This window comes from Cyprinodon tularosa, unplaced genomic scaffold (assembly GCF_016077235.1).
Source record: "Cyprinodon tularosa strain WSP-4 unplaced genomic scaffold, ASM1607723v1 ctg208, whole genome shotgun sequence".
In the NCBI taxonomy this organism is placed as follows: domain Eukaryota; kingdom Metazoa; phylum Chordata; class Actinopteri; order Cyprinodontiformes; family Cyprinodontidae; genus Cyprinodon; species Cyprinodon tularosa.
The window spans coordinates 747030-885747 of NW_024038770.1; the positions used below are offsets into that span (position 1 = coordinate 747030).

The window sequence follows — 138718 nt, forward strand, 5'->3', positions numbered from 1 at the left end:
AATGTTTATGTTGTAAATGGTCCTTCTTTCCTCATATTTGATTAACTTTATCCTCAACTAAGTATGAACTACTTTCTCACCATGCAATTAAAATAACCTATAATTTCCTAACGTCATAATCTCTTTTTTTCTAAGTGTACAAACATCTAGAGGGAGGTTTCTGCCTGTGTGTCTGTCTTAGTGGCCTAGTGGTCACCATTACAAAAGGTGACAATATCTGGATCTGGAGCCAGATATTTTTATCTCACATGTTATGTGACTGATGCATGTGAGTGTATGTGTGAGCATGTATAAATGCCAATATTAATGTTAGCATCAGCATCTTGTGTTGGCAACTCCTGCATGTTAAGCGGGTTGTTGGGGGGTTTATTTATGCTGAAATAGGTCAGAGAGCTCTGCATACAGCTGAACTGGGAGAGCTGCAGCTAAAACAGGCATTACATTTCAAGTCACGCCTCCATACTAACAAGACTGACATTTTTCTTTTTTTTTCTACCATGACATTTTATCACAGTCATTACTCTGACCTAAGGGGGCACAGGAGATAGAATTCAGGGAAGGGCCAAAATGGAACGAGAAAAGACACATCCTCCAAGCTGCAGACTCAAATGGGATCTAATTGGGATCTTATGTATTATCCACCAGTTTGTTTTTCTGGGGTAACCATCTGAATAGACAGTGCTACAATTTTCTTCTCTATTTCAGCATTACTTATTTACTTTGTTGTTTTTCAGTTTTTGTTTTTTGTCCAGATATTCAAATGATCTGTTTCTTAATGAACATCTTTTGAAATCTCATTTGTTAGGAATCTATAGAGTAGTATTTTAATTAGGTCATTACTATGCCAAGCTGGTTTAGATTTCCCCACTCTGCACAAAGTAACTGGATAAATGAAACGCATAACAAAGATAGCTGTAATGGAATAAATAAATCAAAGGGATATGCATATGATTAAATCACCTCAATTAAAAAGGATTTTTAGGAGAATAAATAATTCTGTTGGTTTACGTGACATGTTAATGACTCAGTCAAAGTAAGGAATTCACAAAGCAATGTATGTAACTTCAACACTGAAAAAGGTTAATTAATTTTGACAGAAAATATTAATCAGTAGGATAATATATTTACACAAAAAATACTTAAAATTTGGTTTCAAAGGGATGATTTAAATTTTTTCAAGTGGGGTTCTGTTAAACCTTTTTTTAGCTTTTAATATCTTAAATATAAAAGCTAAACAGTTTGACTATTTAATTAAATATAAATTCAAGTCTCAGAGGATGAGGCTTACAGCTAGTCAGGGAGCTCCGTTTTTTCCATCCATTTTCAATCACGCTTATCCAAAGCAGGGTGGTAAGGGGCGCTGGTGCCTATCTCCAGCTGCCTTCGGGTGAGAGGTGGGGTAAACCCTGGACAGGTCGCCAGTCCATCGCAGGGCAACACAGAGACAAACAGGACAAACAACCATTCACGCACACACTCACACCTAAGGAGAATTTACAGAAGTCATGTTTTTTGACTGTAGGAGGAAGCCAGAGTACCCGGTACTCTGGCTGGTATGATTCAGACTTAAACGATTTAAACTGGAGCAATTCAAGATTGATTCTAATGTGATTGTTAATTCACAGAAAAACACAAGAGTTTAGATTATAAGTTGACAGAAGTTCCTTTTAAGTCATGATAAGCTATTTCTCATGATGGAAATGTATGTCCTTGTGATCTTTGGAACCCATTTTACCATACACTAAAGTTCTGTGGTGGCAGAGCAGACGCTGAATGCGCACTTTCATCTGGTTTGGTCTGCCGCGGTTTCCGTAGACTCGTGAACGCGGTTTTAGGAAATCCTATAAACTACTGTTTATGCTCTAAAAACATTCTAAATGACTTCGTTTCGAGTAAATTGTGGACGCTACCCACTCAGGACACTTGGAATACATTGGACGAGCAGTATGGAGGAATATTGACACGTTTTTTGTGGACTTTTATGGACCTTTCTGCCTCGGGCGCTGGGCACCTCCATTATTTGAATGTCAGCAGACAGCAAGAAGCCTCCCAGATCTCCAGATGCATTTGAGATATCCAGAGTGTTGTTCAGCATGGGGGTGAGTAGAAAATGAAGGCTAATCATGTTTTGGGTGTACTATTCCTTTAAGACCAACACCCAGCTTAAACAAAGATGCAAAAAAAAAAAAAGAAAATCGTTGTATGATTTGCATTTGTGGCATGTTTTCATATGCAGAACTGAAGACACAGAGATGACAGGCTGTCAAGCTTGTAAATACTGAGGAGGATTACAAAAAAGCATGGTTGACGCTCTAATGACAAGGTGGGATTTCCATTAATTTCATGTTTTAGGCCTTTTTTTTTTTTTTTTTTACGTAAAGTACATCCTAATTTGACGGCGGAACAAACACAACGTTCTTTATAAAACAGGGAAAAGTCTTTAATGTTTCAACTGGTTTATTGCTTTTATGCTGTACTAAAAAGCAGGAACATCTATTGTAAAACTGTAAACAAAGACCATACAAAGAAATTCCTTATCCTTTTTACATTCCTGAATTTTAAGAGCAGAACAGTTGCTTCGATTTAGTACATATATATTAAAAAAGTGATAATTCTTAAAGCTGTTCAAGTCTAAAATTAAATGCTGACAAAGTTGATTAGGGTATCTTTTTTAATTGTCCAACTCAGGATATCATGAAATGAGATGGATAAAATAAGCTTCAGCTTGGAGAGCTACTTGCATTTTTATAATTTTCTTATTATGCATGACAAGAGGAGGTAATATCTAGTCTCTTTTAAAGCCTAATGTCATTCAGAGAACAGTGCCAACCTGGTCAGCAGACTGTCGCACAGCAGCCTTAGCTTTCCACATATTTGCACTAGCAGGGCACACTGCGAGCACCCACACGTGCTAGAGTGAGTAATTATTGCCTAGAAAAAGTCCTCGTCACTCCTCTGATCACGACAGTTGCGATCGTACACGGCCTTTAATACAGCATGACCCGGTCTGGCTCATGATTTTACACAAGCTGCTCTCCGAAATGAGTCAGTGTTGATGAATCCCTTTATTGCCTGTTTTTAAACTTGGTCATTGCTTTTGGGGGGGTGTTGTTTTTTTACATTTTAATTATCTTACATCATATCTATGACTTCCGAGCATTGTCTTCAGGCCTGTTCATTTAATGCTGCCATGGGCTTTTTAATGAGGAGCACACAGTAGAAAGAGGCAAGAGGCAATTTGATTTTAATAGGCTCACTATGGTCCACTGGGAAGGAAAACAGTCATTGCATTAGTTCTCTTTGAGCGTATAATTTAACTGAGCGAAGGGAGCAAGGATGTTGACTGCTTGTCAAAGTTCTGTCTCATGAAGGCACCGAGTCAACGAGATGGCGTGTCTTCTCTCAATGTAGATAAGGTGTTTGGAATACGTTAACCTTTTCCTTATTTGTTTTGTGTGTGTACTTGCTTTGCTCCACCATGAAATGAGAAGTCTGCTGCCACAGGGCAAAATCCAAGCTCACACTGGGCTCGGGAGGCATTCAGCACCTGCATATTAGCCTTCACTTGAAATGAGAAAGAATGAGGGGAGAGGAGCAACTTTAGAGGGCGGCATCGGTGTGCTCGGCTTGGCTAACAGCTATTTCATGTCTCCCTAGCTTAATCTATCTTTCTTTTCTTTCTCCTGCTCTTCATCTCCAGTTAGAGCTCAGTACCTGAGGCGCTTCAATTATTAGCACGGTAAAGATGAAAGGTCACAATTGTTAGCAAAGGAAGTGTCAGAAAGAGGAGGTGAAACATTCTAACTTCTGACTGTTTTCAGTGGCAAGGCACTGGTTGGTCAAATTATCTCAAAAGATGTTTAATTTCTTTTGCCTATGGCTTCAATGTCAGTTCCTAAAATGTCTAGTGAATTCCTAAACTTTTCCCACATTATACCACAACAAAGTAGCTCATATTGACATCTTTGCCAAATTATTATTTGCTTCTTGATCAAAAGGAGCATTATTCTATTAGGGGATTATAATATCATGATAACAACATTGTGCTTGTGGATATGGATTAATGTATGTCTGAAGCCTATTAGGACTGAGAACAGACTTACAGTTTATTCATTAGCTTTCTTATGATGTATAAAGATCTCCTTATCATAAAGCACTGCTTTCGGGTTTATCTTGTAAAGCTTTAATTTGTCCTTTTGGGTTGGCCATGTATGCTGAGATTCTTATTTTCAAATAAGAATGGAATTAGCTCTTTAGTGCCTAGATCTATTGACAGAGGATTGTCCTCATATTTGGCTTTCCAGCATCACTTGGCTACAGAATCATCAAATTTTTCTTCTGTATTTATTTTTTTCATATTTCACTTCTGTTTAAGAAATATGAGGTGCGTTTTATCAGCTCTTCTTAAAGTACTTAAAACATGTTCCACTGATCAAACCCTAACTTTATTTTTCTACAGTGGAATGCCTCTTTCAGAGTCATAGAAGTACACAAATAATAGAAATATATAATAATCATTTTACATCCAAACCCTTATGATACAGTAATATCAAAGTTAAGATACAGGTGTAAACCAATTTCATTTTTTGATGTAAGTAAGTAAGTAAGTAAGTAAACTTTATTTCTATAGCACTTTTCACAGACCAGGGTCACAAAGTGCTGCACAAATTTATAAAAATTTTCTATAAATTAAAACAACATACAAAAACAGTAAACACAGTATTAAACTAAAAAACGAGTTTAAAAAAGAGGGTCTTTAGTTGTTTCTTAAAAGTGTCTATACAAACAAGAGAACGAATGGTAAAAGGAAGCTCATTCCAGAGGCGAGGCGCCACAGCTTTAAAAGATCTGTCTCCTCGGGTCTTAAAATGGGTCTGAGGAACCATCAGTAAGTTCAAATTGGAAGACCGAAGGTTCCTAATGGAAACATAAGGCTGGATGAGGTTTTTAATGTAGTCAAACACTCTGGACTACATTGCCCTATCGATATTCCATATTTTAGAATATTGTCTAGCAATTTTTATCAACAGACAATCTGAAAAAAATTTGAAACTTTTTATACATTTTCAAAAAATCTCTGTTCGTCTCTATTTTTATACAAAACAATCTAGTTTGGTAGATATGTTTTGGACCTGCTATTTGGCCCCTCACAAACCTTTACAAGACCGTGATTATAATCAGCCTGTGTCTCATCATGACTCTGAGGTATGAGAGCGGTGCACCACAGGAGAGGAATGATGGTGAGCTACAGGGTGATTGTGGGATGCATCTGCCAGATCTGGCAGATGCATTGTAGGATGTGTCTGCTTGATTTATGCTGCAAAAGTCCAGAAAAGGGCCAGATGCATTGCCACAGATCCCACCCATCACACTCAGCCCCTCCTCAGACAAACACAAGATTACATAAAGACTAAGGCACCCCTGATTGTGAGGGAGTACACCAAAAGCCCATTTCACAGAGTGCTTTAGCACAAGCTGCAGTTTATATAAACACTACATGCTACATATTGACAAAAGATTGGTTTATATTGTATCTACTACAAGGGCTTTATTTTTTATTCCAAGAGTATCTCTTCCAATTTAACTCTAAGAGTGTGATATATTTTATTATTTAGGATGTTTCATTCTTAAGCAGCTCTCTCAGCAACATTATGGTTTCATAATAAAAACAAAAATGTTTGGTTCTTAAGGAAGACGACCTCTGCATTGTCTGTTTGGATTCTGAAGGCTGATTAAAATGCTGTTTGTTCAAAACTTGCACTAGATGGGTGTTTGGCGGTGTGTGTGTTAGGGGGGCTCTGCTCTCATTTATTTCTATTCTATGCAGACATAAAAACTTTCCCTTCTTTTGTACTGTTGAGTTTGTACTGTTTTTATCAATACTTCAATCTTGTAAAATATTTTTAGTTTGTGTAAGCAAAGCCTCAACCTCTTGCCAATCTCATTGCAGATTGGCTTAGACAATAAATGCTAACATCAACAGTATTAGTTACTGCATCCCTACATGAACACCTTTATTAGTAGTCTTCTAGATCAATGTAAATCAAGAATATCATCTATATGCTTTTTTATTTTAAGATTCTGTTTTTTAAAATTACATTAATGAAATTCAACATAAGGAAGTACCATATTTTGCACACTATAGGGTGTACTAAATTATAAGGCGCACTATCAATAAATAGTCTGTTTTTTGTTTCATATATTAGGCACACATTAATAATCAAAGAACAAGGCATTATGCATTATTAGGTAGACTGTTGTCTGTGTTTTTTGAGAAAATTCAAAGCTTTAAAAGGTATTGTGGAGGATTTTCACAAATTTTTTTAAAGACCTTCCCTCTCCACTTAAAAAAAAAAATGCGCGTGCGAGAGCATGTACAAGCCTAAATCTCCTCGTGCACGCTCTATTTAAAAGTTGCTGCTCTTATAGCTCATACAAGTTTACTGTGCCCAAACATCCACCCTAACCGCTATATCCTTCACTCACTATATAGAGCAGGGCTCTATAGTGGACTTTATAGCGACCTTAGTTAACTGACCGTTTGGATGATCACTGCTTTTAGCTCCCTGTTGGTCATGTAACTCCTCCTTCACTGAGCGGTGCCTGCGGCATCTTTGTTATTAGTCGCCGCTGTTAGGTAGCAACAGCCTATGGCGACAGCGGGCCACTATGACAGCAAATTCCATAATGCTTTGCGAGGAAAGGTCCCTGCGCAAAGCATTCCGGGATATATCTGTCTCTTCAGAGGCCTTTCTTGTCGTCTCATACACTTCGTAGACACTTGCCGTTTCTCAATTCCACAATTCCGAGTCCTCACTCGCGTTCTCGTCAAATCAGATCTTGGCAAGAACACAGGAAAGTCTGGACTTGGTGAGAACGGGAGCCCACAACATGAATCTGGGTCAATTGGAACAGAAGCGTGACGTCACCACTCGCTCAGCTCGTCTAGAGCTGCATTTCACCTCCTGTTATTAATAGTCTCTACATAATAAATTCAGACTTATTTATTTAGTGGGGGAATAATAATTAACACAGCCAGATAAACAAAAATCAAATGAACATTTTGCCAAATAAAACAAAAAACAATCGCCATCAGAGCCAGCGGTCCTTCACACACGGCTATGCCGAGAGAGGGCTGCTGCAGACGGGCTGCGGTTAGCCCTGGCTGCCGTTAGCTTTGGAGCTTCACTGGTTGCCACGGTCCTCTCAACTTTGGAAATCTTTTTTATTATTAAGTATTAAATCAGTAAATGGACTAGTGACGCTTTAAAGTATAATATTCTCGCCTCAAATGATCTTAAAATATACTTTTATTGAAGAACAGCAACAGAAAAGAGAACTTTTAACTTTCAGTGGAGCGCGACTTTAAAAGTTTCTGCTGCCGCAGTGCATGCTGGGACAGCTGTCAATCTCAAGAACGGACAAGTCTGCTCTAATGCATACTCGATAAAGAGGGCGGGGCGAGAACAACATCCGGTGATTTGGTGCATTCTCGGTCTGGCGTTTTCGGCAATTGGAACAGTGCTCAGGCTGAGACTGATGGCGTCTCACAAGCACACGAGAACGCTCAAGAACGCATATTGAGAAACTGACACTTTTTCGACCCTCGGCCATTTTCAAAGAACCACGGTGAGAAAGGTGAGCTTCAGTGACTGTCTGAAACCATAGCTCACCACAGATATATCCTTGAAAGTCTGCATGCACAGAAAAGATAGCTAACTGGATGAGCACGTAGGATGACCTTACGTAAACATATCACCAGAATGATTGACAATTAGGAGGAGCACTTATTTAGATGATCCACCCAGAAATAAAATATCATCCTCTATACCTTTAAGTGGGCCTTATAGTGTAAAAAATACAGTAATACAAAAATCAATAACTGATTCGGTGTATGGTTCAGTTAGAAAATTACAACTGTCACTTGTACCTTGCATGAAAACCACTTTGGATTTGACCATTGTACAGCATTACAGAAAATGCCATTTTCCCACCTGCTTCAGGACAAAATATCTCTCATTGTGATGCCAAGTGCTTTAATTATGCTCATTATCATGTCTATTTGCATTTTTGGCTGAATATTTGACTCTCAACAGTGCTTATGACAGATATTTCATCTGATGCTTATGACGCTGGTTAAAAAGTAAGTGCAGAATAGTTTGAGCTGATAACTCAAAATGAAATACCTAAGCATCCAACTAAATTAATCAAATCCTTGTTAATTTATTTTTTTATGGAACTTTATAGAGTATTGTTAGCTATTTCTGAAATTCCTTGTTGCAAAAAAAATCACAGAGGGACAAGTTTGCTTTCAGGGTCAGAGCTTTTTGCTGCATCTGGATCACTACTGGTTCCCCATGCCTCAGGCTTTGCTATAAAAGGCTCAGACAGCTGCTGGATTTTCCACATAACAGCTTTGGAATGGGACTTATACAATGCCCATCATTGTTTTCATCATCAGCAGCAGGCATCCAAAGCGACATGCTCACACTGGCTGATGGCCACCTGTCTCCTTCTGCTCAGATTGTCATTTAACATCTTCCTACAGAGAGGGAACACTTTGGAATCAAACTAAGCATTTTACATATTTATAATGTTATTTAGTGTGTAATCATCCCTTTCAGTTTGACAGCAGTCTTGTTGACTGTTGAATTACTGGTTGCATGGATTCACGAAGATCTTCAAAACAACCTTTTGAAGCTGTTTGAAATTTCTTCTAAGAGGCTCAAAACCTTGCAGAAAACTAGAATGTAGCAGTTACATCTTGTTAAACCTCGGCCTCCAATTATAGCCAACACTAACTTTTTAAAGCTGAACCCATAAGTGTTGGATAGGGCTGAAATCTCACTTCTTCTCCCACAAGAAACCTGTGAAAACCTCAACAGTAAAAATGAAGTAGGGAGCACATTTTTGTTGTTACTTTTTTATTTATTTCAAGGTGCACATCAGAAATAAATCTTTTCTTCTTATTTCTATATTGAGCTGTATTTGTAGCTATCATCCATCATTGCACAACAATTAAGAGGGACTGTCATCTATGTTTTAGGTGGGACATCGGCACAAAATAGCTACCATTTCTTTAAAGTATAATTAATTTTGTTAATGTTAAAATCTTCCTGTTTTTTCTTTTTTTTTATGAAGTCACTCACAGTTTTTAGTTACTAAAGATTATCTCAATACTTTTTGGATATTAACCAAGCATGCACAGTAAGATATATTCTTCAAAGACAGGCCATTTACTATGCATGGCAACAAAGTCAATAAAGTAGACTTTGATTCTTTACTTGTTGAAATAGTAAAGTTTTAAAGTCTGATATTTTTTTTAAAATACCATTCAATAACAGTTTAAAGTGTACCTCTTATTTTGACATGACCAAAAAAAACAGATTCAGATGAAAAGAAGTTTTAGGAAGCAAAATCTTTTATAATCCACCAATCATAAAACATAACTATAACATAGGCAGCTAAACTTCAGCTAACCAACCATATATCAAAACTTTATTTTCTAGTACAGTATTTGCTCACTGATCCAAATTAGTGTAATCAGATGTTCAAATCTCCTCCAAGCACCTCAGCATGCTGACAGTTTTTACAAACATTTGTGAAAAAAATAGGTCACTGTCAGGAATTCCATAGCTTTGATACAATGCTGCCTTTGCAACAATCCAGTTGTAAAATACCCCCATTCCTAAGTATTCCACAGTCAACTGTCAGCTGTATCATAAGAATATGGAGGTTTTTGGGAAAGAAAGCAGCTCAGCCACAAGGAGGCTACATACACTGACGGAGCAAGTTCAGCGGATGCTGAGTGCATTATTGCAAAGACATTACAAACTTTCTGCATGGTTAACTGCGACACTCCGGCAAACTTCATGAACCTTCAAATTAGTTCAAGAACAGAACAGAGAGCTTCATGGAATTGGTTTCTATGGTAAACTAGCTGCATCCAAGCCAAGCTATACATCAGCAACTGCAACGCAAAGCGTCAGAAGTGTTGGAGTTGTTGTTCTCTGGAGTGAAGAGTCCTGCTTCTCCCTCAGGATATTATGATGAATGAGTCTAGTTTTGGTGGTTTTTGTCTATATTGTGTAAAGCATGTTGGAGAGGGAATTATAGTGTGGGCTGCTGGGCTTGCCCCCTTAGTTACAATGAAACAAACTTTGAATTATTTTAATATACAAAGAAATTTGTAGATACTTCCATGATCCCAACTTTGTAGAAACAGTTTGGAGCTGAGTCCTTCCTCTGTCAACATGACTGTGCATCAGTGCACAAAGCAATGTCCATAAAGACACGGATGGCAGAGTCTAGTGTGGATTAACTTGAGTAGCCTGGACCTAACCCAGCCTCGACCTCACCCTATTGGATTGAGTCCTGACCTCAACCCGATAGAACGCTTCTGTGATGAAGTTAAGCAGAGACTGAGATACAGGTGTTCTCTCCAATAAAAATTTGTGACCTCACATACTTGCTTCTGGAAGAATGGTCAGAAATGCCCTTGTGGACACCCTTCCCAGAAGAGTTAAATCTAGGGTGACCAAACGTCCGTATTTCCCGGGACATATCCGTATTTCACGTCCTGTCCCGGGCGTCCCGGGTTTTTTTTAGAAAGTGAGGAAATGTCCTGATTTTTTAAATTACCTTAACTGGACCATTAAATTTACAGGCACTAGGGCACTGCGCACGACGCTGCATGTGACGTAATCCCTGAGCCGCGTCAGTGCGGGCAGCCCTGTTCTTAATCAGAGGCTCTGTTCAAAAACCTGGGCTGCATCCTCCAAGAACGCGGTCTACCTAGACTGGATCCTTCAAAGTCTTTGAAAATAAGGAGGCCAGAAGAGTTTTGGCTGTAAATTCGAACAGGTCCACCCTTCGGCGGGTTTTACCGCTGTATGCTCTGTTGCTTAGCAACCGTGAAAGTTGACACACAAAGCAGGAAAAGAACGAATACCGAGGTTTTCAAAACTGTTTGTTTATTTATTTATTTATTTTTAAGTTAAAGTGAACAAAGACTACACTCACAAGAATCCAGAGTAGAATAAAGGTTCCAACCAGCAGGAGCATGAACAAATAAAATCAAATGTAATGATAGAAACCTTAGTCAGTTAAATATCCATTCCTGTAAAAATGTCCATAGCTGCATATTGGTTATTAATTCTCCAGTTTTATATTGTTAAAACACTTTACAGAATTGTATTTTGTATATTTTAACTCTTCCCTATTATGTTATTCTTATACATTTTTCTAAGGTCCACATTTGTGTGACCATTTTTAATAATCTTTCTGCTGCTGTAAATTTGCCCATTGTGGGACAATAAAGGGATTTTCTGTTCTATAAAAGGGTTAGAAATATATAAGTAAATCTAAACAATGTATGTACAAAATATATCTGCAAAATCTCTAATATTCAACAACAAAAAATACTTAATTACGCATATTGTGCAAAACAGCAATAAAAAAATCAAAGTCCTATCAGATTTATAGTTCCCACTCTGCAGATCTATTAGAATCTGTCCTTAAATTACAGCCAAACCCATTTACACAGTGACAGATAAATAAATAAATAGATAAACCAAACATTACCGCCACATATCTGACTCTATAACCATTAAAACTACAATTTTCATTCATTTCAGACGGAACTATTCACAGAGTTGTATTACATTAAACTGAACTTCCAATTTTCACCACTGTTCCGCGCCTAGTAACATTTCCTCTGATCACGGAGCAAATCCCGATGATGAGACATTATTCAATTCAATTCAATTCAGTTTATTTATATAGCGCCAAATTCACAACACATGTCATCTCAAGGCACTTTACAGTTCAACCAGATCATACAGTCAAATTGATACAAAGTTTTCTATCTAAGGAAAACCAGTTGATTGCATTGACTCATTGACTCAAATACAATCCCTCACACTAAGCATGCTTGTAGCGACAGTGGAGAGGAAAAACTCCCTTTTAACAGGAAGAAACCTCCAGCAGAACCAGGCTCAGTGTGAGCGGCCATCTGCTGAGGCTGACTGGGGTTCAAGAAGACAGAAGCAGAGATACAAAAAGCAGCTGTAAAAGGCGGCTCCGTCCAGGAAACACACAGCCAGGCAGACAAGCTCCAAGGCAGCTCCCATGCCAGAGGATGAAGAGAGCACATCCACTCAGTCACGGTCAGAGAAACAGGACCACACTGGAAAACAGGCCGATCTCCAACATCTATTAACAAGGGTGTTGATAGAAGCAGCACAGCTGATGTTTTTTTCCAGGATGACGTCACAGCCAAACAGGAACAGACGAGGCAAAGCTACTCTGAGGAAAAGCAGAGAGAGCAGAAGGTTAGAGATTGAACTAACAGATTCTGCAGAATAGGAGAACAGAGAGAGAATGAAGCAGATTGATGAAATGGGGGTCCCTATGTCCTCCAAAAATCTAAGCCTATAGCAGCATAACTATAGAGATAGCTCAGGATAACCTGAGCCACCCTAACTATAAGCTTTATCAAAAAGGAAAGTTTTAAGCCTAGCCTTAAAAGTAGACAGGGTGTCTGCCTCACGGACTAAAACTGGTAGTTGGTTCCACAGGAGAGGAGCCTGATGACTAAAAGATCTGCCTCCCATTCTATTTTTAGAAATTCTAGGAACCACTAGTAAACCTGCAGATTGAGAGCGAAGTGCTCTGTTAGGAACATAAGGAACAATCAGATCTCTGATATAAGATGGAGCTTGGCCATTTAAGGCTTTATATGTGAGAAGGAGGATTTTAAATTCTATTCTTGATTTAACAGGAAGCCAATGAAGAGAAGCCAGGATAGGCGAGATATGATCTCTCTTTTTAATTTTCATTAGAACTCTGGCTGCAGCATTTTGGATCAGCTGAAGGCTTTTAACTACAGTTTGTGGACTTCCTGATAGTAAAGAATTACAATAGTCCAGACTTGAAGTAACAAATGCATGGACTAGTTTCTCAGCATCACCCCTGGACAGGAGATTTCTAATTTTTGCAATGTTCCTCAGATGAAAGAAGGATATTCTAGAAACCTCTTTGATATGGGGTTTAAATGACAGGTCCTGATCAAAAATAACACCAAGATTTTTTACTTTATTATCAGAAATCAGTTTAATCCCATCCAAATGAATTGACTGGCTAATCAGCTTCTTTTTCAGAGACTCTGGTCCAAAGACTATAACTTCTGTTTTGTCTGCATTCAGGAGCAGAAAGTTAAGAGTCATCCAGGTTTTTATGTCTTCAAGACATGCCTGTAATCTATGTAATGGGTTAGCTTCATCTGGATTTATAGACAGATATAGCTGGGTATCATCAGCATAACAGTGAAAATTAATACCATGCTGTCTAATAATTCTACCGATTGGGAGCATGTATAAAGTAAAGAGAATTGGTCCTAGCACTGATCCCTGTGGTACTCCACAGGTAACCTGTGAGCATGTGGAAGATCTGTCATTAACATGAACAAACTGAATTCGATCAGATAGATAAGATTTAAACCAGTCTAGTGCTGTTCCTTTAATTCCAACAAAATATTCAAGTCTTTCTAAAAGAATATTATGGTCAACTGTATCAAATGTAGCACTAAGATCTAACAGGACGAGCAGAGATACAAGTCCATTATCTGAGGCCATGAGAATATCATTAGTGACTTTCACCAGAGCTGTTTCAGTGCTATGATGAGCTCTAAAGCCAGACTGAAACTCTTCAAAAAGTTCATTATGGTGTAAGTGATCGCAAACTTGTTTGGCAACTACTTTCTCAAGAATTTTGGATAAGAAAGGAAGATTGGATATAGGTCTATAATTAACCAAGTCATCTGGGTCAAGAGACGGTTTCTTAAGCAGAGGTTTAATTACAGCAACCTTAAAAGCTTTAGGTACATATCCCTGTAACAGAGATAGATTAATCACATCTAAAATGGAGGAGGAGATCAAAGGGAATACCTCCTTAAATAACCTGGTTGGAACTGGATCTAACATACAAGTTGAAGGCTTAGATGAAGACAATAATTTTGCTAATTCAGAAAGTTCAACTGGATCAAAGCAGTCTAAACCCAGTTCAGATTCCATGACTACCTCAGGTACAATCGCGGATAGAGGAGTGCTTATGATCTTATTTTTAATAAGATCAATCTTATTTATAAAGAATCCCATAAAATCATTGCTGCTAAGAGCAGGTGGAATGGATGGTTCAACAGAGCTATGGCTCTGGGTGAGTTTGGCAACTGTATTAAAAAGAAATCTAGGATTATTCTTATTCTCATCTATTAATGAGGAGAAGTATGCTGCTCTTGCTTTACAAAGGGTCCTCTTATACAGCAGTAAACCATTTTTCCAGACTAGGAAGGACTCCCGCAGGCCTGTGGAGCGATATTTTCTCTCCAGTTTCCTAGCATTTTGCTTCAAAGTACGCAGCTCTGCATTAAACCAAGGAGCAAGCTTTCTATTTTTAACGGTTTTCATTTTCAAAGGAGCTGCGTTGTCTAAGGCAGTACGCAGAGAACTAGCAACCCCATCAACAAAACATCAACCTGTGAAGGGGAATAAGCTATGCTTTTGCACTCTGCAGCACTGCTCAGTGACACAGAGGAGAGAGAAAGTGAAGCAGATTCTTTAAAATTTATAACTGCACTATCTGATAAAGATCTACTAAAATTGAACCTTCTTTTGGGGGAGGAGAACTCTGTTAAAGTAATCCTGAAGGTTATTAGAAAGTGGTCAGAGAGGACAGGGTTGTGAGGAAATACTGTTATTTCTTCACATTCTATGCCGTATGTCAGCACAAGATCCAAAGTATAAAGATGAGAATGTGTGGGACTATTCACATTTTGAACAAAGCATTTCATTGTGCTATTCATTCATTACAGGAATTGTTAAGCATTTTAATAAATATATTTTGAATAAAATTATCGTTTGTTATTGGAGTTATTGCTGTTGACTTTTACTGAAAAGCATTTTTAATAAATCAACTGTAAATATAATGTTATTGTAGGATTACGTAGGCCTATGTTAAGTGAGTGCATGCCACAGACATCTCAATGCATGGGAACAGAGACCCCCCCCCTGCGCTCCAAGGTGTCCTGGTTTTCCCAAATGAAAATATGGTCACCCTAGTTAATTTATTTGTAAAGGGTGGACTGATGTCATATTGAATGCCTAAGGATTAGAAATGGGATGTCACATAACTTTCCACTTCGGAAGCAACAATGTTTGACAATCAATGTTGCATGCTGTTGTGCAAATAGAAAAGATAACAGGTGGAAATTGTTGGCAATTAGCAAGACACAATTAATAAAGTAATGGTTGTGTAGATGGGGAGCAAAGATCACTTTTCAGTATCTCTGATTTTGTGGTCCCTTTTGTATGATGTTGGTGCTTTTACACCCCTGGTAGCTTCAGACAAATCTATAACCCAAACAGGTGGCTCAGGTAGTGCAGCTCATCCAGTATGACACATCAATGTGATCTGTGGCAAGAAGGTTTGCTGTATCTGTATAGTGTCAAGAGGCTGGAAGCACTGCCAGGAGACGGGCCAGTATACCAGGAGATGTGGAGGAGGCTGTAGGAGGGCAAGCACTATGTCTGCCTTTGTGTTAGAAGGAAAAGGAGGGGCACTGCCAGAGCCCTGAAAAATGACCTCCAGCATGCCAACAATGTGCATGTGCCTCCAAAAGCGATTAGAAACTGACTCCATGAGGATGGTGTAAGGTCTAGATTTAAGGTACAGGATTATGCTGTTGAAATGAATGGAAGTCAAAGGAAAGAGAAACGCAATTGAGTGTAATTGTGGTTGACAGAAAATTATTCATACTCTCACTGAAAATGTACAGATAAAAATTTCAAATCATGCATACATTTCTATAATGCCTGTCGGAGTCAATATTTTGCTACAATAATAGCTGTAAGTCCTGGGGTTGGTCTCTATCAGCTGTCCACATGTAGAGGCTAAAACTAGAGCCAGTTCTTCTCTAGGAAATAATTTATGCTCTGTCTGTCTGCTCATATATACTTTAATGGCTGATAAAAGTTTTTAATAGTATGTAGGACTAGACTTTGATTTTGGAAGGAGATAACCATATAATTGAACTGTTTACTTTCCCACAAACCAAACAGATAACAAGTTCTCACTGTTCGATCTAACAGTAATAAACTGACTAAACTGGTTTGAATCTCATTATCCAGATCGAATCAGCAAACAGCTATAGATGTTTGATCCCCAAACTTTAAGATTTACTATTGTTCCATTTCATGATTAATTATTATCCTTCAGGGATTAAATAAAAAAGAACCCTTGAATTCGACTCTTTGATGTCTTAGAGGTTTTACAGTTTTGTGGCTCTTTGATCAGAAAAATGATTGTTCCCGCAGTTACTCTAATTTTCACTATGAAAACCTTTTTTCTTTTATGCCTTTGATGAATATTAGATATACAAATAATGGAATTAAGTTTGAAAAATATGAAAATAAGAGTTACACATCCCAAGTGGTTGAATTCTATGACTTTAATGCAGGAGGCATGAGTTTGGACACCAGTGGCATCTGGTAGGGCACTCAGCATAAACCCTTATCTGTGTCTCAGAGAAAGATGTGCTAATTTGCTGCAGTGACCCCTGAATAAGGAAAGGATGTAAACTTAAGGAGTCACATATAATGGCAGCTGGGGCATACCAATATACCAGTAATCGTTAATAATTCACCCTCTCAATGTATGAAAAACTCTACAGATTTTAATGTTGTTCTTTATCAAAGCAAGATGAACCCAACCTGTAAAAGAGCATGTAAGCTTTAAGTACAGCTCCTCAGAATTTTAGTCAAGTACAAAATATGTGAAATCCTACAATTTAAAGGAGACCTACTTTCATTATATCAGAACTGAGAGCTGAGACGCTGTAGCTAATTCTGGGGGATTTCAAAAAGTTTCTTGGCCCAGATTAATTTTGAGTCTCTCCAGCAAGTTCCAGCAACAAGCATTAGTTATGCAGAGGACATCAAGGTATTTGAACTTTTTTGCTCGAGGCAGACACTGACCCCAGACCTGTATGGAGCAGGCTGTCTTTTGCAGTTGGAAACCATGACCTCAGACTGATGCAACAAGTGCCCTGCTGTCTTCCATGGAAGTGGATATTGTGGAAATGGCGAAAAGCAGCAAATGAAAGAATGAGACTATTGAATGTTTCAAGATAGCTTTTAATTACGTTGGAAAAACAAAAAGGCTCAGTTTTGGGAAAAGTTCTCTCTTTTAATAGTTCAAAACCATTAATTACACTTTATCCTCTGCCTAAGACAATAGGTGAAGCTTTAACATTTCCCCCCCTGCTTTTTAAGTTAGAGAGCCTTGGACATAAGATGAAAATAAAAGACTTCCTTACTTATTTATATTCTCTACACTGTAATCCAACAACCAGCATGCAGTATGTGTTTACAAAAGGAGTTTTGTAAAAATGACCCCATGAGGCTCTTATTAATTTCTAATGCCATGTAAAACCCATCGGCCGTGTCTTTTCATTGATTTAACAACTTCATTTTATACTCCACCAATACAATTATAAATATTATAGTCACCCTATTGATTTAGTCATGATACATTTTGTCGTTACACCAGTCCTCTGAAAACCATTTTAAATATCCAAAAGAGCAATGATGAACTCAGCCATTATTAACTTAATAAAAAAATAACATTCACAGAAAATCCCAGTTGGCTATTTAAAACTTGCAGAGGCTCAACGTTTATATTTGTGTGTCTCTTTACTTGTCATTTCATTAAATCCCAAATATAATAAAGAAGAAAAAATACTGTACTGTACTAGCTCCAGGTCATGTTGTCTGTCCATTTTGAGCATATTTGTGCTGTTAAAAGTCAGACCAGAGGAAAACAAACACAGACATACTTGTTTATCTTTTCTGGTTGAGGGCTTTGATCATCAGTCAGCCATAGCTGTTTCAACTGTTTTCTTTTGTCATTGCGGGGTTTGCACAGGCAGACTAACAGCCAATAGATGTTTGGGGTGCTGGAGGATGTTTGAAACATCACCAATATCCAGTTTCCCTAGTTATTGCTTTATGTTGCTAGTATGAAGGGTTTCTCTCAGGTGACTTTTAGCAGAGGTTAGAGAAACAAGAACATGGCAACAGGTCTAAACTCACCCTTTGGAGTTCTAGGCAGAAACTCAAATTAAGGGATGGCTGAAAACTATTTTCTTCATAATTTTTTTGTTTGTTTGTTTGTCTTTTTATGGTTGAATACTATGGAAATTAGGCAAAGATCTAAAGGCTAAATATTGAGAAATGCGTTACACAATGTCAGAATGAAACAACAGCAATAACCACTCAGCCACCTCGATACCAACCTTAAGCATGTGATTGCTTGGCAAGGAATCTGCCATGTTCAGACTGAAAGGCTAAATGCATTTCATGGCCATCTGGTGTGTGGTGGAGACACCAGCTGGAAGCAGGCAGGACGATGGGTTCAGTCGGCCTGTGGGAAAATGGCAGGAGTCAGAGCGTGAGTTCTCTGAGTCAGGTGATGTTTCACCATCATGGCAAAGCCGTCCGGTGATGCAGTATGCATATACACGGCCACAGCTCCAGCACTGAAGACTTGCTGTTGTGAAAAGATAGTGGGAGCAAATTTGACTACAGAACAAAGAAGAAAAAGTTTGTTTTTTTTTCCTTGGAGGAATGTTCAACTTTTTAGAAAAACATTGTTTTGGTTCTGACCTCCCAAATTGGCAAAATTTCAAAACAACAATCATTCATAAACATTTAAGGGTTCAGACCTTGGAGAGCAGTCTTGCCAGTTCACAAGCCTATAATCAGGATTCCAGTTCATTTACGCTGATCATACTGAATGTATTCCATTCTGTATGCTATTATTGCTTACACAGAGAGAATTGCGTGGAGGAGAATAATATAATGAGAATTGCTAATAGCATAATGTAGATTGAAAGTGCACTTACACGCTCTAGCTGAGCCTAATGCAATCAAAATATGCTGTGCTGCTGTTGAAGGGGAGATTTATTTTTTGTGGAGAAATATTAAGAATAAAGCATCAGTTACATCTACAAGTACAGTAAATGTTGCTTTGCAGAGATTAGCTGATTATTTTATCCTGTTTATTCGTCCAACATACTTTTGTTTTCCTTTTTCTCTAATTTTCAATGTGCAAAGAAACAAATCCATAATTATGCTAGGATATGGGGAACTTCTCATTCAACATGGCTACATTTTGTTTTGCGAGAGGATGATATTAAATGTTTTTGCAGCAGCAGCTGGATTCTGCCATGGTGTTTATATATATTCATCTAAAAAACAGCCTTGATGTCAGTAGGTCTAGCCGCCTGGGGAGGATCTGCTCCAAGGACTCAGACTGCGAGCTGGAGTTGGTGGTGTTGTGGGGTCAAGGGGGTTTGGTACACTGCATTTCGCCCTGTGCCTCTTTTTCCAAAGGGCTGGATCTCAACTACCTTCCTCTGTGCAGGGCATATGGTTACCATTGCACAGTCCGGCAGTCTAGACCTGCTGCTGCCCTCTGGGCCTGCCTATCACCTGTTGCTCTTAGTTGATGGCAGGCTTTTTTTTTTTTAAACAAACTCACCAACACATACATTTCTATGTTCACTGATTCATACATAAACCCACTAAGACACAGTTCCTCCAAGAGGGTAAGTGTCGTACAAAAAAAAAGGCTACTATAATATTATCATGGCCTGCCATCTTTAAAGCTATGTTAAATATGGATTTACTAAATATTTTCACTTTATTAAAAAAAGTGTATTGGGATTTCCTTTTTGTACCATAAAACTGCCCTGGCACATATAGGCAGCCATCTGCCTCATATGATATGCCTGAAAAACAGCGAATAGCTTCATTACACCATTGTCTTAATATTCAGATGAATTAAAAATATAGACCATATCTGATCATTATGAGCCTTCTTTGAACTGAAAAGTCCAGAGGCTCCATTAAAGTCCACTCAAACAGTTTCATCTACTTTCTTTGCAGGGGGGGCAGATGATGTGGCATGGAATCCATCTGATGACGTTACATTATCAAGTTTGGAATCCAATTCCAAATGTCTATCATCTAATCCCCAGAGGTGAATGGATTGAGAGGGTTAGGTGTTTGTCTTCTTTCTCCTGATCATCTTCCGGCTCTTCCCCATGGAGCCCTCAGGGTTTTTGCTCGGTGTGCAGGGGTAGCTTGGGTTCTGGCTGTTCGCGGAGCCCTCTGGTTTTGGCTCAGAGTGTGGGGGAAGCCAGTTTTAATTTTTGTGATCCTGGCTCCTAAAAGGAGTAAAGTTTAAAGCTCTGCAGTTATCCTGTCACCATGTCTTGTCTCTGTTCCTCTCTACCACTGTGCTCACCTGTGTCCATCTGAGCGTGTCTGTCTGAGCTCGCTGCTGGACTTTTAGAACTCTAAACCTGCCTGAACACTCTGTGGAGTCCTGGAACCCTGGATCTTTCAGCTCCTGTTTGGATCGGAACCCCTGGTTGGGCTACGGAATCCTGGATCTCAGAACGGTCCTGTTTTGACTTGAATCAATCTCCTGCCTGCTCACTGGGGTTGCTCCATCGGGGACACCCTGGACAGCTCAACGCTGCATCTCGTTGGCAGTGCATAGGCTGATTCTGCCTTTAATAAGAGGATGGACTGAACTGTTGAACCAGGTAAGTGACTCACACGGATAATCATCTTCTGTCAGATTATCGTAATCACTTACCTGTGTTTCTCCCATGAAAAGAGTGCCAGTGATGGGTTGTGCCCCGCCTCACTCGCAGCCGCTGCATGTCTGCTGATCCACAGCTCCGTGTTTAGTTTTCTGTTTTGTTTCTGTGTTTTGTCATAAATGTTTAGAAACTTCCCACTGTCTTACTCGCCTGAATACTGGGTCCATCTGTCCCATTTTATGACACAAAAAAACTTTACCAATTTTCAGGTGGTGGCAGGAATATGCTGTTTCATATTCAGCAATACCAATGCATCGCACATGTGGATGTAATAATATAGAAAGAAAGCTATCCCCATTTCATTAATTCTGCATGAACATTAACCTTCTGCTGCATTCAGTCTATACCAGAAAATGCTATTTTAAATAATCTGTTTCAGTTATGCATAGAAGAATCAAATATACAACCAACATTATGTGAGCAGCTTGTTGCTTGCATCAGTATAAAATATGGTAGAATTAATGGTATATGTGTGCATGATAAACATAGGTAACTTTTCATCAAAACTGTGGATGTGTCTGAGTGGGTAGGTGAGGTATTTCTTTCACTCATAGTCCTTTAAAAGTCACTGTATTTTGTACTAAAAACTTAAAATTTTCATAAACCACTTCATAAAGCAGACTACAGTATCTCTCCCAATCCAATTCATGGCATACCATATGTACTGTTGGGTATGAGTAAAGAAGCATCATCCACTCTGCATCCACAGCAGAACGTAGCCAAAGGCAATGAAGGATCCTGGGAGACAGAGGTGAAACTGGCCATCATTTATCAACCCTGAGTATAATCAGCAGCTGTAGGGACACCAGTATAGTACTGAAAGTAATATATACCATAATACTTGTAAAAGAGATCTGAAAAGGTCAGAGCTCAGAGGGGCATATTCAGCTCACGTGTGGTTGTGTACTTGGGATGTATATATGGATTGGTAATTTTCTATTCACATGTGATCCACCCACTAAAAACGCCTCTCTGTTTTCAATCTGTATGATAAAGTGGTCTGGAGTAAGTAGAGTGTAAGTAGAGTGTATGTTTCTTTCCAGACATAAGGGACCAAACAATGACCATCTTTCCATGCCCTTATATGGCATTGACATTTGTTCAATGTTGTTTTTTAGTGATCTTTTTTGTGAAGTTTGTATTCAAATTACAGTGAAACTCGTTTATTTTTACATTCAGTTTGTTGTGAATATGCAATTTTCCTATTTTAACCTCTAAACCCTGTTTGTCTAACACAACTGCAATAATATAGGAAGATTGATTGAGACTACTGTATAGTGTGCAAACAATCAATAATAATATATGTACTGTATCATAATTAAATATTGTGCATGAAAATCACTCGCTCACTACACCTTTAATGGCTAATATGATATCCAACACATACTGATAACCCTTTTTAAGCATTTAGCTGGTCTCTAATGTTTGGGGTTATGTGGAAGTATCCTTAAAGAGGCTTTGCAGATTTTTCTAATACCTCTACCTGTGGCCAAATAGCAAAACTGCTGCACTCCTCTGCTCATTCTGGTAGCTCATGCTTGTACTTAAGAAGTTTTTTTTTTTTTTTTTTACTTTTTACGCCTTACCTGGGGTTGGCATTGCTGTCTGAGTTGGGCAGGATATCAGTTGCTTCTGAGTATCCACAAAACCCCATCTTCAATGTAGCATGGACATTTAGCATGGACATGCTTGAAATCATATCCGCCAAACAGCGCTGGAACTTCTGACCTGAAGTAAATGAAGAAATTTACAGGCTTAAAGGTGCAACAATGCTGAACTACTGAGGCAGTAGCCAATGAATGTATTAAATAGCCACATTTGAAAACTAGACACAGAAAAAAGTAGTAAATCTTCCTTTAAAAAATTGGGCAATCAAAAATTACAAATGTTCCCCAACATATCAGTGCATGAATCTGACACCTTTTGGTGATTGTCCACAGACACCTTTTTTGTCCTACATATTTCCCAAGTTTTAGTTCGTAATGAAAGAAACCTCAAAAGTGTTTTTCTAAATTTCTTTTGAATTACTTTAAGTTGAAAAAGACTATATGAAATCATGATAGTAAAAGCCAGTATATCACATCAGAAATAATCAAGCCCAGTAAAGTACCACTTATCCTGCTTTCATTTTACCTGATGAAAATTTCTCTTATAAGCTAACAAGCTAAGTTGCTCTTGGTTGGGACCTCCAGATCTTTTTTCACTTCAGTTGATCATTGACTTACTTTCTTCCTCCATGCATCAAATACATCAAACTGTAGCTCCTGCCTCCTGTTTGTAGCTCCAATCCATTCATCTTTGGGTCAACAGCAAGAACCTTATCCAGGGTAGGAAAGGATCTTCAGACTGTTGTGCTGAATCCAGACAGTTTTCAGCTTTAAAGATGTGATTATATGAGGGATATGCAATTGAATAAAGCTGAGCAAATTGGGACATCAATCTAAGTAAAAAAAAAAATTAAACAAAAGTATTTTAATGGCTAGAGCTCTTTGTTATAAAACCAAAATCACATGAAGCAGTCTATATTAGCATATCACACAGAGCAGAGGTGGGAGATGTAGAGCCATCAAGTTATCTCTATGTAATGTATTTGTTCTGCCCAGCCACTAAACCAGGTAAGTCCAATGTGCACAGTGAATTGTGCATCATTATTTCATGACCTTAATAACGCACTTTTGTTAAACTCTGTGAGGTGGGCTTTGCCTATATGTCCTGTCACACAGATGTTTGTGGAAAACGATATAGCTCCTAGTGCACGGGTCGGCAACCCGCGGCTCCAGAGCCCCATGCAGGTCTTTGATGCCCCCGTTGTGGCTCCCTGAAGCTTTTTTAAAAATGTATGAATATGAAAAAGATACTTTTTTTTTGTTTGTTTTGCTTGTGTTAATGTGGTGTGCAGGAGGTCAAACAAAAATTCATTCTAAATATGCAGCCGACCACCAACTTGGGAGTGAGAAAAAAAGTGGGATTGCAGAACTTTTGAATAAATTACTGGAGAGCAGTTTGCGTTCTTACACAGGTATGTGAACTTTCTTCCATTTTTCCCCTCAAATCCTCAAATTAAAAGTAACAAAAACAAAAAATATGATATTTTTATTGTGTTTCTATAATTTTATCAATGCAACAAAAAATTATATCTACAAGCAGTGAAGGGCATTGAAGCTGCGAGGGTGAGAGCATTCACTGCTCCTCCCTCACCTCGTGCTACTATGGAATTTAAACTTAAAGCACCGAATATCGTACAGCAAAGTAATCACATTAAGTGACACTTGCTCCAGGATAAACCCTTAATTCTTATCATATATTTAAGCCCACTTAGTGATTTTTCATAGTGGGCTAATAAAATTAGAGCCTGTGTTGCCATACAAGGCTTTTATAAGTCTTAAATATTTTTGCGGCTCTAGACAGATTTGTTTTGTTGGTCCAATATGGCTCTTTTAACAGTTTGGGATGCTGACCCCTGTCCTATATGTATCTAGGGATGTCAGGAGGTCCTATGTTATCAGTCCCTATACTAGGGTGACCATATTTTCATTTGGGAAAACCAGGACACCTTGGAGCGGGGGATGGGGGTGACGGTGGTGGGGGTGGGGGGAATTGATTGAAAGAACAAATGTGTCATCATCGGGATTTGCTCCGTGATCAGAAGAAATGTTACTTGGCGCAGAACAGTGGTGAAAATTGGAAGTTCAGTTTAATATAATACAACTCTGTGAATAGTTCCATCTGAAATGAATGAAAATAGTTGTTTTAATGGTTAATGAGTCAGATATGTGGCGGTAATGTTTGGTTTATCTAAAGGTTTTAATCTGTTACTGTGTAAATGAGTTTGGCTGTAATTTAAGGACAGATTCTAATATATCTGCAGAGTGGGAACTATAAATCTGATAGGAGTTTAATTTTTTTATTGTTGTTTTGCACAATATGCTTAACTAAGTATTTTTTGTTGTTGAATATTAGAGATTTTGCAGATATATTTTGTAGATACATTGTTTAGATTTACTTATATATTTCTAACCCTTTTATAGAATAGAACAGAAAATCCCTTCTTTGTCCCACAATGGGCAGATTTACAGCAGCAGAAAGATTATTGAAAATGGTCACACAAATGAGGACCTTAGAAAAATGTATAAGAATAACATAATAGGGAAGAGTTAAAATATAAAAAATAAAATTCTGTAAAGTGTTTTAACAATATAAAACTGGAGAATTAATAACCAATATGCAGCTATGGACATTTTTACAGTGATGGATATTCGAAAATAGCAGCAACATCAGAGATGTGCAGAATGACAGCAGCAGGTTATTTAACTGACTAAGGTTTCTATCATTACATTTTATTTGTTCCTGCTCCCGGTGGTTGGAACCTTTATTCCACTCTGGATTCTTGTGAGTGTAGTCTTTGTTCACCTTAACTTTTTAAAAAATAAATAAACAAACAGTTTTGAAAACCTCGGTATTCAATCTTTTCCTGCTTTGTGTGTCAACTTTCACGGTTGCTAAGCAACAGAGCATACGGCGGTAAAACCCGCCGAAGGGTAGACCTGTTCGAATTTACAGCCAAAACTCTTCCGGTCTCCTTATTTTCAAGGACTTCGAAGGATCCAGTCTAGGTAGACCGCGTCCTTGGAGGATGCAGCCCAGGTTTTCGAACAGAGCCTCTGATTAAGAACAGGGCTGCCTGCACTGACGCGGCTCAGGGATTACGTCACACGGAGCGTCGTGCGCAGTGAAATCAGGACATTTCCTCACTTTCTAAAAAAAACCTGGGACTCCCGGGACAGGACGTGAAATACGGATATGTCCCGGGAAATACGGACCTTTGGTCACCCTACCCTATACTATCTATCATACTGCTTCCTGGTCCTGGCTCCTTCCTGACCACCAGTGATATTCATATAACACATATCATGGCGATCGTGGAAGCACTTCTGGTGTGGCGTAAGTACTCTTAGTAATGTGATTAATATGGGGTAAGTCTGGATACTTAAAGGTAAATGTGCATCGGGGTAGTCCTGGAGGCATGTTCAAGTGGCCGGAAATTTCACGAAAATTCCACTCCTTGGTTTTGTTTGGATGAATTCCAAATTTGTCACTCTTTACACGACGATTGAACATCACAAAGCAACCAAAAAAGCTTTGTACGGTACACTTTGGAGAAGACACTCCGATTAAATATTCACCTTTAATCAGTTATACACCTTGATACATTAAAGTAATTGTAATGATCTCAGAATGTAGGACCCAGAATTCAAGGCGAGACAGGCAGTGGGAAAGTTCAAAGCGTTTATCAACAAACAGGTGCGCGGGGCTGCTCGTCTGCTGCAGAGCGGCTCTCTGTAGGGATAGGTGAATACAGGTCAGTGACTAGATGAGGAGCTAAATACGACTTGGAGCTAGTCACTGACCTGATTCGAAGTTCAGTCCGTTCGCGGAGGTTTGACCGCAGTTGCGGCGGGCAACGCCCCCGGAGTTCCTAGAGAGCGAGCACCAGACGCCGAGCAGCAACAGAGTCCAGAAGGGAAATCCAAGGCCAAAGTCTGGAGACAGTTCCAGGTTCAGAAGCCGGTAGAATTCAGGACCAGATGCGACAAACAGAGCAGACAGGGGCAAGGCAAAACTTGAGAGCCACAGGGCAGAAAACTGGTCATAATCAGGGAAACAGACAGACTAAAGAAAGCTAGGAAACGTCTCACCAAAACACACAAATAACCTGGCGCTGATGGGAGGCAAACGCACAACTTAAATAGTAGAGGAACCAGGTGAAAATGATCGGCGAAAATCAGCCGCAGAACCAATTAGACAGGGGAGCAAGGAGCAAAGGAAAAAAACAAACCATCAGCGCCAAGATCATGACAGTAGTTGAGCAACACACACATTCATGCACATACAGTATGGGGTTTTTATTTTTCATTTTGGTGCCCAGAAATAGTATTAGCATGCATGTGAAGTAGGTGAGCTATCCGCTACATTATTCTGTACATTAATCCAAAACCACGTTTAGTGCTTCTGTTTGTTTCATTGGATAGTTTGTTTTTCCCACTGAATTAAAAACACTCCAAGATTCCCTTGCAAGCAAACCAGGGGGCACTTTATCAGGGTATTCATAATCTAAATGCATTTTGACAGCCCAAACAAAGTGGTTTATCTAACCAAACTTTCCAGGAGAACTATCTCAAGGGCAAAAGAAGATGCAATGTAAAAGAGGCCTAGATATCTTGGTATCTTTCCAAGTGATCCCAGGGAGGTTATTGAGGGAAAGAGGAATGAAAAAAGGGTGATACTCAGCTCTGCAATAGATGTTGCTCAAGTCTTGTCTTCTTCTCTAGAATCCAATCAATTGTGATGTCTTGTTTCGCCAGCTGGATGTAGTGTTCATAACCATTTCTCACATAATCCAATGTTTCATTAAAAAAAATCTACCTTCTTCTCTGGTAACCTTTAAATTTATATTACTTTGTTTCTGTTGATCATTCTCAAAACAAGAGGGGCTTTTTCCATAAAAAAATACTAGTCACCTAACATTAGAGGAGAATATGACTCTTGCATATCATAGATGCACATCAAGTAAAGCTGTCAGCTTGAAAAGCTATTATCAATATGGTGTTTAATAACCTTTATTGATCTGCAGTTGGATGGCAAAAAGACACAGTCCACCAGCCATGATAAAAAAAAAAAGATGATACATTTTTTAATCAAAGTTATTCTGCTCCTGAGACATCTCCTTAATCAGCTGTCACCAATGACCACACATGATACACAGTGTAATACTGGAGCTGTCAAACGTTCTCTGAAAAGCCAGCACACAGTTTAAATTGTCTTTCCCTAAAATAGGGATATTTTCTCAAATTTTAGCTCAGATGTTCATGATCCTATGAGTTTTCAGAGCTTATTCTGTCTCTTGGGCTAAGGCACAGCTATTTTTCCAGCGATATTGGACCATTTATATTCATAATGTTTGAAACCAGGACTTTCCTCAGTTTAGAGCATGAAATTCACAGCTACCAAATATACTGATTTATCAATACAGATGAACACACATATATAGTAGGATTTTAATGTAATAGTGTCATAGGATAAAAAAAGAGTACCCCTTATGCACTCTTCAAGCTCCTAATCATAATATGTATTTGTCTTATCTTACCTTCTATTCTGTTCTATTTTATTCTATTATTTTGAGGACTGCAAAATGCTTAGCTTAATAAATGTTAAGCTTGCTAATTAAATATATCTGTCTGTGGCCTTTCTGTATGAAATCTGCATGGTCCTCCTGTGCATTCTGGAGTTCTCTGCAGGTATTGTAGTTATCTTGCAAAATTCCCCAACAATATATGCCAGTCCCATTGACACTTCCTAAGTTGACAGTCTTTCTCTTTATAAATCCTGGCTACAGTATGTGGGTAAAATATATATTGCTCTCCTCTTTACACTAGTTTATCAGCACAGCCAGTGCCCTATACTGAAATGACAGACTTGAATGAAACACTATGAACACAAAACTAATTCACTGATATTGAGCACCTGTGTAATCCACCCACCAAATGATATAATAATTATATATATATATATATATATATATATATATATATATATATATATATATATATATATATATATATATATATATATATATATATATATATATATATATATATATATGTATATATATATATAAAGGAGCAACAGCTAGAGTTAACATACTTGGAAAAACTAGTATCAGAGGTCAGTGACTCAACCCAGTTCTACTTACACATCAGAGAAATATAATTTCCTTTCTCAAAGACTGATTAATTCAGTTTTGTCACACCTCCTGTTTCCTGCGTTACTCACCCCCCCACGCATTCAATGAGACTGCACCATCTGGTACATGATGCTAGCACAGTGTCTGCATACAACAGAGACGTGCTCTTTGTCATCTATTGGAGCCGAAACTCTGTGGATTTATAAATGCTGTCTGTCCACCCAGATACAGGCCACCTTTTAGAATTCCCCAGCTGAAGAGCGTGGCTGTCGACTGGTGCTGATGCTGGCCCATATTTGCCCGCACTGTTGCTTCAGACAGCCTTTCATGTCAAATTCATTACACCTCTGAGGGCAGTTCTGCGTCAAAACCGCTCAGAGGTGAGGGACTAAAGGAGGAGAGCTCTTAAAGTGCAACACAAAGTGAGTTTTAAAAGCAACAAACATTTATGTCATATATGGCTACTGCAAAGTTGATGCATGACCAGAATCAGGAAAGGCTTTAATGTCAAGCAGCTTTTTTCACATATAAGGAACTTACTTTGGTGTTAAGATGCTGAACATTGAACAACAAACAGCTGAGTTCAATATATTTGCAAAAAATTATCTCTTGAACTGTTTTAGAATTTTTATCCTCAAACTTCCACCTATTAAATTGGATTTTTATTTCATAAATATACATAAGGGCATGGTTTTAAGTGTAAGGATGGAGGTCACGAGTCTAAGATGAATTCAAAGCAGAGTCTGATTCGTTACCAAAAACTGTGAAATGCCCCATTCGGGCCAGTCTCTGAGTGTTTGCTTGTATAGGGATGTACAAAGCAGCACTTTGTCAAAGTCCTGAGCCAAAAAATACGACTATGGATATACAAGATGTCCACATTCTGCTATTCACCTATGAACATGTAATTTACTCATTGGTCTTGCTATATCTTATCTTTCTGAGTTGCTGCTTCATACAGGTCAGCCAATCAGCTGCTTCTTCTCGCTCTTAAAATGTCATGTCTTTGCCTGGGCTTTAAAAACTGTGTGAGATGTTGATTTTAGCCTGTGGTAAATTATTTTGTTATTTTGATGTTTTTATAGATTTTACAGTTCTGATTTTAATTTTGTTATCTTTTATACTTTTATGTTTTGTTTTGTTTTATTTATGTCTTGTTAGTCTGTGTAATGGTTTATGATGTTTCATTGTACAACACTTTGGTCTTTCAAGAAATATTAAAGTGCTTTATAAATTAAGTTGGATTGGATTGGATATAGATCATGAGCAAAAGAAAGGAGATCCTGGATACATGTGGCTGAAATGAGCCTGAGTAACTTGGCTCGCATTTTGAAGCTATATCTTAAAGACTGTTATCTTTGGGGAAGCCTAGATATCTGCACCATTTGTAAAATCAAAAGATATTTGATTGATTGGTTGTTTAATTGATTGATTGATTGATTTATATCTCATGTTAAAATAACAATAGTTTGACGTTTTATAAATTACATTTAAAATTGCATTGAATCACTTTGGGCCTTTTGATTGGAGTTACTTTAGTCAAATCTAACTTTGTCTCTGGCTAGCTATTTTATCTTAAACAAATTTTATTTTCATCTAATGTAATAAGACTGAGGATATAAACTACTGCAGGTAAAACATGGACTGTTAATAGCTTAACTAACTGTCAATTAATTAACTTAATCAACTGACTACTATTTGTAATATTTCAATTAAAGAATAAACCAAATTGGAGTACAAAATCAGTTTTATAATAGGTAGCAGAAAAGATGTGTCGCATTGATGTTGATGTTTTTTCCACAGACTTTTACATGAGATACTGACATTTAAAATCATTAACATTTTTATCATTTTCAAATAGAAGTTGGAAAGAACAAGTGCTTAGAAAGCCGTCCTTACTGTTACTCTACACAAGTTATTATATTCAATTTAGTTAGAGAGGATGCCAAAAAACATGACATCTATTTGCATATAAAAGACTAGATTAGTTTTTTCCCCCAAATATAATATTCTCTTGATGCTGTTCAAGGCTCACCATTTTCAACTCATTTGCATAACAAGTGGTACATTTGTGTTTCTACTTTTCCAAGGTTTTTAGAGCAGTCGGGATAATTTGGAGTAATTTCAATGCTAAGTTTGTAAATGTTTGGATAGTTAAGGTATATGCATATCTGCCTTATGTCTTAATATGACAGTAGTTTAGAGTTATCATTCTCTGAACAAGAACACAGCAGATAAGAACAGAAAGAAACATTGTGAAAATGCAGCTGAAGGATTTTGTTTTATGGATATTTTCCTGGTGGTTGTATTTACTTCTAAGATGAATTGCCAAAGTTCAGAGAAGGATAATATGTGTTAGCTGGTGAAGTTTGAGTCTCTCAACAATTTATTTCAGAAAATTCAAAGAAAGTGTCTGACATAACGCTCTAGCCAAATGCCCTTTTGTATCATAGTTCAATCAACACCAAGGCTGCACACCTTTTCTTTTTTTTTTATTCAATCCTGCAATAGACTTGGGGATTTTTTTTTCTGTCCAAATATTAGCCAACAGTAAGCTACTGATTCATATTGATTAGCAATTAAATGACTAACAATCCAAATATGGTACATCAATACAAAGTGAAAATATGAATTTTCATACAATACAATATTATTAGGATGCTCTAGCACTGGTGTTGCTTTGTTACAACTTTCTTCAGTTCCGGTGCCCATTTTCTATATTTACATCAAACACAGCAGTATGCTTGAAAATAAGACTGGTTAAACTTTTACCAATATAGACATGTTATACATCTATAGAAAGCTTAGGATTCTCTACAATTCAACTGCCAAATTAATTTAATGGAAACCATGAACACAAAAGCACAATTAATAAAGATATAGCAGCATCTTAAATCAGAATTTTTAAAATAAAGTTTCAACTTCCTACCTTTGAAGCATTCCTGAGGTCGTATTATAAATCCAATCTTAGATTGTTTATGTTTCATTTGTCTGTATGGTCAATAGATAAAAAGTAATAGAGTGTATTTGTAATAAAAACATTCCGTGATGAGAAAATCACCACAAAATGTGAGTTTTTACCATCAGAAAAGTTAAATCCTTATAGCTATAGCTAACCGTCTTGCTAGTTACCATAGATTACGCATATATTTGGTATATTCTGTGTTGGGTATATTTGTTTTCTCAACCTTCCAGCCTACAAAACAAAATTGTCCCCACCCCACCTGATTGCATTGACTCAAGGCAATCCGTCACACCAAGAATGCTTATAGCGACAGTGGAGAGGAAAACTCCTTTTTAACAGGAAGAAACCTCCAGCAGAACGAGGCTTATCTGCCATTTGCCGATGCCAACTGGGGTTCAAGGAGCCTGAAGCAGAGGTGCAGAAAGAAGCAGAGATACAAAAGGTAGCATCCAGCTCCACAGGTGACCCCGTCCTTTAAACACACAGCAAGGAATGATTTGTAAAGATTTTCTATTACTTAGTTCAATGTATCAAAAGCAAAAACAATGTTTCAGATGTAATGAATTGGAAAGGGGCCACAGCTGTGAGATTTTATTGGTCAACAGATAAACAATAAAACTTTTCTGTATGTCGATACAAACGTAATAACAGCATGAGCCAGTTAAATCCTCCAGTTTTCTCTAATCTTGGTCAGGTCCACAGTGATGAGTCACAGCTGATTTGGTCAACTGATAAAACCACCCACAACTTTATGTTGCAAAACAGATGTTTTTCAACTAAAAGAAGAAAAACGAGACCCCTTCTCACTGATTGACAGACACTAAGAGAGGATTGGTTTCCGAATTTTTATATTGTTATTACTCATTGTTGTTTTTTTTATTATTATTATTATTTAAATAAGCTGAAACAAAGAGTCCATCTGACTGACTCATAACCTTACACAGCTCTGAAGTTTATCACTATTCAAACACAGGTAAAGAATTATTCCTGATAAGAACTCCATAGAACCTTAACTTTAGGCAAAGCAAATAAGCAAAACACTGACTGAGAAAGTGGAGACCTGTGTAGAAATATACAAAATCATCTTTTTTTCATTTGAAGAAATAAGAAGAAATAATTGCACCATTTATGGTCTTTGAAGATTTTTTAATCCAGTTTTTATCAGTTTTGCAAAGGAATACCTAAATTTTTTGTAAATTATAATAAGAGAGTCCAGAACCGACCAAACAGTAACAGTATGGGCTTTTTGCACAAACTTTGCCTTTTTGCCACCCAGCACACCTCCAAAGACTTCTTCCTTCTCGCTGCTGCGTTTGATTAATTCACAGCTGCATAATAAATAGAATCAATTCCAACTGAGGCATTAAATTACCTGCAATTAAGCCACTGATTGAATGTTCTGATCTAGATAATTAATTTTATTGTCCATTAATTTCGTCCAAAATCTTCAGCAAAGCTGGGAGACTCAATGTCTGCTGCCATCCCAGAGGGAAAGCCATTTCTCTAGTGGGATCTATTTTGGAACATATTTCATTTGGGTGTAAAAATGTCACTCAAGCTTTAGATCTCTGGATTACCTGTTAAAAATGCTCTCTTATCTAATTTATAAGATGAATAAATATACAGGAAACAGAAAATTATTGTCTGTTTTTGGTGTGATGGATTGCGGGGTGTGAAAATAAAGCCGGTATAGATTTTAAATCTATATTTTTTTGTTTCAGTGTTTCATGTGTCAACAATCTAACTATTGCACAAAACTATTTAGGATAATATTACATTTTTATTTTCACACACTGAACAACAGTTTAGTCTTGTTCATTACAAGTGTTGGATTACAATGACTGATTGGACCACCTGGGGATAAAAACATGTTGGATTTGGTCTTTCAAGTACTTAACCTGTTTTCTGCGGAAAGTGGTAGGAAAAAAAATATGTCACAGGGTGAGAGGAGACTTTTTCAAAGGTGTAGGGTTTCTTTGGGGGTCTGCAGGTGTAAATGTCTGTCAGAGAGTGCAGCTGTGATCCAATATGGCTTTTCCCCTGCCCTCACCACCTGCATGCATTTACTTTTTGTCTCCTGTGAGCAGCTGGTGAACCATCCAGTATAGAAATACACCAGAAGGTTCTCTGTGTCTGACCTGCAGAAGTTCACGAGTTTCTGGTGTGGAGAGCGAAGACCCTTCTACTTCCTGATGACATAAAGCTTTTGTTGGGTTTTTTTCTCACCTAGTGAGAGAAGTATGTGTTTCACGGGAGGTCAGTAGAGATGTGGACAACTGGGAAGTTTTAGCAAAAAATTCTAAGCATCCAAGTCTGAAGAGTGGAGGGAGTTGGGGTCCGACTTAACATCAAGTTCCCTCGGAAGGCCAACTGTTTCCTTCCAAAAATTGGACCTACAAACATGCTGCCATCTGTAAATATGATAATGATCCTGGTAAAGTAGGTGAGAAAAAATTGTGATTGCATATTGGATAAAGAACAGGACTGAGGACACATCCCTGGGATGTCCCTGTGTTTGGGATTAATACTGATGTGTCCTTATTCCTAACTTTCTATTCAGAAGCTTGTGCTCTGTTCCTGTGAGAGCCTGAATCCACCAGAACTGTGGTAGATATTACATTATTAGTTATATTACTTTTAGAGTTTCTAAATTGAAATCTGTTCAGATCATAACGGTTAGACAATACAGAATATAATGCAAGGCTTTGTGAGAAAAGTCTCCAGAAATGTGCGTATAGTTTAACGATCACAAGCACATTTATTGTGAAGAAAGACTGCAATTAGAGTTTGGTCGTGCTGGCTTTTATGTGGAAAGAAAGCTTCAGTGTGGCTCATTTTCTTTTTATGATTAGTCATAAGTCATGTTCTTTATGTTCAATTCTTGCTTAGAAAAAAAAAGGTCTAAGTAATACTTTTGCAGTTATGCTCTTATAAGTGCTTAGATTCTTTTTTTGGACAATAGTTTTATATTTCAGTATAAAATAGAAAAAATACATATTAAAGTTATAACTGACCATTAGTGAATCTAAAAACATGAATATAACAGAGTGTAATTCATGCAACTACTGCTTATGACCAGGTCCTATGGGTGAGTGATACATCAACAGGCTGAGGGATTTTATCCAAGAAAGGAAGTACCATCAGAAAAGACACTTTGCTTCCTGGTTAATCGTCTTCTACTCAGAAATAATAGAGACCAAGCTGTTTGGCCGCAGAGTCCAGAAGAATGTTTAGAAATGTCAAGAAAAGATTTCAAACCACAATACTAAATTAACTGTTTATCATGGTCGTAGAATTAAACTGAGGAGAAAAAGTAGGTAAGACACACTAACCTAAAACAGTTCTGGGTAGAGGTGCAATATGCAGGGTCAGGTTGGCCAAAAGTCTTAGGCCAAAATGGATATTAACCTCCCGAGATCCAAGGATCGTAGTTCTAAACCTTAGTTTTTTTTTACATTTTAAAATAAGCTGAAAAATGATTCTGTAATGAGTCAGAACAGAGGGACCAAGTATTCAGGCAAGACAGAAAGTGGGATAACTTAAAAATTATTTATTGAAGCAACAACGAAAGGTTTGCAGATCTGCAGCAGCAGCGGCCAGGGCGGCCAAGGAAGGTAACTCTTGAGAGAGGATACACAGTGACCACAAAAAACCTGACAGAGGATGATCTGAAGGTATGAGTCACTTGTTCAGACCATGCACCAAGAACGAGGTGGATAACGCTTGCTGCACAGAGAGTTCCAGACGGCGAAAACTAGAAGCTTACAGAACTGACAGGAGCTCAGATCCGAGAAGATGACAGAGGAAGGCAGGATAATCCAGAAGGAAGACAAGAGACAGATCCAGGTTCAGTCCACAGTAGAATCCAACAGAATCTGAAGACAGGTCAGGCAAACAGATCAGAACAGGGGCAGGCAGCTCAAAGGTCCAAAAACAGAAACCTGTTTTCGGACCTTTCAGGATAAGGCAATAAGAACATTATAAATTAAGCTAAAAAAAACTCTCAACACGAAAGGCCTAAGAATAATCTGGCACTGAGGGCTGGGAGCAAACAGTTTATATAGATGCAGGAGCAGGTGGATCAGATGAGCAGTAATGAGAAAAAGGCGGAGTTAGACAGGGAAATGAGATGAGCAATTGAGCTAGCCATCAGCACCAAGATCATGATAGATTCAGTTCTCAGCTTGCTTGCATTTATTATTTTCCTTCAGAGTAATCGTTTTTTAGGCATAGAGTTTTGGATTTTAATTATCTTTAAGCATCAAATTAATAAAAGCTCGGTATATTTTACTCTTTGTTTGATGAATCAATATTTATGCTTAAGTTTCATGAATACACATAATACATTTTTTCATGATATGCTGTTTCTTTCTAGATATGTCTAGCTGCCTCTTTACTTTAAAATGCCTATTATTCTCATAGAAAAGGCTGCATGCATATGTGGGTGTGAACAGGGCCAGAATAAAGCCTAATCGTGCTGCACCTAGTGCCGTTTCATGACTAGCAACCGCAATGAAGGCTATGTCAAAAAATACAAATCTGTTGGTTCAAAAAAGCACACAGTTGCATCTTTCATTTGTTTGAACCTTCACAGGAAAAACTGTTTGGATTTGCACCACATGTTATGTTTCTAAAAAACCCTCAGCATCTCTATCTCTCTCTGTATGACACATGATTTCCAAATCCTTCCACTGCTTTGAATACAGTTTAGATCTTATTATGGAAATATTCCTGCTCAGATATGCATGCTGCCTCTGCTTTTCAACAACCTACATGACATTCCTTTGCAAAAAGACTGGAGCAGAATAATTAAAGAGCAATATTTTGTGTTAATGCATTTAATTATTATCATGTTGTCATGACATAAATAATTCATTGGTTGTTTTGTTTTATATTTATCAAAATAACCTGCAAATCAAATGCCTTGCATTACTTTTTTTTTTTTTTTTTTATCCCACTTTAAAGAGAGTTTCTCTGGAATGAAGGGCAAAAGCTCTTAAATGACTACAGGCACCTGATGCCCTTTGCAGATTCCTAGAAGTTTCATAAAAGCACACACCGTGTTCGTCTAAGTGCTCCTTGGAACTCCAATCTTTTTTTTTTAAGAGTAGATTATATTGGGGCTGTTACATAATGTAGTTTCCTTGTTCCCTCACTGACAGCAGGACTCACAGCATATAAATGTTTAAAACAAGCCATGAAATAAGCATTTTTTTCTCACTAATTAGGATGCCACCCTGGTGCTACTTTCCTCGCCTTTCTGTGTCTGCCTTTGCAATTGTATCCCATGCAATCTAGTCAATCAGCATGATAGCAGAGTGGGTGAGATGGTCAAGCATGGAGATGAAAGTAACATTTATTAATTATTTTTAAAAAGTTGTAACATTTAATCTCCTTTGAAAAAGCATCAAACACTGAGAACAGATAAACAGACACAAAAGATAAATAAAATGCAGACATTACAATGAATGAATGGATGAATGACTGAATAATTTAATGAATGAATGAATGAATGAATGAATGAATGAATGAATGAATGAATGAATGAATGAATGAATGAATGAATGAATGAAAATACACAACACAATTTACTTATGCATCACAAAATTACATTTTAAGTGGAGTTCAGGTCGGTGCTGTATAAAAGGTATAGTCACACAGTTTTAATTCCATTGCTGGATAAAATGTATGCAGCTAAATGGCTTTAAGATTCATGTTAGCAATGACTACAGTCGTCAGGTGTGTGGTTTTGTTTCACTGTAAAGCAGTAAAGAGGCTCATGGTAGCTCTAGAGAAGCTGCAGAGATCCGGGTCCCAGGTGGCAGAATTGGATGACAGGAATATTCATTCTGCATTGTAAAAGTCTTCATTTTTTAACTTTCTTGTCCGGCAGCTCACATATTCAGAAGGCCTGTTGTGTGAATGTCTTATGTGTTCAGGCCTTTGCTATTACATTTGCAGATTTTTCTCAACAACAAAAAATGGGAGTTTAAAATAGTTCTCCCGTTCAAGTCTTTACAGTTTTTTTTATTTGACAAAGATCTGTCTTTTATGAATTGTTTAAAAAAAAAAAGAAAAGGTTGAAAAACTAAAAATATGCCATACTGTTGGATTTCTGTTTCTGTTATGTGTTTTCTTTTAGTTTTACTTTCTAGTTATTTTCAGTCTTCCAGGTTTTTATTTGCTGCCCTCTTGTGTTCTCCTTTTTCCCTAGCTCCCTTTCTGTTCTGCTCTCTGCTCACCTGTTCCCAATCTGCTCATTAGCCCTCTCTTTGTTTCTGTTTTCTATAAATGCTCTCTCTCTTCAGTTCCTCTTTGCTGGGTCCTCGTCTAACTTCCTCCAACTCGTCTCTCTGAGCCTTCCTCCTTTTTACAGTGATTCCCCAGATGTCTCCATGGTTTTTGGTATGTTTTCACTTTGTTTTCATTTTGGATTTTTGGATTTCCGGTTTCCCGTTTATTTGGACTTTGTTTTCATATTTTGGATTTTGGATTACCTGCCTCTGTTTTCAGTTCGCTTTCATTAAATCACCAAGAAATCTCACCTCTGCCTTCCTGCCTCTGCTTTCGGGTCAACAAACCATAACCAAACCCAAACACACACAAAGTCCTCTCTACTTTAACATACCCAATAGCCACTGACAGGAAATGCTGCAAGCCCCAATATGCACACATAATACACCATCAGAAACAGGGCAAAAAGGACATGATATATTATTATTACAAAGGGGAATTGCTTTAATTTAATATTGCTGCTGGAAAACCTTAAAATATTTGTGTTTGATGACATAAAAAATACCTCTCTTTTGAGGAAATAAAAACCAAAAGTTAGTGTTTGTTTATAGGTGAAATTTAAATGTGTCTCAGATGAAGCCAGTGGTTGGTCTTACATGTTTAAGGGATTAACATGTGGAAGAATGTGCTCTGAAAAGATATTTGTTTATACTTTCGGCACACTTGCAAAAATCTGTGATTGACAGAAAGTGAGACCACGCATCACCCAGAAAATACCAACATCATGGAAATTAAAGTAATAAATGATATACAGTATACAGCCTTTACCAATAAATCACAAATTATAATTGAAAAATCTGTTTTTTACAGTAACTCATATTACTAAGCAAGAAACATGACATAGATTATTTGCATACAGACTTATGTTTTTAATTCTTGATTTCTGCAAATTAGTATTCTGCTTGGAATCAATAGGAAAATGATATGTGATATCAGAATATTACATCAAAGAAAAAAAAACATTATTTTAATTTCCCTCATTTTATTCCGTGTAATATAACGTTTTATTTTCTTCTGCAAATTTTTAGGACAGAGTTAAGGGACCTGAGCAAGGTAAGGTTTTTCTTGCCGTAAAAGCTCTGAAACAGTGACTGTAACGTTTTTTGTGTTTAGAAAAATGGAAACTAGAGCAGGCAGGAGGTTTCACATGAACATTGCTGTGAGTATGACAACAATTTGGCTTAAAGTGAGCAGCAGCGCGATGAAATTTACTGGATTACGCTGTCCAACATCTAAGAAGGGCAGAAAGGGCAGAAAGGATTACAGATGAAATGAAATCAAATGCCAGCGTGACAGGTGGACCTGTTTGCAAAGCTGCTCTGAGGCAACTTAGATTTTAGGTTCAGAATATCTTGCCTCAAAAAAGAAAAACAAAGGTATGCCTTCTGCATTTCATGTCGTCAAATAACAAAAAAAAAAAAAAAAAAACTTGGATATGTCACAACAAAGATGAAGGCTGAATAACTGTGAAAATTTAATGATCCACTTTCTTCTTTGAAAGGCTGCTAATGCAGGGAAGGAGCAAGTGTTAGTGCTTGTTGTTGTGCTGCAGCGCCTTTTTTCTCCTCTCCTTTCTAAATATTGTTGAGTTTATGCCTTATTAATCTTTACTGCACCAACAGCACTTGTCAGAGTTTTCATATTTACATGCTCTTATTATAGAAATCTTACCAACCTAAGAAAGTGTCCATAGAATGTATTCAGTATCTTTCTACTGTGTGTATCAGACTTTATTATAGCATTCCACTACCTCTCATATTGTACTCTAAAACATATAAGAATAGATTAACAATATTTATTTCTTCGGACGTGAAGGACCTGCCTGCATTTCTGACTCATTTCCCATCCAGCAGTACTTAGGTGAGAACTTCAGCCTGTACTTTCACCTTCAGCATTTCCCCAATGTCGCAATCCAAATCCCAGGCAGCATAATCTCATCCCCCTACTCTGATGTACTTCCATTTATCCCAGCCTTGTGCTACTGCCAGCTCAGTCTTGTGTCGGGGAGAAGGAGAAAGAGGATTTCTTCTGCTTTTGCCTTGCTGGGACACTTCACTGAGGTTGTAAGTCCGTGTCGCCTCGGAGCTCCACAGAGGCAGCTCAGTGTCACCCCTGCAGTGCATCGAGACACAATGGCTGTTATCATGCTTCTTCCAGCATGGCTTCACCTGAATGATTTGAGAGGTGGAAATAAATGCATGCACAACATCAGCAACTTGAAAAATGCTTGTAGTGTCGGTGTTTCAAAATGGCAACAGCCTTCAAAGGCTGAGTGCGTTGCTTTAACTTTACACTGCTTTCTTATATATTGTGCTATTCATACATGCTGGCAACAGTTTCCTTTTTTTTAAAGTTCGTTCAACGCAATTTGTCAAACTAGGTAAAGTTGTCTTAGTTTGAAGAAATAAATGTGCATTTTTACCGGTTCATACTTATGTGAATCCCTAAAATCTATAAAATTACACTTCTTGGTCAAAAGTTAAACTTCAATTAATTCATAAAATTTTTAATTAGTAATTGATGACTTCCTGGTTTCTTGTTCTATAAATATGTCATGACAAACTTAGTCGCTTAACTGGCCGTTTTGCCGTGAGCAGGAGCCAAAAAAGCTTTAAGGTTTGAAAACTGCTGAAAGTGGTGAACTCATAAGGTTGTAAACCCCACAATTTGACATTATCTACAAGCAAAGTCATTGTTTTTATGTACAAAACGTTTCTTTCTTTTGTTAATGGTGTGTTTTGTGTTTTTTTATGTCTCTTTATTTATGTTATTAAAGCTGTTTTGCTTCTTCATTTAAGTTACTTTACATATAAAGCATGGTGCTTCTGTAATGCGATGTAGATAAAGTTGGATTATGTAAGAGGATAGTTGTAGAAAACAAAAAGCTTCTTCTTATCTTGCCATTACTAATATATCAATGTTAACTTTGCCTCATGGTACTATAACCCTGGGCTCAGTCTAGATGACCTTAGAGATTAGCTGTGTATCTGTGTTGATTTTCTATTGTCAGATTATAATATTGCAATAACACTTTTTTTCAGTTTCATGCATTTTACACCCCTCCTCACAGGGATGCCAATATTGATATTCGAATAAGATTTACCATAATTATCACATAGTATTTATATTCTTTATTTATATGTTGCCTTTTATCTAGCATCAAACATCTCCTGGAAATTCCAATGTCTATAACTTCTTATGTGAGACAGTATCACAGTTGGTGTTTGTCACTAAAAAGTATTTCCAAAACCCATTTTCTCCACTTGAAGATTATGTGAAAAAGCAACAAGTTGCCTTGAGGGCAGATTGTAAAAGACCCATAAAGGTTTGTGAAAGGGATGGCGTCTGAAAGCTGATGCTATTTTGCAGCTCATTCTGTGAGTAGGGAGCATGAAAAGGAAAAGTAGTTTTACCCCCCTCTAAGTACACCCTTGGAGCATTTAAAAAAAAATCCCATTTGTAGATATTGCACTCGGAAAAGGGTATTGGTGTAGTATTATAAAAGATGGGGAATTTAGGTATTTTTCTTAACAATGTATTTTTCTTGTAAAGAAAAGCATTGTGTTCTTTGATCTTTTTTCTGTATAGAAGCATATTCTTTCGTACTGTAATCATAGAGGTGTACTAGTAACTCTGTGAGTATGTTTGCCAGAAGGGAACCATGACGGGGAGTTCATACACCAGTTTTATATTGTGGAACTTCAACTTTGTTGCTTTTAACTACAAACAACCATGCAGATCCTAAACTTTCTGATGGACCCTCAGGACTTTTTATTTTTCATCCAGTCCTTGTCTGTCAGAAGGCTCAGAACATAGGACCCAGAATTCAGGCAAGACAGACAGTGATATATTCCAAAGGACGTTTATTTAATTTGTGTGGGGCTGCCCGTCTGCTGTGGCGGGCTCACTGGAAACTGCAGTAGCAGAGGCCCAGGTCAGCGACTTCAAAACTCAAACAATGGACAACAATGAGCATGAAAGCCCTAATCTGGCAAAGTTCAGTCTGTGCCCAGAACAAGGAGTTTAGTCCAGAGAAGCAGAGCTCTGTTGCTTTTTATTTAGCCTGCACCAGAGAGTTAGCCTTGCTAAGAAGCTTGAATAATCTGGCACCAAAGGCTGGGGTCCAGAGGCTTATGGTAAATAGCAGCAGGAACAGGTGGATGTGACGAGAGCTAATGAGCACAGGACAGAGCAAAGCAGAGGAGAGCAACAAGGCAAAAAAACAAGCCTAAAGGTGCCAAGATCATTACATTGTGCCTGAGTACAAGATAGTGAGCTATCCTTGCAGACAAAGTGATGAGCGTAATAATTTGGACAAAAGACCAAAGAAAATGTTTCAGGTGTAAACTCTGTGAACAGCAGAAAGCAGAAACTATAGTGAAAACTTTAGGAAGCAAGTACCCTTGAAAAGTAACCAAACACAGTTGCTTTGTCTGATGGGTAACACCTTCAGACTGACCAAAGTTGACAGGAGTGAACAGAGACAGGTCCACAGATGAAGAGGAGGGAGGCTCCGCGCGCATGGAAACCAAACCACATGCCTGTAGAGAAGGAACAAGCTCTCATGTTTGTGATATATTGGGGCCCCATGGTACTCTATGCGCATATGTAACACGCTAAACATGAGGAAGACCTACTGCGTGTCCGTATGAAGTAAAGCTCTTCTTAGGAGTATTTACTGCGTGTGTGAAGTTTTGGCATATTATTTGCCATATTATTAGCCTACAGTAAGATCAATGTCAAGCTCAAGGAACAATCACGTGATTTCTAAAGAAGTGTAATCCAATAACTACTTTTCCTCTGTGAATTATGACAGCAACAGAGAATAAACTGATATTTAATAATGAGAGTAGACTCATAAATCCTCCATATATAACAGGATTTTTTTTCTTGATGATTCTTTTCTCAACCTTCATTATCTATGATCACTTTCTATCTAAACAGTGTATAACTCCAGAAACAAAATAAGCTTACAGCTCTTTCATGTACAGGAGACTTATTTGGGTGATGTACCACTGTAAATACCCTAAAATGGTATGATGGCAGATTGGGATTGCTTAATATGCTTCTAATGATAAAAAGAGAGAAAACCATAAAAAGCTGTGTATATATTGCCTTTGTTGGATTTACAGCAACACGAGGCAAGGCACAAGCTTAAAGTGACTCAGTGTGCCAGTTTTGGCTGTCAGGCACCTGTAGCTGTAGATGGACTCCCACAGACATCCTGTATCCTGTACAGATATTTATCAACACGTGTTTGAATACGTCAGGTGCATTACAAACACATGGCCTTTAAAATTTTTGCGTCACTGTCATCGTCACACCAGATCTGAAAGTGTTAAAAGCTTCCCATCAATTTGGTTGTCATTCTGTAGCAGGAGGTATGTGGTCAGTTCAGTCATTTTACAGTCTGAATTTAGCTTTTTTTCTCTTTCCTTTTGAAAGAAAAGTTTTCTCTGAGCAAAATATTTTCCATGTTGCCCCTCTTGATATGTTTATACATTATCAATGTTTCTACCTTCTACCATCTACATTTAGTCAAAACTTTCCCGGTTCCTCTGTCTAATTTAGTTTTTTGCCATTTTCATCTCCAAAGTGATGACTGAGATGTAACTTGACATTGCATCACAGTCTTAATACAAAAAAAAAGAAATCAGCTAAACAGGATATAACCTATGTGTGTAAGCTCTAAACCTCCAGATGGTTTTGAAAGGATTAGGCTGGCATTGATCCTTGGACCATGAAATAAGGAGCAGGCGGAAGTGGAGCATGAAAACACGGAATGCAGAAGGTCTAAAGCCATGCTATGAAACAAGGCAATATCAAAGGAAATATCACTGAAAAACTAACATGAAGCCGAAGAAAATTTGATGCAACAAAATCTATCACAGCAGACAAAAAAAAAAGCTACTGTAATATATTCCTGACACCTTCAAATAAACAATAGTAAATATTTTGGTCATAACTGAAAAACGTTTGCGTTACCCTTAATATGGAACTAAAGGAAAGACCAAATCATGAACATATAGTCTCTTCATTTGCATTTATCCCAGTTTATTGTTGTCCCAGCTTTACATGGATGTGCATCTCACTAACCTGATGAATTTCTAATGTCAGAAAAACTGTGCCAAAAATATGTTTACAGGAATTTTAATGGCGTGTTTGATGTCAAAGTGCACATAATATGCCACATGCAGCCCTCTGACTGCACTTCGGAGTCTCTGTCTTAGGAATACATCAGCATAAATCCATACTGCAGGCTCGTTAGCTGCACACACCCCACATTGTTTTCTTGCTCATTGTGGGTTTGTTCTGTGTATTATTAATTACCCCAGCTTAATAGGAGAGGAATTCTCATTTTAGACGGTCATTAGAAACATATTACTGCACCGCTGATGCAACGTAACTTATTTACTCCACAACAATTTCCTCCCTGTTTTTTGCCTCAAAGGCTCGGAAATTAGCCTGGGAAAGAGAGGGGACAAGCCCGGGTTATGCAGTAGAGGAAACACAAAATATTTTTTTGTTATTGCAGGGAAATGCACGTTGAGCTGTTATGTGCAGCCTGGACTCTGATTAATGAATTTCTGACTAGTTTTGCAGCCTTCATCTACACTCTAAAGTTATATTATTAATTGTTTGCAGCTCTTAAGTTATTCCTTCATTTTGCTCTATAACTTAGCATCGCTTTCATAGAGATCAACAGTATGCAGGGTGCTCAAATGCTCTGACCCAGAAAGAACTAAGGGGAAAAAGGAAATGGAGTGATTTTACAGTTTGGTCAACAGCGGTATAGGATGCAGGAGTTCATCCTGCAACTGGAAGGTTGAAACCCCAGGTCTGTCAGTCGTTTTCTTAGGCAAGACACTTCCCCGCTACTGTCTACTAATGGTGGTCAGAGGGCCCATTGCTTCTTTGTGTGTGTGTGTTTGTGGGTGAGTAGGTCCTGACATAATCAAAATACATTAGAAGTTGTTCCTGAGCATGACCAGAGATTTTAAACATTCCTTCAAAACAATAGTTGTTTCCGTTTCCTTTGACTCTGTGTACTATTTCCTTCAATCGATTAGCACCTTAACTTTATTTTGAAGTTCATTTGAAAACAAGTCATTAAACAGTGGGAAAAAACGTGAAAACTGCTTCAATGTTACTGAGGTTTTAACTAAGCAATTGAGGGAATGCATCAATGGGTTCTATGCACAAATTCACCACTCCGTCATGGTTACCCTGGGTAAGGCACACTTGGATTAATCAGTTCAACAAGTAGAGAAAGACAGAAAAAAAAGATGCTTCCACAAGTTCAGGAAGTAGTTGACTTGTGCATAGAGCCCATCGGGGTTGTATAACATTTCTCCATCAGATCTCTATTTCACCTGAATATGCCACAAATAGGGTTCTAATTTGTAATCCTCAGTGTTAAAATTAAAAATACCATTTGCATGTTAAAAGGAGGTGCACATGATGAGCTGATTCACCCATCATTCATCCATCTTTCATCCACCCATCCATTCATCCACCCATCATTCATCCATCTTTCATCCACCCATCCATTCATCCATCCATCATCCATCCATCCATCCATCCGTCCATCATCCATCCATCCATCATCAATTCATCCATCCATCAATTCATCCATCATCAATTTGTCTATTCATCCATCCATCATGCATCCATCCATCATCAATTCATCCATCCATCTCCTCCTGCTTCATCCATCAGGGTCATAGTGAGGCTGGTGCCTATCTCCAGCAGTCTGTGGGCGAAAGGTGGGGCACATACTGAACCGGTCAACAGTCTATCGCGGAGAACTGACATCGTTTAACAAAAACAGCCATATTAATATAACAGGGCTTCACTGCCTTTAATCTACATTGGACCAGGAACAGTGAATAGTCATTATATGATTGGATGTATGCCAGCCTTTTGAACAGCACTGCATGCTGTTCATCCTTGATTTCCTGATTTCCTGAGAAAATTAGTGTAGTCCCACCATGCAGTAATTTCTTTTTTTCTTTTTATAAATTCATTGCTCCATTTCTGAATAAATCAGACAGGATGTGTCTTTAACACCACTGAAGTCTATTTAACTTTAAAATAATCCTGATTTCTTTTTTTTTTTTTTTTTTTATAGAGCTCAGTTAGAAATATGGGTTGTTTAGATTATGATGGTATAACAAACATAAAATACTTTTATAAAGCATTGATAGACCACAGCCTGCAAACCTCCCTAATTGATATTAAACCACATCCAAATAGGCCCATTTTTGACAGAAATTTAATTTAAATGCTAGCTCGTTGGTGGCATTAGATAAAATCAGGTCTGCTGTTAACTCTTGTGACTAGCAGGAGCTGTCAAAATCTTTATGTGCTGTGCATATTCTTAACATGACAACCAGTCAAATGGGTACACTAGGGTAACTCAAATGGATCAAAATTAATTATTTATTAATTTACTTTCAACCCTGATTACCTGAGATAAGAATCACTAATGACACTCAAGTCTCAATACATGTGCCTGAGTCGAGTCTCAGAACCTCAAACTGTCTCTCTTTTTGTTACCGAGGTCTAAGCGGTTTTAAACCACCAAAACAATTCCCTGTATTCATAATGCTAAAATAAATAAACATCTATACCACAGCTCTGGATCATTTTATGAAAATTTCCAAAACTTAGATAAAAAAAACAGGTACGAAAAGAGCAGCTGGGTGGCTTACAGCAGTGACTTGACTGCCTTTTAAAGTCATAAGAGCATGTGATCATTCATTTTGGTGCAGTTTTTATGTGAGCATGGTGTGTTGCCCTTAAGACTGTATTTGAAAATATTTTGAAAAGCCATCCCTACCTAGAAGTTATAGTTACTTGGTGTATTCTCTGCAATTTGCAACTGTACATTAATAGAACAGCTTAAACCAAAAATAGATTTCTAGTATTTTTGTCAACAATGTGTATTAATCAGGGATGGTAGACTCTGTCTTCTAAATATCTACTGCAAACTAATGTTAGATCTTTAACTGAAATTGATACTACAATTTATCAACAATTTTTACATAACATCATAGCGTTAATCCAATCTAAAGTAGATGTTTGATCTTTGCTTTAATTTCGAAAACTGAATGGGAAATGTGTGTAAAATTTGACAATGCCATCATAGAAGAGGTTTTCATAGATGAAGGGCAAATCAATACCAACACAACAAAGACATAGGAAGACTAGAGTACCTTTTTCGCAAAAACTCACAGATTAGGCCAATATGTAATCTCCAATTAAAATTACATCAATGTTTGTGGACACTAGGATGAAATCAGAACTTCAAGAAAAGTTTATTTGGCCATCACAAATTATAATACAACAGTAAAACATTCAGGGTCTAGCTGGTAAGATTCCAACAATATGGCAAGATGTTTTAACATTGTCTACCTGCTGAATGCATGTGGTATTTCTTTCTTTACATAAGAATCCATATTGTCCTGCTCTCACCTCAACCATTCGACTAGTATTTATGGTTTAAGGTACAACATACAGTATTAAAGAAAGTACACTTTAAAACCAGAAACTATTACAGAAATTATAAAACCAGATACAAATAATGCATCTATTTGCCTGTTCTGTTAATTTTGGACTGTTACCTGGAGTTCGTCTGCTGCTGACCCTGGACCTGTCTTCTGACAACGGCATGGATTACCCTTCTGGATCTTTCTGTTCCCATGCGTGCTCTGGCTGCTGAAGGACACTGTCTCTCTTCTCTCCTGGATCTCTGTTGCCAGCTCAGCAAAAAGCAAAGGAGTTCTGCTGCTCTGGACAAGACTCCTTCTTGGCACAGACTGAACTTTGCCAGGTTGGTGGCTTTCATACTCATTATTAGTGTTGCACCAATACCAGTAATCGGACGGCGCCCTGATACTGCACTAAAATGGTGGTATCGGTGGGTACTGACAAATGGGGCATGGTACCATTTTGAGAACAAAAAGTTTATTGAACTATTGTCCCCTATTCTAGGTAGACAATAAAATGTTCTACTGGATTCATTTTGTATTAGTCTTTTTCCTGCTTCGCAAAGGTAGGCAGCAGCTTGACAAAGCCATGATGGCAATTATTTTACATCCAAGTGGTATGCAGATCTTCATATACACACACACCAATTTTAAACAGATGGTATTGGTATCGGCCAATACTGCACAGCCAGGTATCGAGTATCAGTATTGGGGCCAAAAAATGGCATCAATGCAACACTACTCATTAATATCCAACATCTGAGCTTTCAAGTAACTGACCTGAGCCTCTAATCCTGCAGAGTTTCTGTTAAGCCCGCCGCAGAAGACGAGCAGCCGCATGCTTCATTGATAAACTCTTTTTTTGAATATACCACTGTCTGACAGTAATGTTCACAAAATGATCAGTAAAAAAATCAAAAATCCATAACCATTAAATTATTTTACTAAATAATCATTTAGCAAAATTAAAGTAAAGTGTGATTCTGTGAATATATCTTTTTCTTTATAGGGCTCATAGAATGATTCTATAGGGTATTTGGTGCTGGTCCTTAAGGTCTCTGAATAGGGTGTGTAACACTGGTTGGGCTGAAAATGGCAAATTTGCTGTTCTATGAGCCTTAATGCAAGCCTCTTCCTTTTATGGTACACTTATGAATATTGAATATATGAATATTTAGATGAACTGTGCGCTGATTGGTTGGTTTACAATGAGCGAAGCTGCTGAGCAAAGATGCATTATAGCAACAAGCACTCACTCACTGAAACATCAAATTATTGATATGGTAGGATGACCAGACATCCCCTTTTTCCCGGACATGTCCCTCTTTTCATACCTAAAAAAAATGTCCGGGTAATTTAAAAATCGCCCCAGGGATTTTGGTCAACTACAGTGCAATAATAGTTCACTGCAGTCGACAATAGTAAAGTATCGTTAATCATCTATGACAATGTAAACTCTGTTTTGCATTCTATGACCCCTTTAATGGGGGTGTATGTAAACTTTCAAGCACAACTGCTTTATACATCACAGCCAAGTTGTTAACTGGAATCAGGGTCAACTAGGGATATTTTACCTTTTTATTGCACTTATCTACTATATTTTCACTGCACAATATATCTCTCCTATGTTAAAATAAAATGTAAATACAAAAGCATGGACTTAGTCTGACAGTTCTGTAACTCAAGGTAAAACAATGATTAATTCCTCCTAAAAACATAGAGAAGTGTCTAAAAGCAATCATTTTTCCCACTGTGAAATAACTGGGAGCATTCCATGTTTTCCATCAGCAATGATAGTGAGTAGGCGTAGACCTTCAGGACAGTGGTCAAGGCCTCGTGGCTGTTTACTGTCCTTTATTTCGATCTGGATGCAAGAAACCTTTACAGCAAACCCTTGGGGAGCATATATTTTTCAAAGAGCTTTCTTCTATTTCGTCCTTGTGGTGGCAGAGGCGGGAAATGGATTGAGTCGAGCTCTATCAGATTCGACACACACTAAATAACTACTCTACCTCCCAGTGTACAGATGGAAACCTGCAGAATAGATCTGAATTTTAGATTTATCTGAGCATTGCAGCAAGAGATAACAAAAATACAACATCTTGTCTAAATGGACCATCTCTACATCTGTGGTACCTACTGAATAGCCGGCTTCTGGAAAATCGAAGATAAAAGGGGTGGCTTTGAACTCTAAAGTTTCTGCTTTAGATAATGCAATGTAAATGTACTCTGCCATGAATTGATTTGTCTCCAGACTCAAACTCCACATGGGCGTGAAATCAAAATGCATAACTCCTGAACTAAGTCGAACTGTCAGTCAGCTTCTGAGACAGGGAGTGGTTCAGAGTTCCTTCTCTACCTCAGGGCAAAGTGGCCTCATGCGTACAACCTTAATACATGTACTCATGAGTGAGCAACTCCCTGCTTTAGGCTGTAGGTATAATGTCTCATTCCATTGGTCTGGTACAGCTGAAGGGAGCACATTAAAGCTTCCTGTTTTCCTCTGTTCCTGCGTCCCAACAACTGAGTACAGACGCTGCATTTTACACGTCAGAGAAGCCTGGACTGATTCCAATCTGCAAGCTGCTCATGAGATATTAATAACTCACCTGTGCGTTTGTGTGTTTGCGTCCATGCGTGGGTGTGCGAGTGTGTTTGTGTGTTGCCTGAAGGAGAGAAAGAGTCTGCCTTCGATAGCTAAACACCCACAGCTCCCTCTAGCTTCTACCACTGTGAACGACTTCCTTCTCCAGATGCAGTTGGCTGGGGAATGTGGGTGTCTTAAATGCATTCAGCTTCCAGCAGCTCATTTGTCATGATTTGAAACAGAGATGGTGATCTACACCAGAGCACGGCTTCACTGATGGACCAATTTGCTGAGTTGGTCTCCTTCATTTTGCCCGAATGAGATGGACAAACTAAACTGATAATGCACCAAATAACAAACATTAACCATTATGGCTCTTAGCAATTCTATTTTTTTCATATGCCTAGGTCAGTATATTCCTCTCCATCTCCTGCTATTTCATTTGATTATGAAACAAGTCTTTGAGTTTTTTTCATTTTATTTTGTCTGCAGGGAGAGTGAGAGAGCCACTGGCGGTATGAAAGAAATAACAATGTGAAACATTGTGGGAGACAGACTATCAGAGAGTCAGCCAATGAAGTGATGGAAGCAAACAATGAGTCTGAGCCACAACAAAACAACTGAAACAACAAGAAAAGGGGAGAAATTTAGACACCGGATTTTATCAATTGATTCACTGAGAGGGAGAGGTCTAAGGGAGCAAAAAAAAAAAAAAAACATCTAATAAACACAAAGGCAGGAGGATTTGGACAACTTGCTTCTCGGTGACAAACATGTTTTATTATAAGGTCAGTGAGCTAAACTGTTACTTGGTCTGTAAGGATACAGAGGTATAGCAGTTTTGGGTGATATCTTTAACCTACGAGTAGAGCTCTTCTCCTGTTAAACACTGGGTCATAAGGGTTGACCCACTTTGTTAGGTTGAAGAAGAGACTAAACCGGATTCATCTTTCACAGACCACAGATTGTCAGAACTTTGGATTTCATTATCAGTAGCAAATAAAAATCTGTCAGATATAATCAATCTTTGCTAAATGTCACACAAAATGAAATAACAAAATTTACAGAGGTGAAATTAAGTTGTCAGAATCGGAATCAAGTTTATTGCCGAGTATGTTTGCACTTACAAGGAATTTGACTTGTCGTTGGTGGTGCAGGCAAATTAGATTTAAATACAGAATACAGCATCTATAGTTATATTATATAACTTATATACAATATAAAACATACAATATACTATATATAGTATATAGCTATGTACTATATACACAGTAGGCTGTGTGTTAGTGTAACGCAGGAGAGTTATAATAACAGTTAACTCCTGTTTTAATTACTTAGCTCACAGTGGATACTACGTTTGTTTACTTTCACATAGTCTAGCTATCAAATAATTGCCTTCATTTTATGTTATAATTTTATTGTTCCAAAATAGCTCTAATTAAAAGTTCCTAATAGTTTTGGCTTGAGCACCGAAGTTTTATAACATGTATTCATGGAAATGCACATTGATTTTAACGGTCACTTGGGGTAGACCCCATCAGCTGGCAGCTCTTTGCCTGTAGCTTGTTTGTCTATGTCTCAAAAGTCAATAAGATTAGAGGCTCTTGACATATCCTGTTTGGACCTGTTCACTTCCTGTTTGGATTAACTGAGTGTGCAACTGAGTGTGCAGCTGTTCAGAGGATCTCCATCTGAAGTTAAGTTATTTTCTCTGTGATATCTCTGTATCTAAGTAACTCTAACTGACTACTTTAAAACATAGCACCTTCTGCTGCACTTTTCTACTGAGCACTTGTCAGTTTCACACGGTTTTATTTCTGATAGCAAGAAGTAGCTAGCCTAGGCTAGCGCTAGCTTAGCATTGCTATGGCTTCTCTCTCTCCCTCCCTTGACTCTTTTCCAACTCTTCCTTCTTCCTCTCCTCTCTCCTGCTCTCTGTGTCAGATGTTCAGTTATTCCTCTGCCTCCTTTAGTGCTAATGGGATGTGTAATAAGTGTAGTATTTTTGTAGCTTTGGAGGCGAGGGTGTCAGAGTTAGAATCCAGGCTTCAGGCTGTTGAAGTAGGCCCCCCACGTAGCTGTTCTCCAAAAGTGCCTGAGCAGCCAGGCGATTGGGTAACTGTACGCAGAAAGCGTAGTCGTGGATCTCTGCCCACTGGTCACCACCAACCCGTTCACGTTTCTAACCGGTTTTCCCCACTCAGTGACACACCCACTGAGAAGCCCACTCTGGTGATTGGCAGCTCCATAGTCAGAAACGTGGCATTAGAGACACCAGGGACCATAGTCAAATGTTTGCCGGGGGCCAGAACGGGCGACATCAAATCCTACCTGAAACTACTGGCTAAGGATAAGGTTAAATACAGTAAGATTGTTATTCACGCTGGTGGTAATGACACCCGGTTACGCCGATCGGAGGTCACTAAAATTAGTGTTGCTTCGGTGTGTAAGTTTGCCAAAAAAATGTCGGACTCCGTAATTTTCTCTGGTCCCCTCCCTGATCTGACCAGTGATGACATGTTTAGCCGCATGTCGTCATTCAACCGCTGGTTGTCTAGGTGGTGCCCTGAAAACAACGTGGGCTACATTAATAATTGGCAATCCTTTTGGGGAAAGCCTGGTCTGATTCGGAGAGACGGCATCCATCCCACTTTGGATGGTGCAGCTCTTCTTTCTAGGAATCTGGCCACATTTATTAGTCCTCCAAAACCCTAACCACCCAGGGTGCAGACCAGGAAGCAGAGTTGTAGTTTAACACACATCTCTGCAGCTTCTCTACTGTTACCCACTCTTTACTCCATCCAGACAGTGTCTTGCCCACGACCAAAATCTAATAAATTAGCAAAGATTCCCAAAGGAGTAAATCATGATAATCTAATTAAAATCAAAATAACTCCAATTGGGGAAAAAGTTAAAACAATTAAATGCGGTCTGTTTAACATAAGATCGCTTTCCTCTAAAAGTCTACTAGTTAATGACTTGATTTGTGATAATCACATTGACTTGTTTTGCCTTACAGAAACCTGGCTGCAGCAAGAGGATTATGTGAGCATAAATGAGGCAACTCCTTCAAGCTATTTAAATTTTCACATCCCCAGAAGTTCTGGGCGAGGAGGAGGAGTAGCAACAATCTTCCAGTCTGACTTACTGATTACTCCCAAAACAATTAATACCTACAACTCTTTTGAACATTTAACCCTTAATTTCCCTGATCCAAATTTCAAGGCAAGAAAACCTCTTCTTTTTGTAACTTTGTATCGTCCACCAGGTCCTTACTCTGAATTTTTAGATGAGTTTTCAGAGTTCCTTTCTGATTTGGTATTAAATACTGACAGGGTCATCATAGTGGGAGATTTTAACATCCATGCTGACATTGAAGGCGATAGCTTAAGAGCAGCCTTTAATGCTATCTTAGACACTATTGGCTTTGTTCAAAATGTGAATAGTCCCACGCATTCTCATCTTCATACTTTGGATCTTGTGCTGACATATGGCATAGAATGTGAAGAAATAACAGTATTTCCTCACAACCCTGTCCTCTCTGACCACTTTCTAATAACCTTCAGGATTACTTTAACAGAGTTCTCCTCCCCCAAAAGAAGGTTCAATTTTAGTAGATCTTTATCAGATAGTGCAGTTATAAATTTTAAAGAATCTGCTTCACTTTCTCTCTCCTCTGTGTCACTGAGCAGTGCTGCAGAGTGCAAAAGCTTAGCTTATTCCCCTTCACAGGTTGATGATTTTGTTGATGGGGTTGCTAGTTCTCTGCGTATTGCCTTAGACAACGCAGCTCCTTTGAAAATGAAAACCGTTAAAAATAGAAAGCTTGCTCCTTGGTTTAATGCAGAGCTGCGTACTTTGAAGCAAAATGCTAGGAAACTGGAGAGAAAATATCGCTCCACAGGCCTGCGAGAGTCCTTCCTAGTCTGGAAAAATGGTTTACTGCTGTATAAGAGGACCCTTTGTAAAGCAAGAGCAGCATACTTCTCCTCATTAATAGAGGAGAATAAGAATAATCCAAGATTTCTTTTTAATACAGTTGCCAAACTCACCCAGAGCCATAGCTCTGTTGAACCGTCCATTCCACCTGCTCTTAGCAGCAATGATTTTATGGGATTCTTTATAAATAAGATTGATCTTATTAAAAATAAGATCATAAGCACTCCTCTATCCGCGATTGTACCTGAGGTAGTCATGGAATCTGAACCGGGTTTAGACTGCTTTGATCCAGTTGAACTCTCTGAATTAGCAAAATTATTGTCTTCATCTAAGCCTTCAACTTGTATGTTAGATCCAGTTCCAACCAGGTTATTTAAGGAGGTATTCCCTTTGATCTCCTCCTCCATTTTAGATGTGATTAATCTATCTCTGTTACAGGGATATGTACCTAAAGCTTTTAAGATTGCTGTAATTAAACCTCTGCTTAAGAAACCGTCTCTTGACCCAGATGACTTGGTCAATAATAGACCTATATCCAATCTTCCTTTCTTATCCAAAATTCTTGAGAAAGTAGTTGCCAAACAAGTTTGCGATCACTTACACCATAATGAACTTTTTGAAGAGTTTCAGTCTGGCTTTAGAGCTCATCATAGCACTGAAACAGCTCTGGTGAAAGTCACTAATGATATTCTCATGGAAAGGTTACCTGTGGAGTACCACAGGGATCAGTGCTAGGACCAATTCTCTTTACTTTATACATGCTCCCAATTGGTAGAATTATTAGACAGCATGGGATTAATTTCCACTGTTATGCTGATGATACCCAGCTATATCTGTCTATAAATCCAGATGAAGCTAACCCATTACATAGATTACAGGCATGTCTTGAAGACATAAAAACCTGGATGACTCTTAACTTTCTGCTTCTGAATGCAGACAAAACAGAAGTTATAGTCTTTGGACCAGAGTCTCTGAAAAAGAAACTGATTAGCCAGTCACTTCATTTGGATGGGATTAAACTGATTTCAGATAATAAAGTAAAAAATCTTGGTGTTATTTTTGATCAGGACCTGTCATTTAAATCCCATATCAAAGAGGTTTCTAGAATTTCCTTCTTTCATCTGAGGAACATTGCAAAAATTAGAAATATCCTGTCCAGGGGTGATGCTGAGAAACTAGTCCATGCATTTGTTACTTCAAGGCTGGACTATTGTAATTCTTTACTATCAGGAAGTCCACAAACTGTAGTTAAAAGCCTTCAGCTGATCCAAAATGCTGCAGCCAGAGTTCTAATGAAAATGAAAAAGAGAGATCATATCTCTCCTATCCTGGCTTCTCTTCATTGGCTTCCTGTTAAATCAAGAATAGAATTTAAAATCCTCCTTCTCACATATAAAGCCTTAAATGGCCAAGCTCCATCTTATATCAGAGATCTGATTGTTCCTTATGTTCCTAACAGAGCACTTCGCTCTCAATCTGCAGGTTTACTAGTGGTTCCTAGAATTTTTTTAAAAGTAGAATGGGAGGCAGATCTTTTAGTTATCAGGCTCCTCTCCTGTGGAACCAACTACCAGTTTTAGTCCGTGAGGCAGACACCCTGTCTACTTTTAAGGCTAGGCTTAAAACTTTCATTTTTGATAAAGCTTATAGTTAGGGTGGCTCAGGTTATCCTGAGCTATCTCTATAGTTATGCTGCTATAGGCTTAGACTTTTGGAGGACATAGGGACCCCCATTTCATCATTCTGCTTCATTCTCTCTCTGTTCTCCTATTCTGCAGAATCTGTTAGTTCAATCTCTAACCTTCTGCTCTCTCTGCTTTTCCTCAGAGTAGCTTTGCCTCGTCTGTTCCTGTTTGGCTGTGACGTCATCCTGGAAAAAAACATCAGCTGTGCTGCTTCTATCAACACCCTTGTTAATAGATGTTGGAGATCGGCCTGTTTTCCAGTGTGGTCCTGTTTCTCTGACCGTGACTGAGTGGATGTGCTCTCTTCGTCCTCTGGCATGGGAGCTGCCTTGGAGCTCGTCTGCCTGGCTGTGTGTTTCCTGGACGGGGCCGCCTTTTACACCTGCTTTTTGTATCTCTGCTTCTGTCTCCTTGAACCCCAGTCGGCCTCGGCAGATGGCCGCTCACACTGAGCCTGGTTCTGCTGGAGGTTTCTTCCTGTTAAAAGGGAGTTTTTCCTCTCCACTGTCGCTACAAGCATGCTTAGTGTGGGGGATTGTATTTGAGTCAATGAGTCAATGCAATCAACTGGTTTTCCTTAGATAGAAAACTTTGTATCAATTTGACTGTATGATCTGGTTGAACTGTAAAGTGCCTTGAGATGACATGTGTTGTGAATTTGGCGCTATATAAATAAACTGAATTGAATTGAATTGAATTGAATTGAATATATCAGCCAGTGCTGCACTGGAATTACTGGATTCTGGCCGATGGGGAAAGAGGACTTATCATAGGACCTGATGGATAGGTTCATTTACCTGTTTCAAACATAGAAAGGACATAAAATATCCAACGATTCTGAAAACTGGGCCACCAATGTAGATTATGTTTCCTGGTCCTCTACAGTACCTGTAGGATAGCTTATGTGGTAGCATACTGATAAAGCACTGATCTAAGATTCATTTTCACTTGTTTCATAGCAGGTTAAAAAAAAAAAAACACAACTGCATCCCAAGCTGTGTGAGTTTTGTTGGTAGAATACATTTTTAAAATGAACTGCAATGATTTTGGTCTCCAAGAGACAAAACAGGGCTAAGACTGTTATCATAGAATTACTACCTGTTATTTGACAACATAATTCGTTGACAGTTTGATTGCGTTTAATCTATGAAACTAGATGTTTTAACAAAATGTTTCAAAATATTTTTGGTAAATAAAACCTGCAAGGATTGGCAAGATAACTACAAATGGCCAAAACAGCACAGTGTCTGCAATGTTCAAATTAAAAAACTGTGAATAAACAACAATCTTTGAACGTAAACATTGAAATTTGTTGCACGTTTAAAAGACTTTTATAATAGTGGTAGTTATCTTGTGGGGAGGCATTAAAAGCAGAAGTTTGTATTTCCTTTAAGTTTGTATTTTCCTTTAAATACATATAAACACTGAGATTGGTTAAAAAAGAATTTTGTTTAGGGATGGCCAATGTGATCCAGCATCCATTATAGTTTCTGAAACCATGAGACATGTCTGTACTATTGTGATGTCTGAGGAATTGACTAGACAAATGGCTCCCTTCTGGCTAATCTGGCTTCAAAATGTTAAACAGAGTTCCTGTGTGAAAGTAAGTCTCATGAGGGGCAGAATAGATCTACTGGGACACATCTCTGAAAGACAAGATAAATGTCTAGCAGACTAAATTAAAGCTGAAGGGGTAACTGAGGAGTTTCTGAAACTTATCATACTCAAGGATCAATCATTATCAGTTGTGGATTTTGGAGCCTTACTTGGAGAACCCCCCATTTTGACATTCAAAAACCTTGATTTTTCAATGCCAGACGAACAAGAACATACAGTTACAGAACTTTACCTTTCATTGGCATCTATCTTGGATTTAATAAATATTGAGAGTTTTAACCTTTGCAGTTACATGTTTATTTTAATGGTGGGATTTTGCACGTTGACAGGATTACCTGTTTTTCTTATTTAGTTTTCTGATCTAATACATCAGGTTGCTTTTTGGAAAATAAATGAAAACATTTCTATTTACTGTACATATACATTGGCCTGTAGAGAGGAGATTATCACCATTACAGTCATGGTAGTAATTAAGTAAAAACTAAATAGAGTCCTGGTATCAGAATAGTATCAGTACTGACAGATACCCAAATGGAAATATTGGGACTGGATTGAAAGAAAGAATAACATGGATAGGTGTGTCCCTAATTAAAATTTCTAAAGATACTTATGTCCACCATGGCTAGCCGGTTTTAAACAGAACATATGTCATTTAATTTAATGAAGAAAAAAAATCATGAAGAAGGTCAAAATGGGGGATAACTGAAATCACATTTTGATGGATATTCCTCATGGAGCCTTTTTCATTCTCAATAGGCTAGAGAAAGGGACCAACCCCCAAGCCAAACAAGTAGGTAGAGAGGATGGACAGAAGGATGCATATTCCAACAACAGGAGATGTTTACCATAAACACCCCCCCACCAAATAGTAGCATAAGGTCTCATGTTTTTTATTTACTATTGGTCTCATTGTCTGGCCTGCTCTAGGGATGATGGCACTAAACAGACATATTAGAACCTCTTATTGATATTTTTCTTTCTCTATGCTTGCACTTTACCCAGATAGGTGGCACAACTTCCCTAAAATCATGAGTAAACAAGTGTGAAACCACAACAGCAGATGCTACCACACAGGTGCATTGCCTGATACAATGAAGTAGTTTACTTCTAGCAAAGCTCAGCAGCATACATGCACAGAAAAATCCAAGCGGTCTGGGTGGATGCAGATTTGTGTATCACAGCAAAAGGGGAAGATCTAAGTGACTTGGAAAGAGAGCTCACTGTTGGGGCGCAGATGGCAGGAGCTCAAGGCAGCTCAACTGTTTAGTGTTGCTATGTGAACAGTGATGACATCTGCATTTTGATCTATGGCAAAGACAACAGTAAAGCTTTGAATTTTTTAATCAACAAAACACATCCGATTAAAGTAGTGTGTTGCATTAGAGTGATATGTTAGGATAAAAGAAAAGGGCATCTGTGTCAGTCAGAATGGGACCCATTCGCACAGAAAGGAGAATCATATTCGCTTTTGGTAAAGCAAACTGTCTTTATAGAGAGGTTAGAGGACACTACTCAGTAAGGGTTGGAAAAAAACACAATACTTTATGAAAAAAAGATAAACCCAGAAATCATAGAAAAATTAAGAAGTGTTTATTAGTACTGGATAAATTGATAAAGGGCAAATTGAATTGAAATTAAATATAATTTTAAAACTGATAAAAAGAAAAAACAGATCGTTTCAAACATTAAAATAAAAGCATGAAGTACCAAAAGCAGAAAAACCTTCTTCCTGTGAATTCTGAGCCGTTCATACAATAAATCAAGTGAATTCTCTATGCAGGAATTTGCATCCTCATAATTATGAGTGATAGATCCTTTCTCACTAGCTATGAGTTGTAGATGAGCTAAAGCAGAAAAGACATGAACAACCTTTTAATGTCACCACAGATCCATTGTTAATGAGCTTGAAACCTCCTGATTGACATTAAATAAACATCTGATTATCAGTTACTAAATATGTTGACTCTATGCTCCTATGTAGGCTTTGTTGATTACATTTTTATCTTCATATGTATTGCTGTATAAATATAATCAACAGTCCAGATTCCCCGCCTAACTCACTATCTCTCCTCGTCTATAACAAAACTTATTTGTGTGATTTTCAGCAGAGGCGATATGACAAAGAGTCATAAAAACTTTAACATGCTCTCCACAGTTTGTTTGTTTAAGGGGTATATGGGGCTTCAAATAAAACTCAGCTGTATAGACTGTAGTATTAAAAATGTAGCCAGCTTACAAAAGGCCATATACCTTACAGACTTCAACACCTTTTCCTGTTTCCTGAAGTGTTTTTTCCTAATAGTATCACCTTTATTTTTGCAATCCTCATGCCTCTACTTCCTCTCTGTGACAAGGCCTACTATTTCTGTACATGAAAAGTAAAGGTAATAGCTTTTTCCTTCTTCAATCTTTTTTTTAAATATATAATTATTTGTAGAACATGGATGAAATAAGACATGAAATGCTAATTAAGTTAGAAAAGCCACATCATAACAGTGATTGCCTCATGTTGAATTTATACAGATTTAGAGTATTTTGATTGGGTATTACTTGGAAGGATTTCCAAGAAATGTTCTGCTGCTACTATAATGCCTGCTGCTCCAATACTGGAATAGCATATTCAGCTTCTTTTTTTTTTTTTTTTTTTTTTTTTTTTTTTTTATAGATATTCTTTTAATCAGTATCTATCTTCAAAGATACAGCTGCAGACTTAAACAAATATATCTCATGATTTTTTTTCCTTCCAAAGGTGTTTTTTGATGTGAAGAAAACATGCACATGTTTACACTTGGATGTTATATAACTCCTTGATTATTAACACCTTTGCTTTATTTCACTGTTGTTCCAAGTCATCATATATGAACAGAACTTATAGGAGAAAAGTAATTTCTCTTACTTTACTGTAAATTTAAAGAAGAGCATCTTGGTTAAACTCTGCACTATATATAAACTTAGCAAAGGGAGGTCACATGACATTTATTATACGTTTATCATGAATCTCATAATAAAGAGTGAAAATCCATTGTTTAAAAAATTCTAGATTCATAAAATGAGGAAAAGTGTTTGCACGATGCTTTATTCTCTTTGCATATTTAAAGTAATGATTTATAAAAAAAAATTAAAAACTACTACTAAAAACCATGGCTTTCTAGGGTTTGCTGAGAACTTTGCTAAGAACACAGTTGTATTAGAGATATTAAAAAGAGTTTGGTGCACCATTATCCTGGACCTCAGTTTGCTGTATGTTGTGTTAAAACCCATTAATATGTATTTTCTTTATTTGTTGATGTGTCATTGATTAAACATCTGTTCTGTTAATAAATCACTACTGTGTGCAAATGCATTTTCATTTATTTTTCATTCATGTTTAATATGTTGTTTCAACTGTATATATTAATTTTCATTATTGTGAATGGCTTTAAAAACATTTCAATATTTTCTTTAAAAGGTTTCTAATTAGAGTGCATGATGTTCACTTTCTTTTTTTTTCATCATTATGCACTGTTTAAGTTCCTTCTGAATTTGTTGTACTTGCAAGACATTACATGCTTCTACACAACTTGAATCTCTGTCAGTTTGGTTGCAAAGAAGGTGGAAATTAATATGACTCAACATCTTCTTGTGTTAAAGAAAATAAAGCTGACTCCAATGTCAAACGCATTGCTGAAAGCAGGCTGCAGTTTTTATGCTGTTCATTACCAGAGTCCTGCAAAGGTCTGTCAGCAGTCTTATGAACATCTGGACTCACTGTAATGATGATCATTGCTGACATGCTGCTGCCAAACCTCATGCGGAGAGTGCTAAGAGCTGGAAAGCTCTGCCCAGTTCATTTTCACAAAGAATTACTACTTTCTACTTTCCACAAAATCTACCTCCCAGGTGCCCAGGATTATCATGCTGTTAACCTTGCCTGATTCAGCGCCTAGTTGGTAAAGACCCGAGGGTCTGTGAGGCAGCTTCTTCACATTTTTTAGCAACATGAGGATGAGAGTTGAGATCCTAGAAAAGAGTGCATCCACCGAAGGCATGAATAAATCCGGTAATAGGAGCTTTACTCGGCTGAGCGTCCTACACTATGTCCTGCAAAAGCCCTCAGTTTGACTTTTGCCTGCATGCTCATCATCAGATGCTTCGGCCATATGGACTGCAACGGGCCCTCCTGTTTTGTTTGTCTAGAGCCTTGTCCTCTGGGATGAGCTGCACTCGACGCTGAGTAATGCAATTATCACTGGCATAATTCTGTGATTTTAGTTCAAGGCAGAACAATTGTTGTTTCTAATCAACACATGTGGCTGAACATGAAGAACCTTGTGTGTGAATTAGTTTGCCTTTGTGTTTATATGATGAACACACTTATCTAATATCAGCTAAGTTGTTTTGACTGCTTCTCTAAACGTGTTAATAAAAATAGTGTTGAGATAATATCAATGTTACAAACCCTTTTGCCATTTTATTATTTAGCTGGTCTTTCACACATCTGCATACACAGCCAACAACATTGCATGTTCCTGCATGGTTTACCTGCAAATGCTAAAGAGACAAAAGCTTGGTTTTAACCTCTCACACCAGACTCAACCCCCTTCTTTACTGGGGTTGAAATGCTAGGCCTGTAAGAGGAGGTGTCAGGATGAATAGCTGCCAGCCATTGGTACCAGTCTGTCAGGAAAGCGCAGGAAGCATGAAAGCAAGAGTCAAATACTGTCTGCATTCTTCTGACCTGTTTAAAACAACCAGATAAGCATCTTCAAAGGCTGTTTGGCTGGCTATTTGTAAGAATAATTGTCAGCGGTGCCTTCCATTGAACTCGGCTAGCTTGGTGCTGCATGGTTTAACACTGAGTGAATCTTTAAGTGTGTTTTTCTGAAGTGATGAGAATTACAGGCTGTAATAATGTCATGCAAAAAAAAAAACTTTTAATTAACAAATAATTCTATCAGTTACAGGAACAGGATTCACCAGGGAAGAAGAGACAGACTGAGATTAGATCTCAAGAAAACTCAGAAAAAGTCACCAACATTCTCAGGATTCTGATGGAGATGTAAATCCTTTGTTTGGTTCTTAAGGCGGGGTGGTGACATCACAGCTGGTGAAGAGGAACACCTCTCTTCAAAGCTACAGCCACTGACAGATCTTTAGAGTTGAATACACTGACCTTTGGGCAACCAGGTCTTGATGGTCAGATTCAGAAAGCAGGTTGAATAACTTAGTCACACAAAGATTAGGGAGGCGATGGTCAGAGAACAGAAGTAGAATCCGAACCTTGGAGGTGGATTCAGGCAAATAAAAATGAAGGCCTGAGGCTTGTGACAGGTAGTTAGTAGTCAGAAACAGGGTTTTGGTGAAGAATACCAGAAATTAGGCAAGATAATCTTTTAGGGCAAGGCAAGACGGGGATTTATAGAAAGGGACATGATGTGACAGGCAGGAAAAGAAAGGAAGCAATAAATCCTGGGAATCCACTCACCTGGCTATTAAAAAAAATCTGGATCACCAGTAGAGACTTTTAAAGACAGGAAACAAAGTGAGCTGAGTGCTGATTTGGAGTTGGCATGGTTAGCACATGGGGAAAGAACGAGTGCTCGGCTTGGCAGTGAGCAGAAAGTAAGCCACAGGGTTAGTCAGGCTAGAATCATAACAGCAGGCTCTTCTGGAAAAATACCTGAGTAGATTCTTGTTTCGCCCTTCATAACTGGTATCATTGGAAACCAGTCACACCTTTCAAACACACATCTTTTTCAGATTTTGCCAGCTGATGCAATTTTGGTGAGTAACTAAAGCTCTAAAGATTATATTATCCAGCGCACATGTTGTATCTAAAGGCTCTGTAGTATGCAAGAATCCTGTCATCAATGTTATTTGACCAGACTCCTTTTTTATGAGGTAAAAAAAAAAAAAGGCATAGTTTGGGCACTAAACTGTTGTAAAATGACAGATGTGTTTGGCACTGTTTTCTAAAGCCGTGTGCAAAAAATATAATTCAACTGATTCAGTTCAAATTTAAGGCTGTTATAGTTGATATAGTTGATAAATAAATTCTGATGAATCTCCTACGCTATCAAAAGGATGTTTATTGTGCGGTTCCATGTTTAGAGAAAAACACTTTAGCTGAGGATCAGAGAATCAGATTTTCTGCCTTGTTGTAAAATACATGTCACACAGTAACAGTTGTGACAGTTGTTTCATGTAGCCTACATCTTTACACCTTTACACTTGTACCAAAAGGTTGAAAATACAGATGATATTTAGGAAGCTATTTTTATGTATTATTGTATTAAACAAAATTAGCTGCTTAACCCATCGCGGCTAAACAGAATTTAAAAGAATGTCCCAAACTTTAAACATCTGAGTAGGTTCTTGTTTCGCCCTTCATGACTGGTATGATTGGAAACCAGTCACACCTTTCAAACACACATCTGCAGAAATGCAAACCTTCTTAGACTTTATTATCCACCTAAACTGATGAGAGGGACAAGGAGAGCCTCAGTGAGAGCAGCCAAGAGGTGGTGGCAGGATCATGATATGAGGAAGGATTTCTTTAAAAAGGGCTAGTGAGTTTGTCAGAGTTTATTAGAAAATTAAAGGAACTATTATAGAGTAACCTGGAAGGAAACTTCCAAAAGAGTTAAGACTAAGGTTGAGGTTCAGGAAATTCTGAAGCAGTTGGCAAAAATACAAAGACCTCTTATCTTTCTTTTGCAAAAGAAAGAGAGAAAGGCCATCAAATGTCACATTCAAAGTTACCCACATAGGCCATGGTGGACGCACAAACATATCAAGAAAGGTCCTCTGGTCAGATTACACTAAATGGGACATTTTGGTTTGCTGACAAAACATCATGCACAAAACATTATCGATTCACTGAAACATTATTATGGCAGTATCATGCTATGGGTTCCTGTTACGGCCAGAGTAGCTAATGAGTGTTGATGGGAAAAAGGACGGAGCCAAGAACACAGCATTACTGCATGAAAATCATTACTGAAATGGAATGCTTAAAAACCAAAGAAAAACATAATAATGTGTTGACATCAATATGCATGGCATAGCGCAGTCAAGGTCAAGACATAAATTCTAAAGAGAATCTGTTTTAAAAATGTAAATGCTTTTATGCAATCTCAAAACACTGAGAGAAAAACAGATTCAAGAGTGCCAAAAGACATCAGTGCAGACAAGGCAAAATAGAACATGATGGGGATTCTTACAAAAGAGACATGTTCTTTCATCCCTGAGTAGATTTTGGTTTTAATTAAAGACAAAAGATTGGATTTAGAGGTAGTATTTCATATGAAATATATTCTGTAAACATATTGCTATTTTTCTCTGTGATTAATAAACATGATGAAGCCATTTTCTAAAAAAAAGATAACTTGACTAAACAGTCAACAAATGAAAATTTCGAGCATGAAGGAAACTGCTTTAAAAAGCTTGTCTGAAACATAGACTTGAAATTTGTTCCACTAAGTGCCAAATAAAATGAGGCAGTGTATCTCTGCAAAAATAATTAATCTGAAGACTGTGTCTTAATGATCCCAACATAACATAAAATCTATTAACCCTTCTATTTGGCATTTGCTACACTCAACTTTACTTCTTTAACAGATTTTCATAAATGCCATGTGTTCTGTTTTCTGTAATCAATGACAAGACTGACATGTTCAAACAATAAACAAAACACATTCTTGATATTTTCCATCAATAAGATTCTGTCAAGGCTTAGAATATGGGAACCAGTATGCAAGGCAGACAGACAGTCAGATATCTCAAAAAGTGTTTATTTAAAAACAATGGATCTGCAGTAACAGCAAGGAAATCCAAGGCAAAACCCTCTGCAGGAGGGAAACACAGGGTAGTGATCACGTTAATCTGACGGAGGATGATTATGAACATGTGAGTCACCTATGTGGTTTTATTGCTTAGTCCGTGCCCAGAGGAAGAGGTAGATTGCAGCTGATAGACTGTCAAACAAGACGCGTTGGGCACTGCCCAGAGAGTCCCATATGCCGTAGTCCCAGAGGATGAAGGACAGGCAGGATAATCCACAGGGCGAAGCCAAAGCCAGCATTGTGCTCAGGATACAGAACCAGGAGATCAGAAGTCTGAAGAAGTTCCGAAGGGAAATAAAAGGTCGGTGACAGGAAGCAGCTCCAAGTTCAGTAAACAAGCAGAATCCAGCAGGAGTCCAAAGATCAGTCAGGCAGACAGATAAACGGGAACAGGCAGGCTCAGTGGTTGAGAGGCAGAACAGGTAAGAATCAGGTAATCGGAAACACTAAGGTAAAGCTGACATGCTCTCACGACTGGCTCTATATAATCTGAATAATCTGGCACTGATGACTGATTAGGTAACAGGTTAAATAGAGGCTGAAGCAGGTTGCTCAGATGAGCAGCAATGAGAAACTGAGCGGAGCTAGGCAGGTGAGTTAAATGAGTAATCCAGCCTGTCATCAGCACCAAGACCATGACATTTTAATTAATTCCTGGTCATTATATGCGACAAATAACAACACCCCTGCCAGTTAGACATCTCTAGCTTAAATTGTTTATAGAATCCAAAGAAATGCTCCAACACATCAATATAGTTCACAAACTCAGCTTGACAATGTAGGTATGTAGGTATCATCCACTATTACACCACTGACAATTACAACTGCCAACGGTCCATAATTTCTTTGTGCAAAGGCCAGTGTAAAGACAATATGGTGCGTGAATGAACTGGAGAGGGACACTGCTTTGATAAAGCAGATAAAAGAAGGAAAATAAATACACTGTGGTTATGCTGGCCAATAATTTTCAGATTGGATTTCCGCTAATGCGTTCTTCTTCTCTTTCACTATGCACAATGTATCGTTAGGAATCTGTGCAACCAAAGCTCACTCAAGCATTGATTGTCATCACTTCTTCTCTGTTTGTTCTTTCTTATATCTAATATTTCATTTCTGATCTATAATAGCTATGGTTCCATTGAGTGATTTAGTTCTCACATAACTAAGCAGCTGGGATTTCTGTCGGGATAGGTTGCAGGAGTGAGGTGGGAAAGGGGAGTCTAGGGTTGTTTCTATACAAGGTGCTGTTTAGGTCAATTGGCCTTGAAATAGCGACAGATTTTAGCTGGGGTTAAAATGGTCTCATTTTCTTTCAAAAATATTCATGAAGTGATTATGATTCAAGCGATTAACGTTGAGGTACACAGACAAACTGTGACGAGCATTGTAATCATAGGATTTGTGCAATATTTGAGAGATAAGGATTTTTGTTTTAAGTGTGCCATTCCACAGCAGGCTGTGTGTGACTTAATGAGGGGGTGAAACCAGAATATTCTCGATACTCCTGCCCCTTGTGAATCCAAGAGGAATTTGCTGGCATCAATATTAATGAAGCGAATCAATTGCAGTAGTATATTTTTCATTATGATGAGCTAAGGTTTTGGGGGGGTGTTTTATTTTCAGGGTTTTTGGGGTCAGAAGGGATTGTTTGTTGTCTTAATCAGCAGGGGGATTGATATCAGTGTGCAGAAGGGAACGATGTGTTTCTCAGATACAGATGGTGTTATTTGCTTCTTCACAATTCTAAGCTGTCGGCTCATATTGTGCTCTTTTTTTCAAAGGAGGTGAAAACGAACTCATCTCCTGTCTGTCCTTTCACTAATAAATTATCTGGTGGAATTTAAAGAACACTGTAAGAACCCCCTACTGTTGTTGCGTTCTAATTAGAAGAACAGGCTTTGACTATGAGAAGTTTGCTGCTTATATAAATGCATAAACAAACGTTGTCTGTGTGTGTCTGAGTGTCACAATCAGTCAGATTGCTTCAGGTTACTATAGAAACACTTTCGCAGCACCTAAAGCCAGCCTGCGTTTAATCTGAACATCAAGATGTTTTCAACGTGGAAAGGGTGCTTGACTTAGTGTTTCAACTGTTTCTGAAACACTTTAAACACTGTCAAATTTGCCAGTGAGATCTAAAAATCATTTAAATAGGGATTTTCTAGTGCCACGGGAGGAGATGGGATATTCTTACATTATAGAATAAATTAGATATTTTTCCCATTGGGTTTTCTGGCTGCGGTTTCACCTAATTTATAATTTCTTGGATTGAAACTAGCAATATTGTATAGGAGCTTTCCACAAGCATAACAAGGTATATTATTGAGAACTGATTCACTGTTAAAAATAGCTACCTGTTAATATGATGTTTGACAAACACCATATTTCAAAGAAAAAATGATTCACCCAAACGAAATAATTTAGAAAAAAAAAGGAAAAAATTACCAATCTAATTGTCCAACTGAAGTAAGTTTAGCACAACTACTGAATGGTTTCTGAAACATAACACTCCACAAAGAGCAGCTTAAATGCATTTTAGGCAAATAAATGTTATGATACAAATATAAAAGCATCAGTTCTATTGTACTGAGTACTGCAGTCAAAGAAATTTGACCCGGCTGCTTTGGAAAATCACTCCATATACAGTAGCTTCCGAAAGTATTAAACTTTTTGCCACATTTAAGGGTTTTTTTATTGTTCTGTGAAGAAGTAACAAGTTGGACCCAATCATGAAGTCGAATGAAATTTATTGGATATTTTAAACTTTTCTTAAAAATAAAAAAATGGAAAATTGTATATGCAAAATTATTCAGCCCCCTTTAGTTAATACTGTGTGGAGCAACCTTTTGTTGTGATTACAATAACGAAAATTATAATTTTTATTTTTTACCATTAAACTATAATTTCATTAAATCAGCGCAAACGTATTAGTTTTAGGTATAAATAATGATCCATTAATCATTCCGTGCTGATCGGACTTTTCCATTAAAGTTTTGGAATTATTTTTGTTTCCAAATCAGCTTTTAAACATCTCCACAACAATATCTCAGACCATCCTTTGTTCTTTAAGATGCTCTATGTACTTCACAGAGCAAGTGCATATATATGGAGTCTTGATTACACACAGATGGATTCCATTTATCATCAATCATTTAGGTCAACATGGGATCAATGAGAGATCCTCAATGACCTTCTGGAGAGAGATTGCCGATTCATTTTGCATGCCAAAAAAAAATACAATTTACATCTTTATGTATCTTTACATCCTGAAATGTGGCAACAGTACAAAATATTACAAAAATATTATCTAATAGAAATGCCTCTATAAATCAATAAAGAATATATAAACCACTTAACAACAGATTTTACTTCTTTGAAGCATTTTCTCTCCTCTCAATGAAAAGTCTTCAGCCGGAGGAGTTATATTGTATGAAGTATAGAGATATGATCTATAATTTGAAATACAGGCAACAAAATAGAAAAATGTCATAGAACATAAACTGATATTCAGAATTGTATGTTATAAAATGCACACAAAATAAAATAGATAAAAGCAATGTATGTTAAAAATTTCAAACAAGACAGAACACAACACATATGAAAATAACTTCACAAATAAGGTGAATAAACAAAACCATAAAATCATAAACCATTGAAAGAATAGAAGTAGGATTGCTAAATAGTAAAAAATCTATAGCAAATACAAGGATATAAAAAAAAAAACACCTCAGGTTCCCATATATTATTTATGTTAAAGTTTCTGAACTTTCCAGGCCCAACATTTCAAATGTATGACTAATATTTGCACACGGGTAGAATTTCAATATTGGCTGAAAAAAAAGTCATGGAAGGAAGGAAGAAGAAAGAGAAACAGAAAAGAGAAAAAAAAAGATTTGAGATGGGGTAGAAATAAGGATAATAAGAGGAAGGATATAAGGAAGTAAACACTGGATAGAAGAGAGGACATAGAAAGGAAAAGGTAAAACTAAAGAAAAAGAAAAAGGAAGATAAAACTGCATGAGCATGTTTTATAAAGAAATGACACAAGAGAAACAGAAAGAACACCAACTGGGAAGCAAGAAAAAATGACTCAAAGAAGGAAGGATCTCCAGATAGGATGAAGTGGGGTCATGAATAAAGAAGCAGACAGAGAGAACATAAAATAGAGAAGGAGAAAGTAAGAACATAAGGAAGAAGTTATGTAGAGGAACTACTTTTAGACAATGGGATACAAAGCTTTAATACAGGAAATACAAAGTCTTAATAATTTTTATATAATTTTATATTTTTCATGATACTAAAATCATGTTCCAAAACTTGGGGGCTGCAAGTTGTGCATTGGGGAGCACTGTTACCTTGCAGCAAAAAGGTTCTGGGTTTGTTTCCTGGCCTGGGGTCCTTCTGCATGGAGTTAGCATGTTCTCCACATGCATGATTGGGTTATCTCCGGGTACTCCGGCATCCTCCCACAATCCAAAAACATTACTTTTAAGGGCTGGTTATATTCCCCACAGCAGTGTGTCACAGTGAGTTTGTTGCAGATATTTGTGATTTATGCCCAATATTGAAGCGGGGTCTGCGCTGTTATTCCACGCCACAACGCAAGAGGGACAATCACATACTAGCTGTGAGTCTAGATACGGCCGAGGTGATGATTAAGTGGAAAAAAGGAAGGGGCAAGTTTATGCGACAACAGAGGGGCGAAGAGAGCGGGGATCCAGGTGGAAAAAGGTTCCCAGCTTTTTCACGCACCTTGCTCTTCATTCTGGACGATCTTCACAAGTCGTTTTCCACAATGGCGGTCATACGAACAAAACAAGCCGGTAAGGTACCATACAGGAAATATGGATAGTGTAGAGCAGATGTAGATTTGACCAATCAGAGGCCTCCTGTCTGCAGCACGGTCTGCAGTCACCTACAATTTTGGAGAGGTGCACCAGAGTGTTTGCGGAAGGGACGGGGGCACATCTGCGTTAACTGCGACACATACGCAGCCGACCTGGTTTCTGAATATAAATTAGCCTTTAGGTTATTTGGCTTCTTTTGATTGTCTAGTTGTGAGTGTGTGTGTGTGTGCATGGTTGTGTGTCTTTATGTTTCTCTGTGTTGCCCTGAGACAGCTTGGGGACCTGTCCAGGGTGTACAGCGTCTCTCGTCGTAGACTCCAAGAGATACAGTAGGCACACATTCCACCATGACCCTGACAAGGACTAAGCAGGAGAAAATGGATGGATGGATGGATGGATGGATGGATGGATGGATGGATGGATGGATGGATGGATGGATGGATGGATGGATGGATGGATGGATGGATGGATGGATGGATGGATGGATGGATGGATGGATGGATGGATGGATGGATGGATGGATGGATGGATGGATGGATGTTTCAAACCTGTCTAGGCCCTTTAAGTCTCTATAAAAAACTCCCTGAAAGTGATATTTTTTACAAAATGAGACAGGAAACAATGACTGGTACAAGCTGTCTGGTGAGTCAAGTAGACACAAATAACATCAGCACACACTCAAAATGACCAAATGAGAAATAAACCAAGCATAAAAAAGATACAAATTGTTGCAATCTGAACAATATGAGACAGAGTAACAGTAAAAAATGACAATAAACACATTCAAGTTGGCTAAAAGTAGCTAGTGAGGAGATAATTACCGGTAATTAAAATGAATAAACAGATGTTTATGTAAAGAGAGCTGCAGTAAAAGTGAAGCTACTTTCTTCCTTTCTTTTTTTATTCAGACCTAATAAAAACCCAGGCCATTAGCTGGAGACAGCCAGCACAAGCAATGTTCTTTTTTTTAGTTTATGATTTGTTTACCTTCTGCTTGCTTCTGTGTTTAAAGCCACAGTAAGCCAAAACAGAATGGACTCAAATTGTCTTTTATTAAAAATTCTCTCCTCCCAAAATTGTGTGGCCTATCTTGATAAATGACGCCGTCTCTAAGCAACGGTAGCCGGTGCTGTCACTGCATTCGATACCTCAGACTTCATCTGTTGTCCCAGTGGCTCCATGGGAACGGGTCATCAAGTTTGGTGAGCTATTGTCTTGGAACAGCAGCTACCTGCCTGGTAATTGAAAGTGAGTGAGTGTGATGCGGAAAGAGTGTGGCAAGGTTTCAGTGGGCTGAGGGAGACATGCGAATGGAAGATTGGGGGTGGGGTGGGGTGTTTGTGTGTCTACAGCCAGACTGTCAGGGAGACAGGGACAGTGTCAGAGAAGGCTCTCTGTCCCCTTGGATTTCTCTGCAGTGATGGCTATTGGTGTTCCTCCTCCCCTGGGAACTGCTGCACTGTCATCGCAACCCAAACACACACTCACACTTCTGCACACAGTCCTCTGAGACAGCATTCTGGCTCTAAAGGTATTAGGTTTATTTAATTTTTTTTTTTTTTATCTTGGGATGCAGAGGCACCCCCAATCCTTCACAGCTGTGCTCTAGTGTGAGGGAATTTGTTTTTCTGAAACATTACCACAACACCTTTTTGCACATGCATGACTTATTGTATACAACACTTTATGTGGCATCCATTATGGCCCCAGTACAATGACAACAAGGTCATGCCTTGAGGAAATGGGCATTTTTTTCTAAATTGACACTGTAATGCTGCCTCTGCTGCTGTTACTGGGTGGGGGGAGAAAAGGAGATTTATGAATCTCCCTCAAGGAGCTTATTCTTCACATTTTTAGCTCAGTAGGTGGCTGGAAATATTTTCAACATAACCATGTGTCTTCAAAAGCAGGAAATCAATTGATACTTAGTTTTTGTTTTGTTTTTCACGTTGCTGCCCGTACAGGTTGAGAATCTATTTCAAATGTCTGCATTCCAGATATCAATACACGTATGTGATGTTTAACTCTTCTTGTTGTGGTTGACAATGCTGAATTCCAGGAAGGGAAAGAAATAGTCTGTTTTCACCAAAAAACAGCAATTTGTCTGTCTGATAAGATACTTGATATTATTTTCCATGTTCCAAGTCCATGTTTTTCTTCTTTCTTCTTTACAAATCACCGTCTCATATTTTGTCTTTGTTCCTCTGAAAACTGGCTTGCTCATTAGATAGAGCTGTGATTATGTAACACGGCTACTAGATGAGACAATACACAGTAATATCTTTAAGAGGAACTAGCACAGCTTTTATTAAAGTGTTATTAAATCTTTTTGTTTTCTTTTTATAACAGCTGATTTTTGGCCACTTCTGTATTTCTGAACTGAGACTATGCAATAGTTTCATTCTGCAGATGAAAAAACAAAAAGTTTTTATATTGTTTCAGAAAATATTTCCTTGTGAGATTATAGCCACAATCTCTATATGATAACATCTTCTATTAATTTGCTAGGAGTAGGTTGTGTATTACCTTGTGCATTATTTATGCAGTTTTATGTTTGACTAGATCACAAACTTTAGGGTATTTAATAACCAGCATTATTATTCATTCTTTTTGCTCTTTTCTGTAGTTCTGATGGTTCAAATGTTGTTTTACGTGAATTGCCCAAAAACCTCCACACAGTACTCCAGATATGGTACAGTTTACAATCACAGTGTTCTTCAATGCTTATCAATTCAATGTTTAACTAGCCACACAAACGTGCTTCTACATCTAAAGCAAACAACTTTAAATGTCAGAATTAAAGATATCCGGGATATTTAATTAAGCAAGCGAAGTCAAATGATGCTAATGCCAAACTTGCATGAAAGACTTATAAGTAATTGACTTAAAAGAGCTACACACCTTCATCACTAGATAAAGTAAGGCAAGTGAACAAAAGAGGTAAGTAACTGGAAAACATTCTAAAAAAGGTTCATAGCCTATATGAACCTGCGGCTATAGGTTAAAACCGCTGGAGGACAGAGGGACTACTTTTTCCAATCTTGCGGCAATGTTAGTCCAGTTCTAACTCTATTTTCTCTCTGCTTTATTTTTATCATAGGAGCTTTACCTTCTATGGCACTCTGCTTAGCTGTGACATCATCCTAGTAAGTAACATCACCTGGGATGCTGCCATCAGAAATTTAAATGATAGATTTCTGCAAAGTCATGATTCGATGGAATCAGCTAGGTTTACTTAGATATTTCACTTTTAACAAATCTGTCTGGATGATTTAATTCAGCTGTCATTGTGCATTGAGGAGACATCTGTTGTTGACTGGCTTTATATATAAAAACTGAATTGAATTGAACCAACTGAGTAAGTATTGTAAGTTTGTAAGTAATGTCTAAAGCTAATTGAAGACATTATCATCTGTTGTAAATCTGCAACTTTACAGCTCTTTTTGATCAATTTGTGTTCTCTTCCACAGCTTTTATTTAGCCTTTTGGTCTGCCCAATTTATTAAGTAAGACGACCTATGACTTGTGACCATTTGAATTAGCTGTTGGATTTTAATTTAGGGTTGATAGAAAACGTGCATCTTCCCTAAGACCCAGCTTAGAAAAATCTGTTCTAAGTCTTCAAAACGTGAAACAATTGAGAAAGCATGGTTTACTCCCCCAAAAAATAAAATATGATGTTTTAAAGGATGATTGGCATGCCTACACCCACCACAAAATACAGAGCTCCTTGTTTTAGAGAAGATAACACCTCACCCAATACTTAATAGCAGCCTCTGTGAAGAAAGGCATCTATTTTGGACTGCCATCACATAGATTGCTTGTGTATAATTAACCACTACTGCTAGGCATCATTTTTATTGCTTAAGAATGCAACTTAAGAATGCAGATAGTTGTTGCTTGTGAAAGTACTCACCAATAAGATTTGAAAACATTCTCAGACATGCAGTCCATATAGCTGTGTTTAAGATCAGTGCAGCCCTTACTCCTGAGGTCTGGCCAAATTGAAAAGGAAGGCATTTAAGGGAGAGAAGGCTCAGATTTAGGGCACAGAGAGGGCCAGGAAAGGATGAATGCCAGCCCTGCCTTCAGTATCCACCTCAGATTCCTTCCCTTCATCCTCTACCCCACATCCCGTCCCTCCCCCTGCTCTTTCTCAGCAGCTGGCCAGTTTTTTACCCCATCAGAGAAAGACCTCTGTGATGGCTAGCACTGAGACATCAGTGTGTGCACAAGTTAGGAACAGAGACTGAGCTCTAAACTCTCCATGAATTCCCACCTGCTGCCTCAGCTCCTATCCTATCCTATCTCTCTTTGCTTCCTGTCCTCTCTCCAGGGTCACCTTTTCACTCTCTGACCCTCTCCAAATCTTCCCAGCTTCTCTTTAAGTTTTCTTTCTATTTTTCACAGGGCTAACATTTACTCCTCTTCACTCTCCCTCCGCTGATCCAGCTGTCAGTTGTATCTCTGCTTTCTTTGGGCCAGGTTTCCAGTCCAGTTATTATTGACTTAGAGTGGCATGCTGCTGAGACGATAGCAGCATTCCTCGTGGGGAACTCATTATGTACAGATATGGAGCACCAAGTCCACACCACAGTTAACAGCATCTGACTGCAGGGAATTACGAGTAAGGAGCATTTTAAAGTGAGTTTTTCTACCCTATATCTGTAAGTTATATGGCAGAAATGAGGCCAGCAACACCAAGCACCAAAATAATCATTGTGGGTTTTAATTTAAGCCAATAAATGCATAAATGGATCTATGAGGTCAGTCATCTATTCTCAATATTCATGGTCACCGTCTTTCTCGGGAACTTTCATGTACATGATAAAATAGAGACTCAACAACAAAAGTATGGATTTTGTTTTTTCTTTCTTTTAGATATTTCATATTATTCATTTATTCATTGGGTTCTGAGGTTTCCCATAAATATAAAAAGAGGCAGAGCAGTCTTAAAAGGTCACGAGGGATCATTTTAAAGCACTGTTTGTTTAACAAAGTATCTCAACAGGCCGGGGAAAAAAATAAATCCTTTCCAAGAAACCGAGAACTGTCTCTGTAGGAGGAGGTCAAAAAGAGAGGGATATCTAACTTGATATTCTGGACCTGGGGTGCACAAGCAGACCTGGTTTGTTTTGATGCAGATAAGTCAATGCTGCTTTAAATATCTTGGAAAAGCTGTGGGATATCCATTAAAACAAACACAACAGCCAGATTGTCTAATGAAAGGTGGGCAGTCAACAGTGGTGGTCCCAGATATTAGAAGAAGTGTGAATTGCTATTATCACTGGAAAGGGCTTAAATGGAAATGTATAAAGATACAGCATGATTACTTGATTTAGTGCTATTTTAGCTAATAGAAACCTCACTGTGCATCATGGTGCCCACAAGCTGGCACCTTTAACAAACCTAGGGTAATCCCAAAAGTATTATACCCCCAGACCAGGACCTGTGAAGGTAATGCCCTCAGAAAACAAAGTAGACGGTGTCCTCTTGTGTTCTTATAAATACTCAAGATAAAAACCCAGGACAGCAGATAGGATATGAATGATTTGTAAGCACTATAAAAATCATCTGACTTACTCTGGCTTCCCCCCACAGTCCAAAAACATTACTGTTAGATAAATTGGCGTCTCTAAGTTCTCCTTAGGTGTGAGTGTTAGTGGGGTGTGTGTGTGTGTGTGTGGGTGTGTGTGTGCATGGCTGTATGTCCTGCTTGTCTCTATTTTGCCCTGAGATAGACTGGCTGTCAATTGAGAGCTGCACAAGCAACCCTCAAGACCCCAGCAGGGATAAGTGGGATGGATGGATGGATGGATGGATGGATGGATGGATGGATGGATGGATGGATGGATGGATGGATGGATGGATGGATGGATGGATGGATGGATGGATGGATGGATGGATGGATGGATTCATTCATTCATTCATTCATTCATTCATTCATTCATTCATTCATTCATTCATTCATTCATTCATACCGGTAGTTTTTTTTGGGAAACTAGGCTATCCTTATTCCCCTTCAGTTCAAACTAATTTGACTGGTCAAACCTCAACTGGATCATTTCAACTTAAACAGAGGCTCTTTAGAACTGTTTACTTAAACGTTTTTTACATATTAAAAATGGGAATTCTTAGTTAACGCAAACCAATAATTGTAATATCTCACATGGTGTCATTTGGATTAACTTGTCTTGTCAGCTGATATATTCTTACTTTCCTAATGCCAATGCATTGTTTTTGTGGAGGTGCATTTTTCTTAGAAAAACATGTGCAATTCCCATAGGAAATTGTAGGAAAGCAGCACTCTTGTTTCTCTTGCTGAGGGTGGCTGACCAAGGAACTTATCACCCAGATGCAACCTGTAACTTTAATGAGGAAGGAAACCCTGCACTATCTTTCCCAAGGAAAACATTAACACGTGTATACTGCAAGCCTTTATCCTAACAGTGAGGGGCAAACTACTTAAGTCTACCCACCTCCTAGTTGTGCCTTGACAGCCTTCCCGGATCATTCATCACCTCCTTTGTCTTGTGCCTTCTGGTGTGTAGCTTTCAGTTGTGCTGTCTATTAGTACATCCAACTTTCTTCCCTCTGCGGCTTCTGCTGTCTGTTGGCATCCCTCTTCAGTACTGTCAGCCTTGCTCCTTTTTCAGCGTCCCTTCTGCTATATACCCCATTGGTTCCTTCCACACCTAGCTGCCTCCTTTTTTATTGGCTGAATGAAGGAGAAATATCCTGCTGCAGGCATCATTAGTAGGCCCTGCTTCTCACCCTCTTTTGTGCAGTTCATAAATTCTTCAAATGATTTGCTGTCGAGCTCAAATCTCTGATTCTATCAGACCATATTACACAAATATTTATTTGATGTCCTGCACACAATCAAGACCTAGGGTAGAACAAGTATTAATTTTTGCTGTGCTATGTCATGTATAAGCTGTATTGGACTGTGGAGACTATGGTGATGGCACTTAGAGTGGTAGAGTTTGCTGTTGTATATTATTAGATGTAAGCATAATAAGAGTATAACAACAGTAAACTGGAAGGTGTATTTTATTCTAAGCGGTCATATTGCAAAAATAGGATCTCAGATCCCAGAAACCAGCAAATTCAGCAGTAAAAGCAGTATTATGTAAATACTCCATCTATGGAAGAAGGTATTGAGTAACCATTACTTAGCTTTAGTTATGTAGCATGGTGCAGTGGGTAGCACTGCAGCCTTGTGGCAAGAAGGTTCCGGGTTTGATTCCTGGCTCAGGGTCTTCCTACATGGAGTTTGCATGTTCTCCCTGTGCATGCTTGGGTTCTCTCCGGGAACTCCGGCTTTAGTTCATTTCAGTTTATTTATATAGCGCCAATTCACAACACATCATCTCAAGGCACTCTACAATTCACCAGATCATACAGTCAAATTGATTCAAATTTTAAATCTAAGGAAAACCAGTTGATTGCATCAACTCATTGACTCGAATGCAATCCCTCACACTAAGCATGCTTGTAGCGAAAGTGGAGAGGAAAAACTCCCTTTTAACAAGAAGAAACCTCCAGCAGAACCAGGCTCAGTGTGAGCGGCCATCTGCCGAGGCCGACTGGGGTTCAAGGAGACAGAAGCAGAAATATAAAAGGCAACTGTAAAGGCGGCCCAGTCCAGGAAACACACAGCCAGGCAGACGAGCTCCAAGCCAGCTCCCATGTCAGAGAATGAGAAGAGCACATCCAGCCAGTCAGTCAGAGAAACGGGACTACACTGAAAAACAGACCGATCTCCAGCATCTATAAAAAAAGGTGTTGATTGCAGCAGCACAGCTGATATTTCTCTCCAGGATGGTGTCACAGCCAAAAAGATGACTGTTAGGTTAACTGGCTTCTCTAAAATCTCCTCAGGTGTAAGTGTGTGCATAAATAGTTGTTTGTCCTGTTTATCTCTATGTTGACCTGAGATAGACTGGGTCCTGTCCACGGTGTACCCCACCTCTCCCCCGTTGACAGCTGGAGATAGGTACCATCACCCCTTGCGACCCAAGTAGGAATAAATGAGTAGGAAAATGGATAGATGGAAGAATAAATAGTTAGCTAACATTTAAGAATATGTTTGCAGATTTGAATTATCTTTACATGGCTCAGGTAGACAAATTATTAAAGGAAGCTTTTTTACCTTAGAGAATCACAGAATACATTGTGACAAAAACTACTGAGGCCACATTATCAAATCAGTTTCATTCAAATATGAGAATGAGATGAGTTTAATATCCACCTTAGTAGCTAGCAACAGAAGTACTATGAATCGCTGTTATTATTTTTACTCAAACTTTGGGTGCCAGTGCACATTTTTTCTTCCAGTTCTGTAGCGTTAATTACATGTGGAAAAGCTCCATATTTCAAAATCCTGCCTTTCTGTAAGTGGTTTTAAAAGAAGTTGTCATCATGTTCCCAACACAACAGTGTCTGGATTGTTAAAGAACATCATCTTCTAAAAAACTCAGCAGGTGCGACTGCAAATAGACATCCCAATAAATTGCCTGTTGGCCAACAAAACGTCAGGCATCTTGAGGTTACTAGTAGCTTAACCTCTGTTCTATAAAAGAGTTCTTTGACAAAATCTTACCTTGAAAGGCAGCAATGCAACTTTGATGGAAAATCATCAGGGGGTTGGTAGCGTCAAACTCAACAACAGGATGTGACATTTTCCTTTAGTTGCTTTTTTTCCCCCTCTACTGCAGCTGAAATCTACCATTTAAAATTGTCAAAAGATTCCCCATTCTTTTTGTTGAATTCCTGTGTTGAATTCCCTCATTACTCATCAGCATCAAAAATTGGATAGCTGATTTGTTGGAACAATTTGCAAAAAAGGCAGCAGAAAACAATAGAAAGATGTACAATAAGACATTCAACTAATTAAAAATGTATTTATGTATGATCTTTTGTTTGAAAGAAAGCTTGGAGTAGAATGATATAAGCTTAAATGTTTTGATTTGAAGCCACATATTCTCTAAAATCCACATGAATCAACAGTTTAAGTACAAAGTACATGCAGGCCACAAGAAACAAAAGTTTTCTTCAACCTGAACAAAATCTTATGTGAATCTTTATTGCTATTATGATTGCATGTTAAACAATAAATACCAAATATTTTATTGGAAATAAAATATTTGAAAGACATTTTAAATAACTTGAGAACCAAAGTATATACTCCCCTACACTTGTAATGGAGTGGCATCCTAGTGGTTGTTGCATTGCGCTGGAAAGCCAGAGGTTTTGAGTTTAAGTCCCACTGCAAAGGACTGACTCTCTGGGTCCCTGAGCGAGACCGTTAACACCATACTGCTCCCCGGGCGCTGCAAAATGGCAGCCCACTGCTCCCCAAGGGGATGTGTTAAATGCAGCGTTGATTTCATTGTTCTGTGTCACACTGTAATGACAATAAAAAGCAAAAAAAAAATAATAATAATTATATATATATATATATATATATATATATATATATATATATATATATATATATATATATATATATATATACACTATATTGCCAAAAGTATTTGCTCACCCATCCAAATTATTGGAATCAGGTGTTCCAATCACTTCCATGGCCACAGGTGTATAAATTCAAGCACCTAGGCATGCAGACTGTTTTTACAAACATTTGTGAAAGAATGGGTCGCTCTCAGGAGCTCAGTGAATTCCAGCGTGGAACTGTGATAGGATGCCACCTGTGCAACAAATCCAGTCGTGAAATTTCCTCGCTCCTAAATATTCCACAGTCAACTGTCAGCTGTATTATAAGAAAATGGAAGTGTTTGGGAACGACAGCAACTCAGCCACGAAGTGGTAGGCCACGTAAACTGACGGAGCGGGGTCAGCGGATGCTGACGCGCATAGTGCGAAGAGGTCGCCAACTTTCTGCAGAGTCAATCACTACAGACCTCCAAACTTCATGTGGCCTTCAGATTAGCTCAAGAACAGTGCGCAGAGAGCTTCATGGAATGGGTTTCCATGGTCGAGCAGCTGCATCCAAGCCATACATCACCAAGTGCAATGCAAAGCGTCGGATGCGGTGGTGTAAAGCACGCCGCCACTGGACTCTAGAGCAGTGGAGACGCGTTCTCTGGAGTGACGAATCGCGCTTCTCCATCTGGCAATCTGATGGACGGGTCTGGGTTTGGCGGTTGCCAGGAGAACGGTACTTGTCTGACTGCATTGTGCCAAGTGTAAAGTTTGGTGGAGGGGGGATTATGGTGTGGGGTTGTTTTTCAGGAGCTGGGCTTGGCCCCTTAGTTCCAGTGAAAGGAACTCTGAATGCTTCAGCATACCAAGACATTTTGGACAATTCCATGCTCCCAACTTTGTGGGAACAGTTTGGAGCTGGCCCCTTCCTCTTCCAACATGACTGTGCACCAGTGCACAAAGCAAGGTCCATAAAGACATGGATGACAGAGTCTGGTGTGGATGAACTTGACTGGCCTGCACAGAGTCCTGACCTCAACCCGATAGAACACCTTTGGGATGAATTAGAGCGGAGACTGAGAGCCAGGCCTTCTCGTCCAACATCAGTGTGCAACCTCACAAATGCGCTTCTGGAAGAATGGTCAAAAATTCCCATAAACACACTCCTAAACCTTGTGGACAGCCTTCCCAGAAGAGTTGAAGCTGTTCTAGCTGCAAAGGGTGGACCGACGTCATATTGAACCCTATGGATTAGGAACGGGATGTCACTTAAGCTCATATGTGAGTCAAGGCAGGTGAGCAAATACTTTTGGCAATATAGTGTATATATATATATATATATCTATATATATATATATATATATATAATAACTTTTTTAGAACAAGGCATAAAATGACCAAAACTATTTTGGATGGTTTGTTTTCTTCTTCCTCGTCTATAAAGAAGTCTTGGCAACAAGAGAGGTTCTTAGGTCATTCCTTCTTTCAAAACCATTTAATTACTTAGCTAAGTCTAATAAATGGTCCTGCCAAAGTTTGGTCTTGAATTTAATTGGATCTTTGTGCTCATATTTGCTGTGGATCGAACATTAAAGCACTAACCTTGTACTAAATCCTAAATTGCAGTTTCATTCCACATTAAATCACTCTTGGGATAAAAATGACCTCCCGGCCACATGGACAACACTATGGGATTGAAACTAAAGAAAATCTGAGGGTTTTCCATCCAACTACATTCAGCCCACTTGAGTAAATGCTTCCACTGCAGTTACAGCTGAGCTGCTAGTATGTTTCTTTATGTCTCTACTAGCTTTTTGCACAACCAAAGCCTAAACATATACCTGTCTTTGCAATGCCAGACATTTTCTTAGTATGGACCTTGGTCATGGTCACACAACTGGACTAGATTCCGAATTTTTGCTAAGATCCAATATTTTATCTATGGGGCTAGATAGATGATCAGTTTGTGAGTGAAGGCTGGCGTGGATGTCGCCGCTGCTCACCGCTGCACAGCAATCCCGACGGCGGTCTCCTGTTAACAGCCGACCTGTCCGCCGCCTACCTGTCTATAGCCCACCGGCCCATCCGTCAACAATCGACCATCATCAGCTGACCGGCCACTGGCCCACCTACCTACAGCCGACCCGCCACCGGCCCACCTGTATACAGCCGACCGGCCCTCCTGCCGACAACCGACCCGTCAGCCCACCAGCCACCGGCCCACCTGTCTACAGCCGACCGGCCCTCCTGCCGACAACCGACCCGTCAGCTCACCGGCCACCGTCCCACCTGTCTACAGCCGACCGGCCCTCCTGCCAACAACCGACCCGTCAGCCGACCGGCCACCGCTCCACCTGTTTCCAGCCAACTGGTCAACGACATACCTGAGGATCCCTGGCCCTCCAGCCCTTCTTCCGTATTGGATGATGTGGATCCTCCGGTCGCTGTGGTGGTTTACGCTCGGCTGCCTTCTGGTGTCACTTGCCCAACTGCAAGCTGACGCTCTGTTCCAGTACTCCGTTGTTGAACTTCTGAAGCTCCGACGCCATGTCGACGTCCTCCAGCCTCCACATGGTTGCTCCATCCCCTCCGACATCGCCTTTCAGCCCAACCGGAGATACATCCACCGTGGATCGCGTGGTAAGCGCTTTCATAGGAACCCCGATCCCTCCATACAGACTCTGCTCACCACGCGCCGCCACCCTCGTCACGCTCGCCGGGGTGCTAATCCGGCCTCCCTGGCTAGCTTACCCAGGGTGGCTAACCCCGCCCCCAAACTTAACTCTGCCACCGTCAGTCTCGGTCTCTTGAACATCCGCTCACTCAGTAATAAGGGGCTTTTAATCAGAGACGCCATTGCGGATCATAATCTTGATTTTTTATGTTTGACAGAGACCTGGCAGCTTCCTAATGATTTTATCTCTCTTAACGAATCTGCACCACCTGGCTTTGTTTACGTTTGTCTGCCTCGTGCGTCTGGACGCGGCGGAGGTCTCGCATTGTTTCATTGCGAGAGTTGGAAGGTTGTCCCAATTCCTGCTGCTCCTGTTTTTTGTTCTTTTGAATATTCCGCCTCACTGCTGCCTGGACCCTCTCCCACAGTTATCACCACCGTCTACCGTCCTCCTAAATATAATAAGGATTTTTTGACTGACTTTTTTCAGCTCCTCACACATCTCTCAACCCTCTCCCATAATCTGATTATTTTGGGAGATTTCAACATTCACATGGATAATATCAGTGTTCCTCTCTCCAGAGACTTCTCATCCTGCCTGGAAAGCTTCGGTCTACATCAATACATCAACTTCCCAACTCACTGTAAAAATCATATTCTAGATTTAGTCTGTTGTTCTGGCATCACCCCCTCTGACTGTAAATCCCATACTGTTGCTTTTTCCGATCACATGCTCATTACTTTTAACGTTAAGCTCCCCCTGTCTAAAATCACCCTCCCTCGCATCATCTCCTTCCGGAATGTAAAGGACATCAACATTGACGCCTTCACCTCTGACATCAGTAATATCCCCAGTGTATCCGCCTGCTGCTCACCTGATGAACTGGTTTCCCACTACAATCAAAATCTCCATACTCTCCTGGACATCCATGCTCCTCTGAAATCTAGATCAGTCTCCTTCACTCACTCAGCTCCCTGGTTCACTCCTGCTCTCCGTCACCTCAAATCTCGCGGTCGTCAGCTGGAACGCCTTGCCAATAAAACTGGACTCACCATTCACAAAAATATGTACAAGGATCACATTGCACTGTACAAGACTTCCCTCTCCTCTGCCAAATCTGCATATTACTCTAACTTAATCCACTCCAACCGCCACAACTCCAAAACTCTCTTTTCCCTTCTCACTTCCATCACCAAACCTCCCGACTCCCTTCCCTATCATATGCAATCCGATGACTTCTGCAATAACCTTATGTCCTTTTTCGTCTCCAAAATCACAAATATCCATAAACACCTGACCTCTTCTGGAGCTGCAGCTCCTGGAGGTGACCCGGCTACCCCCTACCCATCTTTTGCAACCACCCTCTCCAGTTTTGACCTTCCATCTGTTCAAGCCATTTCTGACTTCATTCATAAATCCAAACCTTCCACATGTCAGCTCGATCCTCTCCCGTCCACTCTGGTTAAATCCTGCTGCTCTTCATTTGCTCCTCTCATCACCAAAATCATCCACTCTTCCTTAAGCTCTGGTTCAGTCCCCTCTGCACTCAAAACCGCTACAGTCACCCCAATTCTGAAAAAACCTGGCCTGGACCCCACCGACTTCAACAACTTATCCAATCTACCCTTCATATCCAAAATTCTGGAAAAATCTGTTGCCTCCCAACTCCACAACCACCTGATGTCCAATAATATTTACGAACAGTTTCAATCTGGCTTCCGTCCTCTGCACAGTACTGAAACAGCACTCATCAAGATCTCTGACGACCTCCTTATGGCTTCTGACTCTGGACTACTTTCCATCCTCATTCTCCTGGACCTCACAGCAGCCTTCGACACCATCTCCCATGCCACTCTCCTCAGTCGACTATCATCCATCGGTATCAGCCGCACCCCTCTAACCTGGTTCACTTCATACCTCTCAGATAGGATACAGTTCATACAACTCAAATCTCATAAGTCCATCTACTTCCCTGTTTCTGCTGGTGTGCCCCAAGGTTCTGTCCTGGGGCCCCTCCTGTTTATTATCTACATCCTCCCTCTTGGCTACATCCTCCTCCATCAAATTCCACTGCTACGCGGACGACACCCAGCTCTACCTTTCTACTCAGCCATCTGCCTCACTCCCACCAATCTCCCTCACCCTCTGTCTCCAAGAAATCCATTCTTGGTTCTCATCCAACTTCCTCAAATTGAATAGCTCTAAAACCGAAGTCCTCCTAGTAGGCACACCTCACACTCTCTCCAAAGCTAATAACTTCTCGATTACCATCAATGATTCAACTGTCCTCCCCTCCCCTCAGGTTAAGAGTCTGGGTGTCGTCCTCGACAGCACCCTCTCCTTCCAGTCCCACATTAACAACATCACCCGGTCTGCCTACTTCCATCTGCGTAACATCTCTCGTCTCCGTCCCTCCCTCACTCCCCAAACTACCGCCATTCTTGTTCACAGTCTCATCACTTCACGCATCGATTACTGTAACTCACTTCTTTTTGGCCTTCCAAACAAGTCCCTCCAGAAACTACAGCTCCTCCAAAACTCTGCAGCACGCCTGATCACTCGGACCCCCATTTCTCATCATATCACTCCCATCCTGCAACAACTCCACTGGCTCCCCATCAAACAAAGAATCATCTTCAAACTCCTCCTAACTACATTCAAGGCCCTTCACAGCTTGGCTCCATCTTACATCTCAGATCTCCTTCACGTTAAAACTCCCACCCGCTCCCTAAGATCCTCCCACTCCTTCCAGCTCTCCGTTCCCTCGGCCCGTCTGGTCACAATGGGGAACCGGGCATTTAGTCGCTCTGCTCCCCACCTCTGGAACTCCCTCCCTCCGGATCTCCGTACTCTGGACTCCTTCCCTCTTTTCAAATCCAGACTCAAAACTTTCCTGTTCAGACAGTCCTATCCCATCTAGTTCCTACGCATCACTTCAATATTGTTCTCTTCCTTTTCTTCCTTTGGTTTTATTTTACTTTCTGCTGTTTTGTTTTCTGTGGCATCTTATGCTTGTACTTTTTAGCTCCCTGTTTTTAATGTTTTTATCTGCCTGTACAGTGTCCTTGGGTGTTGTGATAAGGCGCTTTCAAATAAAATGTATTATTATTATTATTATGCTTGTTCATACTACTACCTAAATGCAAACCCACTGGAAACTGAATGTGGAATAAAGGAGGATGTAGTGCTCCTCTCGTCATATATTGGCACCCAGGGTAAATGGCAGGTTTCTGACGTTGTATCATGTAACAATCACACAATCTTTTTAAACTTTAGCCCACAAAAGTTATTGTTGACAGGTTTAGGTGTGGTATGTAAACTAGTGTTTCTTTAGGTTTAGGGGAAGGGATGAGTAAGGGTTAGTTTTTTACTTCGCAGTTCATCGAAACATTTTGCAAGTTCCTGCAACAACATGTCTCATCATAATATGAGGAGACGGAAACCCATCATTATCTGATTCCCAGAGAGCTTGACCAAGTGTCAATATTTGACAAGTTGGGAGTCTGAATGTCTAAAAAATTCCTTGGTTTCATTGGCTCCTATCCTGCTGAAAGTTAAACCAAACTGTGTGAATTTTTTTTTTTTTTTTTTGTAGCATTGAAAGACTTTGTAAAGCATGATGCTGCCACCACCATGTTTATCAATGGTGATGGGATGTTCAATGACATGCTCCCTGGGCACCGCACAATGGCAGCCCACTGCACCCCAAGGCAATGGATTAAATGCATGACTGATAATTAAATGCATGAATAGGCTGCACTTACCACTTATAATAATTATAATATTACAGCGATGATCCTCATGTCCATGACTTTGCAAAAGGTTCAATGTGAAATCAAGCTGTAAATAAAAGAAAACATTAAAAGAGCTGCTCTTGTTCTTGACAACACAAGTGCACCGAAAGGCATTCCGGGAATGAATAAAAATTAATTTGAAAAATCCGTGTCCTTTCTGCAAAATTGCCTCTTTTTTACTTGTATGTTACAAATACGTTATTTAAATGCTTGTTAAATCTGTAAATAGAGCGAAAAAATGCTCAATTGTGATTTCACAGATCAAAGATGCTGATTTTAGTCACTGCTGCAGTTGTGGCACAGTTCATCTCTCTAGTTGTCACAGCAAAGCTACGCGATTTTAATGCAACAGAGCTGCTCCGCTTTGATATCATTATGCATCGCAAATTGCTTCTGTTGTTTGCTTTTATTGAACTAATATGTGCATTTTGCACATATTAGTTCAAAACATGCTATTGTTTTAGATGTTTGACTCATTTATCCAGTTTGTTTGTTTTCTTTTATTTGTTGATTTATTCATTTGTCTGCATGTGTGCCAGAACAGCTAGAGGACAGTTTAAGGCTTAATCTAATCAAATTTTAAAAAGCATGTACTCTTGCAGGATAATCGTCTCTTGCAGACAACGGTTTTTGAAAATAATCCCATGCAGCAGGGAGGCAGAAGGGTGCCTGAGGTAGAGCAGAGAGCTCCAAACGCTTGTATCTGCATGCTAGATTGCTGCTACCTTCTGCTCATCCTCTGCTCTCACTGCACTTTTGCTTATCTCTGCACCACTAAAGCATTAATAACAGTCCTAACCCTTGCAAGCGCTGAGTTTCCTAATCTTTTTTTTTTATTTGCAACGCACAGCATTCCTTGTTTACATAAATATCAGCAACAAAAAAATTAAAACTAAGATGAAAAAACAAAACAGCTGGGTGTGTGCATGTTTACAACGTGTGTGTTGTCTGTGTTTGTCTCTAGATGAATTAATTAACTCTCCTCAACTCATTAACTTCTGAATGAGTTTGCTTTTTCAGAAGAGCTTGTACTTGTAAGGCCTTACATATAATGCATCCACACTCTCTGATCCGTATGGAGCAACTCATCTAAAAGAATATCTAATTAAATAATCAGGCTGCATGCTTTTCTGTAGGCTATTTGATGCCAAGTCATGCATACGTTTGCTGGTGCTGGAGGAAATGATTTAGGTTACAGAATGAAATATTGGTGAGTGTGTGTCTGTGTGTGTGTCCTTTTACTTCTGCATCACTCCCCATTATTTTCCAAATCTAAGTTAACAAACTGCCAAATGAAAAGAGACCAGCTTCGCTGTTAGTTTAACTGATACAAGCATTGAACAAAAAACACTTTTATTCCTTTTTGGCTTGTTTTGATTTGTTCTAACCTGTCCCGGTTTCATCATTTCTTAGCAAAGCAGGATATTTTTTCCCGCTTCCTCCTCCAATCCTGAATTTGTGTCCTCTTGTGAACTGCATATTGTATTCTTGTCACCTCTCATTATGCTAGGGAATGGGGGGGGGGGAATCGGGTCTGTGTCTCGTCGTCCCTGAGGTTTCAGCCACGCCACACAGCAAACAAGAGCAGCTCTTTGATTTGCCCATAAAGGCCGTTGCCTCCTGTTCTTATTCCCCCAAGTTTTAAATATATCGCAATAAAATGCTGTCTACGGCTGAAACTGTTAAACTGACAAAGGGTTGAGGGTTTAGATAAGGCTTTTTCTCTCAAATGTTGTGCTGTGTACGCAGTCTGTGTTTTTTTCAAATCAGCTGGTATGGAGGTCTATGATTTTCCTTATGTAACTACAGTTATTATGCCTATAATGACTAGTCTATATGGTTTCCTGAGTATGTCAAGGGTTTTAAGCAGTGTCAGACTTATTATGTGGACAGATATTCCGTCCCTCATAAAAGTATTAATAATCCTTCAACTGTTGCCTATTTTGTCCTTTACTAACAAACTTTGATGTATTTTTGTGCAACTGAGTTTTATAAAAAAAAAGTAGGGCATAACTGTGCAGTGAAAAGAAAGTGTGGTCTGTATTTATATTATTTTCCTCTCAGACGGTACTTTATAGAAACACCTTTCAATGCAGTCCTTTGAGGAATGCCTCTTTCCACTTTGAATGTCTTCATTCCAAGAATCTTAGTCTGAGCTCAAACTCAGAATAAATGTGAATTTTAACATTTCTTTTCATTACTTTCATTACTTTTAGTCTAGCTAGCTTCTCTTTCCTTGTTGGGGAAAAGCTGTCCCACAGCATGATGCTACCACTGTATTTCACTGTAAGTATTGCACTATATGGATAAGATCGGTCCACAAAATGTTATCTAGATGGTCTTTACTAGCTTGGCTGCTTTATTTGCGAAAAGCTTTCTTGCAGCACAATGCTTCCGCCACCTTGTTTGATCGCAGGAATTATGATGAAAGAATAACGTTTGTAAGCTGACCTGCTTTTGGCTGCCTTCCCTGGAGTGAACAGTTGATTTTGTTTTGTGTATTAGCTTCTTTTTATGGGGATAATATCTCTTATGTTTGGTATATAGCTGTGAACACAGCATTTCACTATTTTGGTAATTTGCAACTTCAGTCCTAATTTGTTGAAAGACTACATAAAAATATACAGATAATAAAAGATTTTGAATTTCCACAGCATGCTGCTGCCAATACCTTGTTTCACCACCAAGGTGATGAACTTAGATTAAGTTTGTTACATAGATTTTATTTTAGTATGGCAGAGTAAAGAGGGCTATATGCTAATGCTACACTTTACTTATTATTAAAAGCCAAACGGTCTGATACCCACGTCTCATTTTTCTTATGCTTTCCAATAATTCCCTATTATTCCTCGTGGTTTTGGTTCTGTTTAAGTTGATTTTATTTCCTATGTATTTCCATTTAATTTGTGTTGTTTTCGAGTTCTTACCCTCTGCTGCCATCTTGTGTCAGTCTCCTTCTCCTAGCTCAGTTCGAAATACTCCTGTCCACACCTGCTCCCAATCTGATGATGAGCCTAGTCTTTGTCTGTCTCCCATATATACTCCTCCTTTTTAGTTACTGTTTGCTTGTTCCTTGTCGTTTCTTTGGTCCTCATATGCGGTTTCCGTGATGTCTCCTGGATTTTGTTTTTCTGAATTTTGTTTGTGGACTTTTACTCCAGTTGCCGCCATTTGGGAGATTAAATGTACAAGAAACTGCTTCAGCTTCCGTCTCTGCATTTGGGTCCTCTAAAACCTCCACACAACCTGACATTATTGAGTGCTCTATCACATAACATCATAATAAAAGAAATCAAGTTGTGCCTCAAATGGAAAAAAAAAGCTTGAAGGAATATGAATATCATGGATCATTGCATATCTTTTAAAACACAATAGGTTTTTGAAAGAAAGTTTTTGGTTCACAAAAGCAAGAGGTATGAAATTATACATTATTTTCTTTTTTGGAACAGTCATTTAACATAGCTGTTCCCTCTTTCAGGTTTGAATATCTAGGCTTAAGGTGCACCAACAATGTTCAGGGTAAATAGCTTTAGCTTCTTCCTTTTCATTAGAAAAAGTCTTTGTTATGATTTGTAATTGCTGCTAAAGACTTATTATGAAATCTGAAATGGAAAATGGGAAAAGAAGAGGAATTAGCATTTTGTGGCAAAAAGAGCAATCTGATTGTGCACAAAATGCTGTAGAGATTAATGTCAGGCACAAAGGTAATCTGGATAAAACAAATCCAGACACAGTTAAGATAAGGGATGCGTGTCGACCCAAGGTGTACGGGCAGATGTGTTGGTCTCCATGGCAGCCACACCAGATGGCCTGCTGAGATTAAACTGTGAGTATCTGAACAACTGTAACAGACTGATGAGTAACCCATGCTGAGCATGGAAAATTTGGTTTAGCATTCACTAACCTTCAGTGGATCTTTCTCCCATTCAGTAATATGTCAGCCTGACATTCAGACGCAGCCTGTTGCTGCAGGGATCTCATTTCAACTGTTGGATTATGTTGCTTTGTACGTCTTATTGACGGTGAGAATGCTGTGGTTGCTCATATTGTCTCATGCAAATGAGCTCTTCATAAAGCCCACATTTCTAATATGAGATCCTCAACTGAAAGCCAGTCATCTATTAAACTGCACACCATCATCAGCTGTTTAGCACAGTTTGAAAAACCTAAAGGCCCCATTGTTACTATCAATGCTAAGCATGTAAATGGACTGTACAATCCTCTTTATGACCTACATGTGTGTGCCTTTAATCAACCCAGTATGTTCAGAAGAACTCTGATTTTCAAAAAGGTTTTCATTATGGCTTATACTTTTGTTTTGTAAAAAAAAAAAAAAAAAAAAAAAAAAAAAGATATTACCTTGTCGACTGTGATTTCGTTAATAACTAAAAACTAGGTGGTACATTTATTAAAATACCAAAAAGTTTACTATTTATTTTATTTTAATTTATATCCAAGGTGCATAAGACCATCCAAACTGTGAATTTCTGTCTAATTTGCTTTGTTATCTGAATGCTTTTGATGAATAATGAACATCATCTTTAACAGTTTTGTTGTAAATGTTTAGAGGTAAGGGGAGGAATCAGATGTATGGAAGGTTAAAAACGATTCATATGGAGGCTTCTGTCCTAGGTAAGCCAAGGCAAATTCATGTACAGTGAGGAAAATAAGTATTTGAACCCACCCTGTTATTTTACAAGTTCTCCCACTTAGAAATCCTGGAGGGGTCTGAAATTGTCATTGTAGGTGCATGTCCACTGTGAGAGACAGAAATCCAGAAATCTCAATGTATGATTTTTTAACTATCTATTTCTTTAAGAAAGCTGCAAATAAGTATTTTAACATGTGTCTATCAGCTAGAATTCTGACCCTCAAAGACCTGTTAGTCTGTCTTCAAAATGTCCACCTCCGCTTCATTTAGCATCCTAAATAAGATGCACCTGTTAGAGGTTGTTGGTATAAAGACACCTGTCCACCAGTGGCGGCCGGCCCATAGGGGGCGCTGGGGCACCGCCCTCCCTGATAAGAAGAGAGAAACGTAAAATATATTTTTAGAAATTAACTCATAAATGTCTGTTTTACTCTCTAGACTGTGTAACTATAAGCAAAACAAATTATATAAACTACATTTCCCTATCTACTGTCATTAATTTGTGGATTTCCACAGACAGACTCCTACCGTCTCTGTTCTGGGGGCTGTGATCAGACTGACCCACATTTGCAGAGAATCTGTCAATCATGTACTATCGCTAGGTGAATTTAATGGCCAATCAGCGTCTCGGAACTTTATGGTATTGGGGCGCTGAAAATACTGCGCTTTTACAGGCTTCTCTTCTGAACCCAAGCGCAGGTGCAGACAATTAGAGGGAAGATGGCGAATGTAACGAGCGAGATGCAGCTTCCACCAAATTCGGTGAGATCCTTATTTATCTACCCGTTTGCCAGAAGAACATCCCTGTTGTAGGATATGAACATTTCATTTCATGGTTATTGTGACTGTGACGAATCCACCTCGTCGCTTAAAACAACCTCTCTAACTTTGCGTGCCACACACACATTCCTGTTATACTGTGTTTGTGAGGACCAATACACTCGCGCTGAGATCAGTAGCTCTATTAACTTAAAACACACAAGCTGTCCTGGTTACCTGCTGGCATATTGAGGGTGCACACTTAATATTTCAGTGGGGTTAGCCGTGTGTGTGTGTGTGTGTGTGTGTGTGTGTGTGTGTGTGTGTGTGTGTGTGTGTGTGTGTGTGTGTGTGTGTGTGTGTGTGTGTGTGTGTGTGTGTGTGTGTGTGTGTGGGTATGTGGGGGGTGTGGGTGTGTACGTGTTTATGCGGGGACTTGTCATCTTCAGTCTGGCTGCGTCTTTGCTGGGTTCAAACCCAGTTTGGTGTAATTGAATAAGTCAATGAATCTGTGTAAAAGAATTAAGTTGTAAAAATTATTTGTTTTTGTACATCAATTGTTTGTGGAGGTAATATATGGACAAAACTGATTAATGAGAAGAAATCAGAAATAAGAGAGCCTGAGGTGAGGGGCTTAAACTATTTAATGAGGGCTGTGGGAAGAAAAGCGGCAATTTTTGTTTTCTGTTTCTTTGTTACATTGCTGGTAACTGGAGGGAGACTGAGGCCCAGAGTATCTTGTATGTTTAGTTTCTTTTGCACCCTGTTTTGAGTTTTTGAGCTCAATAAATCACCAACACCGGTAACCCGACTGAGACTGGATTCTTGGAGGCCAAAGAACCCCGTCACAGTGACCCAAATCATCACTGTTACTGTTATTATATAGTAAATTAAATCATTACTGTTAAATTGTATGTATTGTCCAATTGTTTATTTGAATTCTTATTCCGGGTTAGTTGGAGACATACACTAGGCTATATCAGCCCCACCAAAAATATTTTTCACCAGCCGCCACTGCTGTCCACCCCATACAATCAGGAAGAATCCAACTGCTAACATGGCCAAAACCCAAGAGCCATCCAAAGACACAAGAGAGAAAATTGTACGCGTCCAAGGCACTCTGGGGAAATTGCCAAACAGCTTGGTGAAAAAAGGTCCACTGTTGGACCAATCATTAGAAAATGGAAGACGCTAAACATGAATGTCAAACTCCCTCGGACTGGGGCTCCATGAAAGATCCCACCTCGTAGTGTCTCAATTATCCTAGGAAAGGTGAGAAATCAGCCCAGGAGCTGGTCAAAGATCTGAAAAGAGCTGGGACCATTGCTTCCAAGGTTACTGTTGGTAATACACTAAAACGTCCTGCTTAAACCAGCACATGTCAAGGCCTGTCTTAAGTTTGCCAATGAGCATTTGGATGATTCAGAGGAGTCATGGGAGAAAGTCATGTAGTACGATGAGACTAAAATAGAACTTTTTGCTCTTAATTCCACTAACCGTGTTTGGAGGAAGAAGAATGATGAGCACCATCCCTACTGTGAAGCATGGGGGTGGTAGATTCAGGCTTTGGGGGTATTTACCTGCACATGGGACAGGGCTAACGCATAATCCCTATTTGTCATAATCCTGGCGCTGATGGTTGTTTTTTTTCCTCTACTCCTGCTCACCTGCCTAATTGGCCCTGCAGCTGATTACTGTCGATCTGATTCACCTGGTTCCTGCAGCTATTTATGCTGTTTGCTTTCCTGCCATCAGCGTCGGATTATTCAACCTGTCTCAGTGTGAGTTACTCTAACAATCTAAGCAAGTGTTCTGTGCTGTAAAATTCCTCTCAGTTTTTTGCCCATATATTTTTGTTTTTTGCCTTTTTTCCACTCTGTTCTGCTCAGTTTGGCGTCTGTTCTGCTCAGCCGTAACAACCGCAAGTGGCGGACATCTCCCCCAGGTTTCTCTTCTCTGAGTTTCAGATTGAACTCTCAACGAGGTCAGTGACTTTTTGTAATCCTCTCTGCTCATCATTCTCGTCACTGATCTGAGTTACCTGTCTCAGCAGAGAATAAGAGAACCCGCTCCAATGAGTTTCCATCGTCCTCTTTTTGTTATTTTTAAATAAACCTGTTTTAAAACTTTCAATTTGTCTGCTGAATATTAGGCCTAAGCTTCAGTGCATTTTACTCTATTAAAGAAAGGATTACAGAGGCCATGTATTGCGAGATTTTGAGGAACAATCTCCTTCCCTCAATTAGAGCATTGAAGATGGGTCAGGGCTGGGTCTTCAAAATTCAAAAAACTCTTATGTTTTGAAAAGAAGTCGTGTTGAATTTATTCTATATATGTGCAGAATTTTCTCTTTGACCTTAATTTGAGCTTGATTTACATCAAATCAAGCTCATTATAACACACAGCCAGTAGGGCATGTGTTCAAAGAACAATATATCACAGTTTAAATATTATCTGATTAAATAAAATATTTACCACTCTTACTGAGGTAGACAATAAATATGTCAAAGTAGCGCAACACTGTTAAGCTTTTTCTTCGGCTTATTTCTGCTCAGAATAGCATTATCCCAATATTGAGGCCTCATCAATGGAATTTCTGCCAAGTTTATCAAGCTATAAGGTCATAGCTGAAGTGTATAGAGCCACAGAAGGATAAAGTTTTCCACCCAATTGAATGTTTTCTTTCCTGCTAAGTTTGTCAAGCTTCATAATTAGGCACCTCAACTGTTTAAGTGTAGATGTTTCCATTGGGCAAGTAGGAACACTGATCCATGCAATTAAGGTGTTTCAAAAAGGCCATTCTAGGAACTAAAATCTGTATTTCTCCACCTAACTCAAATTTGGGAGACATGGACTCCATCCATCAACCTGTTTCAATTTACAGGCAACATATGTTTTTTTTTCATATTCTAGTTATTTTGATTATTGCGAAATAAACCAATCAAATCTTAAACAGACAGGCCAATAAAAGAGATCAACTCAATAAAAAAGCCATGAAATCATAACTACCAGACCTAAAAACAAACTATAGACAAAGTGACCTCCTGAACTGAAACTTTAAGAAAACTTAAATAATGGCTTGGCTAAACTATACTAAATACAAGGAAGAAGTACACATAAAACTAACACAACAACAAAATAAACCCCAAATACCCCTCAGGCAGCGACATGGTTTAGTCCAAAGAGCTAAAATAACGCCAGGTCTTTTGGTTTTTGGTTATGGCGACTGTCAACCTGAAAGGAGGGTCCAAACAGGTTATTCAAACAAAGAAAGAGACATTGACACAATGTATTTAAAGACATTTTATCCTTGCATTCTTTTAAATGTGAGGTGTGATATATAAATAGGCTAATTAAATGCTGGTGAAGGTACTCCTTCATCCAGGGCATAGTCATTCCAAAAAAACTTGTTTTTAATTTTGGGGAAAGCTAATTTAATACACAAAAATGTAATTGCTGCTGAAAAAATACTATTTCTTTTTTACAATATCAGAGTAAAAATCCTTTATTTTTCCAAAGATTTAGAGTTCTTTTTCTCAGAACAACAAAGTAAGTTTGGAAACTTTGCTGAGCTTTAGATAAACGCAAGTAAAATAAAAATAAAAACTTTCTTAGGTTAAATTAGAAAAAAGCTTCAAGTTTAAATGTAAAGGAAAAAACAAAACAAAAAAAAACTCATGCTTTAACTAAAGATCGGTTTCTTTTCCAATAGACATAATGACAACCGACATTAGATGCCCCCTGTGACGAAAAGCAATTTAATGTTTACCGATTCAAGCAACATCTCGGAACATCCTTGCTTTTTACAAAATCATCCCACTTTCAAGTCCTTCTGAGAAAGTAATTTCCCTCTGAAGGAAGCTGTATTCCCAAGAGAATTAAAAGATCACAGTTTCAAGTTTGAAGTCATGTATTTAGACCAAGAGAAAACTTCCAAGTCAGTCTAGGGTCTACAAAGACAGCCGTTGGCTCATGTAAGGTGTTGTAAAAGTCAATCAATTCATTTTCTAAAGTTCTTGTCAGTACATTTTTCTTTAACATTTTAAATGGGGGCCAATGTAAGCTACCATTAAATTCCTTTGGGGCATGGTCACTAAAACACAAAGGGGCATGAGGAGTAAATAAGTATTTAGATACAGAAGTACACACACCACCTTTCTACAATAAGAGATAAGGAGTAATTCGAGTAAATGCAGTGAGAGAAACATAAAAAAAAAAAAAAAAAAATGACAGTAAGTATACAATACAAATGTGCCCTGTAAAACAGTTTTGCACAGGTTATTAAAGCTGACAACTTAAGGAAACAAGCTTTGTTGTTTTAAGATGAACAGAGATTTCAATTCTTTCTTGCAAAGATGTAAGAAAAAAAGGAATAACTGTCATAAGAGGTTGAGCAGGACCAAAGTGGCAGTAGGACATCGGCAGGCGCATCTTGTCCTTTTCATATTTAAACGAAAAGGACAAAACTTAAAGGAGATGGAGATAACGCATGGAATGAGGTTGGTGGTAACAAACAACCCAACAATGAAGAGACAAAAAAACGAAGCGAAATACAACTGAGATGAAAGGAAACCACTTTGTATGGAACCAAGGTCGATGTGATTAGGAGAAACACGGACTAGGTGGAGTAGATGACAATAGAAGCAAGGAGAGAAGTAATTCACCTAGGACACTAGTAGGCTGAAATGGAGATAACCGTTTTAGACTGTTTTCCTGAAATGACAGTACATTGACAACAGTTTTTCTTATATTCACACTTTGGTTTGTCAAGTTCAGCAGAATTTTCTAAACTACCTATTTGTGACTTAGATTAACAAATCAAACCATCAGCGGCTTAAACTGAGGATTCAGACTGTAGGAAGGGATCAATGTCTAGACAACTGTTTTAAACCTGATGGTGTCATACTGTAAGTTATTTCCCTTATCCATCAAACCAATTACAGTCCTTGCTTTTTAATTTTAAATAGTTTGTTTTACTGCCAAAAAGACAAACTGGGGCATCAGAAAAACCTTAGATATACGGTAATTCCAGACAGATTTTTGCATCATAATAACATCACAAGCTTAACAAAATCAAAGAATTTGTCATGAAGAAAAATATTTCATCATGGAAATAAATAATTGTTTGCTTATGATGTCTTGTTTTGGGTGGGAAATTTTAAAAATTGATTTGAAATGCATTTTTCTAATGCATTTATTTTCCTTCATCTGCTCTATTCTGTTTTTAAGTTGTATGTTACAAAATGGTCAAACATTTCAGAAATCCAAAGAGTTAATGTTTAGAATCCTAAATGTTTATAAAGACTTTAGAATTACTCTTCATTTATTTATTATAATTTGTCATTTTATAACAAAAAGTCTAGTGTTTGGTCTTTATTATTTCGTGTAATCAGTTAAAATGTCAATAGTATCTGCATTTGCATTTTAAAATGTCATGGTTGGTTTAGGGATTAAACCCACATGCAGAACACCACTGGAGACTGATAAAAAGTTCAACAGAGTTTATTGAAAGTTTTCACAAACAATAATATGGACTGGATTCAGGAAACTGGTCCGGGCAGGATTCTCTGGCGTCTGCAGAGACGGATAGTTTGATTAGCCAGTTAAACAGGTGAATTGTTGAGTTTCAGGAGTTTCTGGAAATACCTTGAAGAGGTTCAGGCTTTCTCCTTTGAGAGAGGGAACTGGTTGGGTCCAGAGACTGTTGGTTCAGCAGAGTGCTCAGCAGCAGCAGCGTCTAGCTTCTGACTTTCCAGTGACAGACCTTGGTTTTGACTGATCAGCTCTTTCCCTGAGAGCAGCAGATGGATTCCAGAGTGAGATCTTCACGTTTGGCTCTCTAGGGCAGGCAGGCAGGTAACAGGCTAAGCTCATCCAGAGCTTCAGACAAGAGACAGGTTTCCTGTGAGTGAGAAGACAGAGGCAGGTTAGAATTGGGTTTCTCTTGGGAGACAAAGATTCTAGTAATCACAGAGGCTCAGGTTTGCTAACCAAACTTGGTCAACACTGCGGCGTTGAAGGAAGGTCTGGCAGATGCTTAAGTAGAGCAGGTCTCCTGATGGGCTGACGAGATCCAGGTGTGCAGGAGGGCTCCAGCCCAGGAGACCCACGGCGCACTCTGCTGGAGAAAGGTGGTACTTCTCCAGATCCCAACATAAAATACAAAATCCTTCGAAAAAAAATCATTCATTGTCATTAATTCAAAAGTCAATCATTGAAAAGACTTGTTAAACAGTCAATTAAATATTTAAACTATATAAAAAAGGTGAATAAATATTATAGAAATAAATACTGCATTATTTAGAGAGTTTTCCTACCCATGCTATAAGGCTATAAGTTCTAATGTTTCATATGTATGTAAGTCACAAGGTTAGGGAAAAATAATGAGAAGATACGAGGAGGTCTATAAAGAAATAATGATAATGAAGTTAATTTTCTCAAGGGCCAGCTTTGATTAAATAGAGCATATGTCTGTAATAATAGCAAAAGGAGCGAGAAAGCATGCTTAGGGTGGGGGAAAACACCTTATAATGAGATGGCCTATCAGATAGACACCGACTTAGAGTGACACATCATTTACTGATATCACTGAGGTATAAGAACCCACCAGAACTGTTTTTAATGGTTCATTCTTCATTCGTTTGGATGCTGGCGACAAAATCCAGACAATGAGCCCAGCGTTGTAACTGTCCACCATTTCTCTGCTGAATTTGGATCAAATGTGGTCAATTTTAAGTCCTATTTGAGAGTTGTTTACAATTAGAAAAGAACTATTTTTTTATTTAAACAGGTAACTCCAGGCAAAAAGAACTGGAAATAAGCTCAGAGCCACAAGCCTTCCTTACAATGCAATATTTGAAATATTCACATAAGTGAAGTTGGCTTTAGTTTGATTAAACAAGCCAATTTAGCTTTTAACTTTTGCATTGCTCTGTGAATTGTTAACGTTAACTTTTGATTTTATTCCAAAACAGAGACAAAAAGCGAAAAAAAATTTTATTGCTTCAACCTAAAGTAGCTTTTTCCAGCCAAATAAATTCCCTGTAAGCACAAAACATCCGATCCGACATAAAAACATGTTGTAAGATGTTGTGGCGCTTAGCACTCATTAAGATTGAATAGGGATAAACACACCAGACACATTTCTCTGCAAAGAGAAACAGCTCCTAAAAATGGACCCCAGGTCGAAAATTTCTCCAACTATGCAGCAATTCAGCAAAAATTTCAGTAAAACAGGAAATCTTGTTTTCCTCCGCCTCAGGGTTTTACAAAGTAAAATCTCTAAATTACAAAAGAAAACAGCCAGGTTTGCCTCAATGGAATCACACAGTATGTATGTAGCAGATGGAGCAGACTTGGGCCTTAACAATGAATTCAACATTTCAATAAACTAAACTGTCAAATACTTCAGGAGTTCAGGAACACAGAAAAGTAAAATAGTGATCTAACAACAAGGGACAGTACGGGACGGCTTATCACATTTCTCTCTTTATAAAACTTCAGCAAACTTTACCCAAAACTCTCTGAGTACCACCTGGTCATGAAAAGTGGGGTTTTACTTTGCAGCCATGGTGGCATTTATTTTTAACAATCTGACCCAATTAAATGTTGGGCACTGGGTATAAGTGAAAAGAAAACTTCAGTCACTGTGAAATAAAAAAAGTGATTAAAAAGAGTCCGACCCAACCAGTGTAATCTGGGCTAAATAGCCCTAATTTGTTGATGGATCATCAGTTGACCTTCAAATAACATTTTACCTCAGTCACTTGATCTGGTGTTTAATAAACATTTAAAAGATCAGGCTGTATTATTGTCCAAAACAACATCCAGCTCCAGAATCAGTCTATGATCATTTTTTGTCCACTGCATAGCTCCCTGCTTGTCTAACAACCTTTGTAGGACAACAAATAGTCCAGAATGATGCAGCGCATCTGGATTCCATGTGTTAAACATTGCACAGAATCCATACTAAAAGTTTATATACATCAAACGCACTGAAGCTCTGGTAAATTGACAAAGACACCTGGAAAAGTTTTGGTCTGGCTACCTCTGATTTAAATTTTTCTTTGTGGTTGTCATGACCCATTAACTGAAAATTTGCATAGACATATGCAAGCTATATAAATGATAGGCTTTCAGAAGAGTAAATCACGCCCTCTGTTTGAACTCAACAGTCCACCCATAGCTGCCTGCATCAATTTAGGCCACTGATGTTACCTTTTGTTGATTTGCATGAACTGGATGACTGAGAATCTTAACCTACAAATATAACACCTATTGTGTTATATCCCCATTATTTTCAGTTTAAATATAAACATTAAACTTTAGCATTACTTTTATCAAAGTATATGTTATGGTAAAAGAGGAAGGGAGGCATTTATTCTCTGAGAGCTCAACTTAGAATGACAATGAAGGCATTTCTCTGCTGAAAAAAAAAACAGATTTTTGCACTCTTCCTGAAGGAGTTGGACATGAAACTGATTTATCAAACTGACTTCATTCCTTTGATCTGAGTGGTTGAGCTGATCAAACCTAATATGGACTCTCCATGACTTTACAGGGGTCCTTTTTTAATTACTTTCAGGGCACATTTTCCTGGAAAAAAAATACAGGCAAAGCTTTTTACCCAATATGGTGAAGCTTTCATTAAGTATATCAAAACACCTCCATGATGAAACAACAAGAAAGTTTTATTACACTTTTTGTGAATTTCCTGCTGTCAAATATAATTTTCCTCCATTTTCTGTTTGCTCTCGTTTACATAAAGCATATGATATAAAATATATATGTGGATGTTTGATACTAGGAAACTCTACCTCTCTTACAGGAGCATATTTTTTTGGCATCTTTGTGAAAGATACAGTTACTTCCAATCATCTTAATCTTAAAGCAGGATTTAAAAATTTAAAAAAGCAACAATGTGTAAAATCAGATATTAAGGTCTTGATGGATTAATGCAACATATACATGATAAAAGGGAACTAATGGGCAAACCATAAGATTAAAACAATTACTATGAAGCCAGCATTTCAGGGAAGGTTCCAGAAGTGTCTGTGAGCGGATGTGCTCATTTGAATAGAATCATCAATCTCCTCTCATCATGTTGTGCAGAAAACACGTTGTTCCCTCCAGCCATGCCTTGAGATGAGGTGCAACACAGGAAGTCGCATGTTTCTGATTCCTCACACTAAGAGGTGAGCCAGTTCGATTACGTGAAAAAAGTGTGAAACACATAAATAGCTGAACCAATGTCCTATTCTGGTATTTTTTTCTGTGCTTAAAATTCAAATACCCCTAATGTACAGTATGTATATTACTATAAATTAATTAATAATAACAAAACAACAAAATAAAAACTAATCTAGTTTGGAAATAATTTGGTGAACATTTTAAGTAGCAATGTCAATGTCATTTATTTGAAGAATATAAGAAGCTGGCTGCTGTGGAGCAGGTAACACAGGGAATGTGTATAGAAAAGCCAAGAAATGTGTAAAAGTCAGCGCACTCAGGCATAAATTCCCTTGATTTTTGCTTGTCTTCAGACCTTTGCCTCTCTCTCAAAGTGACGAGCAGCAGGGTGCATTCAACTGAAAACAAACAAGCAGTTAGGGGGAAATTCTAAAAGATTAAAAGCAGCAATAACATGGTTGCCTTAGTGTTGCACAGCCTTTAACAAACACTTTGATGAAACTTCTGATTGGATTTCAGCATTCGTCAATATGTTAAGACTAAACACTAGGTTTGCAAAAGAGAAGCTTTAGTTTTTTTCAAAAAATAACAACAAGGTCCAGCTATAACCTCCCTAAAGCAAGTTGTAAAGCTTTGAAACAAGCTTTAAAGCCAATACTCAATAAGGAATATCTATAGCCTGTACTGTGCTGCACTATAACAAATGAAGATCTACAGTGAAACATAGTCAAAACAACATCCTGCATGCCAATTTCCTTAACCTAACTAAAATTTTTGCAAATCTAGAAAAGAAAAAAGTTTTGAATTCTCATCAATTTTAATCCAAAACCTTTCAATAACCGAACCAGAGCTCAGTACTAAATCTGTTTTAGTCTCAGTGTTGTGGAGAGGGTTAGGAAACACCCTTATAAGATGTGGCTAATTCACAGACTCCACCAAAGAGCACTAAAAGCTGCAAAGAAATTTAAAAATACTTCAGCAGAGCAACTCAGTAATTCCTTTCAAATGGTTTTTCACAGTTCATGTATTTTATGGGGGAAAAAATTTGATGTTTCTATATGTTTTTATTTGCGATACCTTGCAAGTAGGAGCTGTCAGTCTTCCACCGTGTTGTTCACCTCGGAGCTGTCTGTGAAGTTACAAAATTTTCTACATTTTGCAGGATTAAAATTCAGGCATGTGGAAGTTACTCAAAGGAGTGTGGGTGCTATAATTTGTGTGTGCTGACTCCCAGACACATCAAACATAAGACAGGCTTAAAGGTGTGCACCAGATAATTTTTTTTTTTAATATTTTCATAAATATGCCCTAAGAAAACTAATATTACATAATATTATTGTCATGCTGCAGGTCTGGTGTCTGTGTCTCTCTCTTCTCTGCAGGGTGTGATGGGCAGGTGCAGCTCATCTCGGTTAATTTTGGAGCCTACTTAAGGAGCTGGGACCAGGAGGAGGGCGTCAGTTCTTTCTCGCTACCAGCGTGGTATATGACCGACCAGCTTCCTAGATTTGTGTTCAAACCTGATCTAATCCTGTGTCTCTGTTTTTCCCTCCTAGCCACCAACCCAGCCAGTTTGCCGCAGCCCTCCTCCAGGAGCCCACCTGCCTGTCCACCCTCCTACAAACCATCACCTGAGGAGTGCAGAGTCAGTTGCCCCTGGACCCTGGACACATCCTTCCTAGCTCAAGACAACCTCAAGCCCCGTGAGTTCAGCATCCTCCGCCTTCCCTCCACCTCAGACCAGTTGTTCACCATCACCCATCTTTTCCCTAGGCTGTACCAGGAAGATCCTGCCAGACTCCATTTTCTGTTCCCTGTTTCAATAAACATTTTCTTAAACTGATCTAACTGTCTCCGTGGTTGCCCTGATTCAGAGTCGTTCTTCTCACATCATGACAGAAAGAACTGACCATTCTGACTCTGGGGAGCAACTACGGAGCGCGGTTTCACACCAAGGTCTATTGTTAGGACAGCATGAGACCCTTTTACAATCCATGAATCAGCAACAGACGCAATTAATCCAGGCGATGAGTGTACTAACCCATGAGTTCCAAGATCTTAGAGGCCAACTAAATATGGTTCAGCCTACCTCCGCTCCCCCGCCTGTAGTCCAGCCGCCCGCTGATCCTGTTGCTCCCGTGTCGCTGACAGTTCCCTGCGTCGGGGTGTCCGCTCCCACTCCTGAGCCTTTTTCGGGTGATTTAAATAAATCCAGGGGTTTCTTGTTGCAGTGCTCCTTGGTTTTCTGTCGCTCTCCTCAGTCGTTTCCTGATGACGCGGGGAGGATTTCATATATTGTGGGTCTCCTTCGCGATAGAGCCCTGAGTTGGGCGGAATCATTTATCGATGAGACCAGCATACTTGACCTTAGTTACGCTGACTTCCTCACCCAGTTCAAAAGAACTTTTTCCTCCTCGTTAAGTGAGGAGAAGGCAGCGAAGAGGCTGTGGGCGTTGAAACAGGGAAGTCGATCGGTGGCCGATTACGCGGTTGATTTCCGAACCCTGGCTGCGCCGTCGGGTTGGAACGCTCTCGCTCTTAAAGCGGCGTTTCTAAATGGTCTTTCTGAGAGACTTAAAGACGAACTCGCAAGTCGGGACAAGCCCCAAAGCCTGGAGGATGTAATCGAACTAGCGGTACGGGTAGACGATCGGCTCCGGGAGAGAGCTCGAGAGAGGCGGAGTCAGGCTCCACCTCAGGTGCTGCAGCTCGCAGCTCCTGCTGAGATTACGTCATCTAGACCTCGTCCAGTTCCCTCAGCATGCCAATCAGCAGAAGAACCGATGCAACTAGGAAACACCAAACTAACTCCTGAGGAGAGGGACAGACGTATGAGAGCTAAACAGTGCCTTTACTGCGGTGCTTACGGGCACTTCCGGTTAACCTGCCCTGTTCGCCCAAAAGATTTTGCCCGCCAGTAGTCCAGGGGATCCTGGCGGGCGCCTGTTCAGAAAACCCCCCTCTTCAGTTAACTTTACAATCTGTGATTTGCTTCCAGGAATCAGAACATCCAGTTGCTGCCCTTGTTGATTCAGGTTCTGAGCAGAGCCTAATTGACCCAGCTTTAGTTAAGAAATTGCACATTCCAGTTCGTTTACTAACCTCCCCTATCTCAGTTGCAGCACTGGATGGCAGCCCCTTAGCCACTATTACTCATCAGACTATTCCCCTAAAATTTATTGTTTCTGGCAATCATCATGAAAACATTTCTTTTTTTATTTTTCCCACCAGATTTTCACCTGTAGTTTTAGGTTACCCTTGGCTGACCGCTCATGATCCGCACATAAATTGGAAGGAGTCTCGGGTTGAGACATGGAGTTCCAGTTGCCTGGCTTCATGCCTCCACTCTGCTCTTCCTCGTTCCTCTGTTGATCCTGTCTCCTCCGAGGTTCCCCCTGATCTGTCTCTTGTTCCTTCCGAGTACCTAGACCTCCAGCGTGTTTTTAGCAAAGACTTAGCCTTGAGTCTCCCGCCTCATCGTCCCTACGATTGCCCCATTGACCTCCTTCCTGGGGCTCCCCTGCCGTCTGCTCGTCTTTATAAGTTGTCCCGTTCTGAACAGGATGCCATGGAAAAATACGTTGCAGAATCACTCAAAGCGGGTATAATACGCCCTTCATCCTCCCCGGTTGGGGCAGGATTTTTCTTTGTTGCTAAAAAGGATAAGTTACTACGTCCCTGTATAGATTATCGGGGCCTCAACCAGATAACAGTTAAGAACAAATATTCGTTACCCCTGTTGGCCTCAGCTTTTGAGACAGTTAGGGGCGCCACTGTCTTCACCAAACTCGACCTTCGCAATGCCTACCATCTGGTCCGTATCCGTGAGGGGGATGAGTGGAAGACAGCCTTTAAGACTCCACTCGGCCACTTTGAGTACCTGGTCATGCCGTTCGGCCTTACCAATGCCCCAGCCATATTCCAAGCCCTTATTAATGATGTTCTCAGAGACTTCATCAACCACTTTGTTTTTGTTTATCTTGATGACATCCTTATTTTCTCTAAAGAACTCAGCCAACACCAGCAGCATGTTCGCCAGGTCCTCCAAAGACTCATGGAGAACCGCCTGTTTGTCAAGGCTGAGAAATGCGAGTTCCACCGAAAGTCCATCAGTTTCCTTGGTTTCATCTTCGAGGGTGGACAGGTGAAGACCGACCCAGCTAAGATCAAGGCTGTGGAGGACTGGCCTACACCTAGGTCCCGGAAGGACATCCAACGCTTCCTGGGGTTTGCTAACTTTTACCGTGTCTTTATTAAGAACTTCAGTGTTATTGCCTCACCCCTTTCTGCACTCACCTCCACCAAACAGACTTTTTCCTGGACACCTGCTGCAGAAAAGGCCTTCCAATTCCTCAAGGGGAGGTTCTCTCAGGCCCCTATCCTCACATATCCCGACCCAAAGGCTCAGTTCACTCTGGAGGTTGACGCCTCGGACTCCGGAGCTGGGGCCGTTTTGTCACAAATGTCTACCTCTGATGGAAAGCTTCACCCTTGTGCCTTTTTTTTCTAGGCGTTTTTCCCCTGCTGAGAGAAACTATGATGTGGGAGACCGTGAACTTCTAGCTATAAAGCTGGCTCTGGAGGAGTGGCGTCACTGGCTGGAGGGAACAGAGTTACCCATCATAATCTGGACAGATCATAAGAATCTTTCATACATCCAATCCGCAAAACGACTCAACCCCCGCCAAAGCCGCTGGGCATTGTTCTTCTCACGCTTCCATTTCACTATTACCTACCGCCCAGGTTCCAAGAACGTCAAGCCTGACGCACTATCCCGACAGTTCTCCACCACCTCAGAGTCCATGGATCCTGAACCCATCATTCCCACGTCCTGTGTCGTTGGTGCCCTCACCTGGGAACTGGAGAGAAGGGTCAGACGGGCACAGGAGATCGAGCCAGACCCTGGAGGTGGTCCTCCCCGACGATTGTATGTACCATCTGCTGTACGCTCCCTAGTGCTCCGCTGGGGACACTCCTCCAAGTTCTCTGGCCACCCGGGCTCCAGCCGCACCATCGCTCTTCTCAGACGATACTTCTGGTGGCCGTCTCTAAACAAGGACGTGTCAGAGTTTGTCTCGGCATGCTCCATCTGCGCCCGCAACAAGGGGTCCTGCAGACCGCCTGCTGGTCTCCTCCAACCTCTGCCAACACCCAGTCGTCCTTGGTCTCACATCGCTCTGGATTTCATCACCGGGCTCCCCCCGTCCAGCCACAAAACTGTCATCCTCTCCATCATCGATAGGTTCTCCAAGGCTTGCCACCTGGTTGCTCTCACCAAACTTCCCTCTGCTCTCCAGACTGCCGGGTTATTGGTCAACCATGTGTTCAAACTCCATGGTCTCCCAGTTGAAATCATCTCTGACCGTGGCCCACAATTCATTTCCCAGGTCTGGCGTGACTTCTGCCAATGCTTAGGGTCTAAGGTTTCTCTCTCTTCTGGTTTTCATCCCCAGTCCAATGGGCAGTGTGAGAGACTCAACCAGGAGGTTGAGAACACCCTTCGCTGCCTCTGCTCCCACAATCCCACCACCTGGAGTCGGCATCTCCCCTGGGTTGAATACTGCCACAATTCGCATATATCAGCTGCCACTGGATTGTCCCCTTTCGAGGCATCCCTAGGATACCATCCCTCTCTTCTCCCCTCTTCATTCCCAGATTCAGCTCTTCCATCCGTCAGGTCACACCTCAATCGATGCCGTAAAGTTTGGGATCAGACTAAGGCCGCCCTGGAGCGCACGTCTGCCCAAAACAAGAGGTACGCTGATCGCAAGCGCCTATCGGCACCTACTTACACCCCTGGGCAGGAGGTGTGGCTATCTTCCAAAGACTTCCCTTTAAAGGCTTTGTCGAAGAAGCTGGGTCCTAAGTTTCTTGGCCCTTTCAAGATCGACCGCATTATCAGTCCCACAGCAGTCAGACTCAAGCTCCCAACTCATCTCCGTGTTCACCCTACCTTCCATGTTTCCCAGATTAAACCTGTATTTTCCAGTCCATTGTCCCCTCCTTCCAGGCCCCCTCCACCCGCCCGGATTATTGATGGTCATCCCGCCTTCACAGTGGACCGTATTGTGGCGTCCAGGCCGCGTGGTCGCGGTCTCCAGTACCTGGTGGACTGGGCTGGTTACGGGCCGGAAGAACGTTCCTGGGTTCCGCGCTCCTTCATTTTGGACCCGGACCTCATCTCTGCCTTTGAGGCATCATCTTCCGGACGGCCGCCAGGGGGCGTCCGTTAGAGGGGGGGTGCTGTCATGCTGCAGGTCTGGTGTCTGTGTCTCTCTCTTCTCTGCAGGGTGTGATGGGCAGGTGCAGCTCATCTCGGTTAATTTTGGAGCCTACTTAAGGAGCTGGGACCAGGAGGAGGGCGTCAGTTCTTTCTCGCTACCAGCGTGGTATATGACCGACCAGCTTCCTAGATTTGTGTTCAAACCTGATCTAATCCTGTGTCTGTTTTTCCCTCCTAGCCACCAACCCAGCCAGTTTGCCGCAGCCCTCCTCCAGGAGCCCACCTGCCTGTCCACCCTCCTACAAACCATCACCTGAGGAGTGCAGAGTCAGTTGCCCCTGGACCCTGGACACATCCTTCCTAGCTCAAGACAACCTCAAGCCCCGTGAGTTCAGCATCCTCCGCCTTCCCTCCACCTCAGACCAGTTGTTCACCATCACCCATCTTTTCCCTAGGCTGTACCAGGAAGATCCTGCCAGACTCCATTTTCTGTTCCCTGTTTCAATAAACATTTTCTTAAACTGATCTAACTGTCTCCGTGGTTGCCCTGATTCAGAGTCGTTCTTCTCACATCATGACAATTATTAGTTTAGAAAATTATGTTTAACTAACCCAACCTCCTTTTGAACAGGTTTGAAATTAACTTTGGGTTAGTCGAAATAACTAAGACTTTAACTGAAACAGACTGTATCTTATACAAGTTTTTTATGGACATTTTTGATGGTATCTCCTGTATGTATTGGGGCATAAACCCTGTCTATTTCTAAGTCAATAGTTAGAGTTGCTCAGTTTATCCTGATTTCTTTCTGTAGTTTTGCTGCTGTAGGCATCTACTGCTGGATGACAAAAGGGAACACATTTCATCTTTCTTTCTTTCTTAACTCTATCTCTACTCTCCAATTCTGCATTATTTTATGGTCCAACCCCAAACTTTATGTTTTCTCTGGTTTGTCTCAGAAAAGTAGATTCATTTTGGTCTGGTCCTGTTTGGCAGTATCAACACCCTCAACGGAAAGATCCGCTGGGCTGCTGCTATCAACATCTCCAAGATGATAGAGTTGGGCCTGTTTTCCAGTGCTTAGTCCTGTTCCCCTCCTAGACATAGCTATGGTCTAAGCTTTTACTGTGTTTAACTGTTCTCTTTCCTGCCTTTTATTATGAAAACCAGCTCATAGCTCATCTGTTTAACTGTCTTTCTTGCATGAACCTATGTAGCTAGTTTAATGTCACCTTCTCTAACATAGAAAGCATTTATGGATCAGTGCTTCTATGTTCCCTTTGTTTGCCTGCTTTTGTGTCTTGAACCTCTAGTCTGTCTTTGCAGATGGTTGCTCACACTGAGACTGGTTTTGCTGGTTTCTCCTTATTAAAATTGAGTCTTTACTCTCCACTGTCACTGTATGCATGATTTGTGTGAGGGATTACTGACAAGTCAATGACATGATGCAAGCAAGAATCTACTAATGCTACATTCTAATCCAAGAGGATTATCCAAAGTCAATGACTTCATGCAATCAGCTGGGTTTCCTTAGTAAGATAATTTTTGACCTGTCAGAATGTACTGTATGGTCTGATTAAATTAAATTAAATAGCAACTCGAGATGACACGTGTTGTGAATCAGAACTGTGTAAATAGAATGAATGAATTGAAATAGATGTCAAAAAGAAAAGGCAACTAACAGCTGGAACATATGTATGCTTCAAACTTTGCACCCCTCTTTTAAAGAAGGCCTATAACAGCTCAGAGTTATTGCATTTGATGGATGAGGAAGAGGGTTTGAAGAGTGAAAAAGCAAATTTTAACACATCTGAGATCTCACACTGGATGGAGTCCAGTCACATAATTCAATAAAGATGATTATCCCACATGCTTACTGAATATTTGAATGTGAGAGCTGGGAGGTGGCTGAACTATCTGCCTCAAAGCACTTTCTATACAAACGTTTTACTCAAGATTTTTCACATTTTCTGTCATAAGAATTATTACTTTCCATTTATTTCACTGGGATTTCATCTATTACAGCAACACAAATTTGTCAGTTATCATGAAGTGAAAAATATTTAGATACACTTTTCAAATAATGTAGCATCAGCCTACCATAGTATGTGACACTTGACTCTTCTTTTTCGCTATAGGTTAACATACCTGCTCAGTTTCTATTTCCAGTTTTATTTCATTGACAGACACTGTAGCCAACAAATAAACTCCAGGTGACTAGAATTTAAACTATTTAACCACACAATAATTGGGTTTTAAACACCTTACTGTTTCAAATAAATGTTGTGTTCCACTTTGATTTAAATACACAGTCCAGTGATGATCATGACTTTATGTCTTTACGTAATGTTGGATTTAATAATATTTCAACTGAGCAATTTTTACCTTGCAGCAAGATGTTCTGGGTTCGATTCCCAGTCAAGGGTCTTTCTGCATGGAGTTTGCATGTTCTCCCCGTGCATGCAAACCTCTCTCCAGGTACTGCGGCTTCCTCCCACAGTCCAAAAATATTATTGTTAGGTTAAATGGCTTCTCTAAATTGTCCTCAGGTGTGTGTATGGGTGTGTGTGTTTAACTGTCTAGCCCTCAGAGTGAGGACCATTTTTCCAATTTCACCCTCAGATTGAGGACCAGTTGTTGAAAAGTGAGGACATTTTCCTGGTCCTCACAAGCTATTTTGCTAATGGTTAGGTTTAGGGCTAAGGTGTCAATTGGGTTCGGGTTAAGGTGAGGTATGCACTAGTAATGGTTAAGTTTAGGGTTAGTCATAGGGTTAGGGCATAGAAAGGGTTGAAAATGACTGAAAATCAAAATAAGTCAATGGGAGTCAAATGGTCCCCACTACTATGGCAGAACATAGTCTGGCGGAAATAGGCACCAGCCCCACAGCAACCCTGACAGGACTAAGCAGGAGAAAATGATGGATGGATGGATGGATGGATGGATGGATGGATGGATGGATGGATGGATGGATGGATGGATGGATGGATGGATGGATGGATGGATGGATGGATGGATGGATGGATAATATTTCTACTGTTTAATTGCTTATATTAAGGTGTAGCATAACCTTGGAGCATTTTATTACAGTTTTGTTTAAATATACAAAAACTCTGCTTGACAGTTGTTCCACCATATCGTATAGGATCCATACAGTCTGAGGTACATCTCATCACCCACTTGTGTTTCCTCTCCCCCGGAGCTGCTATCTGGGATATTGCAGGGTGTTCCTCAATGTTAGGAGGATTAAAAATGCTGTACACCGAAATGACACCTACGAATGAGGAGAGTAATAGATACAGAAAAGGTAACACATGTAGAAGCTCTCTTCTTATCAAGAAATGCTGTCAAGCTCAGTTTATCTGGTCAGCTGCAGCAGTGTGACTGAAATTCCTTTAGCGTGTTTTAGTCATCCTCATCAGTTTGGTTATGCATTCCTCTCAAAAACCTTTTTCCCACGCAATCGTTCATAAAAAGACACCTAGACACCAACTTTTTGTGTAAAGTTTGTGTTCCTTTATCAAGTAAGATGACAACTGGGCAAGTAATATTTGAACTATTAGCTATTAAGTAAAGGTTTAGTTCCTGCTGGTATTGGAAAGACTCTTTCAATCAAAACATCAGTCTGTTGGATAGACACCCATTGCGTGCCCTAATCCCTTTAGAGCCACCTAAGCCTGTTGTGGAGACAATTGATTCAGACTTCTTTGACAATGAAAGAGAGGAAAAAAGGTTGGTGTGCTATCCCACCTGTTAGCTTTGATCCTAAGATCCATGGGGCCAGAGCTGACATTCTCATGGACATGAGGTGGAAAAACCCTTTGTTTCCCTGCTGATTGTGAACTTGAGAAAAAAAAAAAGGTAAGGGAAAGAGAACAGCTCTTTCTTTTATTCAAAGTTAAAAAACAAACCACTGGACTTTGTCTTTCAGGTTTGAAGACATTTTCATTTCCCATCCAGGAAGCTTTCTCAATTCAAAATGTCTGGATTAGTGTTGAATTCCAGGCTTTTATAGAGTAGCCCAACAAAAGCCTTGTAATTGCTTAGAAAACATGCACATTGAAACTGGAAAAACAGCTCCACCCCTTAATAATGTAGTAATGTCTTTAATTCTCTTCCTATTGGATTAGAAAGCAATTAGATAAAAGGGGAGATCTTGTCATACAATTTTTTTATCCAACAAAATGCGATCACTGTTTAAGGAGAATTAATTTTAATATCAGAAGTAGATTGTTAAATGAGTAGATATAACGGGAGGTAGTTATTTATTAACAAATGCTGCAGTGGCAGTTCTGGACCAGATTTACCGTCCAAGTCAAGTTGGGAGCTGTTCTTTATTCACGGTGCAAATAACGAAATAATAAAACAAATGACCCCACCCCAAATTTGCATATTTCTGTATATCCAGTGAGACAGAGAGACATATTTCAGACTTAAAGTGGCAAAACTTTATTTCTAAGTAATAACTGGATTAAACAATAAATACAAAAGATTCAATGATTCCAAGAGAGTAATTACGATCTCTTCTGTCTTCATATATTATCAAAAAAATTTAATTAGTATTTGTGTGACCAGTGTGCCTGTAGGACTGCGTTCAGTAATGAAGAGATTTGAACAGTGCAGGGGATATGTTTTGATGCCTCTCTACAATGATACCTTGAAATAAAATCCAGAGCAACCAGTTATATTATTAGTTACTATATGCAGAAACCCAACGTGATATTAAAACCAAGGACGATTTAGCTGCAATTGGACATTGCTTGAAAAGTCTTTCTTTATGTTCTCAGTATAGATACAGCTGTTGTGCTAAAGCTTAAGAGGTGTCCTAAAAAGCAAACATCTCTGTAGAGACAAATACACATGCCAGACAGGTCAATAATATAGGTGTTTAAAACAGGGTTAGGTGATAAAACAATTTCCAGACTTTTAATTTTTAAAGAAATTATGTTTTTTTTAGCAGAGATAATACAGGTGATCTGATTTCTATTGGTAAAATATTTCTTATCTATCAAACATTCTTCTTTAAACATATCCACTGCTTTTTGCCTGTCTAGCATAAAATGCAATAAATTTCTATAAGCTTGGGACTTTAATGTGAAAAAATATAGCTAGAAGTGTGAGTGGTGCACAGCGTTGAAAAGTGCTCTATCTGTACTTACTAAGGTTTTATAGGAAACAGATTAATGTTAAACATAGTTTTCTCTTCTCTATAAAGTTTAGAAATGCAGTCGGTCCTGTATCGTCTTTTTCTTTGAACTGTGGAGTCTGCTCTTCCTGGAACGAAATACCTGCATAATGCATTACATGTAATAAATATCAGCCCTGCTGTTTGATTCCTCACAGACATTTGAGAGAGAAATCAAGTTACTCCTAATGCAATCACTTCCTGCCACCATTTTTGATTAAAGGCAATCATCATACTGAAACATCCGCCCAGTATCTCCAAAGCAGATGATGGATCTACAAGCCAATTATAAGAACCTGCAGCAGCATTTGCTCTTTGTGTGGTGTTAAAGCCCAGCTCTGGTAATCGCTGCAACCAAAAAAGGCTGATTGCTTAAATGGGTAAAAAAAAAAAAAACTACTACACTACAATCATCCATACTTGAATCCTCTGCATAAAGTAAATTTCTGACTTTTTTTTTTTTTACCTTTTCTTTTAAGAACAATGTAAAGTTCCCATAAGGTTTTAGAGGGACTATGGCTTTTTATTTTTCTGGAAAGCAACTTGCTTGAAAGACAAAAAATAAGATCAAGTTTCTCTGAAGAGATCTGCTTGTTTTGAGTTTGGCTGAAAACTGCGCTCTATAACCCAGTTGAGCTTTCCTGGACAGACCCAGGTGGTTGTTCCCTTGAGCAGAAGTGTGCTTTGTAAACTTCTACCTTGAGGTTTCCCTGCCTGCAGAAAGCCTGCACCATTTCTTAACGGCTACCCATTGTTTCACTCTGCCACTAAGGTTGGATGTCCAAAAAAAAGGTTTTAAAAAAATATTTTCTTGACAAGACATGAAACCTCTGCACAGTGGATTTCATGGCAAGCTGAACAGAAACTGAATGATAAACTTGCAAAATCTAACACTGGCAGGGAATGACATGCTACAAAACTTGTCACTACAGCTTGAATATTGTATAAAATACTCCTATACTCTTTACTCCTACAGTCCTATGTCTTAAAATCAACAAAAAGAGGAAATTAAAGACAAGAGGGAAATAATGAAATAAATGAAATGAGATGATTCAGAATCTATTAGTTATACTCTAAGATATAAAACTTTCTTGATGCTTTTACTTGTAGCGGCCACAGTTTCTTTGGTTAACAAGTTTTTTACAAAGCTATTCTGATTTGAAAATTTAAGGTTCCCAGGTTTTTTTTTATTAATTTATCCACATGTTGTCATGATCTGGCCTGTTTGCTCTCCCTTAATTAGTTATTTCTTTCACCTGTCGTTTTTCCCTCCCTGCCTCATTATAATTTATTCCTCTCACCTGTTTCCTGTAGTTTATATTCAGTTCAACCTGAGCATTCAGTCCGAGATCATTGCTTGTCTTTCTGTCAGTCTTTCTGTTCTGTTTTATTTTGTGGTTCATGTCCTGGATCCTAGCTGCCAGTGGAAAGAGGGTTTTAGAGGGTCTCGTCTCCTGATCGTCCACTGTTCCTCCCCTTACAGAGTCCTCTGGGTTTTTGGCTCATTATGGGGGGAGGTTCAGTTTTCATCCAGTAAGCCTGGCTCCAGGGAGGAGACCAGTTTAAAGTCCTGCTTCAAGTTCTGTCTCGGCTACCCTCTTCCACTGTTCCTGCCTGTCTGCACCTGATCCTGTCTGCTCCTGTGCGTGACCACCTGGTCATGCTTCTGGTCCCAGTCAGACTCTGAACCCTCCCTGAAGCCTGTGGATGCCTGGAAGTCTGGATCCTGCCACCTGTTCCTGTTCCTGCCTGATCTGGATCCTGCCTGTTCCTGTCTGTTCTGGATCCCTGACCAGGATCGGCTTCCAGCATAACCTCTGGGACTGCAGCACTGGGACATTCGTGGTCTAGACTGTTAAACCAGGTAAGTGACCAACACAGATAATCTTATATCAGTTTATCGTGGTCACTTACCTGTGTTTCCTCCCTAGAGTGTCTGAGATGCCCCGCCCCCCAGCCTGCAGCATCCGCGAGCCACAGCTCCACTTCAGTTTTTGTTTTATTTTAATAAACTTTTTGAACTTTCCTACTGACTGTCTCGCCTTGAATACTGGGTCCATCTGTCCTCGTTTCATGACACATGTTTTAAAAAAAACTGAGATCAATGACTATCTGATTGTGCTATAGGCTCTCTATTTTACATTTATATTCCACACCTTGTCGTATTGTTGTCATAACACATACCCCAGGTGTTAGAAGTGTTCATTATTGAGAGGAGCTTTTAAAAATGGCCAAATAATATAAATCCTAACTGCTACAGGGGATTACTCAATATATTTTGAGGTGTCAGCAGTAGGGTTATGGCACCCTACCAGATTGTGAGAGGAAATTAAGTTAAGGTTATATTATACCAAAATGTATATTATATTATATCACTCTTTTGTGTGTCGGTGGGTGTGTGTGGCAATAGGAATTGTTGTTTTAATGCCAGAAAGAGCCCAGCAGATTTCACTCTCACAAGTGGAGTATTATTACTTTCACCATAGTGCTCTGCCTGACTTATATATGTAAATATTTTTATTATGATTTATGTAGTTATTATTCATTTTATTCGGACACTACATTGAAAAAGTAGAAGAGGAGAGAGAAATGAGTAGAAGAAGAAGAGGGGGGGAAATATGATAGAAAGAGAAGACAAAAGAGAGTTATTGAGTTATTGACTGCTTCATTACCTGCAAAGAGAAATGTAAAAAGAACTGCACAACCAACTGATATAGAACTACAGATACTGAAGGGTATACAGTATTAATCAATAAGCAATGCATAAAGTGGTAGCTCAAGATAAAAAATGCCGAGTATTTAAGTAACCGAATCCAAGTACCTGTAGGTTGTTTGTGAGGATGCTCTTGTGTGTGTAAGGTTTATCCATAGAGAAAATGCTTAATGGTGGTTGTGAAGAGCCAAAGAAAAAATTATCAGAATTGAATTGACCCAACTTATCCCAAACTAAATAGATAAAATACCAATGAAAAAATGGTAAATAGACTGTAGTTTGGACTGTGAATATTTCAAGTAAAATGTATGAATAATTTAATGTTAGTATTCAAGTTCGAGCAGTGTTAAGGTATCTATATGGGTATTTTTACCGCAAAAGCTTAAAAAAACGTACCAGACAAAAAAACTACGATGAGGAATAAATAAATGTCATAGTTATTGAATCAAGGTCAGGCTTCCATGTTAGTGTGCCATCCTTTGAACTGACTCTTACGGCCCTTTGCCACAGTGCACTCAGATGATGCATTAGTAGAACAAGGAGGGCGGCATGTCTCTTCAGGGATGGTAGACATAAGTGATATTAATGGAAACCATTACAGAAATCTTTCTCGAGAAACACAAGCCCTGGGTGAGCAGCTGTGACTGGCACCGATCGGGCCGGGTGTCACATTTCGACCAGGCGAGAGCAGATTTTGTTTGTCTGGGTGAGAGAGGGGGGTGGAGGGGGGGTTCGGATGTGCACAACAAATTCTTATGCCACATTAAATGTCGCCTCTCTGCTTTGCCAGGATGACCTCTGTGGCCAATTATATGGAAGGCTAATGCTTTGGCTGACATATCTATTTGAATGGATGAGATGTTTTTCTCATTCGCTGACACAGGAGATCACACGCCTATTATGATCACAATGGCCGTATACACAAGCTTATGTAAATGCCTCTTCACGCAGTAGCGACTGTCAGGCCCGCCGCATATTAGCTTTGTGCTTGGAAGAATGGCCAGTGCAGAAAGAATGAGAGGGATAAATTCAGGGTTGTGGGGATATCACTGCCTGAGCTGTAAGGGCAACAGGCTTTATTTCAATTTATAAGTCTTTGTATTTTAGGTGCCAAATGTTTTACATTGTTGCTCCTAGGGCTGCTTAATGAGTTAGATTTATCTACATTTCTTTTTTTCAGCCAAACCATAGAGAGTTAACTGGCAATGAGCTACTCCTCATTTATTGATTCTTTTGGGTTGCCTTGATAAGATCAATTTTCAGATTACTGTATACTGAATTCGAATGTGCTCTCAATGTCATACAAGAAACAAAGGAACCTGCCTTGTGTCTTAAAGGCCTGCCCGTCACCTTTTGCAAGACTGAGAGCACCTTGTGGACAGAAGTGGGGCAGGTAAGAAGGCCGTAGGCTCATAAAGAAATGGAAAACAGACGTCCTGGGTGCAGAGTGGATGGAGCAAATAATACAGCTGCTCCAACCAAGTCCCCCAAGACACTGGCCTCAATTAAGCTTCTTCATATTCATTTTTGCCAATGCCAGAAGAAAGAAAAAAGGGGCTACTGTAGGCTTTTAGATGCTCTGGCAGAGATTTTATCTGCACAGCTTTACTATAACTCCAATTGTGTTGGCTGGCGATATCCTCGGCTGCCTGCTTCATTGTTTTTTCATCGGACCTCTTCATCAGACTCCAATTAGCTGAATGCATGCTGAAGGATGAGATAGAATTCATTTTTGCGTGAGAAATGTGTGCAATCTGCTAAGCTGTGTGTGTGTTTTCACCGATGGTTGGAGCTGCTGTCGATAACTGTCCCTTCTGGGGAAAAAAGTCAACTGATTTGCCTCCTGCTCTTCTTTGTTTGATCCTGCTGCTTGCTCAGCCGTGGGCTTGTTTGGTAACCTTTGACATGCAGATGATAGGACCATACTGATGACAGAGGACACAGTGACAGGTGTTTACAGAGTTTGAATGCAAACATTACACCCATAGACGAATCAAGAAAAAATCTTTTCTTTCCTATAATATTTTCTTGTGTCTACAGAGACAAGCAAGTTGGTCAGAGCTGTTAGGAAGATGGATATCGGAGAAGAAAGTCTTTTGAGTAAACAACATCTCGAAGACCAGGGAATACAAACTATCCCAAGGTTTGACAGTCTGATTAATCCATCATCTCAACACAAAAATGAAATAATATGACTGCAAACCAACCAAACATGGTCCTCCACCAAAAGTGTCACCACAGGGAAGGAGAACATTCATCAGACATAAAGCCAATAGGCCCGTGTTACCCTACTTATTGAGGGATTGCAGATATCCACAGCATAGGTGACAGAAGCTGTTGAATAAAGATTGATTTTTTGTGCTCTTCCTGATCTTTTTGAAACTGTGAAAATAAGAAAGCCATTTCGAAAGTGAAAACATGTTAAGTCCCATTTAACATTTACCAACAGTCATGTAGGGGACACAGCAGATGTGGTTCAACGTGCTCTGATCAAGTCAGGCCAAAATCAAACTGTCTTCATTCAAACTTCTATTGGTGGTGGAAAACTAACATCACATCCTGTTCAATTCACCTCGATCTAAAGCAGCACTAAGTAACGTTTTTACCTCAACAAACCATTTTTTTAAGTGCCTGTCAAGGTGCTGTAATGTATGTGTTTATAAGATGGGTGAGGGGTCCTGCTTGCAAAAGTTCTTTGCTGCAACCTGGTAGAAGATTTGCGGCTCTGTTCTTAATCTCACATACACTTTTACAGCAGCTCAGTATAAGGTCATCAACATCAGCCATACTTTCCTTGCTGCGTTACTCACAGGTTATTATAGAACACTTTTAGATTTTGGAGAATTATGAAATGCAAAGCCACCAAAATAAAAAAGCTTCCTGTGCACTAGTTTGAATTTGTTCATCCAGACATGCATCTTTAATCTGCTTTGAGTGACAATAGGTTTGTAACTGTGGGGTGTGAGGTACATGGAGAACAGTTAGTGTTTATGGCAGTGCTATTTCTAAAAGGTTCTGTTGGGGGAGCCCCACTCAAAAATTACTTAGTTCTGCTTTAAGAATGATATGAAACAGAACTTGAAGCTGTTTCCATTACTATATCAAAGACGAAGAGCATTTAACAATAAACATTCTCTTCTGATCAGGAGCTGGTCACAAGCAGCTGAAATTAGTTTCTTCTCTAAGGTGGCTTCACTTAACCTTACATAGAGTTAGGTGCTCCATTATCCCAGGGTGTTAAAAGTAGAGCAGCTCTTTCTCCACCTTAGAAGGAGTCAGAGTAGGTCAGGCATCTGATTGGGTTGCCTCGAAAACATTTCTCCGAGATTATTTCCCAGGAGAAAAACAAGAAACTCACAAATTTTTCAACACTTTTTAAGCACAATACACTGTATAATTTTTTCTGTCTGGGAGATTTATTTGGACATTATATCTATATTTATGCTGCTATAGCTATAAGCTGCTAGACTACATGGGGACAACTTTTCAATATTCTGCAAAAAGAATTCTGCTTTTTTTTTGTTTATCCATCCCCTAACTTAATGTTCACTCTGCTTTTTCTCCTCATCGTAGATTAATCTGGTCTTGTCCCGTTTGGCTGTTACATCATCTATCCATCCATCTATTTTTTCCCGCATAGTCTTAGTCAGGGTCTCTCGCCCAGAGACTGGTCTCTGGGCGAGAGACGGGGTATATCCTGGACAGGTCGCCAGTATGTTGCAGGGCTGCTACAACATATTATACCCCCTTTCCCACTTGCCCATCAACCCATTTAAACCCGGGAACAATCGGCTTTAGTGGCAGTGGGAACAGCTCACTGATTCACGTTGACTTGAAATTAATCAGCAAGAGACTAGGTTAAAATCACCTTCAAATGGCTCAGCTTCAATCAGCATACTGTGTAAACATCAGACCTGGGTCAACTCACTAATTTATGTGATACCTTTGAGCAAAGTGAACGTACCTCACATAATTGCGGTAGTTGCATCTAATCTAATTAGCCAAAACATATTTGCATTTCATTGCATGGCACTGGTAAGAGAGATTTGAACGGACAAAAGAGCTAACCAAAAATGCATACTCCCTTCCATGTTGCTCTCCATTGTTTACTTTCCTGATTTCTGCTGCACTGGTGACATCATCAGCGCTAACCCAGTGTGGTGCCATGATCAGAAACGCAGCAGTGGGCGGACAGAGTTCATGCAGCTTGCCAGCAGGGGACCAGATCGAGCTTTGTTTGACAATTGGAAGGGAGCCAAATGCCGATTGTTAGCAGGTCGACCCATGTTTGAAAAACCAGTGTTAACTCGTTAATTTTAAGGGAAAGAGGCTCTAGAGGGAAATATCAACTGGGCTAAGGCCAAGAACAACTGCGATTATTGATCAATTCAGCCTGTTTTCCATATTTAGTTCTGTTTCACTCTAATACATAGCTTTGGGTTGAACTTTTACTGTGATTAGGTTAATTTGCTCTCTTTCAGCTCTTTTAGCATGAAAACTGCCTAAGAGCTCATCTGCTTAACATTTACTTTCCTTAACAAAGCCAGATATAAAACTGGTTTTTTATCATCTTTTCTAATATAGAAAGTATACTGTTTCTTTTGTGTGCCTGCTTCTGTCTCATTGAACCATTAGTGAGCTTCAGTAGAAGGCTACTTACGCTAGTAGTGTAATGAAGTTTTTCCTCTCCAATCTTACTGCATGCGTGCACTGTTTCAGGGTTTGCTGTAGAGTCAACGACACGATGTATGCGATTCTCTACTGTTCCCAAATGCTGATCCAGAAGGAGTGAATCCTGCAAAGTCAATGACTTGATACAATCCACTGGTTTTCCTGATACTGAAAACTTTTGACCAATCTGACTATATGATCTGAATAAACTGTCTCTGTAAAGTGTCTTGAACCAATTATTTATACAGCACCAATTTTTTGTAAATTGGTGCTGTATAAAAAAACTGAAGTGAATGAAAACAGAACACAGATTATAATTAGACATAATTAGTCTATTGAAGTTTGCGGTTGGAAAATATTTGTCCTTGGACTATAGTTTCATAATCATATGTTAGAATTGCCTTGTCAAAGTCTGAACCTCGATCCAGTTGATAAACTGTGAAAAGATTTGAATGATGTTTAGACACTGCTCATCCAGAGTGCCTTAGTTTGAGCTTTATACATTTAAATAACCAATATTTTAGTCTCTATATGTGTTAAACTAGTAGAGACACATCTGTCAAAGCTGAAAGTGCTGCGTAAGATGATCCTACAAAATACTGACACTACAAAGTTGAATGCATATTCACAGCATTTACTTCTACCTAAAAACAATTTTAAAGGAAATCTGTGACTTCTACCCTCATAATTACACTATATTGCCAAAAGTATTTGCTCACCCATCCAAATTATTGGAATCAGGTGTTCCAATCACTTCCATGGCCACAGGTGTATAAATTCAAGCACCTAGGCATGCAGACTGTTTTTACAAACATTTGTGAAAGAATGGGTCGCTCTCAGGAGCTCAGTGAATTCCAGCGTGGAACTGTGATAGGATGCCACCTGTGCAACAAATCCAGTCGTGAAATTTCCTCGCTCCTAAATATTCCACAGTCAACTGTCAGCTGTATTATAAGAAAATGGAAGTGTTTGGGAACGACAGCAACTCAGCCACGAAGTGGTAGGCCACGTAAACTGACGGAGCGGGGTCAGCGGATGCTGACGCGCATAGTGCGAAGAGGTCGCCAACTTTCTGCAGAGTCAATCACTACAGACCTCCAAACTTCATGTGGCCTTCAGATTAGCTCAAGAACAGTGCGCAGAGAGCTTCATGGAATGGGTTTCCATGGTCGAGCAGCTGCATCCAAGCCATACATCACCAAGTGCAATGCAAAGCGTCGGATGCGGTGGTGTAAAGCACGCCGCCACTGGACTCTAGAGCAGTGGAGACGCGTTCTCTGGAGTGACGAATCGCGCTTCTCCATCTGGCAATCTGATGGACGGGTCTGGGTTTGGCGGTTGCCAGGAGAACGGTACTTGTCTGACTGCATTGTGCCAAGTGTAAAGTTTGGTGGAGGGGGGATTATGGTGTGGGGTTGTTTTTCAGGAGCTGGGCTTGGCCCCTTAGTTCCAGTGAAAGGAACTCTGAATGCTTCAGCATACCAAGACATTTTGGACAATTCCATGCTCCCAACTTTGTGGGAACAGTTTGGAGCTGGCCCCTTCCTCTTCCAACATGACTGTGCACCAGTGCACAAAGCAAGGTCCATAAAGACATGGATGACAGAGTCTGGTGTGGATGAACTTGACTGGCCTGCACAGAGTCCTGACCTCAACCCGATAGAACACCTTTGGGATGAATTAGAGCGGAGACTGAGAGCCAGGCCTTCTCGTCCAACATCAGTGTGCGACCTCACAAATGCGCTTCTGGAAGAATGGTCAAAAATTCCCATAAACACACTCCTAAACCTTGTGGACAGCCTTCCCAGAAGAGTTGAAGCTGTTCTAGCTGCAAAGGGTGGACCGACGTCATATTGAACCCTATGGATTAGGAACGGGATGTCACTTAAGCTCATATGTGAGTCAAGGCAGGTGAGCAAATACTTTTGGCAATATAGTGTATGTACTATGTTGTGTTGACAAGACAAATTACCAACCAAACACCCCACCCTCCTATTATGAGTTTTTTTAAGATACACTATGTAATGGGCTTTTTTATTTCCACACCATCCAAATGCATGTCTCCATCTCCTCTACTCTATAAGGTTTTATTCAGGATACTGAGGAGAACAGAGGAAAAAGAATGAGTGGGACAGAAGAGTGACTACCTGCATGCAGAATAAGCATCTGTCCCCCTGCTTGTCTCCTTAGGTGTCCTAGGTGTCCATGCTTAATTTTTACCCTGTAGTTTCTTGAAGTGACAACCCCTCTTTTTTTGCCCCTCACATTGCCCCCCTACACAGTTTGAAAAGTTCAATCCACCTTGAATGACCCATTTGGCTTTTATCTTTTTGTAATAATTAAAAGGCTCATCTTTGGAGGTGAACTACTTTGTACTATTCCCTTTTCATTGGGTGCTCCACCCACCATACCTGAGGATTACTTGGTGTCCCACATCCCTTATTGACCCCCAACTGGACTCTCCCCCAATCTCGACTGTCACCTACTGCACTCTGCTGGCCTTTTTAGGTATTGCACTGAATCTACATAGGCTCCTGTACATGAAGCCTGGCAGTAAAAGGGAAATTAAATTTAATCGTTGTATTAATAGTTCATATTTCACACACCTGTAATCCTAAATGTGACCAGATTATAAGTTTGTCACTGTTCCTCCTTACTGGCTCTCCTGTGAGGCAAAAAGAAAGCAATTATTTGAAGGATTCTCAAGGGGCCAATAGTCTTGTGATGCACCAGGTGTCATTTGCTCACTCTGCTGTGTGTCTTATCATCCTGGAGTGGTACATTACTCCCCACATATCCTCAGGAGTTTTGTGAGCTGCTGTGGATGGCTTGGCACACTAACTTTGTAAAATACTTTCAGATCTTATGCTGCATAAAATTCATACAAGCACTCAGCCACAAAACACACACAGCCATTTGTATTCTGCAGGGGGTTTCAATCTGTGTTCCAGAGGCCCCAGACCACTCCAATCATTTCACATGTCACAGTTTTTGGAGATTCAGAGGCTTAAAATAGCACCGAACATTTTGGATTTGGCTAGCCCCGGTGAATAGGGCGGATGCGGCGCAGCTGGCTAAAAGGTTTCTGACAGAGACTATTCAGGCCTGCCCGGATATGTGTCCACAAACACACATTTGTACACACAGGCAACACACAAACACAGAAGCACCGGTCCAACACAACTTGGCAGGGCTGCCACAGTAGTGTTGGCCAAAAAAACGGAGGCCAGAGAATGACTTTGCTTCTCTGTGTCAGCAGCTGTCCCTCAGCACAGAGTTTGGGGACGAAGGAGGGACTGCGGCTGTGCTTTGCGTGAGTGCTGCTAATAAGAACAGGAAGCCGAGATAAAGGGCTCTCTTTCATGCTGTAGCACAGGCATAATGAACCCTGGCATCGGATGGATTACCCAGACTTATTTTGCAAAAGGCTGCCTAATTTTTACTTTCGCTCTCCACTAACCCTCCACTCTCCCAGACTGTTGAACAAAGGCCAGTCTTCTCAGCGCCTTAATGCTCTCATCGCGCAGTCATCATGTGCATTACGTATCTTCCGCTCATTAATCGTTCAGCGATAAGTTGGACACGATTTCCTGGAGCAACAGACAGAAACGATGAGAGCGCTCGGTGAAGATGCAGCACATAACAGCCGCCTTTAGACACAATGATCCCAACTGGGGGATATAGTTTCAGCTAATTTCATAAAGCTAATTCACTCAGTCAAGGAGGGAGTGGGGGGGGGGATACTCTAAGCTATAGATAAGGTAGATGATCCTAAAGCTGAGCATTTCACTGATCAGCCTAAAAGTGATCCCGCACCAGACAAGCTACATCTAAAATGTGTGCTTTCAATCTCATAAGTTTGCATTGACTCATTGTTAGTATATCAAACTCTTTACTTTTAACTTGGTGAAAGAATGTCCCGTACAATAGCTGCATTTATTTAGAAGGCATTTGTTGCATTATTTAAGGCTGAAATGAGGTAACAATTCAGTATGCTGGGTCAAGTATTACACATACATTTTTATATATGTTCATTTTTTAATTGCAGAGATTCCAATGCTATTTATAGTCAATAGCAAGCTTCTGATATACTAGGGGATGGATTTTAAAAGAAATCGAAGAGCTAATTTAGCACTGCAGCTCCCCGTACTGACGACGTCTTGTATAGGGACTGCTTTCATCAAACAAGACAGGATTAAGTCATTTGTTCATAAAGGCAAAACGTCTGGCTGCAATTTAAGGTTTCCAGGCCAATTTAAAATCCTAGAACTGCACAAACTAAGTGGGATAATAAATGTTGTTCATTTTTCTACCACCTACCCATTGTGCATAGTCGGTGAGGTGATCTACCAGTACCACCCGCAGTGAATAAACCCTTATAATCAAGCTCCACCGCTATCCATTAGAGTGGGTTTAATGTTTTCTGATTTGAATGCTGTACCCTGACTCATGCTTCTGTCATGGTGGCAAAATACATTTTTCTTTCTTTTTTGATCTCTAAATCATTTCTTCTGAGGGCATGGGATTCCTCTGTATTGACAGCACTAAATTCCCATTGATAGTGATATGTGTTCATTTTGAAGGAGGCATCTCTTATTTAGGTCAGAAACTTACGAGTTCATGTCAAGATTATAATGTTGCACATGCTTTCGCTTTTTTGTACTTTAGTAAATATTTAGACTCAAAATGGTTAAAGTAATGTGATTAAAATAAGGTATATGTGTAATAAAAACTTAACTCAAAACATTTTTTTTAAATGGTTAAGTTCTGTGAAAGTTTAAGAGTTCTGTGAAAAACAACATTTTGCATTTGCAAAGGTTATAAAAGGATTGCGAGAAAAAAGGCTGTTTCTTTAATGTTAATAGCTTCTTTTTTTTACCAAGTTTTATAAACATGATATAGTTTTAGTTAGTTTTAAGTTTTTATTTATTTCAGTTGACATTGATGCTTAAGCTTCTTCAAGTTAATAATGGCATTGATGCTCCTATGTTTTTTACACTAAAAATCTCCACCAGTTTTATCTCTGTGTGTGTTAACGGTTAAGTTATTGAAATAACGTTAAGTTATTTCAACTGCACCACAAAACTTAGGACACATAAAATTAGCTAACATAAAGTTTTGGGTGAAATAACATTATTAAATATGTGTACAATATACGTAAAGGTCACATCCTTTCTACAATGCCAACCGATATAAACAAGTTTCAAAGATGTTTTATAGATTTGAGAGATATTTGAGCATTTGAAAATCTTTGCTCAAATTTAATTTGCTTATTGATGGTTAGATTAGGGACCCAAACTTTGGCAATAAATTCATGTCTAAAATTACATCTTATTTTGTTTTCAGGCAAACTCTGTGAAACCAAACCAAAAACAAACACATAACAATGAACGGCTAACAGCCTGCTTAAATCCAGTTGGATCTTTAATGGAAGATGCAATTACAGAAGAGCATAATGCTGCTAAAAAAAAAGGAATATGACAAAGAATACAACAATATTTACAGTTCATTACAAGTAATTAAAAAATGTGCTAAAATAGGACTCACCTCCTTGCCACCTACAACCCCCCACCTCATAATTCATGACATTCGTTGGATTGTCAACTCGAAGAGGGAGGATTGGCCATCGAACTTTTGGTCAGGGAAAAAACACGTTAAATGTAGAAGAATGTTTGTGACAAACACCAGATACCGCATTGGGACTTGATCAACAGCCGATACCGCACAGTGATGTCACAAACCGTTAAGTGGCAGTAGTGTTCTTTGACAAACATGGATGCCTCCAGCAAAGCTCATTCAAATGAAAATGACTCTTAATTAAAAACACTTAACATTTATTGAACAGTATGAAATAATTTCATAGTTAAAGTACTTTCAGAAGTTTGAATATGACCGGACTTTTCCTTTAATGGATGTTATTGAAGGAAAAACAATTACCTACTAAGCAGGCTTTTTTGTTTTTTATTTGATTGGTCAAATAGATGAAGCTTCATGATGATTAATTTGCTTACAAGGGAAACAATAATTGTTAAACTAGTGGATAAGTTATGATAATAATATGACCTGAATTTGTGAGGCTTTCAAAGAAAATTGAATGGTGAGTGTCATGCCAGTACATATATTCTGAACATGGTCAGATTAGGCTTGTTATATCTTTAGGATATAATTGGATGAAATCTAAATGGAAAGTAGAAAGAAATGGTGCAGAGGGTTGTTAATTTAATGCACTTGCTTAACTTTGCAGTTGTGTTTATGTAAGTTATTTTGAACACTACAGAATTTAAAACCAATACAAATACAATGCAGAATCCATAGGGTTATTTATAACTTATTATTTAGTTATTCTAAGTGCTGGTTTATTACTATGTATTATTATTATTACTATTATTATTACTCTGTACACCCTCTCAAACACTCACATTGATGACGTGTTTAAGAGATCTCCCTGCAAACTGAATCAGAAGATTTCATCATTCTTAAGAATCACCAGGAGGTTGTTTTGTAATTCTAGGTAAAGATTTTTGTTAAGTGAAGAGTTTTGTATTATACTGCTGTATTGGAAGGGATTTACAAACTTAACTACCTCAAAGACCATCACTGTCCTCCTAAAAGCAAGGTTTTTTTTTCTCACATGCACGCACTGCATGGCCAAAGAGTGAGACCTGAAAATTCACACCAGCAGTAGCGTTTTTACACGTTACATACACACATCTGTGCACTCTGAGCAATGTGACAGTGTGAAAGTGAGAAAACGCATCTTCTGCCCCATCCCTTCACGATTAGCTGTTGAAGACTGAAAGCTTATGGGAAGTTGTGCCTGTGGTGCACAGGAGAGATCTCTCCATGAACATTTACATTTATAATGGATTCAGTTTTCCCTTTTATATTGACATATGGACTTTCACAACATTGACCAGATCAAACTGAAGATAAAACTGAAGCCATTTCAACATTTTCCCTATACAGTATCTCACAGTAATTTGATGCATTGTTGTCTCACTTAAATAAATTCAGACCATCAAAAACATTGTAATGCCAGACCATAATAACCTGGTCAAATGCTAAACACAGTTTTAAAAAATGGCAATATTTATTAAGATAAAAGAGCCAAACCAAAATGTTTTTTGTGAAAAAGTAGTTTGCCATTCTTCTAATAACTTCCTGGGTTCCCCATCTTAAAATATAGAAGAAAACGTACCAATCACATGGGACAACAGAACATGGAGCAGAGTTAGCTTGTGTGGCAGAAATAACGAGTAATGAATCATTAAAACCAGTGCATTGAAGAAATGGAAGAGAATAGTGTTGGCTTCAGGTAAATTTAATAAGGAATTGTGGATGATGGATTTAACAAAACAAGAAGGTTGGGGGAAGGTAAATAATTGACTACTTATAAAAATAACAGTTTTAATTGTCTCTGTAAAGTGTCTTGAGATTACCTATGTTGGGTATTGTTGCTAAATAAATAAAATAAATTAAACTGAATCTAACTTAACTGTATTGATCATAAAGAAAGCTGAACTAGAAAGATGAGCAGCAAAACAAAAAGAAAAAAGATTCAGCTGATCTGAGTAATGAATCAAAATGCATAGAGATCAGTTGTGAGAAATAACTCAGAGACTCAATGCAAGGAGTAAATTTATATGAAAGAACTCTAAGGACAAGATTAACTGTCATGATCTGTAGGTGTCATGAGTCCTAACTGATTTTGTCAATCTTCAGGCTGACTTGCTGTCTCCTGCTCTCTGCTCAGCTCTATTGTTAATTAGAATGGGGAGATGCACAATTCTTTCTTCTAATCACATTCCTTCCAGCTGTTATCATATGTATTAATACCTGCTTCTCTTTGCCACCAGAGTGTCTTCACCAAATTGTCTTCCCCTTGCCTGTATGAGGACTACTTTAGTGTTGCTGTACACCATCTGCCTTTTTTGAGTTCCTATGCTTGGTCTGCCCGATCCTCAATAGCCTCTGACTCTGGTCACATTTTGATTGCAGCTTTTCAGCCTGCCTGTCACCAGTCTGTTCAAACTGCCCCCAGCCTGTCAGGCACTATCTACCTGCTTAAAGCCTGCTCCCAGCCTGTTAGCCACCATCCACTTGTCCAAAGCCTGTTATCTACTTGCTCATAGGTTATGGTTTTGTTCATGTGAGGTTGGATTGGTTTGAATAACCTTTTGTTCCATATGTGAAATTCTGGGTTAGAACAGAGGAGCGGAGGTTCTATGTGCAAAGACCCAAACATTCCCAAACCTTTGGAAGTTTGCTTCATGTCTTCTCCTTTCTCTAGTTTTTCTGTATTTTATACAAAACACATACATTTGAATTAAAAATGCTATGTAATTAACAAATTAGACTTCAAAGAATTTCCTGTCTCATGCAAATATCAGGATATCTAATATCCAACTCGTCTGGAGACTGTATGACAATATATGAGCATAATATAATAGATTTGTCTGAACTTTGTCTCATGGTCTGTTCTATCGCACTCTGTTCACGGCCATGTTGGGCAACCTTGCAATGGTAGCTGTGATTTGTTCAATTTGAAATCCCCATTTGAAATTGTAGTTTTGCATCTACTCAAGTTATCTATTATTGTCACTAATGGTTTGATGATGTAAACAATTTCATGACCAATAAAAAAAAGAAAGTGAATAAATCTGAATGGGTCAATAAATTATCACAACACCTGTGAGACTATGAACTCTTCACAATAAATCGATTCACAACATTTGTTCATATAGGCTTGTGCCTCAAGGTCTCTTTTCCACAAGAGACCTGTTTTTAAAACCTTAAAATGTAAAATACAATTCCTAAAAAAGGAAAATCAGTTAAATATTAAAGAATATTAGACTCAAACTAACAATTTGACAGATTAAATCATAGAAGCAGGGGATTTAAAACCAAATCAGTATGTTCCCTCAGCATGGCAAAATAAAATCCACAGCCAGGGTATTAACAGATAATCTTATAATCTATAACGCAGGTACAGGTTTTAAATGACTTTCTTCAATTTTGAGGAGTTATTTTGTGCAATGTTGGTGCTTTATATTTACATTTTCCTTTATTGGACATTGTTAAAACTTTGTACCTGTATTTTTTGTAACACAATTGATTTGGTCATGTGTATAATTTTACAAAAACAAATGTAAATCTCCAAGTTTTTTTACCTCCCTAAATACGTATGTGATCCTTACAGTATATTCTTTCACGACAGTGATGGGAGTGTCTGATGTTCAAAATGGGATACTTAACATAAACATGAATCATTTAATGAGTTATGAATAAACTGACTGCTGAACAGTTGTTCATCTCCTAAAGTCGAAATGGAAATTAAATTGTATATATGTTTGGAACAAAAAAATATTAAATATCTTTACCCTTTTAGTGTACAAATAAAAATGTACAGTTTACTAGCAGCTAGTGATTTTCAAATATATATTTTGAAAGATGAGGAGGCTCCAGATCTCCAGCACTCTTTGAGCGAAAGCTGGGGTACATCCTGGAGTAGTTGCCAGTCAATCACAGCGCAACCCAAAGACATACAACTTTGCATACACACACTCACACCTGAGGGGTTAATGTAGAGTCTCCAGTTGTCCTAACAGTCATGTTGTTGGACTGTGCGAAGAAACTGAAGCACCCAGAGAGATCCCATGTATGCACAGGAGAACTTGCATACTCCATGCAGAAAAACCATAGGTGGTTAATTAAAGTTTGCACAGTCTGCTGCAAGGCAGGAAACTGTGTTGCAGCCCAACCAGTGCTATACAGTGAATGGCTACTATTTCTAAAAAGAAGCACAGTGGTGACTCTGCTTTGCTTTTGGGTTAAAGCATTTAAACTTAGTAACACTACTGCAGTCTGTGTTCTTACAACATAAAATTTGCATAAGTGGTATTAGACTACTATTGTTTAAACCAATAATATTTGAATATGACTTTCACTGTGTATATGTAAAAAAAAAACTGGATATGTGAATGCATTCAAATATATATATATGTGCACACATGCACGTGCTTATGCAACTATTTCAGTGTCTGCAAATGTATTCATTTATACCTCAGAGAACTAGATATGCAATACATTCTTAAAACTTTAAAAAAAATCTTATGGGAAGTTGTACACCGATGCTAAGGAGTCTAATCACAGCTTTATTACATGTAAGCTGTATCTCAAAGCTCATTATGTTTCTTACAAAATGTTTTCTTTAGAAAAGTCATGTTTAATTGACTAAACTTTCATTTAAAGATGTTTAGTAAATTATTAAATCTCTATACTATTAAATTATCTAGTTGGAAATTAGATCAAATCTTTATTTCATTTTACTTGTGTTGTTAGTGGAGCATTCTTAAGGCAAAAATTGTTTAAAATGATTTTCCACTCACTAATTTTTTTCAACACAAATTTCCATGAATGTTTAATCCTGTTTTAAAGCAGCATCCAGAAAGATGATATTGGGACCCTCTGTTAAAATAAATCTATTTCAGTAAAAAAAAAAAAAAAAAAAAAAAAATGATTTAATCTAAAAGTCTCTTTCCAGCGGAAAATGAAACACAAACGACAGGCATGCTGGGTCCTTGGGCTGCTTTTGCATCAATGTATGTACATTTTAAGTGCTTGTGCATCAGCATTTCATTTTGCATCTGTGCTAATGGAGCATGCAACGCGACTGTGTGTTTTCTCCAAGTCCTTGGCTCTTTTTGGTCCTCAGCCAAAGCTGGAGCTGTGTAACAGGAGATACGACTCGTCAGTCACAGAGACAGAAGGAAATGGAGCTTGGCTCGTCGGAGGGGGCTCCTTACAACTGTATTTCTATCAATTTGGCAGGGGGCTCGCTTGGCCACATTGAACCCCTGTTTCTGTTCATCAGCGAAGTGTTGCGTCTGCCGACAGAGAGCTGCCATTTGTTCACAAAGCTCTCCCTACAGTAATAAACAACAGCAAAAAAAAAAGAGAGGCCGCGTTTTTAATTGCACAGTAATTTATAGCCTGACTTGCTAATTAAATTGCATCTCCAACTGGTCTGCCATAACTGCACAGAATCTGTGTTTGAAACTCAAGATTTTGCTGCAAGTAAAAACAGGCAGGGGAGCAAAAGGGGGAGATGAGATAAAGCCAAGAAGAGTTTTAAGGAAAAGACAAATGGTATCTGGGACAGAAGGTCATATGAAAAAGAGATTATAATTAAATGAAAGGAAGAGAGGAAAAAACATGCCAAGACACATAACATCACCAGAAACACAAGCTAAATGTGATTCACAAGCACATCTGAGAATTACTGAAAGAAATGAATAAAGAACAAATATCATAATCTGTCAAGAAGAGACTTTTATCTTTGCAATCATCATTTATTCTCAGATTTAATCATGTTCCCATATTACAATGAAATGCTTTAGTATTGAAAGACAAAAATGTAAATAATAAAATCACTCAGATATTTTATTAACTTAAGGCATTGTTCTCTTTAAGAAATGCTATATTAAAAGATTCATATCAAAAACATGCAAGCCCTCCATTGTCAAATATAGGGTTATACATCATGAAATATTGGAGATATTAGGTGTTTTCTAGTACTGTTTTCCAACCTGGAAGGCACTTGCATCACAGCGATGCCACCTTTCCTGCTCTGAGTAATGCCCATTTCATGATGTCATCCTTCAGCGACCAGTGATTGGTATCACACCAGTTTTGGCGACTGAGTCCATTTTTAGGAAGGCTGGACAAAGTGTGAGACCTTTCCTAGCCTAGGCATTAGCTAGGAATGAAGCAGCTGCTGTCACTGGGCAGATTGGCAACCAGCGGCATATCTACATACATAGAATGACAAGGAAAGTAGCTGTTGAAAAATAGCTATGTGATACGTTCTTACTGTTTTTACAAGTTATATATGTGATATAAGAAACTTGCCTTATCACATACTGTGAAACAAGGTGGAGGCAGCACCATGTTGTGGGGACAGTTGAAGTGACAATGAAAGGTGGTTAAAGCCAAAGTATATTCATCTTTTAGTCAAAGTCAATAAAAAAACCCAACAGAAAATATCTTTCAAGACTAGAAAATCCCATTTCACTGCTGGTCTACCTGCAGACTAACTGAACTTAAGCTTATTTGCAAAGAGGAATGAAAAGAAATGACAAATTCTAAGTGTGCAAGGCTGGTAAAGACAGAACCCAAAGGGTCTGCAGCTGAAATGCAGTTCTAGGGGGAAAAAAAATCAAATAAAATTTGACTGAAATACAGATAATTTGTACATCCAATCCTGCAGAACTGAGTCCACCTCTGTGCGCCAGATATTTGTCAAAAAATGACACATTGCTTCTTAACAGGGATTTGTGGTCAGACTAGGTCATGCATCATATTTTTATCCATCGAGTGCATTAGAGGACATGGTGAGTCAATGTTTTTACGGAGCTGTAGGTTTTGCTCCTTTTTTCTCTTCTTTAGTACAAATGCTTATGGTCCAGTAAAGTGCAGAAACGTGTACAACAAAAGTGCTCAGCTGGCTCCCATGCCTCTATTCTGGATGGTCCCATCACTGTGACCCCAGGGGTGAAAGGAGCTTGTGAGCACATCCACAGGGTGTTCACATCTATTTGTCATCTGAAGATTGCTGCCATGAAATTTCTCTTCCCCATATGATCCAACGGTAGTATGTAGGGATGAGAGATAATAAATACAGGAGTAAAAGAATTTATATCTTAATAATAACTGACCATAGCTGGGGGTAAAACTGATTTGGTTAATCTAATCAAGAGTTTTATTTTCCATTTACACCAGAATTTTTGTTATCAGTTTGAGTTTAGCTAGGAAGAAACTGTTGCAGAAACAAGCAGTGTGTTTGAAAATCCTAACAGTGTGTTTGCTGACTCGCTGCAGAGCCCTCCTTTGAGTCTGGGTAGTGGTACTATACCAAACCGTGTTGCAGCTGAGAGGGATGCTCTCCACCAGCCCTTTGTACGCCATAGTGAGCAGTTTCTGCTAAAGCAATAACTCCCAGCTTTTTAACAAAAATTGACTATTGAATTAACTGGGATACCTATGGTAAGAGTGACTAGGTACAGTGGCCAACAGGTGCAAACTCTCAGCAAACAGACAGGTTGTAAAAACGTGTGTAATGCAAACTCGCAAAACACGCTAACACAAAAAAAAATGCAACAGAAACACAGTGCAAACAAAATATTCTGCAATTAATAAAAATAAAAGCAAACACCTGTAATCAACAAAAGAAATGCAAACATAAAACTGCAGGAAAATCATGCTGCAAGAAAAAAAAACAAAATGCTGCAATCAGAGAAATTATGCAAATAGTAAAAAGAGCTGCAAATTCACTATAAAATATATGGTATGTTTCTTGTTTGATTCCTTTATCGGACCAGACCGGACCCTTTGTACAAACAGAAGGTTAAGATTTAAGGCAGGAAAAGTGGAAAGAAAAAGAGGTTTGTTATCTGTTATTTCCTTTTCAAAGACTTAATCTTGCAATATTTCAGAATAATAGCATAGATGTCATGTTAGCTTTCAGGGATCTAACCTACATGCAGAACACTCAGAGACTGGGAAAAAGTTCACAAGTTTATTGAAGATGAATCACAATAAAGAACAATGATTTCTGGGGATAACTGGGTCCGGGTCTGGTCACGACTGGTTTTCACTGCAGAGAGGGACAGATTGGTTAGCAGTCTTTCAGTGGACTTGCAGGTTGAGTGTTGGCAGGTCTATACCTGATCAGAGATGAGCAGAGCGGTAGAAGGGGGGAACCAGGAAGGTCCAGAGGCTGAAGGCAGGCAGAGGGCTAGGCAGAGGCAGGGCAGAGCAGATAATCTTACTGAGCAGGTTCAGAGCTTCTCCCTCAGCTCTTGCTGAGAGCGGGCAGGCAGGTTTCAGACTGAGTTGGATTTCCAGGGTTCTTCTGAGAACAGACAACTTGGTTTCACGCTTGAGAAACCCTTCCAGGTCTTCAGGTTTCCAGGCAGGTTCTTCCTGAGAAGCAGAGAGGACAAAAAGCTGATTAGGTTCAGGTTCAGGCTGCAGGGGAGTCAGAGATTCAGACAGGCAGGTTGGCTCAGGTTCGCTAACCATAACTGGCAAACACTCTGGCGTCGGATTGTAGCTCTGCCCCTCCTTAAATGCTGGTCTCCTGATGAGCTCATGAGCTGCAGGTGTGATGGTCAGTTTCAGCCCCAGGAGACCTAGAACGCCCTCTGCTGGAGAAAGGTGGACAGACCTCCAGATTCCAACAATAGTTTGTATTGTAATATGATTAATAGTGTTGCGCTGATGCCATTTTTTGGCCCCGATACCTGGCTGTGCAGTATTTACACAGTATTTGCAGTATTTGCCGATACCATACCAATACCATCTGTTTGAAATTGATGTGTGTGTATATATGAAGAACTTCAAAGGCTACTTCTTGGATGTAAAATAATTGCCATCATGACTTTGTCAAGCTGCTGCCTACCTTTGTGAAGCAGGAAAAAGACAAATACAAAGTAAATCCAGAAGAACTTTTTATTGCCTACCTGGAATTGGTGACAATAGTTGAATAAACTTTTGGCTCTCAAAATGCAACCGGTGCCCTATTTGTTGGTACTCACCAATACCGATGCCATCATTTTAGTGCTGAATCGGGGCCCCGCCCGATACTGGTATCGGTATCGGTGCAACACTAATAATTAACGCTCTTGTCCGATATGGTTTGTTCTTTGTTTAACTCCCTGTAGTGGTCTGGAGCACCTTTGCTGTTTTTCATTGTTTTAGTTTATAGCTATTTACTATTTGCACCATTTTCTTTCTGTGATTGCAGCATTTTGTTTGTGGTTGCTGCATTTTTTTTTTTGCATTAAATTTATTTTTTGTAAGGTTTGCTTCTATTTTTGTTATTATAGCATACTTTGCCAACAGCAAAATATTTTTTTCTATAGCATTTGTTTTTTTGTGTGTTTTGGAGTTTGCATCATCATATCTGCAGCTCATTTCACCGTTTGCTGTAGGCCTATGTTTCCTCCTGTTCATTTCTTTTTTTGTCTGCAGCATTTTTCATTTGTTTTTTGTGTTTGAGTGTTTCGAAGTTTGCACGAAATATGTTTTTGTTTTGTCATTATCTGTGTGTTCGGGTCTGTCAGCCACTGTAGGTATAAAACATAAGGACAAAAAAATACATTTTCAATAAAGGTTGCTACGTTCAGTAACTCGACTTGAACTTTGTTATTTTCAAAAGTTACTTTTAATTTAATATGATATTCTTATCTATTAAGCATAACCTTTCATAATGGCCTCAAATCTGAGCTGCTTTTAAAAAATAAAATAAAAAATTGAATAACTCATATTTTCTAATTCTTTTTTTTTTTAAGATTATTTATAGGCTCTAGTGGCCTTTATTTTGTTATTCTTGAAAGTATGTAGACAGGAAAGGGGAGGTCAGCAGGCCTGGAACTACATTCAATACATTCAACAGCCGGTATATGGGTCATGCACTCTACCTCCACACCATAGCAGCACCCCGTATTTTCAAATTCTTGTTTAAGTGTGTTTTACAATCCTTAAATTGTCAACTAGTTTCAAATTACATATTTCTGGGTCAAAATGATTTACATAATTATTGTTCTCATCCTCTTCTGTCAGATGTTATGTTTTTTTGTATGACGTTATTAAAGTTAACATCTCTACAGCCAGGTTTGTTTGTTTTTTTGTTTTGTTTTTATACAGGTTAGCTGCAACTATTTGGCTTTTAAACAGCACATCTCTGATGGAGAAATGTAAAAAAATATATAAAAAAAAATGTATGTTTTTAAGTCTGATCAAAGTTCTCCAAAAAAGATACAAAGTTCATGGCCAACATGTGAAATAAGAAATATGACAGAAAACTGCGCTAGATGTCATTTTGAGGATACTGCAACCACATTAGATATTTTAAAGTATTTCTGACACAACTAGTGTTTTCCTTCAGCTAAGACATGGAAAATGGTGGAACTGATGGGAGAATGATGAATGGCTGTGAGACACTGATAGTGTTGCAGTGATGTATTTGTGTAGGAACATAGAGCATTCAAAGATCATGAATTTGTTTTACCAAAAACAAGTTTATCTTTAAGCAGCATTGGAAAAAAAAAAAGGGCTAAGCATGCTTTTGCACAATGTTTTTTTCTCATAACCTACGCCTACGTTTGATTAAATGCTGCATTTATCTGTTGAGAAGCAGTCGTAGCCGTTCTTCACATTATCCGTACAGTGTGTCTGAGCATAAATCTTATTCATCAGCACTCACAGCTATCATCCCATGGTTCATCAGCATAATTTTTTTACTTATTGATTTTCTTCTGTCCATTATCTACCAGGCCTGAACAACACAAAAAAAAGATAACTGTGGCATGTTTGGAGAAGGTAGTGTCATTGTGTATGAATTTATATAAGACATTTAAAGCTCTCAGCCGCAGCCTCATGCATCAAGCTATCTTCCGTTGTCACCTCCTCTCGCGTCCTTAGCTCTTTTCAAAGGGCAGCTGGGTTCCTTTTGAGCCATTATTTGAATTCAGAGATGCTTCCCAGTAAAGGTCTTATCACGTTTGTTTTGAAAGCATCTGTGCATTTTTTCTGAAAATGTACACAATGAAGCATTCTTTTAAAGAGTTGCCATAATTATAGACCTCATTCTGCTCTGATAAGACCTTGGTTATAATTCAGCACTCAAACATTTCTATATTACATTCACAAAACACTTATGAGATATCCTGTGTTCATACCTCCTTTATTTTGACAAAATTCCTGTGGAATTGTTTTAACAACTAATGCATATGCATCCAGACGTCGCTCTGAACTCGTGGACCTCTTTCAAATGCTGATTTGATTCAAACAATAATTTCCAAAAGGCCTTTGAATATTCGGGTCTATTTTAAAAAAGCACAGCCTGAGATGTACAGCGAGGGGCAGAATTGATTTGCCTGGTGTTGAGAGTAGCAAATAATATAAAAAAATGCAGATTTCTATTAGAAATCCCATCCCAGCATGAACAGTCAAACAAATGAATAAATCTGTTGAGGGAAAGTATTGGTGTGTAATAGTAGGAGCTCCTGAAAGACCTTGGCGTTAATAATAAACAACATCACAAAACGTCAGGGTTGGTGGATGTATTTGTGGACCCAAATGCAGAGTAGAGGAGGCAGAAATCACTTCTTGCAGATTTAATGAAGATGTTGATAGTACAGAAGCAAATAAACCAGAAACAACAAGGATGGAACTCAGCAATCAAAAAGACGCTCAGGGAAACTAACAGAAGGAGTAAAGTGATGAAGAATCCAGCAATGAGGAACTGCACAGAAGGTGTATTTATGGGCTAATCAGAAGGTTCAAAAAGGCCACTTGTGTCATGGTTTTATCTAAAGCTCGGACCCACATGCAGAGAAACCAATTCAGAGAGACCAGGGGAAAGGTTTAACAGGTTTTATTGAAGAGATAAAGCACGGTGCAGTGTTGCTCTAAACTCTGCTCAGCCAGAACTGGAAGGTGAGGGGAAGACACAGCGATTAGTTCAGGCTCAGTGGGAAATTTTGTGGATTTGGGGAAGAAGATCTGGTTGTTGACTCACGTATCCAAAGAAGTTGTAGAATCTTTGACTCCAATCTGTGTGCTGTATTCCAGTGTTAGTCTGATTCGGTGGAGGGTGGAACAGGGTTTACCCAGAACACGGTCGGTTGTTGGTGAACGGAGGAACTGACTGCCACGCAGATTTCCTGCGTTACTTGAACGGGTCGTAGTGGAGATGATTCCCTTGCCTAGTGTGCAAACTCAATGTCCTCTCAGGGAGACTGGATCCAAACCTCCAGTTTGAATCCCCAGCTCAGTTTGAGGCTCAGTTGATCCCTCCAGGGAGTGAAGGTCCGAAAGATCCAGTTTGCAGGATGACTTCCTGCCGAGAGGCAAAGACAAAAAACAAAGTTTTAACTCAGGTTGACAAGAACTCAGTCTTACTCAGAAAAACTCAGCTTGGCTAGAGTACCCAAAACTGGCAAACACTCTGGCATCGAGGTAGTGGCAATCAGCAGCTTGAGAGCACTCCGTTAACGAGGTAACCATCAGCAGGTGTGTGAGGAGGCTGACTAGAACCAGCCGCCTCCTGTTGGAGGAAGGGAGACAAACACAAAAAACAAACACACAGACTGGAGCCCTGACAACTTGACAGGATTGATTTGATATCAGACTTATTCTAGCTTATACAGATAATTTGGTTCATGCGAACATGACCTTAGCATACAAAGAGTACAGCACACACCTTGAACAACAGCTTCCCATACAGAATCACAGCTCTAATAAACCAAGCAAACATTGCATAACATTAATCATGACAGTATTCATTTGGCTTTTATTTTGGATAAAAAATGCAATCTAACTGAATTATCTTGAACTAAGAACTTGAATGATAACAGCAAAAGATAGGAAAGCAAGAACTACTCAGGTTATCATAAAAAGGTTGACCCATCTAGTCGAGTATAGAATAGAATACAATAAAATAAAATAGAACAGTATTTAATAAAATAGCTAACACACAAATTAAATATTAGTCTATATTTACTAAATAATGACAATGATAATAAGCTATTACTGAATCGAACTGAACTGATTTAAGGCGTTCTTAACATTACTTTATAATCCGGTAAAAACTACACCACAAAGTGGTGCAATTGGTTCATAACGGCGGCATTGTTTATTGCAGTAAACTTTTCCAATATGTAAATACCTACAGCCATGACAGTAAGGGATTGACTCCAAACAAGCCCTTTCGATTGTAGCTCTGCCCTAGTTCTCATACATGCTTCCTGGAGTCCTGTTTTACAGCTGAATTAGTTATTTGTTTCATGCCTTGAGGGATCACAGAGCCATGTGCTTTTAAAACACCGAGATGGTGTCACATATACCCAGAGGTCGGCAGTAACTAGTTTCATCAACTACATTTAATTGAGTTACAGTTTTAGCAAAGTAATTTTAGTAAGTAGTTTTTACCGCACCGTTCCTCCTACTTTTACTCGAGCAATGTTCTTGTGAAGTTTTACTACTCCTACTGCCCAATGTGTGTCATGATCTCAGTACTGATGTCTGGTCTGATCACTCATTCCACTCTTCTGCCCAGTTCTCATTACCTTTCATCTGATCCACCTGAATAAGTCTCTATTTAAACAGCCTTCAGTCCAGTCATCAGTGCGATGATGAGAGTCGTTGGTGAAAATTATTCTACTGTACCTGTATTCTGATTAGCTGATCCTGACCCATTCTGCCTCTCGACCACTGAGCCTGCTTGTTCCTATTCTGATCTGTTTGCCTGATCTGTCTTCTAACTCCTGCCAGATCGCTGCCTCTTTGTGTACCGTACCTGGACTCCCCGACTCCATTCTGGATTCTCCCTCGGCACCTCACTGGAGCTCTGACCTCCTGAATCTGACGCTTTGCACGTCACCGACATTGGCTTTGGCTTCATTTTCTTGATTATCCCGCCATCATCCGTCTGCATGGTTCTGATCTCCTGCCTGTCCTCCGACCAACAATACATCAGCGTCTGGGACTCTCTGTGCAGCAACCGCTGCGTTCCGTTGGCAGCCGACCGGTTGGAACCAACCTCACCCTCTGGGCTCGAACTGAACTATAATGCTGCGTTCACACCGGGGGCAGCTGGCGCGACAGAAGCAGCGAGTTTACATGCAAAGTCAAT

General features: G+C 39.1%; 1 protein-coding gene and 3 long non-coding RNA genes across 4 annotated transcripts; 3 read left to right on the plus strand and 1 right to left on the minus strand.

Annotated features, from left to right (window-relative positions):
• Positions 1 to 52551: 52551 nt before the first annotated feature.
• LOC119783592 lies at positions 52552 to 84756 on the plus strand (the record flags this gene model as incomplete). The annotated part of the gene is given in 6 exon segments (XM_038285187.1): positions 52552 to 54439; positions 54442 to 55250; positions 55253 to 55387; positions 81234 to 81953; positions 82590 to 84005; positions 84139 to 84756. Coding segments are annotated over 6 exon segments (5586 nt in total), but the record flags the coding sequence as incomplete, so codon positions are not given.
• A 16859-nt stretch (positions 84757 to 101615) lies between these two features.
• On the plus strand, positions 101616 to 102039 carry LOC119783597. Its single transcript, XR_005280823.1, has 3 exons — positions 101616 to 101711; positions 101786 to 101932; positions 102003 to 102039. It is a non-coding gene; the product is annotated as an uncharacterized LOC119783597 (long non-coding RNA).
• A 4483-nt stretch (positions 102040 to 106522) lies between these two features.
• LOC119783596 lies at positions 106523 to 106944 on the plus strand. Its single transcript, XR_005280822.1, has 3 exons — positions 106523 to 106618; positions 106691 to 106837; positions 106908 to 106944. It is a non-coding gene; the product is annotated as an uncharacterized LOC119783596 (long non-coding RNA).
• Positions 106945 to 132581: 25637 nt separating this feature from the next.
• Positions 132582 to 133153, minus strand: LOC119783590. Its single transcript, XR_005280821.1, has 3 exons — positions 133099 to 133153; positions 132744 to 133002; positions 132582 to 132673 (listed from the first exon to the last, which is right to left on the minus strand). It is a non-coding gene; the product is annotated as an uncharacterized LOC119783590 (long non-coding RNA).
• Between the last annotated feature and the right edge of the window lie 5565 nt (positions 133154 to 138718).